Below are 144179 nucleotides of genomic sequence, written 5' to 3' on the forward strand. Positions count from 1 at the left end.
ATGTCACTGGGTACGGTCTTGACCTTGTGGTGAAAGGAACCGCGTGGAAAGCCGGCTTTTACCTGTGAAGGCTTTCGGCTGGCCACGGTCCATGCTGCACTCGGAGCGGAACCCCGCCCGGTCCTTTCGTCTACGTCTTTCTTAATGCTGTCTTTCGAAGTCTCAAGACTGTTAACTATCTGGACTGTGGTCTCCCGACCCCGTAAATGAGCTTGTTGGTACCCCCTCTCGCCTCTTCCCTTTCATGTCGTCCATATCCCTCCGATCACATACTCCCCCCGAGGAATCGAGCCGCTCGGGCCGATCAAGGCTCCTGGAGAGATAGTCCGGAACCACCTGGAAAGATGCAGGCTTGTGTAACGTTTTAAAGCTATATTCTTGTAGAGTGAGGAACCATTTTAGCACACGCTGATTCGAATCTTTCTGTATGGCCAACCATTGTAAAGGCGCATGGTCAGTAAATACAGTAAATGGTCGACCCAGGAGATAGTATCTCAGAGATTCGATTGCCCACTTGATCGCTAAACACTCTTTTTCTACCGTTGAATACGGCTCTTCGTGGGGAAGCAGTTTACGGCTGATAAAGGCGATGGGATACAGATCCTCTTCTGTTCCTTGTGAGAACACCGCGCCTAAACCAGAACCAGACGCATCAGTCTGGAGGAAGAATTCTTTATTGAAGTCCGGACAACATAGGACAGGTAGGGCTGAGATTGAATTCTACAGATGGTTAAATGCCCTGACTGCGTCAGGATCGGAACAGACGTCCTTCTTATAGGTGCTTTTCAAGGCCTCTGTAAGGGGAGTTGCCACTGAGGAAAACATGGGTATAAATCTTCTGTAGTAACCAACAAACCCCAAATAAGCCCGTATTTGTTTGCGATTGGTAGGCATGGGTAATTTCTGAATGGCTTCGACTTTGTCAAGTTGGGGCCGGGTCTTTCCCATGCCTACTAAATGACCTAGGTAACGGGTCTGTTGGGCCCCGATGGTTGTTTTCCTTGGGTTGATTTTCAGTCCGGCCCTCTCCAGTTCATTTATAACTCTTCCAAGATGTTCAAGGTGTTCTTTCCAGCCCTTGCTGAACACTATAATATCGTCTAAGTAGGTTGAGGTGTATTCCTTGTGTGACATCAGTACTTGGTTCATCAATGCTTGGAACGTAGCAGGAGCCCCATGGAGACCAAATGGTAAAACTGTGAACTGGTACAACCCTGACAGGGTAGAGAAAGCAGTTTTAATCTTCTTCCCGTAAGGGTATCTGCCAGTAGCCCTTAGTAAGGTCTATGGTGGTTAGGTACTGGGCGGCTCCAAGTCGTTCTAGAAACTCGTCTATCCGAGGCATGGGATAAGCCTGATAGGTTGAGATATCATTAAGTTTCCGATAGTCCATACAAAATCGAGTTGTGCCATCAGGTTTGGGTACCAGGACTATCGGGGGAGACCAATGACTTGTCGATCTTTCGATTATTCCCAGTTTCAGCATTTCTTCGACTTCAGCTTGTACCAGTGCTCTTTTAGCCTCGGGAAGTCGGTAGGGTCTTAACCGGACGAACTGGTTCAGTAGGGTCTCAATTCGGTGTTCTACTAGTGGAGTTCTGCCTGGAAAGAATGAAAAGACCTCTCTTAGAGGAGTAAGGACTTCTAGGAGTTCCGTTATTTCTTTTGCCGACACCCGTTCGATCCCCATTGCACTGCCTGCAGGGCGGATACCTCGGAACTACTGTCTGCCATATCGGGACACATTACATTCATTCCGCTTGGAGCTGTGCTTGGTTCTTTCCAAGCTTTCAGTAGGTTGATGTGATAGTTCTTGGTTTTCTCTTTTCGGTCTGGTTGTTCTATTAAGTAGTTGACCGGCCCGAGTACATCCAGTACAGTATAGGGAGCCCTCCATTGGGCCAGCATTTTATTGTAAGACGTGGGCAATAGTACTAGTACTTTGTCGCCTTTCTGGAAGGACATTACTCGGGTGTTGTGGTTGTAATATTTTTCTTGTGTCTGTTGTGACCGGCTCAGGTTCTCCCTAGCCAGTTCTCTCATGTGTGTTAGAGTCCCCCGAAGATTAATCCCATAATCTGTGAGTGGGGTTTCCAATTCGTTGCGTGCTAGATCAAGTACTGTTTGGGGTTTGTGACCAAACAATAACTCGAAAGGGGAGAACCCGGTGGACGATTGTGGGGTATCACGTAACACCATGAGTACCCAGGGTAATACCTGGTCCCAGTTAGTGCCCATGGGCTCAGTTGCCTTTTTTAACATTTGTTTGATAGTCTTGTTATAACGTTCTACCAACCCATCCGTCTGTGGATGATAAACGGTGATACATATCTGTTTTATGTTCAGCTGTTGGCAGACTCTCCGCATTACGCCGGATATGAAATTCCGCTCCTGGTCGGTCAGTATCTCGTCAGGGAGTCCCACTCGACAAAAGAAAGGGACTAACAAATTACAGACCTGTGTGGCGCTTGTTCCCTTCATGGGGAAAGCCTCGGGGTATCGTGTTGCGTAGTCTACGATGACTAAGAGGTACTGATATCCGTGGCTTTTGGGTTCTAATGGTCCCACTATGTCCATTCCTATCCGGGAAAATGGCTCTTTTATTAAAGGTAACGGTTGTAGCGGGGCCTTCGGTGGTACCAGGGATTGGTTTTCTGGCAAACCTCACATTCCTCACAATACTTGGTCACGTCCCGGAACACCCCGGGCCAATAAAACCTTTTCAGCACCTTGTCTTGCATTTTTTCCCTCGCCAAATGTCCTCCTGTGGTAACGTCATGTGCTAGCTTCAGGACGGTGGGTCTGAAACTTTGGGGTACCAACAGTTGTTCCAGTTCCCGATCAGCCCTGTCCTTGATTATCCCATATATCAATCCCTTCGATGATTTAAACCAAGGATATGCTGTTCCCTTCTCTGGGTATTCAATGGCCTGGTTCCAAGCAGTTTTTAGGGTAGGATCTAAGGCCAGTTCACCTCGAAATGTAGGTTGTTTGTCATTGGGTAACCAATCTATGACCCACGCAAAATTCTTTTCTTTTTCCCATTTCATCTTTTCCCGTCTTATTTCGCTTCAGCTTTTCTTGGGGGGTTTTGGGATGGGAGGCCTTATGTCCATCCAGACAAAAGGGGCTGTTTGCAACCACTCTGTGTCCCTTACACATTCGGGAAAAGAGGGGAGATCAGTTCCCAGGAGAACCGGGGTTGGTAGGTGGGGCATGATGGCAACCTTCATTCTGGACTCCACCCCTTTTACTTCTATGTTAACTACCTTAGAAGGATAGGAAACAGTGTCGCCATGCACACATTTTATAGGTATCGGAATATCCAGCCCGACCTTCTCCCCACTTACTTCCGGTCTGACTGCGGTCTGTTCACTTCCGCTGTCCAGCAGAGCCTTCTGGGTAGTTCCGTCAACCCGGACATCTAGTAAATACGGTTCACGACTCCTCCTGTATTCCCTTCCTTGAACGAATCCGATTTCCATGGGTTCCGCTGGTTTAGGTTTCTTTGGACAAAACCTCGCTATATGGCCCCATTCACCACACTGAAAGCATTGGGGCTGTCTGGACACTGTAGGCCATGTTATGTTTTTGGCTTCCCCTCATGCCGGCCTTTGTTCAACAGTTCCTTGTGGTTTCATCACTGCGGTTCTGGGAAAGGGGTCAACCATGGATGCTCTGACTGAACCTGCTTTCTGAAAGGCTGAAGCGATATCGATGGCTTCGGTCAGTGTGGGCCGGTGGTGTTGCCTCACCCATCTCTGCATTGCTGAGGGGAGTGCCTCTGTGAACTGCTCCAGCTTAATCTTGTCCACCATCTCCTGAATGCTGCTGCAGGACGGCTTCAGCCATTTTTCTGTCAAGTCGTGGATTCGATAATACAGCTGACGAGGTGTCTCCCCCGTCTTTAGTTTAGCATCCCTCAGGCGGATCCGGTATGACTCCTCATCCATTCCCATACGTTCAAGTATGGCTCTCTTGATGTCTGAGTATGCAGTGTCCCCCGCTGGGTTGGCCGCTTGGTATGCTCCTTCCATGCTGCCGGTCAGCAAGGGTGCAATGAAGTGACCCCACTTCTCCATGGGCCATTGTGCATTGCGTGCCACTCTTTCGAAATTGGTGAAGAAGTAACAAGGGTCTTCACCGGGTTGGTATTTTTGTAACACAGCTGTAGGAGCCATCGGATTGCCTCTACTGGTTACCACAGCCTCCGTCATTTTCTTTAGTGCATCTTGGTTTGCTGCATGCAACTGAAGGGTTTGTTGGATGGTTTGCCGGTCAGTCTGCGCCTGATGTGACTGCAACTGTATGATCTGCTGAAGTTGCTGCTGTCCTTCTGCCAGGGTTTTAAACATTCCTTCCATGGCGTGCTGTGACATCCCACCGCTGCCACCACTTTTGTGAATGAGGGACAGGCAGCCAGGAGTGGAACTTAAGTAAAACCTTTATTCAGGATACAGGAATTCAAAAAGGAACAGAAAATTCAAGAATGTTTCTTCTTTTTCTTGGAATATGGATGTGGCTTCTCGACCTTGCAGCTAGTCCTCGTAAGCCCACAGCGTCTCAGGCACAGCTCTCTCTCTCTCGAAGTCCTAGAAGAGAATGGCAAAAAGACACCCAGTCCATCATTTGTTTTTACCTTATATAGGGGTTGGGGCCTAGGTAACCAATCAGCACGGTTTTGGTTTGGTTCTCTATAAATATCCCCATAAGCCCCGCCCCCTTTCTCTTGGTTTGAAGGAGGGCTGACTGCCCGGCCCGCCAAGTCCAGGTCCCCGCGAGGAACCCCCATCTTGAAGAGGTCTGGCAACCTCAAGGTCTCTGTGACGCTTTCTGAAGGTGAGTGTTGGCGGTGAATACGGAAGCGAGTTTCTGCCTTCCATGTCACTGGGTACGGTCTCGACCTTGTGGTGAAAAGCACCGCGTGTTAAGCCGGCTTCTGCCTGTGAAGGCGTTCGGCTGGCCACGGTCCATGCTGCACTCGGAGCGGAACCCGGCCTCGGTAAGCGGTGTCAGCCGTAGTCCTTTCGTCTACGTCTTTCTTAATGCTGTCTTTCGAAGTCTCAAGACTGTTAACTATCTGGACTGTATTCTCCCGACCTCGTAAATGAGCTCGTTGGTACCCCCTCTCAGGTGGTCTTCCTTTGACCGGGTGCTCTCTCTCATGTGGTCCCTCCTCTCGCCTCTTCCCTTTCATGTCGTCCATATCCCTCCGATCACATGACTATATCCAGAAAAAATATTTTGGAAGTGAAAGCCATTTACAGAACCAATTAAGCAACAATTCTACACATGGCAACCTTTTGCTAAACACATACAAAAAAGAAATACTAAAATTTAAAAGTACATCAGCTGAAGTACCAAACCATGTATGTGTATGTTGCCGTAGAACTTTTTATAAAAGTAACACAAAAACTGTAGACCTATCATACAAAATAGAAGACAATGAAGATTCTAAATGGTTTGAAATAACTGAGCCCTTAATACTTTGCAGTTACTGCACTACAAAACTTGACAACAACCAAACTCCTTCACGTGCTATCACAAATAATTTGAAATTATACCCAGTACCAAAACCCCTACAACAACTTAATTTATATGAGAGCATGATAATTCAAACAGTACACCCATTTCAAGCAATAATACGCCTTCAACCAAAAACAGTAAAATTACCTCGCTCTGAATTAGTAAAAGGCATTCATGGAAAAGTAGTTTATTTACCATTAGATCTAAAAGAAAATGTGCATACTCTAGGAGTGCAACGTCCAATGCAGCAATCTTTAATTATCTTAGTAAATGGAGTACCTACAAAAGACAGAAAAATATGGCAACAGCTGGTAGATTTACATAAAGTTAGACAAGCCTTCCAATATCTTAAAGAGAATAATGAATATTACAATGAAATTAATATTGAAGAAAACTTGAAAGATACAACTGAAATAATTCAAGAAACACAAGAAGCTGGTCAATTTGAGCTACTAGATCCTGCTACAATAACAAATACTTTAGACCATTATACAATTCATCCTTTGCACTCTAATGACACCGTAGAAGATGTACTGGAAACGTACCAAATGCGTCAAACAAAAGGATCGCCAATCAGCATATGGGAAAAAAGCATAGAAGCACGTGCTTTTCCTCTACTCTTTCCTACTGGCAAAGGAGGAAGGCATGATGGCTATTCAAATATCAGCTTCAGAATACCGCTCATTAAGGATGTATTCTGAAGATCCCAGATTTAGACAAAATGTGGAATACATATTCCACCTACTCTTTGAAAGTGAACTAGCAACTTTATGTTACGGAGTTGCACACATATTAAAATCAGGGTCACACTTTCAAAATATGACAGCTACACAATTATTAGAAAAAGTGCAACAAAAGGATGAGGTTTTACAATCAAATATTACAAATCTATTAGCAAATATGCGTGGTACTAAAGAGTACTGATTTCGACGTCATGGAGATGTACGTTGTATGATCAGAAACCTTGGCCCACCCACTTGGTTTGTTACATTAAGTTGTGCAGAATATGCATGGGAAGATTTACATGATTTCCTACGCATATCAAATAAAAACAAAACAAACATAGATAAACTAACACCTGGAGAACTTTGTTCTTTGGATCCTGTTAATGTTTCAATATATTTTCACCATCTCTTCATTGCTATGCTACATTTTATTTGTAATAAAACTGTTCCTCCCGTTGGAGAAGTGCAACACTTCTTTTGGAGAAAAGAATACCAAGCCAGAGGAGCACCACATATCCACATACTTTTATGGATTAAAGATGCTGCTAAATTTGGTCAAGATAGAGATGCCACTGTTTTACATTTTATTGAAAAATATGTCACTTGTGAAATTCCATCAGAAGCCACAAATAGTGATCTTCATGCACAAATTTTACAATTTCAAAGACACAAATGTGGAAAATATTGTCGTCGCAAATACAAAAACAAAGGGAAATACTACACCAAATGCCAATTTGGTTTCCCTAGAACAGTAACAAATACAGGTCAAGTGAACAACCTCATGTCTTCAGTTAGACATAGTGTTAAAGGTAAGTCACCTAAAAATACATATTACATAAAAAGAAAAGAAGAAGAAAAATATATCAATGATTATAATGCAATTATTGCTCACTTATGGAATGCAAACATAGATGTGCAGTACATTGCAGACAATTCTACTGCAGGTGCACGATATGTCACAGCATACTTAACTAAAGCAGAAAAGACAGAGTCCAAGACCTCTGGAATGACCTGTCATCAGATAAAACAGTGTCTCAGAAATTATACAGCTTGGGCATAAAAATGCTCACCCATAGAGAATGTGGATCATATGAAGCAGCTTATTGTTTAACTGGTACTGCATTGTATGGTAAATCTGAAAATATAGTATGGCTAAGTCTTGGTCCAGCTAAATCTAGAAAAAGAGTTCTAAAATCATATGAGGATATAGAAACAATAGCCAAACGTGATCCCAACAGCCAAGACATTTTAAAAAACAATTTATTGGACACATACTACCCAAACAGAAGCGTGGCAATACCACATAGCCCAAAACTACACATACAAAAATAATATGAAACCTGATGAAAAAAAAGGTAAATATAGAGTGGCAAACTGTGAAGGCAGCTTAGTTAAACTCACTAAACCAAATTTAATTAATCATATCAAATTGTCATTAAAGACTCCTCAACATAAAGAAGTATATTACATGTCCCTGCTACAACTCTTCAAACCATGGAGAAAAGAAGAACAAATACTAGATAACTATGAATCATATGAGGATGCTTTCAAAGCAAATGAAAGCACTATAACTGATGTAAACTTTACACAGTACAAAACAATATTGCACAATGAACAGCAACACGAAGAAGAACTCCAAGCCCAACTAGATAAGGACACTCCTGACAGTAGTCAACCTTCTGTAACAGGAAGCCAAGAACCACTGGGAGAACCACTAATAATAAATGAGGCAGAATTAGCTATGATAGAAGTAGAAAACACCATGTGTCAGTATGAAGATAAAGAATACTTAACCATACTACAATCAAAACTAAACAATGAGCAAAGTAGCATTTTTCAAGAAGTAACAAAACAAATTGCACATGGTGTAAAACATGAACATAAATAATGTTCCTGCCATAATTATAAACCTATACTACTGTACGTCAGTGGTGAAGCTGGTTCTGGCAAAGCATTCCTAATCAAAATCATTAGTAAGTTCCTTCAACAATTGACAAACAACAAACTGTTGTCACTGCCCCCACAGGTTTAGCCGCCTACAACATAGGTGGTGATACATTACACCGATTACTACTATTACCAGTAGAACACCAGAACAAATTAGACTATTACAAACTTTCTGCAGAAGCTGCAATGGAATTACGCAGAGTATTGAAACAAATGAAAATGCTACGAATAGATGAAGTGAGCATGGTCTCCAGCCTGATGTTAGCTTTGATTCACATCAGATTACAAGAAGTACTCAAAGCAGACTATGAAGAGCTCTTTGCAGGAAAAAACATTATTGTTTTTGGAGATCTGCTTCAATTAACACCAGTAAAAGGTGAGCCTATTTTTAAAACATTAGGACACAAACTCTGCCGTAAAACTGTTGGCAGCATTGGAAATGTCAACCTTTGGCAACATTTCCAATACAGAGAATTAACAGAAAACATGCAGCAATCTGCAGATCTCACTTATGCCAACATTTTACAAAGTATAAGAGTTGGTATACTTTCTAAAGAAGCAGAAGCAATATTGAAAACCCGGCACATTAATGCACTTTATGGCGATAATGCATGTGCTACAGATGTTATGGAACAATTAGCCCACAGAAATGTCAATTGTATGGCCTTAAAGCCAACTCTTGCAAGCTGTTTCAAATTCAATGAAATCATGCTAAGTAAAGAAATGCAACCAATCATGGAAATTAGCGCCACAGACAAACTAGATGTACATGGTATGAGACTACCCATGTGTGACCAAGCCACAACAAGACTAAATAGTTTAGAAAAATCAATCTCAAACACAGCAGGCTTAGAAAAGATATTAAAATTATCCTTAAATTGCAGAGTAATGCTTAAACGTAACCTTGACGTGGACCAAGGACTAGTTAATGGCGCACTGGGTACAGTTGTTGGCTTTCAAACATACCCATGCAACAACAAAATTCAGTTTGTCAATATACTCTTTGACACACTTTCAGAAGTAAAAAGGATAGGACCCTCAACAGCTAGATTCCTTCTCTTCAAAGATATGTATGTACGCAGAGAACAATTTTCTCTAACTCTTGCATACGCAGTCACGATTCATAAATCACAAGGTCTTACCCTAGACAAAGCAATGATAGATATTGGTAACACAGTCTTTAAAGAAGGCATGAGCTACGTAGCGCTATCACGCTTACGTACACTTGACGGTCTATTTCTGATGATGGAGTTCTACCCTCAGGGCTTCCCTGTGGCCCTGGGACTCTATTGATATTGATTGACATAGAGTCTCCAGTGCCACCCATCTGTCCGTGTTGGACGCCAACATGTCCTCGCTGTGTGATTGGCAAATGGAGTCTGTTGCCTGCTGTACTTGCTCCATCTGCCTTTCCGGGGGGAAAATGGAAGTGGCCACTCTCTCCATTGCTTGAGCCACCATCTCAACTGATGCTGCCTGTTGGGTTGCCATACCGTACATGGATTGTTCCCATGCAGTAATGCCTGATGGCATACGGCCACCGCGTCGGCGGGCACCACACCTGTTTGGGGCAAGGCGATCTGCGCCTTTCTGTGCCGGAACTGCCTGAGGCTGCAGGACTGCATTACTCCTCTGATCTGCTGGCCCAGGAACAGGATCAGATGTTGTGGAGTGTGACCCTGCATCCGTAACCGCCAAAGGCGGACTTACCAACACTGACATCCCCATAGAGGGTTCTACCCCTGGTGCAGGCAGGTTGGACAGAACAGAATCCCTGCCAGAAACACTTACCTGCGACGGCACATAGGTCTCATCATCCGAATCAGCACCTGAATAGAGGTCTGGGAAGGTGCACCCAGAGGCACCCCTGAACAGAATGGTCTGCAGCAAGATTGGGTTCTCACCCACCACCACACCACGTCCCCACTGGTGCCCGGTCGTCCCTCCTGGGTCTGCACCATCTCCTCAACCTCAACAGCATCAAGTGCGTCATCTCCTGCAAAAACATGAAAGACAAAAAATGGAAACAGGCATTAGCACCATAGCACACAAATAGGCCTGACAAGCTACAGAACCAGTACATGATTTACACATGCCCCACATGACTATAACCCTCCCATGTATGCACTGTCACTGAGTTGGAAGGGGAGGCAAAAGGCAGACACTGATGACACCAAGATGGAAGAGCAACACATTTGCTGCATGCTGGGTAGCTCTGCCATCACACATTGGCCTGTGAGTGGCATGTCCAATACACATACATGACACATGCCATCACACAGATTGCATGTACCATAGTCATGGTACATTCCACAAGTACATCCATATGTCAGTGAATGAATACTGTCAGCAATCCATGTGAGATGGACATGATGAGATGAAAAATGCTACATAGTGTGACTAAATAGGCATGTGCCACACACTGCAACACATCCAGTGTACAAAAATAGAGTGATTGCAGGCTGATGTACACATCAATGGTTGTGCACTTCAACATGACAGGAAACAACTATCATGTTCCACATTCAAACAGGCCCCAAAAATGTATGTGATCAGGCCAATACTCAATCAGCCTGAATGGTCAAATCATTCACCTAACAAGGTAACACATGTGAGCCAATGTGGGGTTCATCAATGACATAAGCATGTCACAAATGTGACAATAGGGATGAGGAATGCGTAGCAAAAGTGTGAGAATTGAAACAATCAGCCTGAACGAACACTGAAAAATACAAACAATGTTGTTGCAAGATGCCACTTCAAGGGCAACTGTCGTAATGTTGCGCTAAATTACTACTGTGGGCAGAAGGGATACTGTCACACCCAAATCCAAGGCCGCTGAATGTTTTGGATGAAGCACATGGGTGACCCATACCACTCAGGCACAGACACCCTTACCTGGCACTCAATCAGAACCCGTCACCTAAACAACATACACATGTATTACACACACATGCATGGGCACTCACCGGACAATGCATCATAATCAGGTAGTTCTCCCACACCTTGGATCTGTTCCTCTGTGACAAAGGCCCCAGCAACAGACTCATGTTCAGTGAGTTCGTCGTCCTCTTGTGGAGACCCACCGCCAGTCACCAGAGTAGCGGCATGATTTGAGGCCAGCTTGTTCTTTGCTCTGCGTTTCAGGTCATTCCACTGCTCAATAACAATCATCAGCTGTGCGCCTCACAAATCCAAGGGCACTTATGCGGTCGGCGATGATCTGACAGTGTGCCTTACGTTGACCAGTTGTGGTCTTGGACCCTGCAGTCACCAGCATTTTGTGGCTATGTGCCGACACATAGGCCACAAGTGCATCAAGTTCCGGATCAGTAAAGCAAGGCTTCCTTGAGGTACCGGAGTGTGTAGCCGTGTCTGGGGTCTCAGCCTGTCGTTCCAGAGCACCCTTCTTTCTCTTCTTTAAAGGTTGAGCAGAGCCAGAGTGGCTTACGCCGATCTGGTCAGTAGGGGCAGAATCACCGGTGGACTGGGTAGTAGGAGTGTGGGAATGCACAATGACCATAGGTCTTAATGCAGGCATTGGTTGCAGGGTAATGTTGGCAGGGGGAACGTCAGTTTGATGGACCTGTACTGACACTGTCCTGGCTGGGAGAGTCAGAGCTGGGGCGGATGGAGCTGCAGCTGCCCCTGCAGCCTCCCCACCCTGCATACTTGGGGTAACAGATGACATAGCTGCCCCAGATCCACGTGGCTTGGTGACAACAACTTGCACCGCCACACATGGCCTAGACTTGCTGACCTGGAAGTCAGCCAGAGAGTCATCCTGTGCCAGGTCAGGGGCCACAATGGGCTGGTCCAACAGGGGCTGAGCTGGGATGGTGTCAGCCACGTTTCCCTCAACCATGGGGGGGGCATGGGTGTCCCTGATTGTTCCTCCACACATGGGGGTATAGGGGCACCCTGCAAATCCCAGCCACGTCCGCTACCGCGTGAGACTTCCCGCGAACCCCAGGAATACACGTACCCCACTCGCACAGGGCCAATATTCCTGGGGTTCGCGTGAAGTTTCACACGCGAAAGGGCCTTGTGCGATCGGGGTACGTGTATTACTGGGGTTTGCGGGAAGTCTCACACGCGATTTCAGCAGGGTACGTGTATTTCGGGGGTGCGCAGGAAGTTTCACAGGCGAAAGGGCCTGTGCGAGTGGGGTACGTGTATTCCTGGGGTTCGCGGGAAGTCTCATGTGCGATTTCAGCAGGGTATGTGTATTTCAGGGGTGCAGGGGAGTCCTACACATGAATTGGCAGTGTGGGTCCTCCCAGGTGTTCCCTCTACACCCTCCACGGCCCCTGCAAGCAGCCCACACCACAGGGGACTACAATGCACCCCTGCCACATGTCACCTTGCACTACTGATCACCAACGCATGACCCCCTAGACCCCCACCCCCCAGCAGTGCAGGGCACCTGCCAGCAGGCCCCCACTCATGTCCCACTCATGTCCCCCTGCACCCCCACCCCTCAGCAGTGCAGGGCACCTGCCAGCAGGCCCCCACTCATGTCCCACTCATGTCCCCCTGCACCCCCACCCCCAGCAGTGCAGGGCACCTGCCAGCAGGCCCCCACTCATGTCCCCTTGCACCCCTACACCCCAGCAGTGCAGGGCACCTGCCAGCAGGCCCCCACTCATGTCCCACTCATGTCCCCCTGCACCCCCACCCCCCAGCAGTGCAGGGCACCTGCCAGCAGGCCCCCACTCATGTTCCCTTGCACCCCCACCCCCCAGCAGTGCAGGGCACCTGCCAGCAGGCCCCCACTCATGTCCCCTTGCACCCCCACCCCCCAGCAGTGCAGGGCACCTGCCAGCAGGCCCCCACTCATGTCCCCTTGCACCCCCACCCCCCAGCAGTGCAGGGCTCCTGCCAGCAGGCCCCCACTCATGCCCCCCTGCACCCCCACCGCCCAGCAGTGCAGGGCACCTGCCAGCAGGCCCCCACTCATGTCCCACTCATGTCTCCCTGCACCCCCAACCCCCAGCAGTGCAGGGCACCTGCCAGCAGGCCCCCACTCATGTCCCCTTGCACCCCCACCCCCCAGCAGTGCAAGGCACCTGCCAGCAGGCCCCCACTCATGTCCCACTCATGTCCCCCTGCACCCCCACCCCCCAGCAGTGCAGGGCACCTGCCAGCAGGCCCCCACTCATGTCCCACTCATGTCCCCCTGCCCCCAGGTCATGACAATCCTCAATCGTGGCCCTTATGGCCAGCCTCCCCAGCCCAAAGACCCAACCAAGTATTGCTTCCACCCACATAGAAAAGGCTATTACATGATACAACCCCAATGGCAAGTATGTAAATGAACACATGTCCACCACACACATACAATGGGTGCAAGTGAATGTGAAAACCCATATCATGACATGCATGATACCAATGAGATAATAACACACATCGAAGTATGAAGAAAAAAATGTATTAAACACAACATGAATGTAATCAAAATCCAACACACAACAATGGGAATGATAAAAGAAAAGCTGCATGTCCATAAAAGAATTAAAAAAAAGAAAATCATAATCCAAAGAAATCCAAAAGAAATGGTGTCCAAAGTCACAGTCCAACAAAGCAAATCCAAGGGAAAAAAGAAAGTGAAAACCATTGCTCCATGGTGAAAATAAAAAAAGAAGAGAACAATCCAATGGTGAACTATGTACAGATGAACAATCCAGGGTCCATGAGCCTTACTGATGAAATGAAACCTATCAAAAATACTACCTAATAAAAAACTATATACAAAAACGTGGTGTATTGTCCAAGCGCAACCGAAATAAAGAAAAAACGAAAGGAAACCTAACACTATCTAACTATATACAATGGCGGCGGGCAAGTCCAGCGGCTCACTCTGTGGTGTCTCAGGCCAGGGCATCATCGAACTCCATGTCTATTTGCCGGAGGCGGGCCTCTGTCCTGGCCCCGAGGACTTGCAGGGAGGCACTCATGGCCTGTTCCAACTCCCTACGATTTGCCTCGAGGCACTCTGCCCGCCTCAAAGCCCGACTCATGGAGAACTCTGCCCTGACCATGGTGAGCCGCGCCTCTTCCGCCCACCGCCGGTCCGCACCTATCTGCTGGGCCAACTGGTGCCACACAGAAGATACTCCCATTCCTGGATCCTCCTGCCCTCTGGCCGATGCCTGCCCCTCCAATGTTGATGTCCCTGAGCCATCATTGCTCCCACCTAGAGCCTGCTCCTGCTGCTGCTGTCCATGTTCCGTGTCTGATGGTGCCTGCACATCCACCATCAGCTGGTCTCCAGTTGTGGTGTCCACCCCTGCTGGGCTGCCGACTCCCGACTGTGGCAGGGATGTGAGCTCCACCAAGCTGGCTGTGTTGGTCGGGCCAGGTCCACAGTGGGCCCTGGTGGAATCTGAGCCGGAAGACGGTGTGGAGAACAACTGGCGCATAGTCCGCCAGAGTGCGCGACACATGTAGGAAACCACCAACCAGGGCCCCTCCCAGCAGTGCCACGTCACGACGCTGCTCTCCGTGATGGCGTGCGTTCTCCGCCCAGGAAGAACGCACGTCATCACGAATGACACGCGTGCGCAACGTGACACCAACCAGGACGGAGCCCATACGTTCGTGGGACCCCTCGTCCCCAGGTAGTGGAGAGGCAGATGACATGGCACTCTCCCCTACCTGCGGACGGGCCTGGGACGGGGCCTCCCTGCTGGTGCATGGTGGTGCAGTCACAGGGTCAGGGACAGCGACATGCACAGCCCCTTCGCGTGTAAAACTTCACACAAACTCCAGGAATACACGTACCCCACTCGCACAGGGCCCTTTTGCGTGTAAAACTTCACGCGAACCCCAGGAATACACGTACCCCACTCGCACAGAAAATTTCGTGTGTGAAACTTCCCACGCACCCCCGAAATACATGTACCTGGATCCAATCGCGTGTGAGACTTCCCGCGAACCCCCGTAATACACGTACCCTGCTGAAATCGCGTGTGAAACTTCCCGTGAACCCCAGTTATACACGTACCCCACTCGCGCAGGCCCTTTTGCGTGTGAAACTTCCCGTGAACCCCGTAATACACGTACCCTGCTCCAATCGCATGTGAAACTTCACGCGAACCCCAGTTATACACGAACCCCACTCGCACAGGTCCTTTCGTGTTTGAAACTTCACACGAACCCCAGTAATACACGTTCCCCACTTGGCGTTTGCTGTTTGGCAGCCCTGTAAACAGGTCCAGGGTTAGCGCAGCCCTTTGCGCAGGATTGGGGATTTTGATGGCTTTTCCTTGCGCGATGACGTTCTTGGGGGCGTAACTGGCGCTGCTGCAGGGTCGCTGCGCCACTCTGCGCCACGGCTGGTTTTGGAGGCTAAAATCCATGAATACGCTGTGCACGGAAATCGATTTCAGCGCACGCGGCTGGCGCAGACATTCGCACGTGCACACTGTGTGCCAGCCGCGTACGCCACTTTTGTGCAAAATTCTATGAATTACCCTGAAAGATTTAGGAAGTGTCGGACCACCCTTATTTACATTGATAGAAGGCCCAGCTCAGCTCTTATGGCCGCCACTGGGACACAATTTGGTAGCCCCAAAATTCGCCTCCAGAAGAGCCCTCAAATCTGTCCTAAATTTTCCACGGTAAGGCCAGGGAGGTCTCAGCCACATGGTTTAGTGTAGGTATGACCTTGTGCTTGTAGAATTTAATAATAGGCATTTGAGAGAATTTCCTGTATATCTTGTGTAGGGCTAAGCCTTGCATGGTCAGATTTTTTACTCTATATTTTAAATCAGCTACCCACGGGGCATCGTTGTTACTCAAACGTATCCGTATTCCCAAATATTTTATTGACTCTACAACCTTGACCACTTCATCCACCAGATTCCTGCGAATATGCCCTTTTTTCCCTTGCCCTCAGCTTTCTCAACACCATATTTTCAGATTTACCTATATTGATTTTCAAACCATTCCACTCAATGTACCCCTTAGGGCTTCAAGACTGCCCTGAAGGCCTATGGGAGCCTGGTCTACTATTACTGAACAAACTTCAAATTACTCATAACAATGCACTCAGGGCAGCACTCAGCATTCCCAAAAGGGAACATATCTCCCAAGCTAGGAAAGATGCCCACTGGCTACTGGTCAAGGAACGCATACTATTCAAATCCCTGGCCATCACTCACAGATGCCTCTCATCAGACTCCCCACCCTACTTATCTGAAAGAATCTCACTCAATTCCTCCAACAGACCTACGAGAACCCACCTTTCCAATCAGATTTATGTTCCCACGTTCAAAAGAACAAAAGCAAGGGGGTCCAGTTTTCAGCACCTTGCCCCCAAAAACTGGAAAGCCCTGCCCACCACACTAAGAAACGAAAGATCCTACTCCATGTTCCGCAAAACACTAAAAACACTATTGTTCTGTTAAATGTATCTACTGCATTTGTGTTAAATGTATCTACTGCATTTGTATCTGCCTGAATCTGCCTGAATATACTTGCTGCTTCTCTGTAACCCACTAACAGCAAAAAGGTACATTCTCCTTCTGTATCTGCTTTATTCCATGCTTTGTCACTGGTGATGTGTTTTCATATGTTAAGTTAAGCACTCTGTAACAGCGCCACGATGACCCAGGGCCGCTTGTGCGCTTTATAAATGTGAATAAATAAAATAAATAAATATTACTAGGTTGTCAGCGCAGACCGTCCACCCACTGGGGTACCAATGATTCTTGATGGGAAGGTAGATGGTAAATTTAAGGTATTCCTAAAATCTGAAAGAAATAAGCTGAACAGGGTTGGAGCCAAAGGGCATCCCTATTTTAGGCCTCTAGATGAGACCATTGTCCTAGATAGTAGGCCTTGATTGTTTAGACAAACTTGCACCATTGTCCCCTAATGAAGGGCACTAATCGCAGAGATGAACTCTAACCGGCAATGCCAATGTTTCATCTTTTGCCACAGTCTGTTCCGATCGAAACTATGAAAGGCCTGTTGAAGGTCTATAAATGGCAAGTTCAATGGTCTTTTATTTTTGAAACATCATATCTTCAGTAGATTGATAAGAATTAAGTTAACGTTACAAGCCACTCCCTTGACAAATCCAGTCTGGCAATGGTCAAGTCCGTCACCCATCTGTTTAATCTTGTCAACCATAGAGTTCAAAATACCTACCCCAACACATGCAAAAGGGTGATCGGTCGGTAGTTCTTTGGGTCTGAACTATCGCCCTTATTGAATATGGGTACTAGAATTGCTGTTTTCCAGGAAGTAGGAATCTTAGCCTTTTTAGCGATGTAGGAAAAAAGGATAAAACAACATTCAGTCCAATTTTCTGGGGCGGACTTCAGAATTAAATGTGTAAGGCCATCAGGGCCAGGAGCATAGGAATTATGGAGTTTCTTAATTACTTTCTGAATCTCCTCTCTAGCAAAGATAATAGGCCATTTATCTTAGGGCTCCAAAACGTGGGGGCATGTTGTCTTTGGGTGTAGCAAATGAGGATCCATAGTGGCGACCTAACTCTCTTCAGTTACTGGGTTGCTCTGTAAGGCATTCTGTGATGATTGTCTATTATTGAGGATTTCTCAGGAGTTCCTTGTATTATTTGCAACAACTGCCTGCAGCATTACTTCACCATCATTCTGCAACATGATAGTTTAATGCGAGGCCACTCAGTTTCTATATCTTTGTTTTCGCTTCCTCCTTTGCTCTTTTCTTATTACTATCGGCAAAACTTGCATATTTTTTTATATCTGATTGTATCATTTTCTTTTGTTCAGCCATATCTTTATCAAACCTACGTGCTTGACAAAAGAGGATTTTCCCCCTCCATTCTTTTTTTCCACAATGTCAAGTAGGAGAGGCCTATAGTCGATCCCCTCAACATAATTAGCAATGCTCTTCGACAGATTTTCTGTGAGGGAAGGTACCTCAATAGGGGAGATACTTAGTCTATTTCTCCCCGGATTAACCTTTGCGTTATTAGGCCAACATTCATATTTATTCCTCGAAGGAAATGGCCAGATTAGTTTCACCCTATGATGATTGCTACAGTTTGTTTTCAGTACTTCCAGAGTTGCGCATTCATGCAAGATATTGGCTGATACAAATATATAAACAAGAGTTGCCCTCTGGGAGCCGCGAAACCGATTTGGTGCGCCAGGGATATTCCCTGAAGAGTTTTCATTTAGCATGTGAATCTGTCTCTCCCCCATAGTTTGCATAGTTTGCAACCACACTAAAGCCCTTCTTTTGTCCCATTTATTAGCGATTGCAATCTAGTGACATCTCTACCTCTGAATTTTAAACAGTCAATATTCAGGCCCCTACATACGATAACTTTTAGGTTAGCATGGAGAACACTCCAGTTATGAAGTATTCTGGTCACCTGATCTGCAGACTCAATAGTTTCTCTTGCAACAGGATTGCAGTACTGGTTTAACAGGCACAACCATTCACACTTTTCAGATCCATAGTTAATAATCTCAATCAACAGCGCCTAAATATATGGATTAGGGTTAATATTTTCTTTTACTCTTAACCATGTGCCATTCCTTACCAAAACTAATAGGCCTGACATAGGACGACCCCTCCTCCCCTTTTTTGCCACATTCAAGTATGGAAATTAGCCATTGACCAACCAAAGACTTTTCCCTCAGCTACTTCTCCTGAATACAAAATATATCAGATGAAATTCCTTTACATTCATCGTTGTTAAACAAGTGGCCAAAGCCCCTAGTGTTCCAGGACTTAATGATTAGGCCTTAATGAAGGCTTTTGGCTGAACATTAATATTTATCTTGAGTCACCAGGGCTCCTGATAGACAATCCCAGGATTCAACCTGGTCATCTTTATCTTCTACGTTCTGTACTTCACAGAGGGTCCATCTCACACCATTCATTATAGTAAATGTCAATTTAAATGAGTTAAAGTCAGTACAAAATTTAAGGGCATCTCTTTGGGTTATTACTACTATACTCAGGACATGTAGAGAGGCCTCTCTAGAATGTGCCTTTGGGGGTCAATCTCTCAGGGGCTACTCCTCGAGGAAGATACTTTTTTTTAAAATTGGAGTTTCCATCTTTAGTCTCCGTAATGTCAAACCCCAAGGCTCTTTGGGTAGATGCCTCCTCCATTAATTGGTTACACACCAGGGTTGATGGTATATGTAGACGCACTAAATCAAGCTTATATTGGTAACAAAACTCTACCGCTGTTATATCAGCAGAGTCTATGGCGGCTAGTTTTGAGACATGATGGAATAAGCACAGAATGTTATTTCAATTTAGGATTAATCCATCCTCTATACTAAGGATATGTTCTAGTATCAGGGATGTTGCCGAGGTTGGGTACAATGTCACTTTATTTCTCTCTGGAGCCAGATGGTAGTCAAAGCCCTGATTTACTTCCTTCAATTCTCTGCCATGCAAGGTTCTGGTAAATTGATAACACAAAGATGTTTGATGAGCTCTCTCTGCCCAATTTTCTGGCATAGGTTTTAACTCTGTTTTTTGCTTTTTGGCATCTTGGAGTGTCTTATCTGATAATGCCCTTTTTTCGGCCAAGGTCTTCAATGCCCGGAAAGGAAAACAATTAGTCCCTGTAGTAGTTGCCATCAGATTGCAGATGACTACCAGCCTATTCCTTTCCTTTAGGTATCGGTGAGGAGAAGGAATCCTGCGTCGATCCTTGATCCCTCTCTTCAATCTCACCTAACTCTTCATCGTCATAGACAGAGAGATCCAGAAGAGTTTGCTCAATACTGTTCAATTGTGAATCATCAAAGTCTTCTTCATCATGTGGATCGCATGTTGTTACTTTTTTGTCATTTGACTTTAGCTTTATTTTTTTTATCTGTTTCACAGGCGGCTCCAGGAGGTCAAATCTTAAATTTCGGAAAAAAAGGTTTTCGAGTGTTTGATTTGGCTTTCTTGGTTAAATTTATATTTTTTGTTTTTTTAATCTGTTTTGTTTTACCTACACCTGCTAGGGGATCTTGAGGTTTTTTGGAGCTGAATATTATGTAATTTTGACCCTGCTTGGAAGACCCTCTAGAGCCAAGACCCTGAGTCACGGTCTGAATAGCATGCGCCATAGGAGGGTAAAGGCTGGGATCCCCGCAGATGGATCGAGGGAAGGACCCCCAACATCCACCTCGATCAAACTGCAATCATCCATTGACAATCGGTATTAGCCATCCTTTCTTATGTAGAGCTTTGGGGAGCCAATAGACCTTGTGAGATATTTTGGGTTGATGGCTCATGCCTCTTGGTCTGATCTGCCTCCACAACCATAATCACCCCTAGAGGTGTTTTTGAAGAGTTGTTAATAGTTATTTTAAAGTTCGGACCTTTGACAAATCAGCCATATACATATCACCTTTTTTTATGAGTGGCGGTCCCATTGACAACCCATCTTCATCTTAGGTCTTCCACTTAGGGGTTGCTTGCCTGTATGGTAAAAGTCCGTCCTACTTGGAAGCACAGCTGAAATGGCTACCTGACAGACGCAGCCTTAGATCTAACAACACTGGTCTACTCCTTATACCCAAGGCAAAATTGCTGCAGGTAAAAATTGATGTTTTCCAGTCTCAACCCCACGTCTGTGGAACACCCTTCTGCTTGACCAGTCTTTCTAGCTTCCAACGCTACTTGAAAACCTTTCTTTTCGAAAAACGAGTGAACACTGATTTGTTTTACTCTCCAGTGTTTTCCTCCTTTGATTTTCTGCTTGTATGTTTTGTGTTGTGTGTCGGTACCATCACTCCCATGCCTCTGGGATTCCGTCCCAGCGTTTTAGAAATAAAATAAATACATAAATAAATCCATCAGGGCCTTTTTCTCCTCCCTGACCTCTTTGAGAAGACCTAGGGCCTCATTCCGAGTTTGGAGGTAGCCATGGCGCTATTTGCGCCATGGCTGCCTCCAAACCCGGGTCCGTGTCCGGTCTGGGTGAATGGGGACTTACCGGGACATTCCGACCTGGGCGGACCCGGTAAGTCCCCATTCAACCAACCATTCACCATTCCCATTGAGCCCTATTGGGGCTCAATGGGAAGGCGCTAATTACGGGCGCGTAAATTACGGGCCCGTTATTAGCGTCCCGGTCCCTTAGTGGCACCCACAAAGGACGTGTGGTCAGACCACAGGGCCTTTGCGGGTCCCGCTAAGGGACCTCGGAATTGGGCGGTATGGGTTTAACGGCACCGGTCTCCTTACCGGTGACTGTTAACCCTTACCGCCCAGCTCGGAATGAGGCCCCTAAAAGATAATTCCTAATCGTTGTTTCTGCATCTAGCTCTCGACGCATCTGCCATTAACATTGTTGATGAAGGCCTCAATATATATTAATTTTGAGTGCATCAGAGCCGTTAGGGTTGATGGTTCTTAAAGATGTTATTAATATTTTCATACAATTTCAAGTAAGCAGACAAGGAGATGTTCAGTGCAGAGATAAGTATAGCTTCAGTGTTCACTGAAACAGCTGGCTTCGGAGCCGTAGATATGCCTGCTCTTAGTGAGTGGAGAGACCTTTTTGGATGACACCTAGGTTCTTCATCCTCCTGTTCTGATGAGTTTGCATCCGTAGACGAAGGAGACAGTGATAAAGCAGTACTCCTAACACTCGTCTTTCCGGCGTGAACCACTGAGGGCCCACTTATTAGCCGTTTGCTTATTTGTTCCTTCCACAGGCATCATCAGTATCATTCCCAAGGGCCATTTGGGGCAGTACAGTGTCATTCATCCTTCTTCTTTTTCCTGGATTTATCAGAGGGTTCTGTATCAATTCCGTACTCTCTTCACTCAGGTTTCCAACATTCAACAGGACATTCATCTTCCGTCCACTTTGTTGTAGAGATAGATTTGCGATATTCCATGATAGCTAGGACTGCCAGGCTTGTACAGTGGGTTTGTTCTATCTCTGGTGTCTCCAATGCTGTATGTGAAAACACTGGAGCAGCGTGAATCATAACAGATTCTACTCTCCTACATTAGGGACAGGGTCATAAAGTTTGTACAAGGTGGCTTTTCCCTGTCCTCAGGGGCCCTTGTACTCTGTGAACCGGGGTTCACTTCCTGGCTTGGTATCTGGTCTGTGCTCGTAGATAAATCCAAACAAGTCCTGTGTGGCGGTCCCATACAGTTTTCTGGTCTTATTGTGTTCGAGATCAAACACCCTTCAGCATAGATGTGTGGATCGCTTATCTGCACATCCGGCAAGTTCAGCGTAGTTGCTCTCTCCGCAACATCAGCTTCAGTGGTGTTTGTCGCTCCATACGGTCCCATCAACAAATCGGCGTCCGACACCTCCAAACCATTCCGTAGATCGCCCTCCTACTTTCCTGGGGAATCAAACCTTCCATCTCAGGATTAGTGTTCATATGCAGTGGGGGAGATTTAACTGCAAATAGTCTGTTATCTGTATCCTGCTCCATGCCGCCGAGCTGGGAACCCAGGAAACCCCGGAAACACTGGCAACGCTCTCTGCAACTCTCTGCTAAGCTACGCATTTGGTAAGGGTTTTTGTGCAGATGCTCCTCCTCATCAATAGAAACAGTGGTTAGACTCTCGACCACAACACATCTATTTAGTTCTCGTAGACCTACACATAACATCAGCTCGCCACTGGCCTTCTTGACCACCACCAATTGAGACACTCATTCCACACTCCCTGCTTTCTCTATCACACCCGACTCCCTCAGCTTCATAAGTTCCTTTCTCACACTGTCCCTCATCACCAAAGGAACAGCTCACAGCTTTCCTTTCTCACACAACATGAGCCATGTGGCGAAGCACACTAAGATACTCCTCAACCAATTCTCTGTCTTCCTGCACGTTACTCCAAAATTGTACCTTTCTAAAATCATGCTGGTCTTGGGGTTAAAATGTGCATCCAATTTCAGCAAAGCGGTATCAAATTCATTTGAAATGGAGCCCTCTTCTGACTGATCTAATTCCGGCCATGTCTCATAAATTTGCTGTCCCTCATCACCCAGAAAAGCATGCAGAGTGACACCTTGTGGTCAGTTGAGATAGTGTTTCCACAACCTGAACACACATAGTGAAGAAAGCCCATCTTCCACGGGCTCCATTTAACTTTAACAGGACCTGGGCAGGCCATAAATATAGGGGGACCTGGCACTCCTGGCATTGCCATTTTTATTTGAAGCCAGTTATCTGGTGAACCACAAATCCAGCACAGGACAAGGATGACAGTTCTGACAATGCAAACAGCCTCTTGTTTAAATTGCCCAGTAATCTGTCCTTGACAGCTGTTGGACCACCCCACCAAATATCCCTCTACACTCTTGGTGATTTAACACTCCAATCTGTTCTGGGTGGTATAGTACAGCAGCAGTATTCCAATCTGCATATGAAACGAGGATGCATCGGCCACCAATGGCACGCACACAGTGGCATAGCCGTCTCTGAAATGAGGATGCATTGCCCAGCAACCAAAGAAGAACTTCTGTGCATGGCGCGTACAGGATGCACACAGCGGGGTTGACGTCACCACTCTCTCTAGGCCCTCTGAGAAGAGCGGATTGCTCCGTAAGCAAACGTTGCCATGGGTAGGCTTTCCTCGCTCACCTCCAATGTCTATATCATCCAGGCCACTCACCACTGGAGCCTCCCCCGATCGGGATTGTGAAGGGCACGGCATCCCTCACCGTTCCTCCAACCTTCTTAATCCAAATTCAATGGCAGAGACTGAAACGGCGGTAACTGAGCTGTGCTGGGCTCAGTAATGTAGCACGCCGGAACATGCCAGAAGTCACAGGGGTCTGTGGCACTCGTCGCCAGTGAAAAAGAGTGCTCACGCACCAAGTAAGTGTACTCCTTCTATATTCATGAGATAATTCGTAGCAGTGACCCCCAGCTACAGTCAGCTTATGCTCAATCTTCCAAATGACTGGATTGCTCAGTAATTCAACTCTAAACATTCTACTAATCCAGCTCTGTTCCATGTATCCATGGATAACAAATATACAACAGTTACCTTTCACCGATTTCACAAATTACAGTTCCTTCATTTCAGTTCACACCAAATTTCCTTTATATTCAATTACATGTTTCTTTGCAGGTATTTATGTTACTTTTCCATAGGTAGCTGTCTTTGTTCTAGATGCAGTTATCAGACCACACAGTCCACCCATTACAGGTCACACAACCGATACACATTATTATTATTATTATTATTATTATTATTATTATTATTATTACATTTGTTATACGCCCAAACCCTGAGGTATCACGGTGTAGGTTACAGAAAAAGGTAATAGTCTAGTTACAGTGGGAAGAACATGGGTAAAATGCATAGAAGGTTCAGACATCATGGGTGGCAAATTTAGCTAATTAGTTAACAGTGATAAGGTTACATGTGTGGGGAGAAGCTTTCTCCAAAAGCAAGATAGTCAAACACAGGAAAGCATAGTTGGTTTGGTGACTGTCTAGTCCTGCCATCCTTGTGGGGTGTCCGCTTTAGTTTAGTGTTTGTTAAAAAGCCAAGTTGTTAGTAGCTTTTTGAATTTCTTGTGGTATGGCTCATTTCTGGTGTGCATAAGGAGGGAGTTCCAGAATTTGGGTGCCAACACTGGGAAACTGCTTCGTCCTGCTTTTGAGAGTTTGAAGCGTGGGACGAGCAATCGGGTACAGTTGTTAGATCTAAGAGTTGTAGTGGCACTATTAATGGTGGTGGCATTGTTCAGATAGGTGGGTGCCGTCTTGGAGAGGCATTTGTGTGTGATACATAGTGCTTTGAAAATGATTCTGGCTTTCACTGGTAGCCATTGAGTTTCCTTTCTGATCTTGGTTATGTGGGCAGACTTTTTTATTCCTAGTTCTGCCTGCAGCGCTTTGTTTTACAGTAGTTGGAGTTTGGCAATATTGGTATTTGAAGAGCCTAGCAGTAGTACGTTGCAGTAGTCTATTTTTGATAGAATAAGCCCACGGACGAGTGTGATACAATTTTGTGGAGTCAAGAATTGATAGCCTAGCGCAATCGGTCTAGTCGTGTATGAGGTGGCTGATGCGAGAGCATTAACGTGTTTAGTCATTGCTAGATTTATGTCTAAATGGACACTCAGCATTTTTACCTGCTTGAGGATGGCAATGGGTGTTCCATCAATCGTTATGGAAGCGTAGTCTGGGTGGAGAGCTTTGATTTTTGCAGGGGAACCCACAATGAGAATCTATGTTTTGTCATCATTAGGAGATAAGCTGTTTGTAGCCATCCAGTTTTGGATTATGGCTTAAATCTTGTTCACAGTGATTGTGTCTTGCTCATGATTCCCTGTGATGGGGATGAGGATCTGGGTGTCATCTGCGAAGTTCGTGTAGATGACACCCATGGCATCTAAAGCAGCAAATGGCAGTTTTGTATAGGCATTATAGAGCGTAAGCGATAAGCATGAGCCTTGTGGTGCCCCAATAAGGACTGGTATAGGGTCCGTCGCTTCCTTGCCTAATGAAACTCTAGAGGTTCGTTCTGAGAGAAATGATTTAACCCACAGGGTGGCTTCTTGCAAGAAATGGAAGTTGTCTGCCAAGGTATTGCATAGTTTATCATGGTCAACCAGATCAAATGCGGCTGACAGATCTAATAGTAGAAGGATGCACAACTTGCCTGTGTCTCTTATGGAGTCCATCTGGATTTTAAGGTCCAGTAAAGCAGTTTCCGTGCTGTGGCTCAGTCGGAAGCCAGATTGTCTATCTCCCAGTAGGTGTTTCTGCTCAAGGTGGGCTTGTTTTTGTGTGTAGGCAATTTTATCAATTATTTTTAATAGAAAGAGGACCGTGGTTATGAGGAGTAAATTGGTAGGTACTGAAGGGTCCAGTGAGGGTTTTTTGAGAAGAGGGGTGACCCAGACTTCTTTGATACTTGCAGGGACAACATTGGTGTCAAAAGAAGCATTTACGAATTTAGTGATGATAGGAGCTAGTGCAGGAGCGCAAGTTTCAACTAGTTTCGCGGGGAAGCAATCTCCTTTGCAATTAGATGGTTTGAGTTTAGCTATTGAATCCTGTTTGTGACGCCACATGTATTGCTTACCAAAAAGTGCATGGACAGACATACAGCTTTTTTATCACCAGTACACTGAAGGGCAAACCGTGGACGGAGGTAGGCAATGATTCACACATACACACGCAGCTAGGAGATAAGTTAGCTCTTATACGGCTACTTATTCATAAAAGGTATACATAAATGAATAACTGCAACAGGAATAAATCACAGAAAAGACAGTAAGCTAAAGAGAATACATCACCGTAAGTGCAACTACATTAAGCATCTTCATCTTGCCAGAAGTGGCTGGAAAGCCTGGCAAACAGCTTGGCAGAGAGCACATCAACCAATAAGGCCCGGAGCGAAGCGTCCCCCCCTCCGACTGAGGCCTTTGCATTGTGTCTGACCTTTCCAGAGTACCACATTATAAGCCCTCCGCAAAGGCAGGGTGTCATTTTCTCGAATCCTTCTGGTGTAAGCATCTGTGCATTGGTCGTTTACTGCTTGTTTCCGGCCGTAGTGACCTACGGTAACCTCAAGGAGCACAGCTCTTCCCTTTCAAAAACAGCCAAGAAAACAACTCATCCTCGACTTTGACAGTGTCCATGGCAACCATATCAGGTAACAGCCTGCACCTGCAGAACGCCGTCTTCTCGCACCCCGTGTCCTTGGATGAGCAATGCAAACCAACATAAGCAACGAATAACGTTGAAAACATGTTTTCCAGTAAAATAATGCTAACAATGCTGAAACTCTGTGTACAGTTTACAAGAAGTACAGTTCTCACTGATACATGGAGCAAATATCCATTGTGGCTCCGAGCGCACCAGAATGCACTGCACACCAGTGCTATATTTTAGCTCAAAGCATTACAGCAGCCAATCCCAGGATTTATTTACATTCCCCCGGCACAAAGGGGGGATTCAAACCAGGTAAATACTTACCCGGGGAATTTCCCTTCGAATTTCCAGCAAGAAAAGAGTAACACACCTCCTCCAAACATGAATTTCACAAACAGGTAACCGCGAAACCCTAATTTTCAAAACAATCCTCCTTCTCTCCAGTTCCAGGACAATAGATCCCTGAACCAAGGAGAAGGGAGAATCAGGACTAAAAATGATGGTGGAAATTTTTCATACCCGAGTTACTTCGCTAGAAAGAATAGTTGCAAATTTAGAGATCAACAGAGGTAAGAGCAAAGACCTCCCTACAACCTTCATGGTAGGGAAAATGTTACACTACTGGAGCGACAGGTCCAACAATTGACCGAAGACCTGGGGTGCATGATGAGGGCTCAGTCAAACTCTCTGACCAGCCATGTCCCTCAGAATGGCCCAACACCCGGGTCTGATGGCCCGACGGGGGTGGATGACTGGACGAAAGTCCAGAAAATGTACAGGTGACTGGGCATGGGGCCCTGGATGAAGGGAGAAGCCAAGCCCTGGAGGAAGTTTCCTTTCTTACCCAAAAAGAACCCATGGGAACATCTCAACCTAATACTGACTCTTCTACCCCTGGAAGCTAGAACCTAAAGAACAGAGGGCAGGTAGAAGAGGCCAAAGAAAAACTCACTTTCAGGAGAAGTAAAACCAAAGTATCCACTTTGAGAGAACATAATTCCCACAGGGTTCAGGTAAGGAAATCTTTTTTTAGGAATGGGGGCATCCCTCCCAAAGAAAAATGGGTCAAAAAAGACCTACAGCCCGACAGTGTAGAGATGGAGACCAACCCAGGTAGAGAAACCCCTAGACCTCAACCTCACAAGCTAGATAATCCAAAGACCAAAGAGGTATCCTCCCTGCAAACAGGGTCTGAGAACTGTCTTCAGATACATGGAGACAGCAAAGAACCTGTGGAAAAAGAGGAACTCCTGACTACAAGTAGCATTGCAAAATGCAGATTTATTCCTACAGATTCCCGATCTCTGACACCGGAAACCACTCAAGATCACACAGTGATGGAGTTCCACATTAAGACGATGACCGCTGAACTGGCAACTTCACACTTAACTTCACACTTTCTTTGAACAATGGAGGAAAAAGAGGGCAGGTTTTATGACCTTATAAAGGTGCAGGGTCAGTGTGAATTATCAGCTCTGATGGATACTGGTTTGCAAGCTACTCTTATAGCTAAAAGAAGCTTTCAACTGACTGAATCTAGGAAGGGAGAGTCATCAGATATCCCTCAGATCTCTTCCGGAAAACTCCAAAACTTAAATGGAAGTGACATTCCTGTTGAAGGGACTGTGGATCTAGAACTAAAAATTGGGGGACATCTTTTGAAACACTTGGTGATAGTCGTGACTCCAGAGGGCACTCCTTGTTTACTGGGAAACCTTATTGAAATTAAAAGACCCTACCAGTACAAGTCTTCTGGGACTCACTAATTACAGTAGAAAGTTCATTGAAGACTATGCAGCGGTCACTAGACCCCTGGTCCATTTATTGATGGCCGGAGTCAAATGGAAGTGGGGTCTGGAACAATCTGAGGCAGTTAAAATACTAAAAATAAGCCTTTCTCAGGCTCCTTGTCTGGCTTAACCATTAATACTAAAGCACTCTTCTTAGAGACAGGGTTTTCAGATATCTACCTAACAGCAGTATTGTACCAAAAGCATAACACGGTCAACAAAGGTACCTCTTACGCAAGCAAAACTTTGTCCAATGTGGAGGAAAATGTCAACCATTGTGAAAAGGCACTCCTGGAAGCGATATGGGCATTGAAAAATTAACACCCATTTATCCAGGGGGAGCACATAATTGTAGAGACTCCTCACCAACCCTCACAGTACTTACAAAGTGACAGAATACCGACTGGGAATGTTTCTAATTCCAGAATTACTTCATGGATTCTGTCCATGCAAGGCTTTCCTGCAGAGGTCAGGTTTGTCCAAAACAAGAAGAGTTCTCTAGCGCAAGGATTGGTGGACTTGCATAATTGTGCTCAAGAAAACTGTCTTGAGGACGAATGTCTAATAACCAAAGACAATATGGAAACGTACCTAGCTTCCCCACACAAAGTCTATGAAGAAGACACTTGTCAGGTGATACTCACAGTTTATGTGGATGGGTGCCAATAATGGAGAAAAATAACTAGTGGCTGTCATTGGGAATGCCTGAGTGAATGATACCCCAGAGCCACTGATGGTTACAAAATAGGCCCCCAAAGTAGCCAGGTGACGGAATTGATGGCCGTTCATCAAGCCATCCTCACTGCAGTACACCACCAACTCAAAAAACTGATGATTATCACTGACTCTGACTATGTCAGGAATGGGTCTGTGGAACACTTCATCAACTGGAAGAATAGAGCATACATATTTATACAATAAACCCTTAAAACATGCAAAACTGATCCAGTCCTTTCATGATCTGTTGACCTCTAATGATATGACCACCAATTGGAAAAAGATTAGGGGTCATTCCAAAATATGCAAAAACGAGGAGGAAAATTGGAGATATCAACTTGTGAACCTCTGCGCCCTATTTCATCAGTAGATTGTATATGGTGTATATGGTGTTGCATGTGTGTGAAAAAGTAGAGTTCCTCCACTGAAAAATCAATACAAGTAGTAAGTTTAAACTTTTTCTAAATTTGAGTGTGTCTTTATCACTCATTTAAGCCCTTTATGAGACACGTGTTTTGGCATCTACTGTGCCTTCTTCAAATCAGGCATTGTCTATTCCATTTGAACAAAAATCCATTATAATTCATGTTCCAAAACCATCATCAATAATTGTGTATACATCAAAATAACATTCCAAAATGTAAAACGTTTAAAATACATTAGTCAATGGCATATGAAGTGTAAATGGTGAGAAAATGATGTGTTATGACATATACAGGTACACAGAGATGAGGGAGTGGGGACCAGGGAGGAAGATTTGGGTTGAAAGAAAACTACATGGAAAAAAGAAAACAATGAAACTGTAAATATACACATACAAATGCAGCAACATTATCTAAATTTATACTGAAAAGTCACTATTTTATGACCAACTATTTATGCCTACGTTCAATTCAATGATAGATTCAATTCCTTTGTGCAATTGTCCACATTGCCAAACTGTGACTCATGTTTGTAAAATGTAACATCTCATTGGTAAATGCATATAAGTTATCTCATTTGGGAGTCCATATAACCCTAATGTGATAGAAAATGTACTTGTTATTTCCTTATTACTCATTTTTAGAGGGGGTTTTCCTTATTGAGTTCTAAAATCTTTAAATAAAGCTTTAGGTGTGTAACCACCTCTTACTGTTACTTGTTCCCACATGTCCTCTCTGTCTGGGTTAAGTAGTAGAGCATCACAGGTTAAATTAATCCTACAATATAGTAATATACAGTCATTCAAAAACAGAGGGTGAAGACTGGGTGAAAAAGAAGTTGCAGCTGTGACCAGGTCTCAAACTCATGAACTCTCAACTGCTCAGTGGAGTAAAGACACCCTGGATGCAGATTATCACTGCCCAAAAAGAGGACCCGATTATTGGAAAATTCTATCAACACATTGAAGGCCCAGTGGGTTTTCCTCTAACAGAAAAGAAAAATCTCTGGGTGTTGATGACATTTTCCAAGCTGTTTTCAATCCAAGACAGTTTGTTGGTAGGGAGAACACTATCTGGGTGTGACCAATGGTTGGTCCTTACATCATTCCAGCGCCTGATGTTCAATCGCGCTCATGAAGGTAGCTACTACCAGTAATAGAGATTTTCACACAAATGTGGAAATCTGGCTAGAGGTTGCATAGTGGCCACACATGGGCCAGGACCTCTGAATATATCTAAATGGGTGTCTTGTGTGTGTTCAATTTCCACCAAATTCCCCCCTACACAGAGGGCTCCCCTACAAAAAAAGGGCAATGACACTGCCTTGGTCAGATTAGCAAGTCGATTTCATGGGGCCAGTGATTCGCTCCTCTAGGAGAGACAAGTACATGTTGACTGGCCATTCAAACCCCACTCTCTCCTGCTGTTTCACAGTAATAAAAAATGCGAGAAGAGGCAGGGGTGTGGGGTTCTGTGGGGGAAATGTGGTGCCAAGATATAAATTAACTGCTTCTGGCTGAGTTAAGCCCAAATGTTGCAGAAATATTAAAACACACTGTTGGCAGAGACAAGGCCAGCATGTAATTGGCATGGGTAGTATAGCTCAGTGGCAACATGCTCGTCTTGGAAGCAAGACGATGCAAAGCAATAGAGGTTCGAATCCCAGGTCTTGCTTAGAAACCTCTTCGGTATGTAGTGGGTTGTAAATAAGCAATTATAATTCTGAACTATCAAGTTACTGAATGCTGGTTTCAGAAAAAGGAAAAATAAAATTATATGGGCCTTGTGTTCGAATGACAATGCCCAAAACTGGAGGCCTAATTTCCAATACCTGAAAGTTTAGTTTTGCTAACACAGAGAGTTAACATGGAGAAATGTGTGCATTCTGCAGCATGCAAATAAACATGGACAGATGAAACTCCACTGCAGAAGTAAATTCAAAGGCACGCATTAAGGAAACTGGTGGCTACAGAAAAACTATTTTAAAAGAAACTGAGAGAATTAAGATGGAAGCACAATGCATCTCATGGGATGCAAGACATTGAAGCAAAATATATATTGGTGGAGGAAAGAAGCATTTTAAAAGCACAATATTTTGTCATTAGAGCTAACGTTAAAACTGTGCTTAAGACCAGAGACCTTCACCCCATTCGCTTCAAAGGGCCAAGCACTGCTCCCCTTACCCTACACTTAACAGACATCTGGGAATTCCCTTATTCCCTTGAAGATTCTGCAGAGACAGAAAAGGGGCAGAGCTTGTGCCTCACCAACGTTTAATTGTGATGAACAGATGCCCACTCAGTAAACAAAGACCCAGCTAATGTATGTGAACTCTGAATAATAGTCAGAATCAAAATTCAATTTGTGGTCTCGCCTCGATCACAATGACAATTGACATGTTACAGGAAGCTAGCACAAGATGCCAAAGGGCGGTATTATACCCCTCTGTTCAGGAAGCTAAGTACACATCTTCAGGTCCTGTGGTTTGAAAGAATGTTAAGTGCTTTATTGCAGGTTCTGTCAACAAGTGGGAGATAAACATGCCTGGACACAGAACATGAGGGAAAAAATATACCAGTTAATTGAAGTGAAAGGTAGGTGTATCACTAATTATTGTTACATTAAAACTAAATGGGAAATAATATTTTGTTCAGTAACTTGAGAACCATGACACTTCAGAATTTGACCATGGGAACCAGAGGTATAAGTTAATATGTGATTACAGCTACACCAAATAAATTACAGATGGGCGATTTTGGGATATGGTGGATTATGGAACCCAATACCTGTCTGTAAAATATTGTGATCATGACATTAAGTGTCTCTAAAAATCTGCAATTCACTTTTGCAGTCACGTGATGACATGGGACACAGTGCATTAACTCTACCATGATCAGACCAAAACATTTATCGTTTGTGACTCTTATTTGTACATTGGAAAAAGTTGTCATGTTGTAGATATTTTAAGTTCATCGCTGGAGTGTTCGAAAGGCTAATGCAAATGGTTGGAGCTATAACTCCCACAGATGGTGCCTAGAAACCCCAGGACCAATCAGGGGGAAGAGATGAGGCTTTGTTTAAGGGGAGGATAAATAGATGCCCAGTCCGAATCATGAGTCAATAAGCTATAACCTCATAATTGAGATATTTTGGGGAGTGATTATGGGTTTTAAAGGGGACACACAATGGGAAAAGGAGATCTCAGTCCAAAATGATGAGCTGTCTGAAATAATCTGAGCTGTCTCATCTAACTGGAGCTCTGTAAAACCATTGGAAGGAAGACAGAAAGTGGTGGATGAGACCAGGAGAAGGACAACAATTTGGTGGGAACCAGGACAGAGGGATAGATGATGGAGGCCATGTATAAGAGTCTGGAGGGGCAGTCTTACCAGATCCCTTTGCTTCCGATGAGATGACCCTGGAGCTTGATGACTTTCCTGAGCATAGATCCAGAGAGATATTCAATGTAAGTACCCAAGACAAACAATTGGTGGGGTTCTAGTTGGTGGGGGTTCTAGTTGAATTGTTATCTTTTCCCCTATAGATATTCATGGAGAGGCCCTGGGAAGAAACGTGTCTTCCAGGTTAAACGGTGTGAAATAAATGATTTAAAAACACACTCTGTACTGAGAGTGAGAAAGGGACTACAAATTGAGAGATTCTTCACTGCATAGTGATAAAGGAAAATGATTAAATATAGTGAGGAAAGTATGTTGTTAAATAATGGTTGTGCAAGTACATGGCGAGAAATGAAGAGTGCTGCGTTTGTCTATTCTGTTGCAAATAGAAAAGCATTACACATTTCATTTAAAGTCAGACCATTCACATTCTATATGGTAAAGGGGAGGAAAGATAGCCAAGGGCAACGCGTTTGTCTTGGAAGTAAGACAACACAGCACATCACAGTTTCAAATCCCGATCCAGCGCTTACAAACCACTCACTGGTATTAAGCGTGTTATAAATGAACAATAAAATAAATAAATCAAAACTGTCATGTCATGTTCTCAGATGTTGCCTAAATTAAATTGATATTAAGAGTATTTTGCGAGTCACCCAAGTATATGAAGTATTCTATAGACTAGTGTTTCTATGTAACCAGGGTGCAAAGGAAACCAAGAAGGAAAACTGTACATGTTATTGGGTTAAAGAATCTGTGGTCTTTGTTATCTAAACCAACTGGTGTTTTCAATTTGTGTGAAAAGTGAATTGTAAGGAAAGAAAATAATTTGGGCCACAGAGTGAGATGGCGTGTCTACTGATCATTTTTGTGTAATATTGATTTTGTCTACTAAATAAAAAATATATATTCTTTCTGCATACAAGCCTGATTCTTGGCTTGCCTATTGCAAAGGGGTGAGAGATAAGATTAGTGTTAAATGAGTCAAAAAGAGTGTTAGTGAAGAACCCACAAATATTTAGATATTGGTGTGGTGCTTTTGATTGGGGGGAGGAACGAACTCTCTGCATTCATTGTTGCCCCATAAATATCTTTTACACAAGTGCGATTCTGTGGAAAGACTGGCTTGCATTCAATGTAGGCAGGGAAGGCCTTAGCTCTGGCAGCGCCCTGGCAAAACAAAAGGTGGCGCCCCCTCACCCCCCCCCCGTGCTAGCACAGGAGCTGGAGTCTTTTCACTTAATTTGGGCGGTTAGAGCCACTGCCTTGTTAAACCTCGCACATTGAGGAGGCTGCAGGAAAAAGGCAGCACTCTGTATTGATGTCTGAGTGCTAAGCCCTGGGCTCTGATAGGAATGGGGTGCTACCAAGATCCTGTCAGATTTCTCACCTGGGAGAGCAGACTATATGCATTTAAACATTCATTAACATGGCAGCAGCAGAAACCATACAGTGGCAGAGGACACGAGCTTGCACAGGGGACATCAATAACCTATCCCTATAATGACAAGCTTTTAAAACTGTCATCCAGCCACCCTTCAAAGAATAAATTGAGGCAGGCTCTACCACCACGCCAGCTCAGGGAGGCGCCCTATGTAAACGAAAAGCTCCCCACACCAGCACTGGAAGCTTTTCTGTCCTGAGTACCAGGGCTGACTAAGGATACTCCCAGATCTGCTTCAGAAGACTTGGCACGAGCATGTATGCAGAAACAACCAGCCTCAGATCCTGTTCAAAAGATGTATGGGCAATTTGTAAATTTGAAACATGCAATTTGCATAAATGCAAGGAGCATTTTGGGAACATAAGAAATTCCACACTGGACGAATACGCCAGAACATTGCCGAGCACGGAAGGGGCCAGGGGTAAAGACAAAACCCTCGCTGGGGGCACAGTCAATATGGGCAAAGACCAGGAGATCCTTGCTGCCATTGCTGACCTGAAAGTGGCTTGGGAAACTAAACTAGGGTTGGCCATGAATGAGCTGAAAGTGGCATTAGAACTCAAAGTCGGAGCAGTACAAGAGGAGGTGAATCTTCTCCGGCAAGATGTCAAGTCGCTGGCAGAACGCACAGGGGACTTAGAAAAAGAGGTGGCCCTGAACACAGCGGCTTGTGCAGCCCATAAATCTGAACTTCATGCCTAGTACAACTTGGAAAGCAGGGCAGAGGAGGCGGAAGGACGCGCTCAAAGGAATAACATATGTATCGTAGATTGCCTGAAGGAGCCGAAGGTTCCAACCCCACGGAGTACATAGAATCAATGCTGCTGCAGGAGATAACTGGGGGAGCGCTGACCCAGGGGTTCGCTGTGGAAAGGGCGCACAGGGCCCTGATGAGGAAGCCACTACCGGGAACCCCCCCCCCAGGCCGGTGATGGCCAAGATCCTGAATTACCGTGACCTGGAGAAAATCCTTGAATACTTCCGGAAGGGCAGAACAATACAAAGGGCATCGGCGCACATAACCGCATACCCGGACTATAGCTTGCAAGTGCAACACCGACGCATGAACTTTGGGGTCGTGAAGAGAAGATTGCGTGAAGCAGGCCACAAGTACATGCTACTCTACCCGGCAAAACTGAAGGTCTTTTACAAGAGCAGAACTGTGTTTTTTGAAACCCCGGAGGACGCCATGGGATGGCTGGATGCGCAGAGCTGCCCCCAAGAATCGGGTATCCAGACAGAAGAAGGCGCAGACAAGTAACGTGACTGTTGCACCCACCGTGCCCCAGTCTAAGACATTGGGACTGGATTATAGTAGAGGACATAGCTAGCTGAAGGGTGCGACTAGGGCTATACATATAGGCATGATCCCTGAGCACAAGAAACTTAGATAATTGCGCGGGAGCCTTACAGAGCCAGCCCTCATACCCCCATAATGAGTAGATTAGTTAGGTCACCAGTAGTTCGGTGACACCCTGCCGGGTTCTTGGTCTCGGCATTCCGAGGCTGGACCAAACGCGGGCGAGCCTGAGATCCAGGGATGGAGCTGGGCACTTGTGGGGCTGGGTGGGGTGGGGGGAGTGAAGGGGTTGTGTGCAGTGGTTTAAAGTTGGGAAGGGGGAGGAGGGAGGGCTAGTTGTGGAGTTATTGTTGGAAGGGGAAGGGGAACAAGCCCAATCTTGTGTTGAACCAGGCGGGATGGAGAACAAGGAGGAGGGGAGGGTCAACCCGCAGATGGCGTTGGGTAGCCTCAGGGTGGTGGCCTGGAATGTGAGGGGCCTCAACAGCTATTTGAAGAGAAATAAAGTAATGATGTACCTGAGAAGGCTGAAGATTGATATAGCATAATTACAGGAAACCCACCTCACCAGGGAGAAGCTGGAGGTGATAAAAAGAAAGTGGAGAGTGATTATCACCGCAGCCACATACTCAGCTTACGCGAGGGAGGTCATTACGTGGGTGGCGCCGCAGGTACCATTCCAGCTGCTTCAGACCACAACAGACCCAGAAAACAGGATGATTGTGGTACGAGGGATGCTGGAAAACAGAGAAGTGAGCATTATAAACTTGCACGCCCCTAACCAAAATACAGCAGCCTATTTCAGGACACTATACAGCAAAATTAGCCCCCTAGTGGACGGTGCAATTATATGGAGAGGGGACTTTAATTGCACATTAAATCCCAAAATGGATAGATCAGACAGTAAACCAGATGGGCCCACTCCGGCTGCAAAGGCTCTACAGGCTCTGCTGAGAGACTTTGGACTCCAAGATATTTGGAGATAGCTACACCCGATAGATAGGCAATATTCACACTACACGGCCCCACATAATCTGGACACGAGGTTGGACTATATGTTCGCCTCCTCAGAGCTGGTAGGAGAAATGACGGGAGCAGAATACAAGCAGACCACTCTCCCCTGGTCCTGGAGTGACGACACCAGCCCCCCAGAGCGAGAATCCCAACATGGAAGCTAAGAGCAGAGGCTCTGCAGGACTCGGTTTTCCGGGAGGACCTGAGGGAGGCGATTATCGAGTACTTCGACACTAACACAGGAAGCATGAAATCGGTAGGAACCTTATGGGAGGCTTTCAAAGTAGTGGTACGGGGCGTGGCCATATCTAAATCCAAAGGGCTAGCAGGGGATATAGAACGGGAGTTACAGGAATCAGAGAAGGAGCTAGAAGGCCTAATGCGTAAGGGGAGCACCTCACGGGAAGACGGGGAAAAGATGAAGCTGCTGCAACAAGCCAGCAGCGAGCACTGGGATGGATTATGCAAGCTGAGCTACAAGAAGTACGTGAAAAGGCAACATGCGGGAGGAGACAAGCCGGGCAGGTTGCTGGCCTGGTTATATAAATATGAAACACCACGACCAGTGATCAAGGAAATCAGAGGGGATGAAGGCCAGATTTGGGATACCCAAGAGGGAGTGAACAAAGGGTTCTCCAGATACTATAGACGTCTTTACCGGGATGCAGGGGATGAGATGGATCAAGAGCTACATGAAACACTAGAAGATATAGGCCTGCCTAGACTAGATGCTCAGGAGCGGGAGGACCTGGACGCGCCAATCACATTAGACAAATTAGAGATAGTGGTCCAACACCTGCTCACGTGTAAAGCCCCAGGGTCGGACGGTTTTCCTAGTGAATTCTACAAAACATTCAAACAAGAGGTGCTCCCCCCGTTGCTGGCTATGCTTAATGAGGCGTTCGAAGATGGTGTACTACCAGAGTCCCTACGGGAGGCGGTGATCATCCCGATCGCTAAACCGGGTAAGCCAAGCACAGACTGTGGGTCATACAAACCCCTATCGATGCTTAACCAAGAAAGCAAAATCCTAACGGCAGTGCTGGCTAACAGGCTCAAGCGAGTGATTGGCAAATTGATACACCCCGATCAAACAGGCTATGTCCCCGGCAGGAACATAACAGATAACCATAGGAGACTCCACCACATTATTGATCATACAGAAAAGGACCCCGGCGAGATGGCAATAATCTCGCTGGATGCTACCAAGGCCTTCGATTCGGTGAGATGGCCTTGGTTGCTGGCGGCTCTGGGGGAGTACGGGATGGGGCCAGGGTATCTGAGATGGGTTAAAATGATATATAGCTCCCCAATCGCCAGGGTCAAAACAGGTGCAATAATCTCAGACAAATGGCAACTCAGTAGGGACACTAGACAGGGCTGCCCCTGGTCACCCATGCTGTACATCCTTGCGCTGGAGCCACTGGCAGTCTGCCTCAGACAACAGTACGGTGAGATAGGGATCCATACTGCGGGGGGTACACATCTTCTATCACTGTATGCCGATGATATACTCTTATATTTGCGCTTCCCAGAGGAAAATCTACAATATGTCCTGGAGGTGACGAACACTAAGCCACCCTCTCAGGCATAGCAGTAAACCCCAAGAAGTCTAACATGTTTCCTCTGGGAAGATATAGAAGTACCCAGCTGAGAAGTCTACCGATCTTGCCGATACCCTGGCAGACCGAGACGTTCCGATACCTGGGAATTAATATATACCATGCGATAGAAGAGGAACACAAACATAATATGGAAAAGGCAATTGAAGGCATCAAGAATAGTATGGGATTCTGGTCCAGGCTACCCCTGGCCATGATGGGCAGGGCGGCTTTGATTAAGATGGTAGTCCTGCCCAGAGTGTTGCACTTTTTTGTAAACATCCCGTACGTGATCCCCAAGTGCTTCTTTGTGAAATTCCACATTCTGTGCAGGGGTTTCATATGGCACAACTCCAGGAACAGGGTGACCCTCTGGAAACTGCTGAACTCGTGTGACAAGGGGAGTATAAATCTGTCGAACTTCGAGTTATACTACTTGGCGGGACAGCTGGAGTATGCAGTCAGATGGTTGTCTGAGGAGGAAACGGCCGAATCCAGGCTACTGTACAAGGACCCCGCCCCCTTCTTTCTCAGAGAGACGGTGTGGTTGCCCAAACCAAGGGTGTTGGGAATGGCGAGACTGTTGGTGTTGGGCTGGGAGATATGGCGCAAAGCATGGCTACTAGTGTGGGACCCAACCCCGCTCTCCCTACAGGTGCCATTAGTGGCGCTCTGCGGGGAGGACTCTCCAATGATTAAAGGGATCCGTAGTTACTGGGAACCGGTGGGCTTGGCGACCCTGGGAGATATATGGCAGAAGGGGGTTGCACTAGACTTTGAGAGATTGATTGAGGACACTGGGGTGCATAAAGGCCACATAGATCCTGAGTTAGAATCATTAAACGAGTGCGAGAAAGGTGGCCTGAGGCAGTGCTTGTGGAACAACCTGACGCAACAATTGAGACGATGTATGATATTTCAGAGGGTGGGCACGAAATATCCCGTTTGTATGAGTTGTTGGGGACTAGGGTGCAAAAGGAGCTGATTCAACTGAGGTGCGACTGGGAGGAGGAGGTGGGAGAACCCATGTCGGATGGGCAATGGGACAGAGCCCAAAGATATCATAAGAAGGTATCCCGGAATGCAAGGTTTCAGCAGATACAGCTGTATGTCACTCACAGAGCATACATGACCCCCAGAATAATTGCAAGGTTCGGAGGCACGATGGCACAGAAATGCCCACGGTGCAGGGAGGCAGAAGCTGGGATGTTGCACATGTTTTGGGCTTGCCCGGAAGCGGGGAGGTTTTGGACAGAGCTGAAGATGCGTCTTGGGGAAAAAGGGATCACACTGGAGGTGGAGTCAGCTTGGGCATGCATGCTGGGGGGCTTTACCAGACCACGCAACCTGAAGCACATTAGCAAGATGAAAGATCTGGCTTTCATCCTGGCCAAACGAAGAATCGCAATGTGCTGGAAAGCAGCCCATCGACCTAGAATTGAGATGTGCTGGGCGGACCTCATAAAGTGGGCAGATGCAGAAAGATCCGCCTGGTACGAAGCAGTCAGCAGAGGGGGAGAGGAGGAGGTGGGACCTCTGATTGCATGAAGACAACTAGTGGCCTCAATGGTGGGACCCTCCCAGGCCGACCATAGTGAGGATGATACAGCTGAGATAACTGAAGTAGACGTGCCTGGAGATAAATAAAATAGTGACACGGAAACAAGGCTCGGGTTTTGGGGGTGGGGGGGAGGATTGACACATTTGATTTGTAATACAATATTGTGAAGCTTATATGAGGATGTCCTCAATGTTTGTATTGTTTGGAATGTTGTTTAAAAAATAATAAAAATAATAAAAATAAAAAAAATGTGACTTATTCTCTCACCAATATTCTTGGACATTCTTGGGATGTTTTTGCATAATGCTTTCCAGCGCCCAGGTGTCCTCTCATGCTCAAGACAATTCCCCCAGGATAGCAACAGTTTATCGCATCCCTTTGAATTTGCACGTATTCATTTTTAATACCTTTGAAGCCAAATGATCCTGACCACCCAAGGATTTCATGAAGATCATCAGGTCAGGTGGATCGCGCTTTTCCAAGTTCACAGCAGACCTGAGTTTACTGTAATCTCCATACCGACCACTGCTAATGTCGAATTTTGTCTTTGGACATTGAAATGATATCCAGGAACCAAAATTCCAAAAAGGTAATTGATTGTTTCAATCCCTGCCATAAAACAGTCAGCCCAAAATATAATTTTATTGTCAATTGTGATAGCTCCATTAAGCCAAATTGATGAAGACCCAATTAAACCAGGCAGCATATTGAGGGAGGAGGCAATTCCATGCCAGGTTAATCTCAAGAAGTCCACCAGTATAGATTTCTTACCCCAATCTCTATTTGTTGTAGATAGAAAAGCTGATGGATGTAAAGGACCAGACAAACCAGCCTCAGAAACAGCCCATTCATCTACTTCTGCTTCAATGAATGTAGGAAATGTCTTGCCATGAAGGCTTGATGATATCTTTCAAAATTAGGGATGTTCACACCTCCTTTCTCATTCTGAAGTTGCAATTTCCATAGCTTCAACCTCGGCTGTTTATACTCCCAAAGGAAGGATTGGATCATACTGTCCAGCTCTTTCAACAAAGATCTTTGAATTGGAAGTGGAATCATGCTCATGACATACATTATTATGGGAGCAGCTGTCCTTTTGATCGCATTTACCCTTCCTCCCAATGACAATTTCAATGAATCCCACCATTTCAGATCTGCCCCCAGCTTATCCAAAGACAGCTTCATGTTCACCTTCATCATATCATTTAAATATTTTATAATCCATAAACCCAAGTATTTCATTTTCCCTGTGCACCAGTTGAAACCCAGGCTTTTCGGTAGAGAACCATTACATAAATCCAAGCATGGCAGGACCTTGGATTTAGACCAGTTAATCTTGTAATTTGAGACCCCTCCAAATTCCTCAATAATATTCATTAATACAGGAATGGATGTAGTTAAATATTTTACTACAAGTAGAAGGTCATCAGCATGAATCCAAAGTTTCTGTTTAATTCCATTAACATCGGGATCTAATGGTCACTGCAAATGTTTCCAAAGTGATCACAAAAAGCAATGGTGACAATGGACAACCTTGCCTTGTTCCACGGTGAAATTCGAACTTGGATGAGATTTTACCATTAGTTGTCACTTCTGCCGAAGGGCTCGAATAAAGCAATTTCACCCCAGACATAAATTCTGGACCAAAATTAATTCTCTCTATTGTCTTAAAAAGAAATTCCCATCTTACTCGATCAAAGGCCTTCTCAGCATCCAGAGACAGGGCAGCCAATTCTATTCCCTGTTTCTTACTTGCCGATATTGTTAGTAAGAGTTGCCTCATATTTGTTGGGGATATTCTGCCTTTTATGAACCCAGCTTGGTTTGGGTGAATTCGTTTTGTTAGTACACTCTCTAAACGGAATGCCAGAATTTTCCAAAGGATTTTACAATCTGTATTGATCAGGCTGATTGGTCTTTAACTGCCTGGATTTAAGGGGGATTTACCAGGTTTCAAAATTAATGAGATAGCAGCATGTCTAAGTGTGGGAGCAAGCCTGCCCTTGTCTCTACAATGTCCAAATGTGTCTTTAAGTAAACTCAGAATTTCTAAGGACATTTCTCTATAAAATTCAGCAGGCAAACCATCAGGACCAGGACATTTTCCTATATTCAAGCCAAACACAGCCCTTCTCAATTCATCCATCATAATCTCTTTCTCCAGTTCCAACTTTTCCTTTGCAGATAAATGCTCTCTGACTGATTCATCAAATATTCCTCAATCTGTATAGAATTCATTGAATTTGTCTTGCTGTATAGATTTTCATAACAATCTCTAAATACATTGTTGATTTCTTGAGGGTTATAGTCACACAACCTCCCTGTCTTTCAATCGCACTAATCGCTCTTTCTTTTTTTTTCTTTTTTTTTATTGTTTTTTTTACAATACTGAAGCTTTATAGTAAACTTCGATGAACTCGTCTTTGTGTTTTCTATTTTGAAAGAAGACGGGGGCTTATCCTTTATAGCTTGCTGTTAACATTGAGTAGATTTGTGTCAATGTATTCTAGCATTTTTGCAGTCGCTATTTGCCATGTTGTTTTTTCTCCCCCAATGAGTCTGCACCACCACAATTGCTCTTCTGGCAGTGTGCTGAAACCCGGTATCATTGGCAGATAGCACTGTCTGATTGCTGCAGTCGCTGTACATGCCATGAGTAGATGTCTTATTGTCTCCTTTGGAGGTTGTATGTCGTTGGAACAGAATCTGCAAGTGTTTGACTGTGCTTGCCCTCGAACATGTCTTATTTCATTTGTTTTGAACAGGTTAAGCCTTGCTCGTAGAATTAAGTTCTGTGCTTGCCTGTTTGGAAACTGCTTTATGTAGTTCGGCAGTTCATTTCTTTTTACAGTAAAACCTGGTAAATGAGCGATGAGTTTTAATGTCGCGGTACCGTCAATCGTTTTGGCCCAGTCCATGTCTTTTATTTTCTTTAGCACTTTACATGGATTTGTGATTAGTTCGTCTTCGTTTGAGACGATTGCGTCCAGTACTATTTGATTTTGCTTTTGCCAGTTGGTTACCATATCGCAAGTATTGTTGTTCATTTCTTGTTTGATGATACTAAAGATTTTGTTTTGACTGTCCATTCTGCATTTGCGATATAACATGATGGCATTGCAGGTTACAGAACATTCTAGTGATTGTAAACTTAATTCGCATCGTATTGCTACGCCAGGAGTCGAATTTGGTAGTTTAAGGACTTTACGCCAGAAATATGCTTCTAATTTGCACCAAACTTTTTGTGGAATCATCGGCATTGCTTCGATGCCATAAGTGATGGTGGGTACGACCTTCATCTTGTAAAAGTTTATTATTGGCTTCAGGGAGAATTTTCCAAATTTACTGTCAATTCTTTTTGCTTGAGCTGCTAGTTTACTCATTTTTGTGTGTAGTTCCTGCTGCATTGTGGTTTCGTGGAGGGAACTATCCATGTTTACTCCTAGATATTTAAAGTTCGAAACCACCTCAATTCTGGTCTTGCCCAAATGCCACTGAAAGTTTTCTTTTTTTGGATGACATTGGAAAATCATGATTTTTGTTTTGTTGATATTGATTTCCAAATGATTGCTATTGGCGTAGATTAGAAGGGCGTCAAGTTTGCGCTGTAGCCCAATTTGAGTCTGGTCAAAGATTGTTAGGTCATCAGCGTAAAGCAGGTGTCCAATTTGCGTTGTTCCCAGTGTTGGTGGGAAGGCTCGTGTTTGAATTCCCATTTTTTGAATGTCGCCGATGTAGGTGATGAAGAGTGCTGACGCCAGTGGACAACCCTGTTTGACTCCTCGTGTGGTGTTTATTTCGGTTGATAAATCTCCTTCACGGCTGAGTCTGACTCTTATGGATGTGTCATAATGCAATGCTTGAATTGGCTCTAAAAGAGAGTGGGGACATTTCCATGCTTCAAGTTTGTCCCACAAAAGTGATCTTTCAACTCTGTCGAAGGCCTGAGTGAAGTCGATATAAGCTGCAAACAGACGGTGATTCTTTTCTAGGGTTTTTGCTTTTAATATACTACACACTAGTATATTGCATGTTGTGCCTGTGTGTTTCTTGAACCCTGTTTGCATATCATCGTTACATTCTGCAGAGGCCGCCCATCTTTAAAATCTCGTCAAGAGTAAGGAGGCATATACTTTTCCCATAACATCTAGTAGGGCAATCGGTCGAAAGTTCATTGGGTCCGTGAGGCTGCCTTTTTTGTAAATCGGTACCACGATTGCTTTAGTCCATGATTGTGGTACTGATCTCGTTTCAGTGCATCGCTTAAAGATGACGCTTAGCAAGATAGCCCATTCTTCTGGATGACTTTTTAATTCGACATTACTGATGCCATCCGGGCCTGGTGCACGCGAGTTTTTCAATTTTTTGATGATGTCAATAATGTCCTCTTTTCTATCTAGGTTCGACAATTGTACAGCTTTTAATTGTTGCGCTTGTGGTTTTACATTAAGAACAGATTTAAAGACTTTGCTGAAGTGACTTTCCCAGGTATGTTGACTAATGTTGTTTAAAATTTGATTGTCCTGCACTTGTTCAACGTCGTGTATTAAGGACCAACAATTTCTACTGTTGTTATTAATAAGCGCCTTTGTTATTTGTTCGGCGTCCTCTTGGTACAATTTATGTCTATTCGATTTTACCCAGGCTTTGTATTTTGTTTTGGTACTTTGAATCTCTGATGTGCCGTCTGTGGCAATTTGCTTATAGGCTGTTCGAAGTGCTCTTCTATGCTCACGCCTTTTATCAATTAGAACTTTGTTATATGCGTGTTTAGTATTTCGGTTTGTTGCTTTTCCTTTTCTTTTTGATGTCTGCATATACAGCAACAGTAGAGGTTGGTAGTCGATGACAGGGCATGTCGCTGAAACGGTGATGGCCTTGTACTTTGCTGTGATTTTGAGAATTTCAGCAGTACTTAGTTTGATTCCGGTGCCTTTCGTGTTTGCCTCAATTCGTATGTTCATTTGACAGTTTTTTTTGGTTATGAAGTTCCATGCGGTTTCAAGCAGGTTATGGTCGCTTGTTGAGGTGTGCCGCACTTTAAAAAATTGTAGACAATCCAACATGGATTTGGATACATAGATGTAATCGATCGTGGAGGCCGAGGATGCACGCTCCCAAGTTGCTATTCTGTCTGTTTCAACGAACACTTCGTCCAGGTTGTATAGATCACGCGAGTCGGTGAACTTTCGCCAAATTGTGCCACGGTATGCGGACGCCTTTTGTAATGCCGTTGCATTCATACTGGTTATTTGGGTGACATTTAGATCTCCACATATCAGAATGTTCTCTATGTCGTGCTCAGATCTTACTGCGTCAATTGTCCTTTCACAAAGGTCTATGATCTTTTTTGCGTTTATTGCAGCTGGGTTCCAGTAAAGATTTATTATAACAATTTTTGGTAAATCTGTCTTATGATTTTCATCGCCTTGCCAGGCAATTTCTACTGCCAAAATTGATTGATTTGCAATTATCGTTTGTACAATGGAGGCTCCAGAACCATTTCGGCAGGCTATTAGGAGACCTGATGTTGGACGTCCTTTGGTTCCTCTTGCGGCTGGGGATAGAATGATCTGATATCCTTCTAGTGTGGGAGTTTGCTGAAGCCAGGTTTCTTGTAGACAAATTATGTGAAACTCTCCGAGATTGGGGCCTCCTGGAGCAGTCAAATGTGTATGGCCTCGCGTGTTCCATGAACATAACTTGATATCATTGATAACTTCCATGGTCTCACTACATATGACTGCTTCCGCCCGCTGGGGTGGCTATTGTTTGCGATGCAGACTTAGTGCTTTTGGCAACCAAGCCCAGATTCCCGTTTTACTGCTTATGTTTGGGTTTTGTTTGAATTGAGCCGTCGGTGTTGAGCCGACTCTTTGCAAGCAGGTTATTTTTGTTGCACCATCAATGATTGGTGTCCGTTGTGAATTTACCATCTTTTCTTTCTCAGTTGTTTTATTAAATAATGAGTCATTTTTGGTTTTGTAATGCTCATTTTTACTCTTATTGTAATGTGATCTCTGATATTCCTTTGATGTTTCAAGTCCTTTTATTGCTTTGTGGTCTCTCTGAGAGTGATCCTCTGTGTCTTTTTCATCGTGCATCCTGTACTTCGTGGTTAAGTGTTTGTTTTCCGTGGCATCGATCTCCCTAGTTTTGGCTGATTCGATGCGTTCTTCATTACTAGGTACTGTGAGGTCTTCCACGTAGTAACCAGAATTGTAGATGTCTCTTCTGTATTTTAGAATTTTTTTGAATGTCGTTGAGGACGCTAGATGCAGTATTGTAACTGCCTCATGTTGCGTATGCCATGGTTCAACGATTTTCAAGTCGTCCGTGTGAAGTCTCTGTAAATCTTTAATTTGACGCAGTATTTTCAAGACCGTTCTTCAATTTAAAATGGTCTCTTCTTTGATGCAACTTCGTTGGGTCATTCTGATTGAATATTTTGAGACATTTTTTGTGGGGTATCTCTCGTCGTTTTCTTCAATTTCTGTGTTTCTTGTGTTTGGAGCGTGAGATGCTCGTTTGTGTGGATCATTCTGCTGTTTCTGTCGTGAGCAATAATCATGTTTATTATTGTTGTTAGTTTTTCTTGTTTCGTGTTCTCGTCACTTGGTTGTGTCTTTGTACTCCTTAAGCATTGGTCTTTTTTCTCCTTGAGGTCCTTGTGTTTTGTTTTGTGTTCGTGGGATGGCTGTTGACTCTCTATCCATTGATGTGCTCTTTTTTGTAAGGCGTTCTTCTGATTTATTTCTGATATTTTTTGTTTTGTTGATGTTCTTACTTTGGATAGTCTCCGTGCGTCTATCGGCGATATGGACTTGCTTGTGCTCTTTTTCGTTCTCACGGATTGCTGCACACTTTGTTAGACGATTTCGTTTTTGTTCTAAGGTTTCGAAGTCGCGTTCTTGCAGCATTTCCGCATGTTTTTCCTCCGGAGTTACTGTAATCTTTTGTTTCGATTAATGCGTTTTTTCCACCTTTTGCTTGACTGAAACTAGTGCTGTCGGTGAATCAATAACTTCATCCGAATATGTACTCAGGTTCATTAATGGATCCGTTAATTCCAGTTTTTCCTTGGAGTTCCGTTCTCTGGTCAGTTTGTTTTTGCAACTTTTTACATTTTCTGTATTTTCGTTTTCCCTCATTGTGGTGGCCGTTGAGCTGTTCAAATTCCATTTTGATGCTGCGGCTGGTGCTCTTATTTCAGGGCTTGTGTTCTGTACTTTTTCTATGTTTTGTTTGCTGGTGGTATTTTTTGAGACATCCTTTTTGGTGCATGTTGCGGCTGTCTCAGAATCGTCGTTCGGTTTGTCTTTCCCGCCGTTTATCTCGAAAATGCCGTATGAAGAGGATGCAACTCTGACCTCACTTTTGTCTTTGGCGTTTGCTTGATTTAGTACCAACATTACCGTTGGCATCTGTTGTACCATGGTCGCATTGTTTTTGCTATTTGATATCTCGTTACTACTTCTTGTCTTTTGCTGAGTTTTTTCTCTATCAGTTGCTTTTATATCAACTGTTAAATCAATGATGGTCTTTGTTTGTGTTCCAACTTGACTTGTATTGATTGACTTGCTTTGTCGGTTAGACAATGTTGTCTCATTTGTTGTTGCTGTGATTTTATTAATCGTCTCATCGATGCATGACTCTGTCGTACCTTTGTTACTTGCAGGATTCTCTTTTGCTGTGATGTAGCCTTCCAAGTATAATACTTTCGTCAGAAGCATTGCTAGGATGACTTGTTGATCTTTTACTGCATCATTCATGGTCTCGTATAAATTGCAAAAAGGATTGAGTGCAATGGTTATGACTGACATGATTCCTTGTAAGTCCATTTTTTTCGAGGATGCCTCTTGGGCTGCATTTGGCGTTTGTGGGCATGAAGTTCTGCCTGATTTGTATTCAAACTCACTATGACTTCTTCTGGGTGTTCGTGGTTGGTTTGAGCCTCTTGATTCCGTTTGTAGTATTTTTTCTGTCGGAAGAACCCGTTGGGATCGATCCTTTGTTTTGTTCACTTGAATATTGAGTTCCACTATGTTTGGGAGTTTGTGTGGTTCTCTCGCAGCTGCCGCATGATGGCTTGCTGAACATGGGCTGAGATTTTGACTGGATGCAGCTGGTGATTTAGATGCTTCAGACACGATGGTCTGGAGCAGGCTTTCTCCTTCTTGTGTTTTGGCCGTGACCGCGATGTCCTTTTGAGACTCTTTGAGTTCTTTGTTGCCTTGAATCAGTTGTCCATCACTCGTTGTGCTTTCCTGGTCCATGTTGATCGGTGTTGGAGTCTCACATTCCACGTTGTCCTGGTTAGATGTGTTTTTGTCATTAGGTATGTCTTCGCCTGGGTTCTTGGGAAGGTTGTCTTTTGACATTCGTCTTATGGCATTCTCATCATTCTCGTTTATTCTTTCGCCTTCCTTGAGACTAGAGTCTGTTGATGCAAGCCTTTGAGCTACGGATTTATCTGCTTGTGGCGAACCTGCTTCAGATGTATAGTCCACTCTTCATTGTTTTGCATGTGGTGTGTTTTCGTTTATGGCTGCTAACATGTCTGCATCAGAGATTTCTGCGAAATTTCGTGATTTCTTTAGTAGCTGAAATTCGAAGAAGTCAGTCAACATACGCATGGTATTGGTTTTCTTTGATTTCGCAGTGTTTATGCTTTTGATCATGTGCTCTTTCACGGTGTGTGATGCGTTTTTGGTGGAACGACTCACTTTGGCTCTTGCATGCACATTTGATTTGTTTTTCTTCTGATTAGTGAGTGTTTGCGAGCTCATTTTCCCAAATGTGGTTTCACAACGTTCTCTGCTCCTTTTTTTCATATTTCGTGCTGATGTTAGTGCGCTTTCTGAGTGGTTCTTCTCTGATGGAGCGTATTCCACACAGTTTGCACTTTCTTGGAGATCTTCGTTGTTGTTTGAGGCGTGTACTAAAACTCTTACTCGTTGATGGACCCTCGTTGGTAATTGGTCCTGAGTCTGTTTTTCACATTTTTTTCCTTTCCATTTACACGATTCGGAACTCTCTACTTCGGTTGCAAGTCGCGTCTCCTTAGTGTGCGCACGATCTTCCTCATCCCGCAGCACTTCAGTGATAACTGTAGGCAGTCGAACCTTGGCCGGGCTCGATTGCAACGTTTCTTCGGCGCCTTCATTTCGTGGGCATATCTCTATTTCCTCACTTTGCTCTCGGCTCTCATCATGCCTGCACTCCGACCCCCCTCCGGGGGTTGACGGCGTGACTAGCTTGAGAGTGCTGAGTTGTGGGGAAGTTAACGTCTTGCCGTGCTCGCTCTTTTCATTATCCATCTGTTTGCGACTTCTGACGCTTGCTGTTGTTTCCTCATTTGAAGTGGTTTCTGTAATTGCGGTGGGAGCATACACGGTTTTGGAGTTTTTATCGAGATCAACTATCAGTGGGCTGATGTGTTCGCAACTCGTTTGGATGAGGGGTGTGAAAGGTGAATTGATGACTTCGGAGGGAGCGTCATTTTTCTTTATTGGTCTGATTGTTTTGTTGCTTTCAATTGCCACACCAGTTCGGGGCCCTCCCGCTCCTTTCCTCAAGCTACGGAGGCGACGCCCGTCATCTTCGTCCATGCTTGAAGTAAGCTGATTATCGTACGCTTGGGACTTAAATGCGTGTGTTTTGAATAAATAAGCTGCAAATGTTAGTGATTTTCACAAAGACAGGTTTAGGGTTATGGAGCCTGTTGGGGCTGATTTCGAAGAAAGCTTTTAAGAGGCCTTACCGCATGAGTTGAGATTGTGTTTTTGGATGAATGGCGCCGACCCGACCGCGGCCCTTCGCTGGACCACGCCAGACCACTTAGACACCACTTCGTACCGCGCACGCTCCGCGCCGCGTATGATGTTTTGTAGTGGTTGCAGCTCCTCCTTCAAACAGTGGCCACAAAGAACAGACTCCAACCACGCCAGACCACTTAGACACCACTTCGCACCGCGCGCGCTCCGCGGCGCGGATGGTGTTTTGTAGTGGTTGCAGCTCCTCCTTCAAACAGTGGCCACAAAGAACAGACTCCGACCACGCCAGACCACTTAGACACCACTTCGCTCTTTCTCCCGCCCTCACATGCAAATGATGAGCCAATAATCAACCACATTTTTCTCTGCCCTTGTAATAATTACAACGAGCCTTAAAAAGAGCATGTTCAGCTTTTTCACTCAGCTTTTTGTTTAATTCATATTTAAATGTTAAACTTTTTTTTCTTTTCTCAACATCTGATGAAATCATAACTTCCTTTTCCAAATCTTTCACAATAGTCCCTAATGTCAACAACTCTTTATCTTTTCCTTTCCTTTGTATCCCTGATAATCTCATGAGTGTACCCCTCATCACACATTTGAAACCTTCACAAACAATTTCTAGGTCTGTCTCACCATTCAAATTGTGTGCAATGTATTCCACGGCTTCCTTAACCAAAGTGTCCCTCAGTACATCATCTTTTAGGATTGCAGTATTCATTCTCCAAGTATGGGTTTTATCTGATGCAAAATTCAGAACTACACTCAACCTAACGGGAGCATTGTCAGAAATGATTATACTTTCAATACTACCATTCTTAGAATTCCTGGTAATACTTCCAGAGGTCATAATATCTATCCTGGAGCAATTGTCATGAACCCCAGAATGAAAGGTGTATTCTCTATCTGTGGGGTGCTCCAGTCTCCAACCATCTGAGGGGCCAAAGTCTTTTGTGAGCATACAGAACATGCCCCTGTCTTTCTTTTTGCTGTCTCTAAGCCTCGTGCTACTCCCATCCATGACAGGGTCAAGGGTGACATTCAAATCACCTCCCAATATGATGTTTTCCCCATTTGTATCCAGAAAATGTCTACCCACTTCACCGAAAAAGGCACCACTGTTCATAACCGGGGCATAAACATTACAAATTGTCATTTCAGTATCCTGAACCCGCATGGATATAGCGATCAACCTGCCTTCCTTATCTGCTTTTGAATTTACCACCTTTCCTGGAAAATTCTCCCTGATTAAAATCAAAACCCCACAAGAAGCTGTCCAGTAAGAGGAATAAAAGTCTTGCCCAACCCAGCCTTTGCATAATTTACCTGCTTCTTTCTCAAGCAAATGTGTTTCATGTAATAATGCAATGTCGGCCTTTAAATGCTGTCGATGTGATCGCACTTTTCTCCTCTTTATTGGTTTATTCAAGCCATTCACATTCCATGAAAGAATGTTTATGGCGTTGGAAACTTTTAGAGTCTTTCCTGTCATTTCTCTAATGTCCTGTAAGTGCAGTGGACTGAAGACCGCTGGCGGGTTAAACCTAATCTGATAACCAATTAATAAATAACAGCAAAAGCAAAAAAATAAGAACAAAGAAAAAGTGAAGATAAAGGAAACTTATAAGTCATATCACACCTTGGAGCAAACTCAGGAGTCAGTAACCCACTAATTACTTAAAAATGGTGAGCTCTTCTCCCTGGATCCTTAAGTTCTCCCAACCTAATAAAAAAGTGCCCCTTAAACTTGTGTCCGTCGACCCTTAAATTGTCAACTGAGTGACTTGCCCTAAAGGCAGAACATCGTGTTCACTGTCTAATAAGCAAATTATGTGTGCCTGTGCCTTTTAATTATACAAATCAATTAGATTAAATTATAGGGTGTAACAGAGTTTATGAATGGAAAAGTTATAAGTGTATGTTCCAATCAACATGGGATTTGCGCTGTCGCGTGTCGTGTACGATTCCTATTAGAAACGACAGTGTTGATGGTGAATTGACCTGACTACTAATGGGGGGGGGGGGGGGGAGAACGCTCGTACAATCTAATTAACACTGGTTCCAACGGGGTCCAGGAACTCACCCCTATTCCAATTCTAAGTTCTCAAAGTAGTAATTATATAATGCCATGGTAAAATGTACACTCTTCCTCAACCTAGTCTTGGGAGGATACCTCAGGAGCTACGCGCTCGCCTTGAAAGCAAGACGACGCGGAACAACACAGGTTCGATCCCTGAGTCCGCGCTTAGAAACCTCCGGGTATTAAGCGCGATATAAATAACCAATTACAATTACAACCTGCCTATTTCCCATGTTTCGGGTGTATAATCTGCATCTTATCCAGACATAGTAAGAATAGCGTATTCGAACATTAATCTATGACACGCCATGATATTCATGCAGTCCAACTGATTTCTATGAACGGGCAGGTATGTATTTGCAGAAAATGTGATGCTATACTACTTAGAAGGACGTTCTATTGCCGGTTATAGCAGTTATCCCTTTCAAAATAACCCAAGTATTGTTATATGCTCTCACCAGAGCAATTGTGGCCCGCAGTGCCAGTTTCACCAGCGTGTTCAGATCTGCACATCGCCCGTAATATTAGCATAGTAGTGAGCCTGGTACATAAGCACCTCTCGCCCTGACCAAACCTGCTTAAAGCCTGTACTGTTTCGAAGGACCAAGCCCACTCTACACCATTCAAAGCGTATTTGTGGACTCAATGGAGTAACTTGAAAAAGCTCACAGTATCTTTGCGTGTTCCAGATAGGGTCTGCCTTGTCCTTAAACTCAGTAAATTCACAGCATTTGTGAGGATAGGTGTCTGGTTTTAACTAATGTTAACAAATGCACAATGTATTGTACAAAGTGAATTGGTGCTCAGCGTCTCCAGTCCAGACCTCCTACTACTTCCAGGCCCACAAGGCCAATGTGCCACACAACCTTCTCCTCCCACGGCTTTAGGTCCAGGCTGGGTGTTCGGCCACCTGCGGCTACAAGAACTTCCATAGAAGTTCTGTGACGTTGCTGCAGAGACACCGTTTCAGGTCCTTCCAGCGCTTCCTCGCATCCGCCAGGAGGTTGCAGGTGTTTTAGCCACTGATTCTTTCATTGCACAATGTTTCATTTTTTTTATTTTCGCTGCCTTTAAATTCAGTGCAGCAGCAAAACACAGGGGGCAAACCCCCTCCACCCCCCACAGTCCCTTCTTAACGCCTATCCCTTGCTCCCAAAAAACATTATCCCCTTTGCTAAAATTAATATCTGCACCATTTTCATGTATATGTTGCTGGTCAATTTCTTTGAGATGAGTACACTCAACTGAAAAATGTGTGCAGTGAATATTCTGCTATGAAATCACTGGGTACTATCTATGCTGCTAGTGTGCAGAGTCAACACACTGAAAGATGCTCCGGTGGCCTCCCATAGGCTGGTTATGATGCCAGGTGGGGCACTGTTCACCAAAGTGACACAGAGGTGTAACACCTCCTTCAAGAGAGTGTTCACCAGAATGCAAGTTATTCGAGTCAAAACATTGCTAGCAGATTCTTGCAGGCATGGTTGGTCCTAGTGGATTATAGCAAAACAAAAAAGGTGATAGCCGCAAGGTTTAGAATTAATCTTAAACTCTGGCATCCCTCTGGGCAACCCTCCACACCATCATTATTTAGCCAACGTACAGCAAGGGGAAAGATGATATGCCAATCAAGCTTGGTCCCGCCCAAAAAGGGGAAGTCCAGCCCAAACTGGTTGGTCATATCCCTTCTGCACAAGCAACCCAACGCATGTTTCTGCCTCATTGGGTGCCATCATCGGTGAGGTGGAGCTTGGGTATCCAGGCCCTGCAGACTCAGACCCACGTCTAGGCATACCGGTCCCACTTGGGGTGACTATAGCAAAATAAAGTGGCGGATGGCTGGAACGTTTCGAATTAATCTTAACCTCTTGCATCGCTCTAGACCATTGTTCGTCTGTCTTCCAAGCCATGGTGTAAATCAGACTTGGTCCCACCCCGAAAAGGACAGCTAATTCGGATCTGCTGATCACAGCCATTATGCTTGAGACCACAAGCACACTCAGACATGTTTAAATCTTGAAAGAACAAGTCTACCCAAGAACAGGCGCAAAGGTCAAATACTAGTTAACACTGCACTTTATTCTGCCAGTGCCCAGTTGAAAAGATCACCAAGTATGTAGTCATGAGTGATGTTAGTAGTGAAGTGAACATTATAAAAGAACGTTCAGAACTGCCAACTCTATGGCCATCAGTTTTGCCCTATGGGCTTTTTCAAGGCACTATTACAATGGTTGTTTTTCAAAACCCTAAACGAAACCAATTCAAGGCGTTGCAACATGGTATGTTGGATTTGGACTGAATTATAACCTATTGTAAGGTTCATTCCAACATGCCGCCATCTTGGTCTGCGAATATAGTTGTTCTATCATATATTAGGTCAGCAATCTGCCTTTCTCATTGTGCGGATTATTAGCCTCATGAAAACATGCCGCGATGCCCGCATTACACGTCAAATCGTCGTGGTCACAATAATGGGCGCGTTATATATATATAGATATATATATATATATGTTCTAACATAGTCCGAGTGGGTCTATGAATCAGCTGTAGGAACCGAGCTGCAGCGGCCATGTTCGGCACTCCCGTATGGCAGCCTACGGTGGTGACGAGTAACCGAGCCGGAACGGCCATGTTCGGCACTCCCGTATGGCACCCTACGGGAGTTCTGAACACAGCCATTGCGGCTCGGTTGCTACAGCCGAGTGATAGTGGCATAGTTTCACAAGGCTAATATCTTTTCCCCCTCAGCTAAGTGCCAAGAACGAGTGTGCTGGTCCTTTCTGCATAGTCTTGCATAATAGCCTGGCAGTGAAGCAATTAATTCTCTTAACTGATAAGTGTGGGAAATGGAACGATAAGAAATCAACTGAACACCCCTAGGAAGTGCTATATTAAACCAAATGATTGGAAAGTAGAGGAAAGGCATTGCAGAAGGCCAAGTGGATGTGACTTGGAACCAGAAGATTTGGATTCTGATCTTGGCATCCCTACTTTACCGAATGTTTTGATCTTGGCCAAATTATCCCTCAGTATGTCAGTTCATTTATCTGGTCATTTGTTTTTTTCTTTTTTCATATGTGAAGTGTGATTTTGAAGATGAAATAACTGTGCTCAATGCATACCTGTAGTCTGAGGGTTGACTAACCTGGACAATTTCCCACACTGTCTGCAATTGATCACAAACTGGATCTGGGTGACTCTGCTTTGATTACCCCGTGATAGAGGTAAGGACAACGGTTTTCTGAACTTTCCTGAGGTTATCCTCAATCACTGTCATGCATTTGGCAAAACATGTTTGGTACCAAATGGAAATTCTGTATTTTAAAGGATTGTTTGTTCACTTTGGTAAACATTTCAGATAATGTGTTGCAGTTATTACAACCTATATTTTGAATTTACTTGCATTTTTCATAAATTGTTTGAGGAGCCGCTAGGATCTACCTGTACTGGAAGGGCAGCCATTGGCCATAAGCACAAACCTTCTCTGTTGGGTGTTTTGAGTTTCTCGAACTCTCCATATTACCATGTGATTTGATTTGATATTTATTGAGTGCACATACACGCATAGGCACCTGGGCACTATAACCAGCAAGCAGAAGAGCTGACTGGCCTCTAATTAAAAAAGAAGGCCTTTATGGCTCACCGTAAGACAAACTGATTCTTTGTGGCCCAGAGAATTTATTAAATTAATAGAAATAAATAGTTGCTTAAAAATATGTTTACTTTATTTTCTTTCTATATTAATATATTATTTCAAAAACAAAAATAAAATGTCTCCAATATAGCATCTTGGGGAAACAACTCAGAGAGATGTGTAATGGGTATATTTTATTAACAACGAGACAATCCATTTAAAGCCTAGGTACACTTCTTCTGAATTTGACTTGTGGTATGTAATCCCTTCCTTTTGCAGATTTGGAGAGGGCATAGGTTTCGGGAGGGGGGTGACATGGGTTTCGGGGGGGAGCAGAGGGCATGTGTTTCAATGCTGTCTGTGCCCTAGGCCCCAGAAACTGTTAAGATGGCCCCACCATAAAATAAAATGGCCATGCCACGAGATTTTCACCTGTCCTTTGGCAATGCTGTCCTTTGGCCTTCCTGACTTCTCTGGTCCGGAATAAGCATATATGGAATGCAGCATCTGAAGGAAAGCTTCTTCTTTCCTGGGGAAAGCCTATGTCTGTGGGTTTCTGGATGTGGGGGCTTGGAGTGCCTGGTCCCAGTCCACATCCTGGTCACATGGTATCTGTTCCTTGGCAGAACGTGATTGAATGGTTCTGATCCTTACCTTTGGTGGACCTGGTTGCACTGCCAGTCCAAATCCTGTATATAAAGAGGACACCTGAAGCCATTCGACAGATCATCAATGGAGCCAAGACACCTACGAAGCACTACAGAATGTTTATGATCCGAGGATGACCGTTGCAGCCGACCAGCATTGCTTCTAGCCAAGACCAGATGAAGCCATGTGCCACTTTGCTGACATCAAGAAGGCGTGTGTCTGTTCTTCGATCTCTAGACCGGTGGTAACAACCTGTCTCATCCACCTGCTCAAGGATTTGTGCCAGCTGAACCTTTGGAAGTGTCCCTGGATCACCCATGGTGCCGAACAACTCTCTCCTGGGCTACACCGCTGCAGTCGTCGAATTTCCTAGTGTATCCTTGGAACTTGGAGGATCTTCAACCTGTGCTCCAAGAAACGGAAGCCGTGGAGGGCCTGCTCCTTTGTTTTACAACTGAAGATCGCCTATCACCGTCCGACTGCAGCGACTCCCATTAAAATCCATCTTCTTTCCTCCCTGGGGGTCTCTTGCTCCGCACAATTCTTCCTTTCGTCGCAAGGGTGTTCAGCTGGACAGTGCCTGGATCTGAAATACAGATACCGCAACTGACTAAAACCATATGCTGCATCCGAAACCTACTTTTGCACCCGCGACACTGGGTCTCCTATGACCAGACCAATCCCAAAATGACGTGTCCCCAGCAGAATCCGGAACGCGCTCATCTTGTGGTTATGTGGTGAGGCTCCTTAATCCAATCAGGACATATATCGCACTTAGCAATAGATCTATCTTGACATCAGCCTTAGTTAACTCAAGACTTGACTATTGTAATAGTCTTTTAAGTGAGACAACTAACCTTGTGGCTCTTTAGACTACCCAGAACAATGTGGTACGAGTAGTCTTTGGTCTCTGAAAACAGGACCACATTGCTGATTCTAGAAGGGCACTGCACTGTCTGCCCGTTAAGCACAGGATTTTGCATAAGATCTTAGCATTATTCTATAAATGCTGGACCTCCATCGCTCCCTCTAACTTTTGAAGCAACTTACAGTTGATCATCCTTTGCAACAATTTTGCTCTAGCATAACTACAAATTTAAACACTGAAGAGATGTGGCAGAGAGAGAAATAGGAAAAACTCAGCGCTTGTACTGGCTAATTAAATGTAGATTCGGTTGCCGGTGAAAGTAAAGCATGGGTTGCCTGCCAAGCCCGCCACAGTTGAAGAATACAAGTGCAACATTTACATTCACACTGCGCACAAATCAAGAGAGTCTATGCATAAGTTGCATATGTTTAATTGATTGTGGGTCAGCCTGACACATGTTTCGAGCTATATGCGCTTCTTCTGAGGCTGAAAACATCATATACAGTTATGTTTGGATATACATATTCACAAAGAGCAGAACAAACCAGAGAGCAATCTGTCAGGGCAGGTAACTATTAGCCACACCAAAACATTTACATTGGGCCATATTTATAACAGTAGTGGCTATTCAGTCATGAGAACATAAAGTATACCCATCCATCAATGCAAATAATGCAAAAATAATACAGGAAAGGATATCAATCAGCAAATATGCAAATAAGGATAGAGGAAAGGAAATGGGTAGAGAAAAACAAACATAGAAATTAAAATATTATTAGGTACAGAATCAAATGGTTCTGTATGTGTGTTCAGTCCAAAGTTCACAAAGCCACATTACGCATCTTAATAGTAAAAGAAATGTACCTTGTGAAATCCTGGTATCAATTTATGTCACTGAGAGATATAAATTGAAAAATAAACACGTTTTATGACTTACATGCTTGCACAAAGTTGACATTTTGGTGGCTTGGTATTAAATATTACCACTTACCACTTGAGCGTAGTCTCACTGTTTACGCAATCCTTAACTAGAACATAGCCACTAAATTCAAAAATGCAAAAGAACTAGCATAAATATATGTAATTGCACATGCCATATATATAAATATATATATATATGTCAGAAAAGACCGTTTCCTCTGCAGTCCATGGAAAGCACTCCCCCAGTCAAACAGTATTACTCCAGGAAACCGGTGTTCAGTATCAAAAAATATTCTTTATTAGTTAAAAATGCGCAGCATATGGCTCATAAAAATCCACTAACATCGGGGTTCTCCCAAAACATATGGCCCTTGCATAGCAGTTATATATATCGCAGTTGCGTAATTCCATTAGTTTGTTTGTAGTAGTTACTGCCAGCGTGCATCGATTATGCGTAAACATCCGTCCGGATATATGTCCAAATGTGCATAGATCGATTCCGTAATTCCAACAAAAAAAGAGATGTGAAGGATGATTAGCTGATCCCGTTGTTACCAACATCACGTGTGATAAGACAGACCCCACTAGCTGTCAGGGGCCTGAACACTTGGCTCTTGTATTTTGTTTCAGTTCCTCCCCTTTCTTTATTTTAACGGCTGAATGATTTCGAGCAGTGTACATTGCAGTTGCAATTGTAATATACTTGTCCAATCTCTAATACTCCAATTTGGGATAGCGCTTCGCTATTTAGTGCTGCATACAAGCGGGGTAACCAGTAAGATTAGACTTTTGAAATTTCTTACTGCAAGGTGTGCCCCATTTTGAATCATGGCACTTTGAATTGTGCGACTGTGAGCTTTTGTCCCATTTGAATTCAGCTACTTGTGTTATTTGTATCATTTTGAGTTCTGCTGCTTCGAACTTGGTCCCACATAAGCCATACTGGGTCAATGTATGCTGCTCTGAACCTTAGCAAATGGAACTGCACTGGTCCAGCCTCTTCTACCCCTGAATTAGGCCACACTAAGGTAGCACTGGTCTCAATATATACCACTAGAGATTCCGAATATAATCCTACATCCATTCCACAATAAGCTGGTATCTATCAATCTCCAATAATCATCAATAGCTCCAAAATAAGAGGCTACAAACGGCACAGCAGTAATGACACTAATCGCTCGGTCAGACCCCATGCGTACTCCTGTCCTCCTCCATCCTCCCCACCGACCCAAGCATTCAAGAGACGCAACTAGTAGCACCTTCTACTTCTCCTTTAACTACCAGCTCTACCCACACCCATTCGCCAACACCCCGACTTCCTCACATCATCCTTTAACACAGACCCACTCGCTTACAGATGTTCACATCCCACCCGCCCTTTCCTTGATACTTTACATCCCCCATCTAACCTCTCCACTCAGGGTCAACACCCTCTGCCCTGCTAACACCTTACAAATCCACCCTTCCCATCTCCACTCACTGCCTTCAGAGAACACCCCTGCTTCCTATCCAACACCATGTTCCCCTTCACTACCTTCCTTCGCCCAGCCTCCCTGCGCCACCTCCAAACCTAACGATTATCCCTGCCTGCACCACCTGTCCACCCCCTTTCATCAAACCTACCATCAATGCCCACTCCTTGCCCATTGCCCCATCTCAAACCTTTGCTTCACATAAAACCAAACGCAACCACTCTGAACCCTCCACCTCTTCTAACAGCATAAACCACCTCCCACTTGGGGGACAGCCTCAACACACCTGATACAGCCTCTCCAGAATCCAGAGCTGCCACTCCTACCATCATCGCTGACTCCTTTTGCTCACTCTCAGCACCTAGCACGCCTGAAGGAACGGACTCTGCCCACTCTGTCTCCCCCCTCTATATGACTCCACAACCAGCACCACACTGACCAACAACCATCTCTTGTTTAGCTCATCAGTCCACCCCTCTCCTACCCACCTGGTCCACCCTATCATAAACCACACACCCCTCACTCTGACTAGCAATACCCTCCCAGCTGTTCCTCAGACACCCCAAACAGACCCTCGCCTTGCATCACTGTGCACTTTACAAACTATTCTTGCCTTCACCGCTAATCATCTGATCAACCTATTCTTACTCACACAACCCCAACGCCCTAAAAAAACAGAAGAAATAGACATCTCGCCTCCATCGCAATACCTTCCAACCTTAAACTCCTCCTACCTCCCACTAAGACAAATTAAAAACACACACATCTACATTCCCTCCCTTTGCATCCAGTGAACTCCCTCCTCAACCTTCTAAACAGCCCCCAAAGCGTTCAAGCCAAGCAGTTCCCCACCCACTGCAAGAGGAGATTGTCTCCTGATTCTGATTAATAGCTCTAAAACAGAGATTGAAGGCCTCTACCCCTCCCACTAACACCACAGACTCTCCCTGCTCAGACTAACCGTCTCCCAGCAACCTGAACACTAACTCACTCCCTTCTCGGCATACCCCAAATGACCTCCCGACCTCTGCAACCACCCTTACCTTCTCCACACAACCTCCAACACCATGTCTTTCATCACCATCATTTCCTTCCACTTCAAGCCAGTCCAACCCTCTGCAGACACCCTTCTACCAAACCAAGCTCCCACCCAGCACCTAAAGCCCTCAGCCGCAAACAAATAAAAACCTCATCAATGCCAGATATGTATAAAAAACTATCATGATATATATAATCTAACCACAACACAGTGTCCTGACATCTTTTACATCACGGAAATCTGCTTCTCTCAAGAATTCTTCCCGATTGCACAAGAATCCAGATTGCACATGAGGTCTTTCTACTGGGATACAATCTAATCGTCCAAAACCAGGCCAGCACGCCAGAAGGCATTGCCACCCCCCACAGTCTCTCCCTCTCTGCTTCTCATAATCACAACTTGACCCCAAACCCCTCTTTCATGTTTATATGCCAACCCCAGGATACAATAGTATGAATCCCTAAGCGACTTCAACCCAGCCATCATGGTCTCCCACCCCACCTATCAATATTAGGGGACTTCAACATTTAGTTTGATATGCCCCTTAATCCAATGATCCACTCTCTACTGGATAAACTGAAGATTTTGCAGCTAACACAGCTAATCTCAGCCCCTACCCACACCGCTGGTCAAACGTTATATACAATCTTCGGATCCTCTAACTTCCTCACTACGTTACGACCATGTCCGCTCGTTGTGCAGTCATAATGTCGAAAATAAAAAGTCGAATGACAAAAATGTCGAAAAAAAAGTTGAATCTATTATTTTTTTATTTATATGTATTTTTCGGGTTTAGTAAGTATAGAAAATGGGTAAAATAAAAAAGGCGGGTTGTGGGGGAACCCCCCCATTTCGAAAAAAAAACGTATTGAAAAATAAATTCGACTATAAACCTGTCCGCTCATATGGTCAGACCATTCTTCCATCTTCTTTATTCTATCCACATGGTAGCCTCCTTTGGCAGCCTCTGAACCACAAATCCAATCCTGCATCTGGAAAGACATCCAAGTGATCCCTGACCTAGAAGAGATACTACTTGTCTCTCAGACCACCCTTACTCTTTCCCTGGCTCAGGTCACCATCTCATACTTTGATAACCAGCTCGCTAAAATACTCAACTCCCTCTCGTCCCTCAGATCTTTCGAACACAAATGCTATTCATCCAGATGGTTCTCACCAGCTCTCAAAAAAATGAAAACTTTGAACTATATCCTGGAGCATAGTTGGTGTTCAGACCAATCTACACACAGCAGACTTGCCTACGTCTCCCAGCTCAAACACTACCATGCAGAAATCCACAAAACCAAAAAATCCTATTACAGGAACAGAACTCCAAAGCCCCACACACAACGAGGCAACTTTTTAAGTTCATTGTTGAATTTAATGCCCCATCATGCTCCACCAACCCGCCCTGCCACACACAATCCCTATGCGACTCTCTCCAGACCACTTCCACAACAAAGCACTAGAGAGACACACTTCCATACTATCTAAAATCTCATTCCTACCCACTAACATGCTATCTCACACCCTCTAACAGAACCACCAACTACCCATCCACTGTTCTCCTCCTTCTCACCACTCTCTTACTCGGAATTCCTCAAACTACTACAACCGCCCAGCAGCCTCCCCAGGAGACCCCCCACCTTCCCCACTAAAAGAAAAGTTGTCCTCCACTTGTGCTGGCAACACTATACCATTCATCATTAACTCTTCACTTACTTCTTCCATCTTCCCAACAGAATGTAAAACTTCCATCTCCAAGCCCCTCCTTAAAAAGGCCTCCCTTCACCCAATGAATTACAGAACCATCTCCAATAACATAGACAAACTAGCTGACCAAGTGCCATACTTACAACTAAGCTTTTTTTCAGCATCTAACAAGATGCTGGACACTGCTCAATCAGGCTTCAGACTGCTACAAGGAGCAGAATCTTGCTAAATTTCCTTTTGTGACTACCTAAAAAGACACACCGACTCACATAGATGCACCAACCCTAATCCTGCGCAGCCTGTCGGCAGTGTTTAATACCATAGACCACTCCACCCTCACCAAGAGACTACACACAATAGGCATTAGGGATCTAGCTCTGAACTTCATTGCCTCCTTCCTCTTCAACAGATCAGAAATCATATACTTACCTCTGTTCTCCTCGTTGACTCACCCAGTCCTTCACTGGGCGCCGCAGGGTGCATCTCTCTCCTCTCTACTCTTTAACCTCTACTTGAGACCACTACTGGCCCCCATACGACATCCTGGTCTATCATGCTCCATGCTGACGAAACCCAACTTCTCTTCAAAATCACAAATACCTCTTCCTCTTTCTCTCCCGCTCTTGCAACCTACCTCTCCGAGATCGAATGCTGGATGACGGCCAATCACCTGCTACTAAACCCAGTCAAAACAAGCATCTCGGTCCCTTTGGACCACAGATGTCTGGACGACCTTCGCTGGGGGGACTTCCCTCCCTGGTCGACTCTGTCAAGAATCTGGGGATCAACATTTCAGCCTCCCTTTCTCCCTAATATGTAGATTAGTGCCAGATGCAGCTCGGGCTCTTTTAAGCTAAGAGTTGTAAAATAGGTGATGCTGGTTCTACCTCCTGACTTGAACGGGCCTGTGGTTTCGTCTGCTGTCATGGGAATCCAGGATTATTGCAATTATTGCAATGCTACCCTGTTAGCACAGCGTAAATATTATTTAAAAGGACTGCAGAGTGTACAAAATTCAGCAGTACAGTTTGGTAGCTGGTCTACCAAGGTACGGCCATGTTTCCCCAGTCCTGACCAGGCTCCACTGACTCCTGGTTGGGGGCAGGGTGAAGTTCAATCCCTTTGACTGGTTCCATGTGCGCTATATGATCAAGGGGCTCTCTATCTGAGAAGATTGTCCCATAGGTCCCCAGTAGAGATCTTCATTCAGCTAATCACTATCTTCTTCTTGTCCCACGAGACAAGAAGTCAACTATTGTGGGACAGGCTTTTTCTGTCACAGCCCCCTCACTCTGGAATTCCCTTCCTTTGGCCTTAAAGCTCATGGCTAATTATGTCAGGTTTCGAAAAGCTCTAAAGACATTTCTCTATCCCCAATAGCTGAGCTGCTTCCTGCTCTCGAGTTTGCCGTTTTCCTCTTCCATCCCTGGTGATTCCATGCAGCCATCATTTTTGCAGTGCTAAGATACCTCCGGATGATAGCTGCACTATACGAAGACATAACAGAGATCATGCTATGTGGAAAAACCGCTCTCTTCCCTCAGTGTATTCCATGGCCCCCTCTCTGGGCCCACCATCTTCCAGCTCTTACAGTTAGAAATCGTGGGTGCCTTATGGACACTGACTTGACTCTGTCACCTCACATTAACACAATGGTAAAAAAAGCTGTTTCCTCCAGATTCGTATCCTTCACCGCATTTTTCCTTTCCTGACCTGTCCACACAGTGTTACTTAACGCAATGAGCTCAATCATACTATCATGCCTAAACTATCCCAACACACCATACTTACGAGCCCTGAAAACTACAATGAGTGCAAAAACTGCTGTGAGACTCCTCCTAGCCTTAGGTCTTAGAGAACACAGCTCTCCTGCCCTCTGAGTCCTCCACTGGCTTCCAATTGCTCGATGCGCTACATTCAAAGCAGCATGTATCACTCACAGAGCTTTCTACAATAAAGGACCTGAATACTAGCAACACAGGTTTACTCTCTAAAGACAAAACAGAATCCTCAAATCTGGCTCAGCACTTCTACTTGTAATTCCAGTGACCAGATCAACTCATACTGGAGGCACCTCCTCAGTACAAGCACTCACAATTAGGAACACTTTCCCTGCAAACATCTGTCGCATAGAAGACCACCTCGTCTTCAGGAAAGCACTCAAAACATGGCTCTTCCTCTCTTCCCCCCTCCCCCTGGCATAGCTAATCTGACCTACTTGCCCCAGCAAGACAAACAGCCCCCTCCTTTGCCTTGATCCACCCACCAAAACTCAGAGCCCCCACTCCTCCCACAACCTACATAACTAATCCTTAAGCTTTCTTATTTGATCAATTCACATCTGGCCGCTGTGCCAAGAGCCAGAAAAGTTTTATTAAACCGAATCAGGATCTCCCAACATAAGCTATTCCAACTGCCCCAGAGCCCACCTGCTACTTGAATTTCAATGAACCTAGGCCCTCTTAGCCTAAGCTGTTGTAGCACCTCACAGAGCCCACTTGCTTCTGAATTTATGAAATTAGACTCTCCTAACATAAGCCTCTCTAGACCATCCAAAGGCCCCACCAAATACTGAAGCCTTCCCCGACTTCCACTCCCAAATACCCACCCGTAGGAATTCAGAATCTCCCTCAGGCTCCTCTACCACGCTAAGTGGAAAGGATCAGGCAGTTAGAATTTCCAGGTGGAAAATCAACATTCAGGGGACTCAGTGGGTGGGACAATGTGGGGGGTACCGAGCGGTTTCTCTCTAGAGGACCAGGTGGCCTGGAAATTGGCAATGGCACAGACAACAAGTTCAGTATTTTTCTATAGGTGACTACGTATTATCGCTGCCATGTTTGAATCCATTATACTACTCTTTACTGCAATAGCAAGATGGTACAGACAAGAGAACCTGCGCTGGTGGTATCTGTTTCTCATCTGACAAATGTGCATGTAATTTGCATGTTGACTGCATGTTGGCCATTGATGCATGTGATCTGTATGTAAAGTATAGCAGAGCCCTCAACTGTAAACAGTTGCCCTAGCTATTTAAAGACTATTTACAATATCATTACCCGATGTAACTCATAAAATAAAATATGGCCAGGATAGTACCAGAGGAAAATGAAGCCTTGATCAGTTTGGAGATGAATGGGGCGAGGTCTCTGGCAGCGTCTTTTATGATCTGTGCTGGGCAGATATCTCCTTTACAATTAGAAGGCTTAAAGGATAAAATAATCTTTTCTACCTCTAAAACAGATGTTTTGGTAAAGCGGAATCTATTGATCTGGTCCTTGGGTGTATCACTAAGTGGAATGGTATTAGTGAAATGTGGTATGTTCAGAGAATCTTTCTTTAGTTTTATTTTGGAGAGTATTTATTTTGTTAGCTAGTGCCTGTTGAATATCTGAGCACCAGATCTTATTTTTGTTACACACATCTGGTATAGGCATCGGGGACTCAAGTTCTTTTAGTATGGAGAATAATGCCTTCATACTTAAGTTAGATTTGGCAATGCGTTCATTATACGAGTTCCGTTTTGCCAGGCAGACTTCATTTTTATAATGCGCAGAGGTAGTTGTTAGTTTCTTTTTGTTCTCAATAGAGGGGCAAAGTCTCCAGTCCGTTTCACACCTTCTCTTCAGTAGGCGTAGGTCCTTTAGTTGTGGAGTGAACCACTTGTTAAGGTGGGCTTTAGCTTTACTTGATCTTAGTTTAAGTAGAGAAATGTTATCTAATGTGGTAAGCATGATTTTGTTGTATTCATGCACTAGGGTGCTCGGGTCAAGGTTGTCTGGCAGAGCGTTTAGAGTGGGGAGGATAGCAGGAATCACTTTATCTGTAGTAATGTTCTTTTTATTTTTAGTTAGACAAGGTGGAGCCTTGTGTGAGGTCATTTGTTGGGGTCTAATGATTGATAGTGTAAAGGACACAAGAGAGTGGTCAGTCTATGGTTGAGGAGTGATGGCTGTAATGATACCTGTGCAATTATAGTCGGCTATCCAATCTAAGGATCTGCCCTTTATATGATTAGGTTAGTTGACTTTTTGCGACAGTCCAAGTGCATTGAGGGTATTGGCTATTTCTAAGGTGTGCCTCTCCACTGGATCATTGAATCCTAAGTTAAAGTCACCTAGCAACAGTAGTTGGGAGGTAGGTTTCAAGTTGTTGTCGAGTATTCTATGCAAGTCTTCCTCGAATGACCCAAGGGGCCCGGGAGGTCTATAAATTAGGTGCATAGTAAGTGATTGGGAGTTGTTTAGAGGGCGTTTTACTGTGAGAATTTCACATGATTGCAGAGTTAAGTGGGGGACTAGTCTCAATGCTAGGCTCTCTCTAGATATCATGGCTATTCCTCCACCTCAGCTTCCATCTCTATCTTGTCTGGAGATAGTGTATCCGTCTGGTATAGCTAGCAGAAGTGCAGGTCCTGCGGCATTATGTAGCCAGGACTCTGTGATAGCAAGGAAGTCCAGATTACCTTCTGTAATTAGATCAGCTATGCCTATGGCATGTTCCACGAGGGATCTCGCATTTAGAAGTGCTCCCTTGAGGGAATGAGCCTCTGTTTTGGCTGAGATATGGAGGGGAGTCGGAATATTGGGAATCCTCAGCTTAGGGTTGGATGTCCTAGAGTGATTCGCTGTGGCACAGTGATCAGATGAGGGAATAGGCCGGTTGGTAGTATTAGTTTCCATACTACAGTTTGTTCTCTTATTTGTTGATGGTCGAGATCTTGTAAGTAGTTCATACAATTTGGAGAGTCTGGCACGAAGTTTAAGATTTCTATTGGTAGTAGTACATGGTATAGTATCATAATCTCCTAAACCCATATCAAGTAAGTATTTAGGAGTGGCAAGGCAAGGGTTATTAGCGGTCATATTTTGTTGACTATGCGGGACTATTTCCGGCTTAACAGGCAGAGTCTCGTTGGGATGATCTAATGTCCTAGTAGCACGGAGTATTGTTGCGACCATAATAAGATAGGTAAACATGCTGGGATGGGCTAAGAGCTCAATGCAGTGGTCAAGTAGTGTGGCACAGAAGTGATAGAATGTTGAGGCACAATGAGCTAGATGCAAATCGCAATTGTTAAGGCACAGTAGGCTAAGTGCAAGTCTCAAAAGTTGGGGCACAGTAGTTAGGTGCAGCTCTCAATTGTTAAGGCACAGTAGGCTAAATGCGAGTCACCAGCGTTAAGGCATGGCAGGCTAGATGCAAATCACAAATGTTGAGGCATGGCAGGCTAGATGCAAATCACAAATGTTGATGCATGGCAGCCTAAATGCAAATCACAAATGTTGAGGCATGGCAGGCTAAATGTAAATCACAAATGTTGAGGAATGGCAGGCTAAATGTAAATCACAAATGTTAGGGCATGGCAGGCTAAATGCAAATCACAAATGTTGAGGCATGGCAGGCTAAATGTAAATCACAAATGTTAGGGCATGGCAGGCTAAATGCAAATCACAAATGTTGAGGCATGGCAGGCTAAATGCAAACCACAAATGTTAGGGCATGGCAGGCTAAATGCAAATCTTGCAATTTGGGGCACAGTAGTTAGGTGCAGCCTTCAGTTATTAAGGCACAGTAGGCTAGATGCGAGTCACAAATAATGGGACACAATAGGCTAGCTGCAGCTTTCATTTGAATAGGCACAGTAGGACACAAGTCTAGAATCTCAGATGGTGAGGTGCAGTAGGTTAAATGCATCAGTCAAATGGTAAGGTACCACAATAGGAGAAAGCAGGATCAAATAATGACGCACAGTGGGCTAGATATCATGCAATACGTTAGGGGCATGGGCACTGTAGTGTATGGTGCCGCATTAAACAAAGGTAGGCAGTGGATTAATTCTATGGCTAAGGAGCAACTCACAATGTGGAGTCAAGAGATAAGCACGTACAACTCAATTACAGAGGCAGGCTAAGTGTTTGACTAATAGCAAAGGTGCTAATGCTGCAGATATTGCGGGATGGAGGTTTACTCAGACGGCGACATATACAAAGAGGAAGTACAGTGCATCCGGATAGCAAGGGCAGGCTAAGTGTTTGACTAATAGCCAAGGTGCTAATGCGGCAGATATGGCGGGATGCAGGTTGACTGAGATGGCGACATATACAATAAGGCAATACAGTACATCCAGATAGCATAGGACACAGTGGGTATATAGCCCATAGCAACGAGTTTGGACTCGGACACACCACAGTAATGTGTGTGCACGTAATGGTCATGGGAGATAGTCTTGAGTAAAGATTGAGTAGGTGATGTAGGCAGTATAGCAGCTTGGGTGTGTATAAGATAGCAGTGTGGGCCTTACCCGAGCAAAGTGTTCAGGCAGTGCAGAGAATCCAGGGAAAGTTCTCGGGTCGAAGGGGGCAGAGTTCCTGGCCCAACGCTCTAACGGCTCGCGACAGGCTCCGGACAGGAGACTGCCTTGTTGTGTGGCCTTAGTGGGTGGGCTGGCATTTGCCTGCCGGCGAAAGTGATTGGCTCAAATACATATGAGCTCCAATCAGAGCAGGCTCATCCTGGTGGGGGCAATGGCAACAGGAGAAATGGCTAGGCGGCCATGTCGGAGTTTCAGTGGCCTCATGGAAACTAATGGCGGCTATGAGAATAAAGCAGCCAATTCAGCCAAAAAGGAAGATTTTGCTCAAACGTTGAATATTGGCAAACGCTTGCACGATTACAAACGCTTTCTCTATTTTAAGGCATCCGGTTCCCAATTCGTCGTAGGTTGGGGCGGCGGCCTGGTATCAGTGTTTTGTCCACATTTAAATGTACCACTCTGTAATTATGGTCAGTAAAATCACATATGCGAAGTGACGTGCCACACCAGCAGGTAATACTTGTAGGAGTCTGGGAGTAATTGTGGTCACCTGGAAATAATAGCTGAGACAGATCCGGAAAGGACAGAGGTCACACAAATTGTAGTCTATTCGTAAATGGATTGTCATATACATTATAGACTATACCTAAATGGATCACTTGGAAGCTAACTCTGTCTACCAACAAACTGTGTCTCCATCTCTTCCCACTGAACTATTGTGTGGTCTTTGTTTTTTTTATTACCAGGGAGGATGGAACACATCTGGAGTATCACTGCTAGGGGCTACTGAAGGCATATAAACTGCCCAAGACCAAGTGCCGCTATCTAGCAATTGTGCTCAAGTCATTTTTTGTAGGGGCGATCTGACTGGCACCTGTTTTTGCCCACAAGTTGGGTGCGCATAAGCATCTGTCAAGTATTTCCTTGCTATAGAATTGGCACGGCTTGTGTACACTAAAGTACAGTAGTGTTTCATGGACCTTTCCTCTTCTATTTCTGTTGGAGGGGTGTCAATTGCTTGACATAAAGAAGGGACGCAGGCACAACCAAATGGGTTGACCCAAATACCAGAAGTCCAAGGAGCACTGTTGCATAGCTCTCAACTTTTCATGGCCCTTGGGCGGGTGAAAACACCCAATTTTGCATTTGGCTGGTGAAAGCCCATTGATTCCTATGGGCGTGTAGGGAGCTTGGCGGGTGAGAGAGCTGCCTAAGTGGCGGGTGACACCCGCCAAAAGCGTGTGAGTTGAGAGGTATGCAGTTGTAAACCAAAGATAATACACTCAGATCCCGCCTTCTCGTGCCCACATTGGCAGCCTCAGATGTCAGCTGTCTATGTGACACTTCTCCAGAGGCCGGGGACGCTCAGAAGACACTAGGGACTGTACTTTAAGCGGGCAGATACCTGCAGTCTCTGAAGACCAGCCCTCTGCTTATTCTCACCTCCCCTTGACTAGGAGAGGAGATTACCGACTCCTCTATGTATTGTATAGGTAGGGTGCATCTACACGTCTCCTTTTCCACTTCAGACACTGACTAGTGAGAATGAAAGTAACCAGGAAAACATAGACACCTTCCGAGAATTGGGTACCGCCGTAAAACCTGCCAACCGTAGAATAAAGGGCATGGTCCTGTTGGCGGCCTCCACGTTGGGGAAACGGTTCTATGTTATTTGGTCGAGATTATTCTGTCGAATTCGAATCCACCACATTTTCTTTGTCTTTTTTTACATCTGGCCACAAATATATGTGGGGGAAGACCCCCACATCCCTCCCCCGATTACCCACTCTCTTAATTATTTTGATAATCCCCCACCCCCACATTTATTTTCTGCCAAATTCGATTAAAAAAATGCGACAAATTTGACGAAATCTCCTACATTGTAATCTTCCTTCCTTCGGGGGAAACCGCAAGACCAGATATCTAGCAGGGCCATGTTGCTCTCAGGGTCTGCGCTTTTCATTATTTTCAGTGACAATTAAGAGCATGATATAGTTGAAACAAATGAATGTAAATGCTCTTAAAACAAAACACCTAAAAGCTCAGGCCCAGGTCCCCTCCCCCACCAGTTGCACCCCTGTACTGCCTCCCTGGCATCCCCCGCACTTGGGGACTGTTTTCTGTATCCGTACAGCCCTCTATCCGCACTTGACATCCGATGTCTGCACTTACCCTTGCACTTGCCACCAGCTGGCTGCACTTCTATTCATTCTATTTATTTTTACTGTCGTTCCCATATACTGCACTGCCCCCTCCCCTTTCCCCCTGCACTTTCCCCTTCAGCCCTCTCCCCTGCACTTGGGCGATCTCAGTGTCACCTGGCCTAGTAAGATGGTTGTCTCTGTCTTCTGCCTCCCTTGCCTCGTCGCGCCTTGAAACACTTGTGTATAGGCGCGTTACAAATGCCTTATATCCTATCAAGCTCAGACAGTGCTCAAGGTACTACAAATCTGCACGCACCCACCACAGATAACAACAAGGTCATGGCAATCTTCCACTTTCCCTCTCATCCCCACCCACCAAACCCCAACAGAGCGCCTAGAGACCATGTCAAATTAAGTGATGTGCTACATGAATCCTAATAACACAACATGAGGCGCCGTAGCATATGTTATCATTGGTGTAAAGCGCTATATAAAACCCAAATAAATGCAAAATCATTGGGCCATTGTCGTGCCGCTGTGACAGAAGCCTCATGGAGTACAATGGACAAACTTCTGTTGCATTGACCAACGCACTCGCTTTTCTATGTGGACACCTCTACTCCGCGCGGTGTCAGACGGGGCATGAAATTGTCTCGGGCACAAATGAAAAAGTGGCCCACCGTTACACATGGCAATTCATTCCTCTGGTGGCAGACTGTCTGAATAGTACCGAAGGGGGAGTTTAAAAAAAATAAAATGTGATGGCAACTGTGCATTTAAATAATATTTATTCAGCAACATTGGCATAGTGAGGTAACTCAACAAATTGGCTCAATTGTCCAAAAAAGTACCCTACTTTCACCAAAAAAACACTGGCCCTCACTAGCATTTTGTGTTTTTGGTTGGTCAGCATAATGTACAAATTCACTGTGGGATGATTTTAAGACATCCAACTCCGACATTTGGCTTTTCTGTGGTTGCGTGGCTACTACTAGCACTAGCCAGTGGTCGAAGTGTATGAAAAGAAGTAGTGGAACTATGTTCCCTGCTGGCCTGCACCCACTCCTCACAAACCCCATCACCACGTCCCCACCCACACACAATACACACCCCTAAACACTTGCACCTGCTGTTTAAGGGAACTTTCAGTGCAGTGAACTGAAAGGGCACGTTTCAACTTCTTCCTACACTTTTATTTTTAAAGTAAAAGTATAGGAGCTGTAAAAGGTCATTAAAAAAAGTAGAGGAGCACCGCTCCCGCTCACTTGGACCACTGCTACTAGCCAGTAATGGATGTGGCTACCAGTGGGAACGGCACAGTCCCCTCTCGTTGTTTGTCCTGCACCTCTCACCTGCGCGGCCTGTGATTGTGAGAGCTTGTGATCCAGCCCCTCCCTCTGCACGGGGGGCGCAGAGGAAGGAGCGCCGTTATCTCGGAACCCACCCTCCTGAAAGCATAAGAGGCCTTCTGGGCTCGCTTGTTTGCCCTTCTGCTGGCCCTACAGGTAGGTGAGCGACGCCCAACGCCACAGGTGTGTCCCAACCTCCAAGCATTATCAGTAGCGATAGCAGGGTGCGGGGATTTCTAAACTGGATTCAAATGAAAAGGACCCGTACAAAGCATCACTGCTTGAACAAATACTCTTAAACAAACGGTGTACATCGCTCCAAGGAACTCTGCTGTTACTCAACATGCGTATATAGCGTGCTACCGTAAAAACGCTACAGTGAGTTCCAAATCTGGTAGATCAATGTATGTTATAAATAATGAAAACATATATGTGTGCCCCCGTCACAGGTGCAGGAGTATTCATTATGCCTCACTTGTTACAGGGCAGAAAAGCTCAATTGTTGCAGAATGTCAACTTATATCTCGATCTGGCTGGGAGGCGCTTGGAAGCAGGGCCATTCAGTGCCTGGGCTCTGCCCTGGCACTTAATGGCGAGCCTCAGCACGTATTGTCTCAGACTCACTTTAATTATGAAGTGGTGACAGTCAGTGCACCCATCAACCACAATGAGCAGGTGCCAGCTGTGGTGTAACCCCACATATATCGACACTGTGGGGAGCAGCTTTGGGTGGTGCAGCAATGGTGCCCACCCGCAGTGTCACGAGTGCTAGAAAATATTCGGGGCCTGGCACTTATTTTTACAAATTAAGCACTGTGGGCACTGGAGCTAATCCAGGCATGACTGCCACCCCACAGCCCAGAATCCTTTGCTGCAACTGTCCTGCCCGCGCCTGCTGATGCGTAAAGTCCCATTCACGCGTAACTGCTGAACCCATGTGCATGCATACTTTTTGCCGACCCCATACCCTCACCCAGAATAATTTGGCTCACACATTGTTTGTCAAGTGTTAGCAATAAAAGGCCGTAGGTATTTATTGTACAGATAAGGTTATGGAGATAACAATAATCGCATATCATGATAGTAACATACTTTTGGGCACCGGGTCTTGGGGTTACCCCCCTCTGGCCCGTTCCCCCCTTCTCATGTCCCACGACTTGTTGTGGGCACCGTACAGTGCCCTGTACTTCTTTTCCTTTGTTCTTCTCCCTTATTTGTAGGGTGGGAGGGTTTTGTGGTAAAGAAACAAAGGTTTGGAAGGCACTGAGTAAACAGTGCACCTCCTGTGTGTTTGGGTCCCCGTTCAGGGTCCACAAACTGTGTTTTCTCAGAGCATGCCGCTCTGTATTTATAAGACCCAGGCGAGCCCTGGGTCTTTGATATGTATAGTAGTGGGGGCTGTTATGTTCCAGCCCCTGGCCGGATAGCCGACTGTCTGGCCCCCCCAGGGGGGCAGGTCTTTGAACCTGATCCCTGCCTGACTGTTGGCTTCCTTAGGTGCTTAGCACCTTGCTGCATGAAGGGTGAGGTGATTGCTCCCACCTTACCCTTCCTCAGTATTGTGTTGCGCAGACTGCGTGTCTCTCCGGCTTGGGGGAAGGAGAGGAGCAGAAAGGGGGGAGGTTGGGCTTCCCCTCTCCAGGCTTGCTGATGGTAACAGCAGTTACCCTGCCTCGCTTTGGGCGGCCCTGCAGCATTGCCCATAACTGCTGAACCCATATGCATGCATACTTTTTGCCGACCCCATACCCTCACCCAGAATAAATTGTCTCACACATTGTTTGTCAAGTGTTGGCAATAAAAGGCCGTAGGTTTTTATTGTACAGATATGGTTATGGAGATAACAATAATCACATATCATGATAGTAACATACTTTTGGGCACTGGGTCTTGGGGTTACCCCCCCTGGCCCGTGCCACCACACGTGGGCAGGTTGAGCGGCTGACCACGTTCCCCTGAAAGTATCTCCTATTGGCAACCCCTGGAGGCTAGAGTTGCTGTAATTTCTCGAAAGAAATGTTCTATGCCTTGGTTTGATAGATGGGTGCCGTCTTTGTGAAAAATGTCCGGGTCACCCAGTGTAATGGCTGGGTGCTTTATGAAGCCCAGTCCTCTTGCTGTACAACATTTTTCTAGCCCCCTGTTGAGTTTTCTTCTAGAAATGTCTACAGATTTGTAGCAGTTGGCCCCTTGCCATTTCTTTCTGGGTAGGATGGCCGAGAAGTATATTTCCGTTCCTTTCCAATTGTGTGAAATGCCTGCTAGGGAGGAGCACATGTCCTCAAATAAATTTCTCCTTCCAATGGACACCAGGTCATTGCCCCCTAGATGTATGACCAGAAATTCTGGCGGGTCTCTCTATGCGACCAGCTCTGCTAATGTTTTGTGGATTTCTGCCCATCGTAGGCCTCTGTATCCCCACCATGAGGAAATGGTGTTTCTGAAAGGTGGCCTTTCTTTGGTCTCCTCTGCCCATCGGCCCGTCCTGAACATAGGCGTGGCCGACTATCCATGCTGATAGGAGGGAGTTCCTCCCTTCGCCTGGTGTTTCTGTATGAAGGGGGGAGGGGAGAAAAATGAGTGCGGTTGGCTACATTAGCTGTGGTCTGATGTGTCTTTTGTAACAATCTGACTTCCAACCCCCTATGTTTTTTAGTTGTTGAGGAGCTAAACCCCCTTGCCATGCTGAAGTGGCGGCACCTATTCTGAAGGAGTGAGTGCCAAAACCTTTTGGGGTCCCTTTTGCTTTCATTAGCACCCCTTTGAATTGGTAGCGGCTTAGTGCCGAGGCGTCCTTGTGGATTAAAAACCTCCCCCCAACCTTGGGTCTTTGCGTGTAATAGAGGTTGGTGATACATACCGTGCTGTTTACTGCCTCATCAAAGCAACAAATGTTCTTTTGGCCCCAGTTTTAGATTGTTGGATTTCTATGCTGACGCTCTCCTGTCTGACCCTGACCTCCATGACGTCAAGACCGTTGGTGACCTTGGTGCTGGAAGCAATGAGCTCTCCTACACGGAAGGCCCCAAAGTATGCTAGGAAAAAAGCTGTTTTGAACAACAAGATCTCGTATGGATGCCAGCATATGGCTTCCAGCTGGTTTGCAATTTGTACCGGTTTGTTGAAATCCAGGGGGCGGCGGGTGTCCACTGGGGGCCCTCTATTCTACCCCAACCTTTCAATGCATAAGAAATGAGGGCGCTTTGGGTGGGGTCTGAATCACCCCGGATTTTTGAGAAATATGAGATTGCAACTAGGTGTCTTTTTGCCCAATCTCTCTTAAAGCCCTGGTCATGCACCCATTTAAAAAATATCTCTGTCTTTAATCGTTATTAACTCTACATGGTTTATGCCTGTGGCTTTAAATACTGTTTGCAAGCACTTACTGTATTGCGCCGCGGTGGTGCTTGCCAGTGCTTTCCCTGCCATCTCTGTGAGGAAGCCTAGGGAGTTGTTGGCACCCGTCTTTGAGGTGCCTGGTTCTTGTTGTACACCCCGGCCTTTGCTCTCTGGCACTGGCGTTGATGCCGTTATTTTGTTGGCACCCGTTATTGAGGTGCCTGTATCTTGTTGGGCATCCCGACCTGGGCTCTCTGGACCTGTTGTTGATGCCGTTATTTTTGGTTTCCCATTATTTCCCAGCATTCCGCCGGTATTGGCGTCATCTGTTCCCGGGCGTGCAGCGCTAGCTCCCGGAATCTTGGCCACTGAAAGCGAGATAAAGCATCTGCAATGTTATTATCCACCCCAGCGATGTGTTTTGCTTTGACCACAATGTTTTCTTGTAGTGCGACTGCTGTGATGGCTCGTAGGACTTTTAGCACTAAAGGGCATTTGGTAGACCTTCTGTTTTATGGAGCCTACTACTGCCATGTTGTCGCACCAGACCAAGAGCTCCATGTTAGCTAGCTGCCTGCCCCAGATGTGTAATGTTAGCCAGATGGGAAATATTTCTAGGAGGGTGATGTTTTTAGTCCACCCTGCCTGTTGCCATGAGTTGGGCCAGTGTCCTGCCACCCACTCTGTATCTAGTATGGCTCCAGACCTCTTGCTCCCGGCTGCATCAGTGAAAAGGACCCTTTTTGTCCATGTGTTCAAAGGCGTTCGCCAAAGTGAGATCCTGTTGAAATCTTTGAGGAAATTCCCCCAAATATCCAGATCTTGTTTCACCTCTGCACCTAGTCAGATGTGTAGGTGGGGTTTGGTGTATGATTTGATTTTTTGTCCAAGCTTCTGGAAAATACTCTCCCTTGAGGGATTATTCTGCCTGCTAATGCTTGAATTTCTCTAACTGTGCCCTTGTCTTTTGTTGTCAGGGCTTGTATTTTCTCCAATAGTTCTGCAATTTTTGTTTTGGGATCTTGCATAGTCCCTGTACAGAGTCAATTTCAATGCCCAGGAAAATTATGTTGGTGGCTGGTTTGGTCGTTTTTTCCTTTGCTGGAGGTATGCCCCACTGTGCGGCCATTCCTTCTAAAGTTGCCAAGGCCCTGTTGCATTCCTCAGAATTTACTGGGCCCATTACCATGAAATCATCGAGGTAGTGTACTACTTTGGTCCCTGGTCTCTGTTTTTGGAAAGCCCATTAATAAAAAGGAGCTGAATTGCTAGAATAGGGCGCAGGATACTGCACACCCCATGGGGAGGCATCTATCTACATAGTTTGTTGTTAAAAGTAAAACCTAACCATTGCTGGGAATCTGGATGGACTGGCAATAATCTGAAAACGGATTCGATGTCTAGTTTGGCCATTAGGGCGTTCCTGCCACATTCCTGTATGAGTCTTATTGCCTCCTGGAAGTGTGTGTAGGATACTGCGGATTCCGTGTGTGGAATACCGTAGTTCAGTGATTGGCCTTTGGGGTAGGATAAGTAGTGAATTAGCCTCATTTTCCCAGGTTGTTTTTTGGGGACCAGTCCTAGTGGTGATATTATGTAATCTTTGAGGGGCATGTGGTCCTAGGGTCCTGCAGTCCTGCCCAAAAGCAATTCCTTCTTGATTTTGCTCTCCACTATTTGGGGGTTGTCCCTGGCCGATTTTAAGTTCAATGGGATGTTCTGTGACCCTGTGCCCTTAAATGGAATGATAAAGCCCTTGGTAAAACCCTGCCAGATTGCCTCGCTGGTTACCCTGTCTGAGTGATTCAAAAGTGCTTCTCTAAAATTGGTTGGGTTGATGGGAGTTCTGCCTGGTGCCCGGCCTGGGGTTGAAAAGGAGTGGTTGGTGCTAATATTTTGAATTTTTGGCTGGCAGTCTGGTGCAGTTGCTTGCTGCGTGGTCACCGTTGTAGTTTGTGCAAGCGTGTTTGTACCAGCGTTCCTTACTCCAGGTGCACTGGTTTTTCCCAAAATTCCTGCATAGAATGTTGGCTTTTGTAGAGTGGTTCTTATTTTGCCTGTGGGTTTTAGACTTAGCCGCCCATGGCTGGTTCTTCCGAAAGGGCTGTTCCCCCTTTTTATGTTTCTCATTATTGTTATTTCTGGGACCTTGTGTATTTTTGTTATTTTTGGAGGAGTTCTGTGAGGCCTCTTCCTCCGCTGGGGGCTCAGCATTTAACATGTACAAGTCATTTTGGACCTCGTCCCATTCTATGGCTGGCCTCTGACATGCTTCTCCTAAATCTGATATCATATGCTAGCCAGGTCTTCCCTTTTCGAGCGACTTTCACTTCTCTTATTTTATCCACGTAAGCCCATATTTTTCTGCCATCATGGGGAAATGTCTCCTCGTATATTGTTGCCAAGATGGCGAAAGCCTGGAGCCAGTTGTCCCAAATCTGTTCTACCTCGGCGTGTCTGGCTATGGCTTTCTCTTCTATCTTTTTGGGATCCCTAAAAGCATCTTTCCCTTTGTGTCGGGCTTCTATCAATGAAAAGATTTCTATGAACTCTTTGGCCCATATAGCATCTTTGATTGTGGTGTCAATATTCCATGCTAGGCATCTTTTATATCTATTCAGTATTTCACTCTGAAAGGATTTCATTTTTAAATCTAATTGGGCATTGCAGATCATTGCTATGTCTGTTGGGTTGCTGTTGCTTTGCCCAGTTTGTCCCACTGGATCTGTACTGGGGTAGCCCATGCTTTTAAAGCACCTGTTGGGTCTGCCGTGGTTGCCATTGGTGCAACTGTGCTGGCAGCTGTTGGCGTTGCTGGCACTTGTGGCAGTGGTGTGGCTGGGGCTGCTGTTTGGATTTTGCTGGTGCAGGGGGGTCACCAATATGGTAGGTTCTAGGGGTATGTTGTGGTTTGTGGGCCCCTGTCCCCCTGTTTGGGGTAATTGTTTCCCCCTCGTATCCCGCAATAATTGTTGCATTTCTGACATGTTCTCGCACAATTTCGCCAGTTTTTTGTTACCTTTTCTAGGGCCATCTGTCACATTCTGTCTCTTTGATGGTGTTGTGATGTCATCTTGAATGAGTGGCATGGGTGTCCCTTCCTTTGGTAGGCCGTACATATTCTCCCTAAGCCATGCCCAACCGTAGTGTTCTGCTGCCTTGATGGCTGCCAGAAGGTGGGGTGATTTGGGCTTCTGTGCTGGTGTGGTGGGTTCCCGTGATTTTCGTTTGGGACCCATGTTTCCTTTCAGCCTGTTATGATTAAAATAGATTTTTTTTTTTTGCAAAGGCTGTGTTTGGCCCTGTAGGGGTTTGAACCCGCGTCAGCAGTCTCTGCACAGATGTCAAAATGAGCTCTCTGGTCGCTGCCCAACTGCATCGGCTATTTTATACATTTATAATTTTTGTTATATTATTTATGGATTTGTTGCGAATTTAGAAATGCTGTTTCCCGTGCTGGTTAACTGACTAATGTTGTCCCAAAACCATTTTGATTTAGTTCAGATAAACTGCCATGCAGTGGACTTCGGGAGCATAATTATTTCTTGTGCCCGGTTCAATTTCAGCCTTTGTTAGCTGTAACTGATTGCGTGTGCCTGTTGTTGGCCTGGGCCTTAAAAATGCCCCAGTTGCTGTACGAGCGATAACAATATATGCCTGCTGTCAAAAGGACCCGTTTTTGGCCTGGGCCTTAATAAAGCCCCATATGCTGTATGATGGACAAAAATATATGCATGCTGTAAAGATGACCTGTTTCCAAAGTCTGTTGTGCATTAAAATGCTTCCCAGAACGGGGTTTCCCCGCGGCCTCTGTGTTTCAAAATTGCAACGCTTCTATGAAAATAGATGCGCCGCGCACGTTACAAGTCCGCCGGGGGGGGCGGCTGCCTGCGGATGTTTACTTTTTGTTTACCCGCGATTAGAAAAACAGTGTTTCTATTACGTGCTCGGAGCCAGCATGGCGGCTTACCTTGAAATTGAAAGTTTTCCTGAAGACACCACCTACGCCGGGCTGCACTGCAGGCTCTTCCTTCATTCGCGCTGTTACGTAGGATCCTGCTTCATTGTCTGTTCAGTGTTCGTCGCCGCTCGCCTCCCGGCCATGCAAAAAGGTCCGTGAACAGTACAGTGTTCAAACAGGGGAACAAAGACGCTGCAAATGTGGTGAACTTCAGAGATTGCTAAAGAAGCAAAGTTTTGGAAGGCACTGAGTAAACAGTGCACCTCCTGTGTGTTTGGGTCCCCGTTCAGGGTCCACAAACTGTTTGTGTTTTCTCAGAGCATGCCGCTCTGTATTTATAAGACCCAGGGGAGCCCAGGGTCTTTGATATGTGTAGTAGTGGGGGCTGTTATGTTCAAGCCCCCGGCCGGATAGCCGACTATCTGGCCCCCCTGGGGGGGCAGGTCTTTGGACCTGATCCCTGCCTGCCTGTTGGTTTCCTTAGGTGCTTAGCACCTTGCTGCGTGTAGGAAGGGTGAGGTGATTGCTCACACCTCACCCTTCCTCAGTATTGTATTGCGCAGACTGCGTGTCTCTCCGACTTGGGGGAAGGAGAGGAGCAGAAAGGGGGGAGGTTGGGGTGCCCCTCTCCAGGCGGGCTGATGGTAACAGCAGTTACCCTGCCTCGCTTTGGGCGGCCCAGCAACATTGCCCATAACATGCATAGACTAACATTTCATAATGATTACTCTTCAAATTTACCCACTTGCAGTGCAAAACGGATGATTGACTAATGGTCTGGGCCCATGGCAAGCTTTCAAATGCAGTCTCACCAGAACTATTCCACTTACGCACGGGAGAGACGTATAGCTGTGTGTGTTTGCTGTGCTGTGTGTGTTTGGTGAGATGTCGGTGTTTGCTGTGCTGCGTGTGTTTTGGTGTGCTGGATTTTCGGCGTGTGCTTGTTTATTGTTTGGCATACGTATGGCATATGTAAAGAGTGGCATTGTGATGCCTCTTGTGTGTTGGTTGCTGTTGCACGTTTGCTCCCCGCTTTGCTGTTTTTAGTGTGGCTGTGTTTTGCTTTCACATTTTTGGCCTGATTCGCACAGCATTTTCTTATGGGATTGCGTCATTATAAAACACTTCTGTGAATCAGGCCCCAGTGTACATCTGGGGCCACATTACAGAAACTTTGCACTAGTGCAAGTGCAAAGTTGCCCGGTATTAGCACTAGGGCAAAGTTTGCCCTATTTTTTAAAACACAGGGACATACTAGAAAACTACTACACAATGACAGTTTGGCATGATATAAGCAGCGGGGGCAAACATTGCCCTCAGGCAAAAAAGATGCATTATTGCGACGGTGCTAATATGAAATGGCACTAGGGCTAACTTTGCTGGGGTAAAAAAACGCATGGAAAATGTATCTCTTTTGCACTATAGCAATTTTTGCCCTGGTACTTATGTTTTAGAAATAGGGCAAACTTTGCCCTAGTGCTAATACTGTGCAACGTTGCACTTGCACTGGTGAAACGTTTCTGTAATTTGGACCCTGATATACAGCCTGAAGTTGTTTTTAAAAGTCAGGGTGTGCCATGGCAGCAGCCCAGGTTGCTAGTTTGGTGAGCACTGGTACACAGCCAAGTGACCTAAATAAGAGATGATTCTTTATAGTGCCAAATTAAATGGTTGCATGGAATGTGCAATAAATCGACTTCAATTCGGCGAATGTGGAGAGGTAATCATAATGACGTGTTATTTATATAGCGCGTTCGCCAAATAGCTTTACCTAGAACATGCAATATCACTCAACTGAAGTTGGTACTCATTTATCAAACTCAGAAGGATGACAGGTTGAGTTGGCCTTGCCGGGATTCGAAACGGAGACCTGCTGATCGAAACAGTGTCGCAGTTTATTGTACAGTCACAATCAAGTCAGGGAACTCCTTCCCCAACAATGAATGTGGCGCACAATAAATCACTGAGTTTTTAGTTGGTTCACTATGGTGAAGCCTCCAACCCGTCTCGCACACAACCTCAACAAACTCAGTGCCACAATGGACTAGGAACCAGGCCGGTGTGTATTAATAAGATATTCATTAATTTATTTATTTAAGCAAATTAGAACCAACAGATTACAGCAACCAGCAATGTGGTGGCAAAACAAAGACAAAATATCCTTTTTCGTAGAGTACCACCACAGAGCTGACACCAAACTATGCAGTTAGAATAGCTACCTTTCACGTCACCCCCCTCCTCCCCACCCTCAATACAAGCAGAGAACAGTTCAAAAGCACACCAGGAAAATGAATGCAAACAGACAGGAAAGTGACACGTTTGGCCCAGCAACCCTCACCCTCCAAACATCAATTTGACTTGATTTCTTTGAATGCAAGGCAGTGGCTGGGAGTGGGAACACAAGGGAAAAATCGGATTTAGGAATTGTGGGTCACATAACCAATAGGGAAGACAATGGGACAAATTTGTTTTGCTACACCTGATACTAACACAGAAGGCTTGAGGATTATGGTCAGAACAGAATGGGAAAATCGGTTTTGGGTTGGGATGATAGATGCAATGGGAAAAAGAAATGCAAATGGAAATTAGTTTCCTTACACCAAAAGAACGAGCAGGGCTTTGGGGAATATTAGTCAGCGCACAATGGAAAATCGGTTTTTGGTTGTTATAGCAGATGCAATGGGAAAAGGAAATGCAAATGGAAATTCATTTTTCTGAGCACAATCTGATTAATTCTTTTGGGCAACTCTTTATGACTATACCGGCTCACAATACACTGGAAAAAGATGGCTGTTTCAAATGCCAACAATACTGATACGTGAAACAAATGAGGGAATTCATTGATTTACTTTGCTAAATATGCTAAGGATCTACACGGGCCAACAGGGGATTTTTCAATGGGGAAATGAATAAGACCATGGTGAAAGAATACAGGGCCTCCACACTCTATGGTCCTCATTACGACTACAAGGGCATGGCTGCCTCCAGAATTGTGTCCGGGTTTCATGAATGGGGAAATACCGGGCCATTCCGAGTATGGAGGGCCCGGTATTTCCTCCTTCAGGGAACCCGGGCCCGGTCCTTCCCCATTCCCATTGAGCCCTATGCCCCATAGGGCTCAATGGGAATGGGGAGGGAGCTAACAACGGGCCTATTATGAGCTGGCCCGTTGTTAGCTCCCTGGTGCCCTCGCAGGACCCGCTATGGACGTCTGGATAAACCATTGTCCAGAGCGGGTCCCACGAGGGGACCTCGTAATAGTGCGGAGTGGGTTTAAAGGCGCCGGCACCAATACCGGCGCTGCTAAACCCATTCTGCACTAGTCTTAATGAGGCCCTATGGTTTTTGGGGTTTAGTTCTACTTACAGGAGAGATCTGGGCTGGACACCAGGGAGCGTCGGGGCACTGCTGGGACAGCAAAAGGGGGTCAGTCAAGGTCTCTGCTGAATCCTCCAAGTTGTCCCAGGTCAGCTTCTAAGTCTCCTGGCTCCTCTGCAAGCTAGGCCTCTCTCTGCTGGGATGTTCACGCCAGATTTTGACAGCAGGTCACCTCATTGGAGTAGCATTTCTAGTGCTGGTGTGATGTGATCTCTTCTGGATAGTTTGAGGAGGAGTCTGGCTGCTGCATTTTGTATGCGTTGTAATTTCTTCAGGAGGTGTCCCGGCATCCGGAGGTAGGGGCTGTTTGCGTAGTCGATTCTTGACATATTGAGGGCGACGATTGTCAGTGTTTTGTGGGTGAAGGACAGGAAAGGTAGGATTCTTTTTGTTGAGTGAAGGAGGAAGAAGTATTTCTTAATTATCGTGTTTACTTGCGGTTCTAAGGTTAGTGCGTTGCACATTAGGACTCCCAGGTTTTTGACTACCTTTGATGTTGTTGGCGCGGTTCCCAGTTCTATCGGCCAGGGTCTGTAGGTGTTGTTCACTTGGTTTTTGGATATAAATCATGATTTCTGTCTTTCCTGGGTTGATTTTTAGGTTGTTGGCGTTCATCCAGCCATAGATATCTTTCAGACATTCTCCTAGAGTTGAGTAATCAGCTTGTGTATCTTAGATTTTGTAGATTTGCGGGTCGTCTGCGTAGTTGTAGCAGATAAGGTTGTATTTTTTGAAAATCTGGATTAGTGGGGTCTGGTAGATATTGAAGTATAGTGAGGATCCTTGTGGTACTCTACAGTCGTTTACTCGTGGAGTAGATTTGAAGGGTTTTATCCATACAGTTTCTGTTCTGTTTGCTAGGACTATTTGCCTACCTGGTCCTAAAGGAAAGTAAAAGACCATTTGGTTAAATGAAAGGAAGATTCTAAACAACTTCCAATTGGGATTCAGGGCAGACTCGGGTACTACCAATTGTCTTTGTGTCTTAGACAAATTAATAGGGAAGACCAAGGTAAAAGGTAATCCGGGGTTGTATGTGGTGCTAGTGGACTTCAAGGCGGCTTTTGACACAGTTGACCGTGACCACCTGATGTACAAGCTTAAAGCGCTTCATTGCCCAGAGAACTTACGAGTGATTATTGCCTTCATGAGGGCACCACGATACAGGTTAGGTTGGACGGCAGAGGCGCCTATACACTACCGATCCCCACCAATATGGGGGTGAAGCAGGGATGCACTTCGACCCCTATACTATTCAACATTTACCTGGCAGACCTCCCTGGTTATATAATAGCCCCCTGAAGTTAGGCAATGAGAAAGGATTCTGCATTATGTAAGCGGACGATGTAATAATATGTGACCATACATACAACTAAAAAACTCACTACAGGCTCTGTCTCAATATTTCATACAGAGTGGCCTAACCATTAACCCCGGGAAAACAAAGATAATGCATTTTGCACACAAAGCTGTGAAAACACCTAAAATTGAGGTAATGGAAATAGGGATAGAGAATGTGAGCCGATATAAATACCTTGGACTATGCCCCGATAATAGCTGATAAAAAAACAAATGCGCTCACACCTATGACTGCTAAACATGTAAAGGAATCTTCTAGTTATAGCTACTGTGGGACCTTATTGGTATACAAACAATGTGTATGTGCTACCATGTTGTATGGCTTAGAGGCTCTTTGTAGGAGAGACTTTGGTTGGCTGAAGCTGGTGAAAGGGAAGTTCTGGAAAAGAATACTAGGACTACCCATATGTGTCCCTATTGAGCTAATCAGATTAGAACTTGGTCTGATCTCTCCCAGCCATTGCCATAAAAACAAGAGGTCTCCAATATATAAAATCCAGGACCGTCCCCAAATGCACAGCCTTGAATTTGCTGGGAACTCTTGCAACTAGAGAAAGAGCCTACTTCAAAGAAATGCACTAATCTCCAAATTGGTTGGATGAATATCACCTCCAAGAAAAATCCTTTATTCAAAAATTGGAGGCATCGGACTGGGCAACAAATCACCTATCCCGTCTGAGACAAGGAAGAGAAAACATTACATTAACCCACAAGTTTGAAACCCCACGACACTTTGTGAAATTGTGCTGTAGCCCTGCACTATGAAGATTTATACTACTACTAAAGGTAAACAAATTACCGGTCCCAAGCAATTTGGGTCCTGGGCTTGGTATTCCGGGTATAGAAAGAACTTGCCATATGTGCAAATTAGAGAATACAATAGAAACTCCACAGCATGTCCTCATACACTGTTCAGTAAATGGGCCGCTTTATATGACTAGACTGGGAAATATGTTAACAACTTGAATAGTATAAAGAATGATGAATTTTGGTGGTATTGTGTAAATGCTGAAAATCAATCTGTCCTCGTAGCCATATATCAAGTGTGGCTAAAAGTGAGCGAAATACGGAATGTCTAGCTCCAGAAAATAGTGTACATAATACACGATAAAGGTGATTAGTGAAAGGGAGACATGTATACAGTAAAGGGTACATCAAGGAAGGATATCATGATGCAATTTCTTCTGTTTTTTTGCTTTTGAAAATTTTGAATTAACGTTATTAAGGATGTATATTGCTGATCTTACTTTTTTTTTCTTAATCTTTTTTAAGACGTGAAATGTTTGCTGAACTGTAACACATAAAAAAATATATATTTTTTAATAAATATATATATATATATATATATATATATATATATATATATATATATATATTTTGAAATAACTTACCTCTGTGATGGGCACTTCAAGTGCCAGAATTCCCAGAGTACTGGAACAAAGAAGACTGCTGCAGGGATACAGGGTTGCAGAATGCATCCCATTGGGATTAATGACCCACACCTGAGGATGGCTGGGAGAAATAAAAGGCCCCCTTAGGTGCAGGCCATTAGATTAAGATCAAGATTAAGGTGGAAGAAGGCGAGGCGGCCGAAGCAGAAGAGCAGTATTAGTAGTAGTGGGTGGAGGAGTTTTACACTCTCCATGAAGCAGCAGAAGAAATCGTGGAAGAACCAGGATGGCAGGACCAAAGCAGTGAGAGAAGCTGATGTCGGTCCTGATAGGGGCCTGTAAGATCGAGATTTCAGTTGCATGGGCCACGCAGCAGAAAGTGCATCTAATCGTAACTTTCCCCAAAGAGAAGCATTCAGCTGTGGCAGGTGAACACTGATATGTTGGGGAGATTTGCTGCAGAGGTCGAGCCGTGGAATGCACACCTGCTCGTGATTTTCCCCAACATGCAACATTCAGGGATGGCAGGCGAACACCCGAGTGCGGGGGGAGCCGCGAGGGCTCTAAGACGTGGGAGGTCATGCAGAAGAAAGTGCCAGGCCGTGTCGGAGAAGTGAACGAGACAAACTGGGAGTCGCGAGGTACACAGAGTTCACTGTTGAGTTGTGACCCTGGAGCGCTACGTAGTTACTCGTTGCGTGAACCCAGACTCATTATTGAATAACGACCTAATATAAAGCAGATTACAGACTTTAACATATGCCAAGCTGATATAAACAAAAGCAGTTGGCAGACAGACACTTCAAAGATTCCATCTGAAGGAGGTGATTGCTATATAGTGGGTGATAAAAAACAGCCAACCACAAAAAGGGGCAGCATATAAAGAAGGGAACCCAAACCACCACTGCCAAAGCCAAACAGGATAGACACTAAGGCCATTGACAAACGCCCAGGCTTGCCTAAATCAAGAGAAGATAACTGAACATAACAAAGTGTATGAGGAAGATTACCTAGATGTAGAGACCATATTAACCCCACATTGCCCAAGTCAAAGAAGTGTGAAAAAGAGGAAGAGTTAGAATCAGCATTTGGTTAATAATACAAAGGTGAATCAAGATTGGCAGGGGGGCTGCCCTTCTGGTACAAGAGGTTCAGGAGGAAGGAAGCATTGCATGCTTTGCGAGTAGCAAACATTATGGCACAAGTGTGATTCTTGTATCCCCTGAAGAAAATCCTAAATCTAATGTTGTGAAGCAGAAGCAGAAGAACTCGTACCACAGAAGTACTTAGATGTGGTAGTTGGACCTGGCAAGGGAGTATACAAGGTCTTGGAGCTTTGTGCCAATTGGTTCTGTTTGGGCGGAGTATACCCATACAGTGAACTGCAGTGGTTTGTCTTGGCTGGCAAGAGAGTATACCAGACCAAGAGCATTGGTAACCATTGGTTCTGTTCTGGCAAGAATAAACTGGAACAAAGTGTTGTAGAAGTAGTAAACGTGTAAAAAAAAAAAAAGAGTAGACAAAGTAAAAGCTCATCCAGAACTGTGGTGTTGCAAAGCTTATGACAATGTTGAAGTGGTGCTAAAACATCTTGACAATAACAACTGTTTTGAAGCTAATGAAGTTTTGAAATATACCAAATTGATGTCTGTTTTGATAAAGCAGTACTGAAGTTAAAGTGGTGCTAAAACATCTTGACAAAGACATTTGCTTTGAAGTTAATGAAGTTATGAACTAATCATTGTTGATTACCAGAAGCTATCTCAATACCTTGAGTAAAAGTGGAAAGAAGATTGTGTTATTAAACCATTGAGAACTGTCCTTGGAATCCAAGTTGGAACTCTGTGTTGTCAAGTTGGATTAGGAAAAGAACTGAAGTGGAACTTTCGTTACGATACAGGATTTCCTTATCCTTTTTTGAACATTTAAAGAAAGATCTGCTTGAATCTGGGGAAGGGGAATTCACCCAGGTTGTCAGAAGAAGCAACTATTGTGCTATGACTTTTGTTATTTTGTTTGCTGTTGTTAATCTGCCATATTAGTCCTTATTGATTTGCTGTGTATACACACCAAATCAATAAGGACTAATTGACAGAAACCTTTTTTAAGGACTAATTGACAGAAACAAGTGTGATTGACAGAAACCTTTTTTTGTTAGTGTTTTCCTTTAATTTGTTTAGGTAGGTAAACCCTTGTGAGGGTAGGGATAGTGAAGTGTTTATCCAACATTTTAATTTAATAAAATGGCATTTGTTATTCATCAAGTTGTCCGCCTCGCATATCTGGCCCCTCACACTGGCCATTCTGTTTATTTCCTGAGCATTCACCTTCCTGATAGGCTTTCATCCAACCCAACCTGCTCTGTTGTATTCAATAAAGGAGCTCACTATATTTTCAGTGTCAAGAGTGTTCTCTTCATCGCACATCTTCACAATATGCATGTTTTACTTTGCCTGCACAGCTCCCAAATGGCCGCTGAAGCTCACCCATGCAAGCATTTAGCAAGCAGTGTTGTGTGCCCTCGTCAATAATGAGCCTGCCCCTCTACTCAAGCATGTGATGAAGTGCCCATAAACAAAATGGTCATTAACCTAATCAACATTCACACTTCAAGACGCTTTGCGTTCCGTTGCTTTGGTGGCGTTTTTGAAAAAAGGGTGTTTTCGAAAGAAGGGTAACTAACATAATTCAAGAAGGCTGAGCAGGTTTAATTCACCTGAACTTCCACTGATGAGCAGCAGGGGTCAAAAAGCATAAAATGATGGGGAAAGGGATTGTGATGAATCTGTGGAATTCGTCCCTTCTTCCCCAGGGAGAGCCGCTACCTTTGAGTGACACCCCTTTGGGGGTCAAGGACTCCCATTCCCATGGGGAACTCCCTGTACACAAGGTACTATCTGCCTACATGGAGCATGAAATACTGACATTACCTCTAGGTGTTTGCCTGAAGGTAACATTGACAATACCTCTTTGTGTTTGGCTTCAGGTAATGCTGAAATCTCCGGTTTTGTGTGATATTAACAAATACAAAAATAAAGAATTATTTTTTACTGAAACAAAAACAGTGACAAATCGTTTTCTTTTATTGGGGGGGTGGGAGGGCCCTCCCAAGCCCCCTGTTCCAAGCCCCCTGTTTCCCCATGTTTAAAATCCCACCCCAAACACCTCCCCACCAGATGTAACCCCTTACCTCATGCCCACATATACATTTATTTTAATTCAGTATTTTTTTTCGTTGTTTTTGTTTAGTTTAAAATGCATCTTTATTTTTCATTTGTTAAAATCACTGGATACCAAATTTCCACATGCTTGACAGATGGTGGTGAACAAGACGCAGTTTTTGAATATCGGAGCAATAATAAAGGACCAACAACCCTTGAACCGAGTAGGAGAAACCCAATGTCGAGGCGAGAATCGGACATGAAAACGTCAGCAAAGGATGGAGACGTGCAGACCAGCTGCAGTGTGGAAGGAGACGGACACCTAAGAGAGACGTCTTCCAGACGAGGAAGCACGCAAGGTCTAAAGGGCAGAGGCTGTGCAAAGCACACTGGACTTTGAGATAAAACCATTGCTGCATCACAAGAACGCTGTGATTCTTTAGCTTCTTTTTTCACTTCTAAGATTGCTAAACTCAGGAATCTGATCTCAATTGATTGCAAATCCAGTACTGACACTATGGCCTCACCTGTCCACTCAGGGACTGCGTCTCTTCCCGCTGCACTGTGGGACTCTTTTCCTTTCTTCGCAGATAGTGATGTTAGTGCTGCGGTCATTGGCATGAAATGTAACTCTCCGACTGACGCTCTTCCGTTCTCTGTAGTAAAGGATATTCTACCTCAAGGTCTGCCTTACTTGACTTCAGCAGTGAATTTCTCCTGTTCGACGGGGACTACCCCGGCTGTGCTTAAATGTGCGACAGTTATTCCCTGCCTGCAAAACATTGGGTATATGGGTTGCCTATGTCAGAGGGGGCAAAAGAAAGGAGAGATTGACCGGGGAAGAACGAAGGCCTACCCTAGCCCCATCCAAGGGGTCACAGAAACCTGATAACAGAGAAAGATGGAGAAAAGGAAAAGGGTTCCGGGAGCTTGAGAATCCCAAACAGCATGAACCTTCAGAAGGGTCACAGAGATCCAAGAAAACTAAGAGCCAGAAGGAGAGAGGAGTCATAGGAACCCAACAGAACTAAGTGAGATATTGGGTCAGGGGTAAGCAAAGGAGCCAAAGGGGCACCACAGGGAGAGTAAAAAGCAGATATCGGGGAAGCACAGAGTTACCCAAAATCAGATCGATGTAGGGAGAGATCAACTAAGCAGATGGAAAGGAACTAGGAGAAAATCCCTCCACCTAAAGAAGTTTGGACATTTTGATTTTGAGAAACATGAGACTTTTTGTTTGAACTTTGTGGGACGTTTGATAGATTGACAAGAACTATTTTCTTTGAGTAGAACTGTTTTATTTACTTCTAACCATTGGCTCCAGACCCAGGTGGGATTCATCAGACAGCCAGAGATATTTACTTCTAGCCATTGGATCCAGACCCACAAGGGATTCCCGGAATAGCGAAAGATGCCTTTGTGAAGAAACAAGAGTGCAGAGCACTTAAACTATTTTCTTTTACCTTTTTGCTAAATGGTAGGGCAAGTTTAGTGGATAGATTTGGACTGAGGGCTTTTATGTTTTGGAGTATCGACGAGCACCATAGTTTACCTTGGTTGGGAAGTGTGGTAATCCAGAAGGTATCTCACCCACTAGTCCCTGAGGATCTGTCATCCAGGTGGCCAGTACACTCCCATCGCTCTTGGATCTAGTTGCTGGAGGTGGACTAGTGCGGGAGGATCACCTGGATGAGGTGTCTTCAGGGAGTTTGAGTGGGACACCTTCCCTGTAACACCTTTACTCCATCCTATCAGATGGGATACGTAGGAGCTCCCCCCCCTGCCCCTTTTCCTATATGAACACTCTCCCCATGGACAGCCCGCTCTGGGAGAAAACAGACTAACACCTGAGCAGTATACCTGATGTGTCCCAATACAATGGTCAGGCGAGGTCAGGTAATTATTGACCATCGCTCACACCTGACTTCCATTAAGCTTCCCCACACGGATAAAAGGCGGAGCACAAAAGCACACTCTGAGTAAGGCACAGCACAAGAGGAAACAGCAGTTTCGAGATGGCAAACCAGGAGGGGATTGCAAGGAGGGAAGTTCCCTTGACCTTTCTTACAAGAAACCGTGACTTTCAAGAGCCCTCGAGATTAAAAAGCATAAGACCAGAAAACAGGCTGAAGAATCCTGTATTGTGTGTCGGAGATACCCAGGCCCTCCTGCATCACTAATCAAGGCAGGGAGAAGCAGCAGCCACCGTGGTACTGTCCTTGACTCCAAGAACAAAGCACTGTCAGTGAAATCAACACAGCCAGTGAGTTGGAGAGACCTGTAAAAGACTGGTGTGTTGAAGCCAAGGTTGCAAGCAGCAACATGTTATGGTGAGCACTGGAACGAATATTGTTAAAACGTGTGTGTGATAAAAGACCCTAATAAAGTTGAACTACTGATGAGTGTTTGAACTTCGAAGAGACTTCAATACAATACCTTTGCCAGAGTGGTCTGGCACCACTTGGGTGCTCAATCGAAGTTCACTGTAATATATACAGTTTAGAAGTGGCAGAAGTGAAAGTTAAGGGGTTAATTTAAGAAGAGGACAAATAATTGTCAATCAAAGTGGTCCTGCGACGGATCAAGCTAAATCCTGCGCACAGTCGAATGCGTTCAATTTTGATATAGTAAAGAAAGTTTGGAAAATGGTGATACATTTCGTCCGAGCCCGGCAGAGGGAGACCGATTGAAGGTTGTGTGTTAAAGTGGGTCTGAGCCCGGCAGAGGAGGGCCCAGGGTGAATGGTGAATCACCAGAGAAGTTGTGCATTTGACGATACTGAGGAGAAAGGAACTTTGAATGTTTGTCACATCAGGCCCTCTGAAATAAGAGACCTTGGCCCTCATTAAGAGGTAATTACGAGGTTGGCGGTAACCCGCTGGTGCGACCAGTGTTTTGGCACCGACCCCGTAACACCGGATACGCCGCCTGGCTTTCTGGTGCCACTTGGACATTACAAGTCCTGGCAGAGGAGGAAGACAGGCGGCAGATCTTGGAAGTCGCCATTCCCATGGAGTCCCATAGGAAAAGCCAGCGTATGTGTTAAGCTCGAGTGTGCCACCTTGTCTCATGCTGAAAACATGGGGAAGGGAAGCTAACAGCTCAACTATCCTGACATATTTATTTAACACTTTTTTCTTTTGTATAACATGTTTTCCACACAATTTGTATTTAGAAGTGAGGATTGGCAATAGGTTTATTTATATAGACCCTTTTATTTTGACCAGACTCTACTAGCACTGCGTTATTATTATTTGATGGTCGTAGTTTGGTCCCATCTTTAGATTTAGGATTAGATAGGTGATTTACAAACCTATTGAAGTTCAATAAACACTCTTCAACTGTGATCACTTGTGTCTGTCTTCATTGTATTATACCATGCCTTTCTTACAGAAGGGAACGTCCTTTTAGTACGAACAGTGAGGTGGTTTATTTTACTTTAAATAAACTACTTTCAAACATGTCATCTGGTCAGATTCCTCCTGGCTTGCCACAGGACAGTGAGGCGTTGTCTGGAGCTGGAGGAGGAAGCATTAAGTGCAGTGTTGAATAGCTGATAGAGACAGCCTCTGACTCCAAGTACCTGGCTGACTGACACGTGGAGAGACTGTAACTAGAAGGACCACATGTGAACCCCGTGAAGCAGTGTTGAGAACCCTGAAATGTATCTAGAATACAGAGGACACCTAGAACCCTGAATATCAGTTAGCTCTGGAGAGGCATTGAGAAGTCTGAAAAGTGCCTAGGACTTGAGAGGTGCTGAGAACACTGAAATGCATCCAGAACCTGAGGGGGACTGAGGCACCTCACTAAGCTGTACAGCATGAGAGCAGTGCTGAAATGTCTAAAAGATGCCCAGAACCTGAGAGTGAAGTTGAGACATTTTAGAAAGCACCCAGAACCTGAAAAGTGTGAAAGATACCTAGAACCTGGGAGTGGTGTTGCAAAGTTGTAAATGGGCCCTAGAGTTTGAAAGGGCACTGGGAAGACAATTCCTAGAACCTTGGAGTGGTTTTGAGAGGTTTTATAAAACATCAAGGAGACTGTGAGAGGCACTAAGAAGCCTAAAAGACATCAAGAAGCTGAGAGGGGCATTGAGAAGTTTTCAAAACGAAAGAGATTAGAGCATGAAAACCCTGAAAGATTTCAAACTTGAGAAGGACTGAAAGTTGTGAAAGACTGGCAATATTGAGAAAGGAGTAAAGAGATGAAAGATCAGACTTCTGAATGACCAACGAGAAACCAAACCATACGCAAGAAACATGGATTTGTAAAATAATAAAGAACGACAAAGCAACATATTCCATACTTATTAATAGCGCTCACACAATCGCAAACTAGCCATGACCTTCCAGGCAATGCTTAGCTCCATAAGCACTGCTCTCTGCTTTCTCCGCTGATGACGTCACCTCCTACGTGTCCACTAAAATGACCAAAATAGGGACACCTTGCCCACATGCCCATCTATCCCGCCCATTCCCTCATGTCCAGTCTACCCATCTTCCCTACAGTCTACAGTCAACCAATCCTGCGTGCAAGTGGACCCCTTGTACCACAAATTGTAAAGGAAGTTGCTCCTGTCACCTCTGTTCCTATTTCCACCCAACTCAACATCTCTCTTTCCCAACTAGTATATTACCAGCCTGTTCTAGAACAGCCACAGTTATATCTCTCTTAAAGAAACCAAGTGCTGACCCCAACAACTGCTCCTTCTACAGACCGGTCTCTCTTCTTCCCTACCACTCAAACATCCTTGGGACGGTGGCCTTCAACCACATAGACAACTATCATGAGCTAAATTCTGGCCCATCTCCATTACTACATTTGTATTTATTTAAGAACAGGAGCAATTTCTAACAAAGTAGGTACTAAGAGAGCAGAAGCAGTCCTTGGGTAAGGTGCCTGTGGTGATACCAGATAGGAAGAAAAGAAAAACACAGAGGTAATCTTAACGTGGCACCCCATGGTTTGTTCAAGGCATCAACAGTCAATTGTGGAACCTGCATTCAACACTAAAGTACTAGCAAAAATCATCTCGCACACGCTCACAGACACGCATGCACTTGCACTGCAGACCCACACATACATACCATACACCTCCTTCCCTTATTACAACAACTACTTAATAAAACAAGGGTTGGACAGGATGGAAAAATAGGAAATGTAATACTAGAATACAAAACAGAACTGAAAACAATTTCATGGAACATGTTAAACATTAACCATTGAATGAAACATGTAAATGACAGAACAAATTAATCAAATGTATAATCATCCAACTTCCTTGGCAACCTTCTGATCCTACTGGAGCAACATACTCCACCCGCCACAGTTTCTGTATCACTGCTTATGATATGATATGATATGATAGGTTATTTATAACTCACTTAATACTCAGAGGTTTCTAAGCGGGGACCCGGGGATCGAACCTGTGTTGCTCTGTGTCATCTTGTTACCAAGGCGAGCACGTTCCCCCAGAATTATCCTCCCGAGAGAAGCTTACTGCTTCATCCTACCATCAGTCCCCGCTTGCACACCCACCATTTGTTCACCCTCCTCTCCATTGGGCATTGGCAACTGCACACCCTCATCAGGAGGTGCTCCACCCCTTCTGGCAGAAAATCCATCATCAATCCACCACGCACCAGCCACATCCTGGATGGCAATTCTCCTCTTGCTCCACACTGTGCCATCACACAACCTGACATAAACTTGCCCCACTCCGACCACCCTCATAGGAGGCAGAAAAACGGGTACAAAAGAGGGACTCCTCACCCGCACCACGTCACCCACACGGATATCACACTCCTCACACTGCAGATTCCTCTTGTCTGCCATGACTTCTGCCTTTCCCTTGCCAAAGCTACAACTGCACCCAGATCCACCTTGGACTGTGCACCACCACCCAGCCCTGAGTTTTCCACCTGTCTGCCTTCCCCTCATAAATTCGAATGGTGCACATCCTGTGAGCCTGTTCTGAGTTTCACTGTGTGTCTTAACCACATCCATTAAAACCACCCTCCAATCCAAACCATTAGCTAGGGACAATTGGATCAACTCTTTGACAAATGTGTTTGTGCATTCCACTAAAGAACTTGCACTGGGGTTATATAATGCTGTCCTGTGATGCTCTATACTCCTTTCCTTTAAGACATCCATCATCTCTCTCGAAACCAACTGCACACCATCGTTAGTGACAAAACTCTCTGGCGTCCCCTCCCCTTCAAATATCTATTTAAGGAAATTCAACACTCTCTCTGATCATACAGGTGCAAACTCAATCCACCATGATGTGTAATCTATCAACACAAGGATGTATCTATCGCCATCACATAACATTTTGAATGGCCCCATTATACCCAATGCCACCTTGCTCCACACTTTCTCTGGAATAGGCACGGGATGCACTGGCTGTGCCCTGACCACCTGGCTCTTATAACTTACAGCACCCTCGGCCTCCACTTCTCTGGCACCCATCGCCATCCTCAACCTCTTTGACTGCTTTGTCTCCTCCTCCCTTTACCTCTCACACTCCTGCCACCTGCGCTGGTTACCTCTCTCCCCTGTACCCCTTCCCTGTACCCCTTCCCGGAAATCTTTCAAAAGTGGCAACCTGCTCCACATCGCTACTCTCAACTCTCGCTCTGCTGTCAAACACTTCTGACATTTGCACCTCCTTGAACTCCTGGATCTTGATGTACTCACTCTTACTGAGACATGGTTCAAGACCAGCATTGTCACTAGTTTTGACACACTCCTCCCTGAGGGCTACAAGATGCTCTCTGAGCCCAGGCCCAAGAAGCCTGGAGGTGGAGTGGTCCTGATCTTCTCTGAGTGGATTCCTGCCTCCATCATCCCCACTCAAACTTACTACTCCTTTAAAAGCCTGGTCTGCAGGCTCTCTATTTCTCCTGGCTTCTTTCTGACCTCACTTGAAGCTCCCTATCCCTTTAGCAAAGGACCACTCTGCACTGCCACCTTCCTTCGCGGTCATTCAACCTATGAAGCAAGTGTAAGGGGCTGCCTTTGCCTCCACTTTCTCTCCACCACCTACTCCTGTGGCTGATTCACATCCTGACACATCCCTTTGCAACCTTCACCTTTCTATCTCTAATACTCTGGACACCCTTGCCCCTGTCATGAGGATCTGCATGAAGCCTGCCAAAAAGTGCAACTCTTGGTATGACTCTGATCTGGCCGCTCTGAAATGCAAGTGTAGAACAGCTGAACGGAAATGGGGAGCTTCAGGTACACCCTCTGACAAATGGACCTGCCGCCTAGTCCAAAGGCAATACAGACTCTCCATCCTCTCCAAAAAGAGGGTCTATATTCAAGCCTGCATCTCTGCGGCCTCTAACAACACGGTCAAAATATTCAAAATCTGCAAGGAGCTAGCCAATCCTATTGTAGTATCTTCCTATTATACACTTACCCAGGGCCTCTGCTCGGCCCTGGCCTCTAATTTCACCACTAAAACCCAGGACATCATGTCTTCACTCGCCTCTTTTTTACGCTCCCATCCTCTACCTCTCCATGGCCTTTCTTGGCATCCCCCTTGCCTCTCCTTCTCTCCTGTCAAACCTGATGAGGTTTTCAGATCTGCTCTCTACCCTGGACTCTCCCTCTGTCCTCATTCTCCTTGACATCTCTGCTTTTGACACAGTGAACCACAATATCCTAATCGCTCATCTCTGCGATATCCTGGGCATCACAGATCAGGCTCTGTCATGGCAGGCCTCTTTCCTCTTGGACCGACCTTACCAGGTTAAACTTTGGTCCTTGCTGTCCACCACCACACTCTCCACATGTGGTGTCCCCCAGGACTCTATCCTCTCCCCCTGTTTTTTTTAATGTTTATCTGGCTCCTCTGGCCCTCCTGATCTCTACCTCTTCCTCTAACTTTCAGTGTTATGGGGATGACACACAGCTCTCTTTCAGGCTACCCTCAGCATCCTCCTCGCTCATCCCTGTCTATCCACTATTCAGTCATGGGGCGCCTCTAATGATTTCTGCCATAATGCTAGTAAGACGGAGATCCTTCTCATTGGGACCCCTGCTCCCACTTTTCCCCTCTAACTCTGGCTGACCTCCCTGGGCCCTCCGCCCTAACCCTCTTCTGAGGCAAAACACCTTGGGGTCCTCTTCGACTCCACTCTCTCCTTCTCTCCACACATCAGTCCCATTTCCAGCTGCACCTCCTTATAAGTATTCTTCCTTTTTCTCACCTTCCTGGACTATTGAAACAGCCTTTTTCTCAATCTACCTAACTCTATCCTTCACCCTTTACAACTCATCCAGAACAGGACTGCAAGACTTATCCTTGGCCTCAAGCCCAGGGACCGCCTCTCTCCAGCTCTAAAATGCCTCCATGGGCTCCCGGTGGCTGCAAGGATCAAGTTCAAGACCCTCTGCATCGTCCACAAGGCTTTCTGGACCGGGGCCCCTACTATCTCCAATGCTCTCTTCCTAGGTATCTTCCTTTTAGACCCCTCAGCTCATCTACTTCCAATTCTCTTCGGGTGAGTTGCTTCTCCAACAGCGACTGGGTGGTAGATCTCTCTTCTCCGCAGGTGCCTCCCTATGGAACTACCTCCCTCCCTCTCTCTGCCTTGAGCCGGATCGCATTAAGTTTCGGAAGCTCCTCAAGACCTTCCTTTTCTCCTTTTCCTTCTCTCTGCCTCTCCTGTGCTAACCACCCCTTCCTCCTACACCGTTATGCTGACTGGCTGCTTGGTGTTCCTCTGAGTCATACAGCACACCAGCCCCCACCCCTGTCCCATCCCTCTGCCCTTGCCTGCTGGCCTTCCTGCACTGCCACCTGGCCTTCCTTGCACTACTTGGGTGTGATTCACTTGGGAGGCACTGCTCTCCTTGCACGTAAATCAGGGCCCTGCTGCTCTGGGTGCACTTCTCCCCGTACACTCACCCCGCACTTCTTTTCTGTACTCTTATATGATCTAAATGATACTAGGCCTAGTAATATTGTTTGTCTTGTTCTCCCTTTCCCCCCCATTGCCTGGTTGCGCCTTGAAACACTTACATAGGCGCATTATAAATAACTTATCAATCAATCAAAGCACACAATCTCTAAGCACATGCTCCACGTCGTGATCCATGGCGGGCCACCAATTCGATTTCCCAACTGCCCTTCATTGACCAAAGCCACCAGTCTGCCATGCATACTTCCTGGGGGTAACAACCTGTTGCCCCTTGTTACTCCCCAGGGTGCCCCCGTTAACTCACTGAAAACCAATTAGTACTTCGTGCTCACCTCCAAATCATTTGCAGCAGCCCATCCATCTCTTAAACCCTTCTTCATCCATGTTAACTCTGGGTCCTTTTCACTCTCCTCCCACCATTCCTTTTTGTCTATTGCAGGCATAACACACGCCACTTGTGCTTGTACTTCCCCCACTTGGCAATCTGCTTCACCCACATGCACTGCCAACTGGGACAAATAATCGGCAACCACGTTTTTCTGATCAGGGACATAGTCTACCAAAAATCTTGAAGTCCCACCATCCTACGTACTCTCATGAGTGACACAGACTTTAGACATCTGGTGGTGAAAACACCACCAGCACCTCCCTACTGATCACAGAGTACCTAGTCTCAGGACCATGCAAATCCCTTGATTCAAATGGAACTGGTCTGTACTCCCCCTCTTTCCGCTGTGCCAAATCAGCCCCCGCGCCGATGTCACTGGCATCAACTGTCAAAACAGTCTTGGCCTTAACGTCGAACGTCGACAACGAAGGGGCTTTGTCCACACACATCCTCACTCTATCAAACTCCACTTGAGCTTCTTCAGTCCACTTGAACACCACATGCTTCTTGAGTAACTCTCTCATGTGGACAGTCTTCTCAGCATAACCAGGAATTAATTTTACATAATACTCAGCCAATGTGGTCTCTGGTGTTGACACTTCTTTTTTCTGATATATTGAGATCATGTAGCATACCCAGGTCATGGAATGAAGCTATAATTATTCCAGCGTTCGAAGGGCAATCGGTCTGATTCTAATAACTATCGACTGATTTGCCCTTCTGGACTGCGCAGTAAAATCTTCGCATCACTCACTTTTGAGAAATTAGAGACCTGTATAAAGGTAAATAACATCTTACAGAGAAATCAATGTGGTTTCAGAAAAGGACAATCAACAACACTAAATGTGCTGATTTTGACGGTCATAAAGGATGGCTCTAGGAACCCCCCGAAGGGCATTCTACATCAGGTCTATATGTCTAACATATTTCTCCAAAGCATTCGATCTTGTTAATCATCAGCTGCTCTGGGCCAAATAGAGAAAGTGGGACCTTCCAGCACCTTTATTGGCCATTGTAGAATACATACATGATGATACATCAGTGAGGGTTAGGCTGGATGCAGCGGGGTCTCTTTCAGACTCTTTTCCGACATCCAAAGGATTGCGTCAGTGTTACATGCTCGCCCAATGTTTATACAATCTGTATCTGGCAAATTTGAATGATACGTTGAGAAGGCTGCTTTGATTAGTCCAAAAGCTGGAAGACAAGGTATCAGCTGGCTAACCTATGCTGATGATGTGGCACTCTTGGATGGCTCATCACTAGGTCTCCAGAGGCTGCTTTCAGCACTTAGTATTTACGCTAAAAGAAATGACCTGATTATAAATCAGATAAAATGTCATATTATTACATTCTGTAATACGAAGGAGACCAGCAGAGTAAAATGGTCCATTGACAACATTAGGATCGATGCTAGGAAGGAGGTTGTGTACCTGCGATTTAAAATCTGCAGGCTCTCAAGTAAACTATACACAATCCATATTCTCGAGAAGAAAATCGACCAACTGTCCTTCCAGATTAGGCAAATCCTGGGACAATTGTGTACATTCTCTATCAAACCACTGCTATATTTTTATGTGGGAAAAGTAATGACCAAAGATCATGTATGGTATTGAATTGGATGGCGCCGCATATGACATACAGTGGCATGGATTAGAGGGCAGATTATGGAAGAGAGTGCTACGTCTGCCTCCTTCTCTCCCCATAGCACCATTGCGCTTTGAACTGGGTCTGCTGTCTCTCCGCTATTGGTTTAATTGGCGGGTAATGTCCATTGTTGCAAAAATTGTGTCGCCTTTAAAAAATACTCTGTAAATTTGCAAGATTGCTTGAAGTGCAAAGTGTCTCCTTTTTTTAATACAATGCTAGCAATGTCTGATGGTTTGTTTAATCAAATGGGTAAAGATCGTTTTGAATTAGTAGGTAATCCTATGACCATAAAAAAGGCATTAAAGGAGTGGGACTGGATTGCGACAATCGATGAAGCAAGAGGATACAAATTGCATTCAACTTTTCAGTTAACTGATAAGCCACTTGGAGACTTACCTAAATATCTATGCCAATACCCTTGCCCAGTGACAAAACAACAGTTCCTGAGATTTCGCTTGAATCCCCTGCCCACAGTTGAAATCCATTATTCTCGATCTAAGATAAGAAGGCATGAATAACACTTGCCAACATTGTAACCTCGTAGGAAAGCCTGAAACTCTGACATTTATTGGTGGAATGCCCTTTTTTGGCAGTTATTAGACCAAAAACTTAGGTCGTTTTCTTTGTAACCAAAATGAATTTGTACTCCTTGAGAATTTGTGGAACCGTATGTCTGCTGGATACGAGTTATTTTTAACATATGCTGTGATTCAAATGCTCCAGGATCTGCATTTATGTAGACAGCTTGTATACCTTGATTTATGGAACCGACGGTTGCTGGGTTTGAACCACTTTTTAACATACGTTTTTGTTCAAAGGTTTAATGATTTAAAATGTCTGTATTTAATTAATAACTATTTTTTATTCTTTGTTATAAAGTTCTAGGACATTGTTGCTCTAATGCAATCTTTTGTAATGTATTCATTTCTATACATGTGTATGATCAAATTTATTTGATAAAACTCACAATAAAGAAATTAATTTCAAAAAAGTAATAGTGGGATTGGCCACTAGGGGGCGCAGAGACATCCATGCTTTCCGCGTGAGCTCCGCTGTTACTGCCCTTAAAAGCGGGTTGAGCACCCACATTTTGGACCCCCACTGCAGGAGAAAAGTGAGAGAAAGTAGTGTGAAGGCCTCTGTCAGGAACCGGGGGTGGAAATTGTGGAACTACTGGCGGCACTAACGTTCATTCTGTCTTTCCACTCTAGTCCTCACCCAACATGGCGGAGTCTCCTATAAGATCCGACTCCGCCCCCTTGCCGGTGAATTGTATCTTTGTTTTCTAACTACGGCGCTCCGGTACCTTTGTACTTATCGCTTCCCTCTTGTTCCTTCTGGTCTACTTTGTGCTTATTCAGACTTTGATCTTTCCGATCATTGTGCCCTTCTTTCACTCCTTAGCCTTTCATTTGTTTACTTTATACCCTTTCCGCATTCTGGTGCTCGTTTGATTTATTCCCTTTCACTGGCGTTCTTCTGCCATTCTTGCCTCCTTCGACCCGCTCTCAGGGTCGCTATGCGACTTCTCCTACTTGTTCCTTCTTTCGTATTCTCTGGCGCCTTGCCGTTCTCCCTATTCTTTGTATTTACCTTCTTCGCCTGAGTTGTACTCGCTATAATCTGGCTTTACATGACAGCGTTCTTACCAGTGGATGCTTTTCGTATTGAATTTTCATATTGATTTAAAGTAGCCCTTTTTGTTCTATATCTGTCTGAATCTGTCTTCCCACTTTTTCTCTTTCTGTCTCTTTCTTATTACTACTCCTGTAGCTTTACTCCTCCTGTTCTTTCTATTTTCTACCGATCTATTTTACATCAAGGAAGTATCCGCTAGTCACCCTCAGAGTACTTACCTCGGCAATACTTCCTCCATCTGCTTTCAAAGTACTGGCTACCCTGCCTTGGCAGGGAATGGATCCTTCAGTACATTAGTCGCTGGACTTTTTTGCACAACCCCTTCCTGCATATAAAGATCTTCAGGGTTTTTTCTGCCTTTCTGCTTTTTCCCTGATTTGAGGCTGGCCCCCCGTGGTTCCCCGAGGGCAGATTCCCATCTCTGTCAAGGTGGCCTCCGGGGGGGACAGACCTTATTTGCACGAGCGGAAGGTCAAGAGACCTAAGGACAAGGCATCGACCAAGAAGAAAGACGTGTGAAGGCAGAGCCAGCCTCTAAGGATTTACCTTCTGAGGACACAGGTGAGGAGAAGTGGGAGGTAGAGCTGGAGTTTGACAGCCTCCCCCTGCATTGAGAAAAATCTGAGTCCCTGCGACTCCATACCGCGCCAAGCGGTCCGCTCCTGAGTGCCCCAGGTGTACTGTGCTATCCTTGGGGGCACCACCAGGTACAAGCCCGGACTGTCTACCACCTTGCAGGAGGGGAGGACCCCAGAACAGCTGTGCTGGCACTCACCAGAAGCACAGAATAGAATGGGACGCTACAGTGACTTTTGCACCCACTTAAACCTTGGCCGGACCATCAGCTGAGAAGAAGACAGTGAAGCCGGCGAAGAGGTCCCGCAAGCAAGCCTCCAGCCTGGACCTGGAGACCGAGAGCCTGTAGAAACAGCAGTCCACAAAAGAACATAATCACACTCAGGTGGACAGGGAGCGAAAGAGGACCAACTACCAGCTCGGAGCCCAACACTTCGCAACATAGTCAGTGTCCCAGCAGGGACTGGTAAACATAAAGATACTGCCTCACTTATTTTGACATCGCAGAAGGAGGGAAAGCCTTTGAGATCTGATGACCTCCCTCTATGTAACCCAATGAGAACCTACCCAGGCCAAACCACCAGACATCAACAGGTTACATATCACCTTGCTGAGGGAGAAACGTGCACAGCAACCCTACCTGGCGCACTTCCACGAACACAACAAGGCCAAAAGCATAACCTGGAGTCTAAAGACACCACCACTCCCCTCTTCTCCCTACGTGAAAACCAAACGGTAGTCAAGTGTAAACCCTGGAGTGGGAAGAACACTGAAGAACCCAAAGACGACCTCAACACTGCAGATTAGTCCTGGAGCAATTCTGAAGTCACCCTCCCATACGCTCCATCCAGCGTTGCCTCACTGTTTAACAACCAATTCACCACCCCTCGCATAAGACAGAAGAAGAAAGGGCAGTGGGGGAAAACAGAGCACAAAACCACACATCGAGAAGACACCACTGAGCCCCCCCCGGTCACGGTAAATCTATATATGTAACAGAACCTCCCACCAACAGCAATACCGGTAAACCCCTAAAAGAGACTGGGATACCTCACATCTTGGTGCTCAGGTGAACACAGTGATACCTCACCACAACCTTCAATAAAAGTTTGGATAAGCCTGCCCTCCGTAGGACTGCAACCTATTGCCAACATATCTCCCAAGATCACATGAGCGTGAGACAAAACTTAGCCTCCTTTGCCTACATCCCCACACCTACTTGGCCCAACGATCCAAATATGGCAGCGATGGACGTCGCAAGAAGCGACTCAGCGGCCACGAAAGGCGACATTGCAGCCTTGCTGGGAGAAATCAAGACCATGGGGGCCAACATAGGAAGTAAAATCGACAAGATCACACAGAGGCTAGACAACATGGAAGAAAGGCTTGACGGAGTGGAAAACAACCAAGCGTCCATCGACACTCTAGAGGCACAGCTCGAGCAGAGGATAACTGAATTGGAGCAACGAGAAGAGGACTTCAAACTCAAGATGGATGACTTGGAAAACAGAGAAAGACATAGCAACCTCTGTATTTTTGGCATTCCGGAACTTGAAGGGGAAACCGAAAGTGATCTCAAGAAAACACTACATGACATCATCAAGCTCTTAGTGGCAGATGATGCAATAGACGAACCAAAAACGGAATGGATCCATAGAGAAGGAGGTCCCCCGGGCGGGCAGAGATTGGTCCTTACCCGATTCCCCCGTTTCCAAGACAAGACCAGAGTCCTTGAGAAGGCTAGGGGCAGCGGGATGATCACTCTGGGAGGTGCCCAAATAACCATATATCTGGACCTATCCTCACTGACTGTGGCCCTCAGGCGTACGTGTGGACCGCTAACCAAATGGCTGAAGGAAAAGAGCATCCAATACAGATGGGGTTACCTCTTCTCGCTTTCCTTTTGAATATGAAGGAAACAAAATACGAGTACGGTCTGAAAAAGAAATGAAGGCATGCATCTCTGAATTAATTGGACCTCAGGAAGAAGAGGATAATCGTGGAGAGTCGAGACGGGAGGACAGAGGGTGGCGCATCCAGGGCCCCAGGAGAAAGTGGGTGAAAAGCTCGAGGAAGTACCAGAGAGGTAACGTCTCCCCGGAGGCAGAGAACTAAAAACATTCCTGAATATGGTAAGGCATTCCACTAATCTGATTGTGACTTGAATAAAGGCCCACTTCTGAGACTACAGTGCAGGCAGAACATTGACACTTGGGGGGCAGGGGGGACACAACGAGGGCTTAATCGAGAATGAGGTATCAAACTTGGTCAAGGGGCATAAAGTAACAGCCCCCAAAGGTGGTTCGATGCAAGACCGGTGCCAAGATTGACATTCTCCTGTTACAACAGACAAAATACTCTAAGGGGGAGGAAAGGCAAATACTAAGTAAACGTACGGGGATGAAATTCTGGGGATCTGGGGCATTGAGGAGGGGGGGTGGGGATTCTCATTAGAAAAGGCATAGATTTCGAAGTAACCAAAACCTGGTCGACGTGGAGGGAGGGCCCTATTGGTGATGGGAAGTATTGCCAAGGTGAAGGTCACGATTGCCACCCTGTACTCCCCCAACATTGGGCAAGCTAGATCTCTGGCCAAAACAATCCCTAAAATAATACTAGAGGCCTCTGGCCATATCATTTTAGGAGGGGACCTCAATCGATGGGCTGACCCAACCATAGATCGGAAGCCTGGCAATCCTGCTGCACAAAGCCAAATACGAAGTGCCTGTACAGAACTGATGGGGATGATGGACACGTATGGAATGATAGGTATCTGCAGAAACATGCACCCAAACGAACAAGGATACACTTTTTACTCTAATCCACACAACACGTTCACCCGAATCGACTATATATATTTGTCCAAAGACATCTCCAACATTACAACACGCTTAGAGATTACCCCAGTCTTGTGATCAGATCGCAATTTGGTACTAACAGAAATTCAGTGGAAGGACCTACCTGTAATGGGAGGGAAGGGGAGATGTAACAAAAGCCTTTGGAAGGACTCTATTTTCAAAACAACATTGGAGACTGAAATAAACGAATATTTTAAGACAAATGACACCAGAGAACTATCTAAACAAATGGTCTGGGAGGCAGGGAAAGCCACTTGAAGGGGCATTTTAATAAGAGAAGGGTCCTGCAAGAAGAGAAAAAGAAACATTGTCGAACACAGGCTCAGAACTGAAATCTGTCAGTTGGAGGGGGAATGTAGGAAGGACGAGGTGACTGATCCTATCAAAATTAATGAAGCAAAGAGATAAAGAGAGGAACTGAGAATATTACAACACGAGCAGATAGTGCGTAAGGTCCGACTCCTGAAACAGAAATTTTATGAGAAGGGGGACAAAGCTGACGCACTACTAGCCTCAAGATTAAGAGAATAAAGAGCGGAGCGAAGGTTATTAAACATAATTGATGACAATGCTGCCCGTCCTGATACAACCCCTACCATCCCCGAATGCTTTGCCTCCTTCTACGAAACCCTATACACCTCAGAAACAAACCCTGATCAACCTGATACTGATGCCTACCTGTCTGCAATTGAGATGCCCAAGATATCAGACCAAGACTCAGACCTCTTAGAATCCCCCATATCCGAAGAAGAAGTCCAAGACGCAATAAAGAGGCTAACGCTAGGTAAATCTCCGGGAGAAGACGGGTACAAGGAGGGATTCTATAAATCATTCAACACACAGTTAACACCATTCTTGACAGGCCTCTTCAACGACATATTGGAAGCAGGGAAGGCCCCAGACTCCTTCACCTGTGCACTGATCACAGTAATTCCCAAGGATGGCAGAGACCCCAAAAAATGTGGATCGTACCGCCCTATCTCCTTACTCAACCTTGATGCGAAAATATATTCGAGGGTCCTGGCATCTAGGCTGGAGATACTAATGCCACGACTCATACATCCCGACCAAGTCAGATTTATTGGGAAGGCAAGGGGCGGACACAATGGGTTAAACTCTACATCTCATTCACGCAGCCCGGGACATGAACAACGAACCTGCCCTTCTTTCAATCGACGTAGAAAAGGTCTTTGAGAGGGTGGAGAGGGGATTCTTGAGAGCAGTCCCGGGCACGTTGGGGATTGCCCGTAGATTCAGGAAGGGTAAACAGGCAGTGTATACATCCCACAAAGCATCCATATTCGTTAATGGAGAACACTCTAGATGGTTTGAACTAGGGCGAGGCACGCGGCAGGGATGTCCCTTCTCAGCAATCCTTTTTGAACTCTCCCTTGAACCCCTAGCACATACATTGAGGGCTGATCCCCGGGCAGAGGGAATCCGACTAGGGGAAGTGGAATATAAGGTGGCCCTCTAGGCCAATGATATACTCTTGCATATGACTAATCCCCTGATGTCCACTCTCCGGGCTCTCCACTTACTAGAAGAATATGGCCGACTCTCAGGGTTTAAAGTGAATAAAACCAAATCCATTTTGTTCCCCCTATGGGGATCGGCGGAGGTAAACGAAATCAGATACTCCCCACTTGGACCCAAAATTGAACATTCCAGGTTGAAATATTTAGGGATACAGATCACTAAAGATCTGGCGGATTTATATGAAGCAAATTTCCCTCCACTCCTCCAACAATTCCACGCCGACCTTAATAAATGGAGCAAATTGACAATCTCCTGGCTGGGATATCTCAACGCTATTAAAATTGTATCCCTCCCCCGGTTCTTGTAACCCTTTCAAATGTTACTTATAGAGATGCCTGTTACGCTCACCGGGCTCCCACAGGGGTGTCGATCTGAACTGGACAGCTGCGGTCTCCACCAATGTGACGCATAGTGCCGAGATGACGGACTGGACGGGCCCACCTAGCTTTGTTTGCTTGGCCCGTAGGAATATTCTTCTGCAAGTGGAGAAAGGGAATTAACCACCCATGGAGTTGAGCGTTAACCCCCACCCACTCCCGCTGTTCTCCCCACTGATCACCTTTGATGTCCCCTCTTATAGTCTCACCTGATGGTTTGGAAAGATGAGCTCTCCATCCTGCATTGAGCTCAGGGGCGCGTAGATAACCAGTTGCTTCACTGGCTCGAAGGAATTGGTGAGTTCCAGAACAATATTGACTCTGAGATTTCCAGCAAGACGCCGTAAGTATGTAGTTCGTAAGAGTTCAAATGTCTGACTTTCACTCTTGTCCAATTCCTGGCAGGTTGCAGCTTGACCCTAACAAAGAGTTCCTTGAGGCAACCGGTAATATTCAGGTAAGGATTTGTATTATCCAACACAGTTCGATAAAATAATGTCTGCATGTAACCTGTTGCTTTCTCCCTTATTCAGGCGCTGAGAGAAAGTATGAAGTCTCGGGGGAATAATGCCTCTGGCGGTAAAATCAGGTAAGTCTATTGTGGTGAGGAGGTTTCCCCTTGTTTGTCCCTTTGTTTCACCTTGCTGTCCTTTTGTTTCCCCTTAGGGGCCGGGGTTCGGCGAGGATGCTGTGGAAGCTGCGCCGACCTGTGAAGAGGTATAGTACCCCCGGTTGTAAAATCGGGTAAGTCTATGGGGGGTAACTAATATTGCCTCTGTTTATTCCCTTGGCTCACCTTGCTGTTCTTGTGTTCCCCTTAGGTGCCAGAGTGCGGCGGGAACATGCAGAAGGATGCAGTGGAATGTGAAGATGCTGCGAAGGCTAGTGAGTTCAGTGCGGCGCTGCAGCACGCGAGGTGACGCGCATAAAATAACTTCTTTCTTCCAGCTTGAAGGCGCGGTGGATCAGGAATTCAGGTAAGGATCAAAGGTATTGCTCTTATTCTAACCTTTTCTCCTTCTTTCTCTCTTTTTCTAGGAGCTCCAGACTTGAGGCGGGCTTGGCAGAAGACTGGATGCAGACTTGCAGGCACGGTGAGCGTTACGCTGCTGGATGCAGAATAACGCGAAGTGTGTGCTGCTCTTCGGGCATGGTTTAAATAGCATCCAAAGTAGTCCCAGGTAAGTATTCCTCCCCAGCCCTACCCGAGTAAAAAAATAGTCCCTAGGTAAAGTAGTCCCTTCCAAGCCTCTTTTGGCTTGGAGCTCTTGCAGCATGGTCTGCATCAGGTAAGTTTTAATCTATGAGCCTGGCACCTGTGGCGCCAGGACTGACTCTCCATATGAGCCTGGCGCCATAGACGCCAGGACTGCAGCCAAATAGCCCCTTGCAGGGGTTGTTGGGCTTGCTTGGAATAACTTGATGCCTGCTTCCGGGGTTGCTGGACTTGGTCTCGGTCCCCGGGGGTAGGCATCATGACAATGCCCCAGTATTTCTTCTCTGAGGCCAAGAACACCATAGTAAAATTCCTCTGGCAAGGGAAGAATGCTAGAATTGCATACAACACCCTAACACTCCCCAGGGATAAGGTGGAGTGGGACTCCCTTATCTTAGGAAATATTATGAAGCATCCCAACTGCGCGTACTGATTCCCCATTTACACAACCACAACGAGCCCCAATGGATACACATGGACATCTAACTAGCGCCAGCCACAGTGTCAGAATGGCTTTGGGCCCCTAAAAAGAAACTCCATAAAAGAACCAAAAATCATCCGATTCTGAATACCATATGGGGAATTTGGAGTAACAGTACGAGGATGCAAAAGATCTCCACATGACCATCCCCACTGAGTCACTTATAGTCTAAGGGAATTAACAAACACATACCCAATTTAGGAAGATTTCAAACATGGTACGAAGCGGGGTTAGAAAGAGTGGGCCAGCTACAGAAAAAAGGATTCTTTTATTACACTACCAGAACTAACTGAAATCCTGGGGATTGGCACACTGCCCACTTTCCAATATATACAGATTAAAGGCATTCTAACCAAACCAGATTGGAAAGACAAGTTGATGCGAGAACTTACCCCCCTTAGAAAAGTTATTAGATTCTAGAACAGAGATGAAAGGCCTGATATCTGCCATGTATAGAGAACTGGTGGAGACAGTAAATGTGACCACAGACCCATTGAGAAGAAGATGGGAGAGATATCTAGGTGAACAAATAAGTCCAGCAATGTGGGGAAGGATGTGCAAAGCTGCATCGCAAACGTCCATATCCAGCCAATATAAATTACACGCTATGAAACTGCTGCATAGATGGCAATACGACCCTTTCAGGCTGTCCAAGATGTTCCAAACGTTTAACTCGAGATGTTTGCGGGAATGTCGGGAAATCACCGATTACTGGCATATGTGGTGGGGTTGTCCTCGAATAAGAGTATTTTGGGAGGAGGTCCTAGGGTGGATTAAGGAAATAGACAGTTTTCAAAGAGTTTCAGACCCCCACCTTATATTATTATTTGATCTGGAAAAAAGTGATGATGAATGGAGAAGGATTAAAGGTTTGGCCCCCCCCATGTAACAAAATGGAAATCTAATACAGTACCGAGTAAGACAGAATGGATTCATGTGGCCACGAACCTATGTATAATGGAAAAAATAACAACATCTCTCCATGGAAGATCCAAACAATGCGAGATATTGTGGATGGACTTTGTGAATAAACACTTGTCAGGGGAGTCAAACTGCCAACAGACTTGATGCACAGAGTTGGGATACAAAGGGTGTGACTCATATGGTTGTGAGTAAAGGCAAAATCAAAGAAAAAGCTAAAAAGTCTCACCAAAAAAGACAATGCCCTTGTAAATGAACTGTGACCAACTGAAGATACACATAGATATATTCCCAAAGGTGTTTGCTCAACCCAATGGGGGTGGGAGGAGGGAGAAGGGAAAGTCATTTTAGACTGTTGCAGCACAAAGACAGATGTATCTAACAAATGCGTATGGAAACAGTAATTTTGAGATGCTCCGATATTGTTTTGTAACCTTGAAATTGCAATTTTTACTTTAATTATTGTGACTGGTTAAAAATAAAACTCAATTAAATCAAATTAAAAAATAATAATAATAATAATAATAGTCATACCCAGAAAATACCTCAGCTGTTGCTTTGATTCCGGGGCAGTGTGAGGTTGGCATCATGGAAGGAGACACAGACAACAGATTCAATTAATAACAAAGGGCTTTATTAAAGGAAATGTCAGGATGGAGTAAGGCTTAACTTGCCCTATGCTAAGGTGGGATTTCCCAACCTAAAAAAACGAAGGAAAGTCTGTGTCCGAAAGTTATACTGAAAGGTCTGTCTGTGTCCAAAAACTATGCTGGCCCTCACAACTAAAACAAAACAATGTGAAGTTTGTCAACCACAAACTAAACAGTGTTCCGAAAGTAATGTTCTGAGCTATTTCCAGCTCAGGCTTATTCTTCAGCTATTTTTCCCCCAAATGTCAACAAGTTCAATATAATGTTCAATGTACCTTTGTGTGGACTTGAAGTAATTAAGTTTCATACTTTTATAAGGGTCAGGCTGTCCTTCCTCAAGTTCCATATAGTTCCAGGGCATCACGTCTCAGGATTTCTTTCTCCAAGTTCAATCTTAAAGGATGACACAAAAAGAGGCTTTGTTCTTTAGACTGCTTTTCAACAATTCTTTACAGTTCAGGGTTATCTTCACCAAACCCAGTATGCACCAATGATAGTTTTCCTTTTCAATACAACAGCAAACTTCCTTGTTGGCATATGGGGTTCTCATGTCTTGGTGCAGTTGTAAGAACACACGTTCCACCCATTAGAGGTCACACAACCAAAAACTTCCAGTTCTCCTTGAGTACTTCAATATGCAGCCAAACAAGTAATTTCTCAACCTTGACTCCAACTTTGCACTCAGTCTTTTATTCAACGTAGTTTCTCATTTGCTTTCAATTCATTGTTTAATATTAGTAGTTGTGCTGTTTCATATAACTCAAAGTTCAAAATGAATAGCCTTAGCCTTGGTCTTTTCTTTCACTTTGATATTCAATTTTGCTTATTTCATTCAGTTCAGTATTCAATAAATGCAACTTTGCTGGTTTCATTCAATTCAGTATTCAATAAGAGCAACATTGCTTGTTTGAGTCAATTCAGTATTTAATAAGTGTAACTTTGCTTGTTTCATTCAATTTGGTTTTCAATAAATGTAAGTTTGCTTGTTTCATTCAATTCGGTATTCGATAAGGGCATCTTGGCCTGTTTCATTCAATTCAATGTTCATTAATGGCAGCTTTGCCTGTTTTATTCAATTCAGTATTCAATAAGGGCAACTTTGCTGGTTTACGGGGACCGCTATTTTATTTGCGTTCCCCTAGAGTGCTCGGGTGCTTCTTGTGTCACTGACACTTACCCAGACCAGCAGCTCCTCTCTGTATAGTTTTCCCTCAGGCGGCGAAGCCGGTTCGCCAGATGCTTCGTCCAGCATACACTGTCTCTCGTGTGCAGCTTTGCCTCCGCTCCCCATCAGCATCTGCTTCCCACCTTCCCTTCCAAGGAATCTCCTTCCTGCAGAGTCCCACCAGCAGGACTCATGGAATCTTGATAAGTGTTTCGGCATCTCTGCTTCTCGCGTTCCCACACGGCTACTTCAGCTGTGTCTTCATGTTCCCCTGTCTGTGCCTCTGCAGTCCAACTCTTATACACCTGTGGTCCTTTAATGGACTACAGGTGTCTTTCATTAATTAAGGCTGCCTGGTTCTGATTATAGGGATTATAGGGACGTGCCAGATCTTCATTAATCTTCTTTGTCCCAGTACCAGAGTGGTGAGAGTAAATGGTGTCTATTACTCTCAGTTCCTTTTTCCTCATCTCAGTACTAGAGTGGGTATGGTATGTAATGTCCATAACCTTCAGTTGTTTCTTCCTCCTTTCAGTTATGGAGTGGGAAAAGTGTATATTGTTCCTAACTCTGTTATTCCTTCCTCATCTCGGTACCGTTAGATACCTCAAAACGAGAATAAAGAGGAGCTGTCCTATAATAACCCAAAAAGGTCATTAGGCTGGTTATCATGAGGGTAAGGGTGATACTGTGTTTTGTTCCAAGAGGCCTCATTGCCAATCCTTATTCTCCTCTTTCTAATATCTCAGGTGGATAATATTTCCTGTTCTTCTAATGGACAAGGGAACAAAGGGAACAATATCCCATAACGACTTCTGAGATAGGGGCTTCTTCCTGAAAGGAGAATGTGGAATACCACGTCTCACCTAAGTGCATCCCACCTCCCTCCACCCAGGTGATCCTCCCTCGCTTGTTCACCTACAGAGTTGGGATCCAGAAATGATGGCCCTTCCCTGGCCACCTGCATAGAGGATCCAAGGGGAGTAGATGTGAGGACGCCCTCAGGTTTCTCACACGAGGTGTCCTCTTCAACACATTCCCCAAACCCTCCCTGGGCCTAATCATATTCCCATCAATGATATGCCCCAGATAAGTAACACAAAGCACATTTATATGACATTTAGACAACTTCATAGTCAACCCCTTCACTTGTAACACTGTTAACACACTGTGCACCCTCCAGTCATGCTCCTCCTCAGTTCTACCCCACACTAGAATATCATCCTGAAAATAGTTTACCCCAGCCAAACCACCAAACAATTCTTGCATCAACTGCTAGAACACCATTGCCATGGATGCTAACCCAAGCGGCATCCTGCAAAACATGTACACTGCAAACGGTGTGACCAATGAAGTTAAATGACAAGATTTCTCATGTAGGTCAATTTAGTGATAGACCGAAGATAGGTTGAATGTCGAAAACCATGATGCTTGCCCCATAGTGGTCAATAATTTGTTAATGTTTGAGAGAGGGTGTCTGTCCACCCAGATGTTAGCATTCAAATCACGCAGGTCTACACACATCTCTAGTCCTCCATCTGGCTCCCTTGCCAACATCATAGGCGACAACCATTCTGACGATTCAATGGCCAAAATTATTCCCTCACTTGTTCGCTTGTCCAACTCCTCCTTGAGCCCTTCCAGGGCAAGCACCGGAGCGTTCCTTACGTTGTGTGCAATAGGTTTTGACCCTCTTTTCAACACAATCTTGTGTACAAAGCTGTTCAGTTTTCCCAACTTGTCATGAAAACTGCCTGATACATGGATTTGAGGCTCTCCCCTGACATACGTGTCTCAGCATCTAAACATAAGACAGGTATGACCCTTCCTGGGCGTATTTGAATGTCCAATGCAGCCTGCTCATCCCAACCAGGTACACTGGCCCCTTTGTACGCTACGTACAACTTGCCTCTTCTTTGCCTGCCTTTGAATTGGATATCTGCCCACTCATACCCAACACAGTGATAGGGACTTGTTTATAAGTACTGGGATTTATATCAGCAGGTAACAGGTCATCCACTGACTCCTTAAAAGTGTATTCGTACAACTCCGGAGACACCATGGTATAAGCAGAACCCAAGTCCACCATCATTTCTATATCTGCACTGTTGACTTTCACCGTATGCCATGGTCCATACATTTCCTCCCCTTAAACGTGTAGCAACACTCTTTCTTCCATCTCCGGCATCTTACTCCCCTCCAGCTCCGCCACCATGTTGATGTTTGCACTCAGGAGGCAAATCTTTTTGTCTGCTTTGCACTGCCTCCCAAAATGTCCCTTCATGTCACAGTACCTGCACTCCACCGCCAGTGATGGGCCTTCCCTGGCTCCTGTAGAGTGACTAGTCCACCTACACTTGCTACAAAAGGGGTTTGCTGTCACACTAGTGCTTATTTGCCCTTCCACCCTGTTCCTGCTTAATCTGCCACTCTCTGTCCTCTTGTTAGGATACAAAGCTTGCATGGCATGTGCACCACTTTGCACCCCCTTCTTTGTGGGCCACCACTAAGATGCTCTTGACAGACTCCTCAGTTGCCTTGGCAAGTTCCAATGCCTTCCCCTGTGGCTGGATCCCTATCGATCCACAACCTTCCTCTTATTTTGGCATTGCATGTTCTCATCATTATATGGTCCCTGATGTATTCGTCCAGTATGCCAGTGAGATTAAACTTTGCAATGAATGTCCTTAGACTTGTTACATAGCCTTTCATAGACTCCTCCACTCCTTGTAATCTAGAATAAAAATGGTATCGCTCTCCATTACAACATTGACCTTCTTACCAAATCATTTGTTGAGTTTCTTCAAGGGGTTCTCATATGCACTAACAATGCCCTCACCCTCGGCACCCACCTGCGCCACAACATCCTCACTGGGCAGATGTCTAAAAATATGCAATACTGTCCCTAGACAGTTCAACCGGGCTGCCTTCTTCTGATCATCCGTATAGTTTTTTTCTCGTGCTGCCATACTGTACACATTAAAGGAGTCCAGCCACAACTCACATGGTATGGAAGGTTACCCTGGCCTGGGCAAAAAAACATGGAGGGAGTTGCATGGGTAATTTGCATTTTCCAGGTTGGCAGCACACCTTTTCAGGAAAAATGTTTTCAATTAATGCTGCAGCAGCACCAAAGGCAAGTAGATAGTGGCAAAACTCCAGCACTGCAATGCTCTCTGCTTCTAAGCCTTCCTTCCTTGTAGCGTGAAACGTCACTCGGCCTTCTTTTCCTGGGCTGCTTTCAGCAAACATCTGCCGCTGAGTCTACTCACTGTTGCTACACCTGCAGCTAAATAGGCTTGCAGCAAACTGGATCCTGGGTTGTCCCCTGCAGCGGGCAAGATCTGCCCTGTTCCACTGAGACACCTTCCCCACTAACCTCGTCGGGTGTATCCATCTAGTCTCTTCTCAGCTCGGAATAGGCCTGTTAGCTGATTCTCGATGCCTGCCGTACTCCGCAGGCAGAGCGCCACCCGCACGCCAGTGGGCATGCTACAGTGTGGTGCCTCCAAATGCTTGTCGCCAAAAATGTGCAGATACCACATAGGAAGAAGAGACTAACATGGAGGTAAGTCTTAATGTGGCAGCCCACAGTTTATCCAATGAATCAACCGTCAACCATGCTACCCCCATTCAACACTCTCAACTACTCGCAGACATCTTGCGCATGCTCGCAAGCTCGCACACACTCGCACTGCAGACCCAAATACGCTCACAAATAAATACCACAGTTCCTTTACCTAAAAGCATTGACCAATTGAATTATGTATGCCGGGAGGTGAAGGGCTAAGAGTAGGAACATGCACCAGGGACCTAGACTGGAGAGCATTAAAGTATTATTAAGATGTAGTATATTTTAAACATTGAGCATTTGGCACTGTGATCATCACTCCCTCCCTCAAACTCCTTCCCTTCCTGGCTTCAAAGGAACAGTACTCTCCTGTGTGTCCTCCCATCTCTCTGCCCACTCCTTACCCATCTCATTGGACTCAAGCACCTCCTCTCAGACAGCCCTCCCAGTGGGCATTATTCATGGATCAATCCTAAGCTAACTTCTCCACACCCAATAAACCTTCCCCAACACAAACTAATTTAATGCATTGGCTTGAATTATGACCTCATTGCTAATGATATGCAGAGATTTGTCTCCTTCCTCTCTTTCTCCCTTAAAATCTCTTAAGGCATAACCAACTGCCTAGCCATCCTCTGCCAATGGATGAATCTATGCTGCCTCACGGTCCACTTCTCAAGGACGTGAGTCATCGTGCTACCCGCCTCAAACTTCAACCCCATTCTCACCCTCTATTTCTTCCATGTCCATCTCACACTCTTCCCCCATGGCTAGCACCATGGGGCTTTCTTTGACAGTACCTAAACCACTTCCATTTCATCATGGCTACTGCCACCACAGCCAGACTCAGCCTCCTAAACATTCGAAAAATCTACCTGGGCCTCACACACGACTCAACTGAAACCCCAATCTCTATTCTTTTGTTCAGCAAACTGGAGTACTGCTTAGTTAGTGGTCTACCCATCTACTCTTTTTTACCCCACAACAATCTCCTCAAATTTACAAACGGGGACCCTTTTCCACCTGCTCATATCCTCCCCCACCTCAGCCTTCCGTCACCATGCTGGATGTCTCTCTGTGCAAAATCAATGTCTTTTCAAATTTTTGCTGCTCGACTACAAATCCATCCATGGTCTAGCCCACCCATTATATCGCTGACTGCTTGGGGGCATGGCCTAGGTGTATGGAGTGAGGACGCGACTCTCCCGAGCTCCTGCCCTGATCCTCCATTGATCCTCCAGTTACAAGGCCAGATTTACGCTACACCAAAAATAAGTGACTGCCTGCTACAAGCAACTGCTCCTGCACACTCGGATAACAACTCCGACAAAAAACGGAGCCTGCATCCCCGAGAAAGCAACCTCCGAATCCAGGCCCCCCTGGAGATCAAAGATGGTGACCGCGACAGTGCTCTAACCCCGAGGAGGATGGCCGCACGCAGAGCTGAGCACCACCCAGAAGCGAGAGGAGTACGGCGGCAGCAAGAACCCAGAACCCCTGACCCCAGAGCCCCTGACATAAAGCCTCTCTGTTGCAACCATACACCACGGAGCACCAACGGCACAGAGGTGCCATAGATCTGGGCCACCAGCGACCCCCCCGCGGGCTGAGAGCAGAAGGTGGCAAAACGCACTGGGATCCCCAGAGGGTCGAGAGCGCCCCGACAGACGATCCCGGGCCCCTGCTAGCCTTCCCGTGTAATCCACACGAAGCGGGCAGGCTCTAATCAGACCAGCCGAGACCTGGCAACCAAAACCCACCATTGCGGACATCACGCATCAACGGCCCCCAGTGGAACATTAAGCCCCCAGAACACCATTTCCTAGCAGCTGAATGCACCCTGTACGCAGAGATCCCCAGGCTGCCTGGTCCTCCCACTACTTTGTTCCCTCGACAGCTGACAAACTCCGGGTGCAGATTACGTCCGGCAGCCTGCGCCCACAGAATTGAATAAAGGAGGCCGGTGTACTACACAGCGCTGGAAAGCCTTGACCCTGCGAGCAAATTGCTCTGCAATTATATGCAAGGAGGAACATGCCCGGGGGATAAAGGGCCCACATCTTGCCACAGAAGATATTAAGAACTTTGGGGGGCCCCCACCAGAGCACATAAGAGTAAAGGGAGTTGATCACCAACCCCGGGCCAGCAAGGTGGACCTGATATACAACCAAGTCTACCAAGCAGGAGCCGCACAGGGACTCCAAAGCACCTGATTCTTCGACCTCAGCCCAGCCACTCGCACAGAGAAACGCATAACCCCAAGCCTCCACGGCGTAGTGCAAGACAGTGTCATTATCATGCACCCAGGCCGCAGGTCCTTAACAGTGACCCCGAGAGCGCTCTAGGGCCTCCCCTGCTGGTGACCATATCCTTATGCAACAATATTAGGCCCCCTAAAGTAGTGAGGTCAGTGGAGAGGACGCTGCAGCGAGAACCATCATACACAAGAATAGGGCAACAAGCTAAAACTGTAGAACACAAGATGGCGACAGCCCCTGTTCACCGGATGCCTCCCGTCCCAGACCGTATATACACATTGGGTGTTCCTGTCCTCAAAGAATTTTTGGGGCGGCACGCAATTTAGGGCAGTAAGTTATTTAACCTTCCTAGGTGTCTCATATAAAGGTGCAAGGATACCTAACATGAGGTGAGAAAACAACCATTAACAATTATGGTAGCCTTATTTATTTCTTAAGTGGCTTTTTTTCTTTTTTAGATTTATAAAAAAACAAGCATTCAGTTAGAATCCAATGTTAAAGTGGAAAAGCATGAAAAAAGCATGAAAAATGAGCAGTGAAGCACCAAAGTTTTAACATTGCATGATTCAGTCACAAGCTGGACTAGGACTATGTTGTACAAACACGAGAAGAGGTTTACAGTTTTCAAATTCAACTTGACACTAATCAGCATATACAGTGTGCAATAACTTCTTATGTTTTTAGAAAATAATTCCCAGACCCCACAATCAACCAGTGCTAGCCTTCCGGTGCACACAAGAGTTACCCCCGGAGCTGCCACCTAAGACCCACGCCTACAGACCGGGACCCCAATTGGACCCCAGGAGACACTGTTATGCTCACCTGGTATCCACAGGGACGCCACCCAGTCGGGTTACTCGCTGGTATGCTTCTCAGGTTTGCCCTGATGTGGTCTGCTGGGAAGGTTCTGCCTGAAAATACAGGAGGACTGTGTTCAAGACTGCCCGACTGGGGTAAGTATCCTCCCTCCACCCCCTTATGATTTCAGTCCCTCTGGCACCCTCTCCTCACCTTGTGGTAGAATTAGACTTGCTCTCCGTCCTGCCTTCTTTGCAGGGGCGCGTTGTCTTTCATGGGCAAGTGCGGTCAAGTTACTTCACTGACGCCGGCCCGTTCCATATTGTTCAGGTAGGTCTTATTGATGTTCTTTAGTTTTGTTGCTATCCTGCATGCCTTTCTTGGTTTAAAATGTCTCTTTTTTTCTCCCTTAGGTATGCAGAGCTTCAGCACGGCGAACTGGCTTGGTTGAGCCCCGCTGGTAAATGATGGCGCATTAAGAGTGCTATTATGCTGTAAGTAAGCACTACGCGCAGCGCTGCAAAGTCTTGCCTTTGCTAACCTGTGTTTTCCTTCCTTGTAGGTCGCGGTGTTCTTCAGCGCGAGCGAGTGGAATGTCCGGAGTGGTGCCAGCCGAGAGGCGACCAGCCGGGTAAGCCTTTTGAGCAGTTCATAATTTTTAAATGTCTCTACTGCTTTCTTCAATGTTGCCTGTATCTTCCTCTTTCAGGTCGTTCTGTCCGGGAGGCGTGCAGATTCAAGGAAGCTCTTCTCAGTAGCTGCGAGTGTTTAAAGATGAAGACTGCAGGTAAGATGCTGCTGCTAATGATGTTCCTTTTGTCTCCTTGCAGGTTCTGCTTCTCCGAGGTTCGAGGGAATAGCTGGACACGGTGAGCGTCACGTTGCAAGCTGCAAAGTAACACGAAGCGTGTTGTCTTGCTCGGGTATGGTTTAAATAGTCCCAACAAAATAGTCCAGGTAAAGTAGTGCCTAGGCTACGACACCCAAAACACTAGACCGCATAGCTTGGTTGTTAGGAACCAAGCTATGTGGATGCCTCATGTTGGCTGACAATACAATAAAATAGTTCCCAAGCACATTGTTTTTCATGGTGTATGAGCCTGGTGCCAGGACTGGCCCCATAAGGGCTTTTGAAGAGGATGCTAGGCTCTAGAGGCCAGAGTTCTGACTCCACCTGGCCAATGGGTTTGCCAGAGGGGGTTTTGGGCGAGGATCATGACAGATGCACGGCGCTACCCCATCCCGCCGGCTGACCGGCACATCACAGGCAGCTATGCCGAACTCCAAAGGCAAAACCAAAAACACTATCATGGAGTCATTCACCGCAGGCAAGCCCAAAGAACCGGATCAAAAGTCCAAAGAGCCCTGTCTGGTGCCACCAACATCAGAAGGGAGGGTTAAAGATAACCAAATACTAGAGGCCATCAATGGGCTACGTTCCTTTACAGACACCAAAATCGAGGAGGTGAAATCGAACGTGATGCTAATGCGCCATGACTTACGCAATCTCACAGCCCGCATGACTACCACAGAGGCGGCGCAACAGGAGTCGACTGACGCCCTCAAAGACATGCAAAGTACAGTCCTAGAACTCGAGAAACGCAACAAGTTCCTAGAGGAGAGGGCTGAAGACGCTGAAGGGCGCTCCAGATGTAACAATGTACGCCTACTCGGAATTCCCGAGGAAATGGAGGGCCCCAACCCTACCAACTTTAGAGAAACCCTCATACCACAAGAAATAGGCGCTACTCTCACAAGGCTTTGTGGTCGAGTGTGCACACAGGTCCTTGCAGAAGAAACCACGACCCGGATCCTACCCACGCCCAGTAATATCCAGAATTCTGAACTTTCAAGACAGAGAAATCATTCTGCGCTTCTCACGTGAAGGAGGGGAAATCAAGAGAGACAACGCTAGGATCGCCATTTACCCGGACTACACCCCTCTAGTACAAAAGGCAAGGAACTCTTTCGTCCCAATCAAGGCCGGACTGCGATAGCTGAACATCAAATACATGTTAATGTACCCCTCGAGGCTCAAAATAATACATAAAGGCAGAGCAATTTTCCTGGAATCGCTGGCGGTGGCTACCATGTGGTTGGAACACAACAACATGGCGGACGGTGAGGAGAAGGCACCGTAACTCGCACTCCGAAACCCCAAGACAGGATCACCCAATGACCAATGACCTGGATCTACCCACCGATAGTACGAAAGGCAGGAGGGAGTCAACCCACCAAACTGACCTAAAGCACCCTCCATGATCGGACTTGCGGCAGCACCCCGCTGACGCATTACACCGGTTCAAGATGACCTGGAAGGGCTCTGGAAGGGCCCTGAAAGAGCGGGGGCACCCGAGCAACGCAGATCCAGTGCAACTGCTGGGTGCAGTTGGTCCACTTGGACTAGTTTTGTTTGTTTTATTTTTTTGTTCTTGTTTGAAAGGTCTTGCAGTCTTCAATGTAACCATCGCACGGTACCGAGGGGCACAATACAAATGGCCTGTGGGCCAGCCCGATAGACATGGCAGCCGACATTAAGGTACTGACATGGAATGTTAGAGGGATGGGCACCTATATGCGCAGAAACAGGATCAAGTCCTTTCTGAAAAGAAAACATATCTCCATCGCACTGCTTCAGGAAACGCACCTCAACGTGTAAGCCGACTCTCAGATGCCAGGCTGGTGGGGCGGACAGGGCTTTGGAGCACCATAAGTTTGCCCGCGGAGTGCACACATGGATAAGTGGTACTGTACCCTTTAAACTCTTGTCCATCTGAGGGCAGATACCTCATACTCCGTGGAAGCATCGAGCAATGAGAAATATGCCTACTCAATGCATACCTCCCCAATTGCGGAACCTCAGCGTATCTCGCCAAATTGCAACTGAAGCTAGTGCCCCAAAGAGACTGTTCTTCATATGAGGAGGCGACTTCAACTGCGTGCGAGACCTCACCCTCGACAGATCCACTCTTCCGACACAGCAGGCCAACCCATCCGGCTCCACCCTACAAAGAGTCATACAAGATCTAGACCTGTCGGAGGTATGGAGGGAACTGCATCCTGAAGATAGGGAATTCTCATACTATTCATCCACCCACACAAGGTATACACCCGTATAGACTACCTATTGATAGACACCACACACTTACCCCAAATAGAATCCGCCTCCTACCTGGGCAGAACCATATCCGACCACTCTCCGCTCCTCATGGTATGGAAACTTAAGGGCCCTAGACCACCCATACCGGTGTGGCGGATGCCAACGGAAGCGCTAACGGATAGGGCATTCAAAGAGGAGCTACGAGACAAAATAGTGGAATACATGGACAACAACGTGGGGAGTGTGAGCAGATGGAGCACCATTTGGGAGTCCCTGAAAGTGATGGTAAGGGGGGGGATCATAGCCAGTGTCGGTGGGATCCGAAAACCACTAAAAGAGGAACTGAAGGCCAACAAGGAGAAGATTAGACAACTGGAGGCCACAGCCAACAAATCCAAAGAACTCGAAGAGGAAATGTCAACAACGAGGAGAGATTGTCGAGAAGCCTGGGCCAGATTGACTACATTTGATCATATCGCTAAAACCACTAGGGCTCATTCAGAGGGGGACAAACCAGGCAGGTTACTTTCATGGCTGTGTAAAAAAGAGAACCCAAAACTGCCAATTCTCGAAATCATAGACCAGACAGGGGCAGCACACACTACACAAGCAGAGATCAATGAAGCATTCAAACACTTTTACTCCCACCTATACAGCCACAAGTCCTCCGTATCCCAAGAAGACATACATGGCACGCTTGAGGAGATAGGCCTTCCCACATTAGAAGAAGCCCAAAGAGACATACTAAATCAGGAACTAACAGTTGACGACATACAGGAGGCGATCAAAACACTGTCCACTTGCAAAACCCCTGGGAGCGATGGGCTACCCCCGGAGTTCTACAAGACATTCACTGCTGAGCTAACTCCACCCTTATACGAGGTCATCAAGGAAGCCTTCGAGACTGGGGTATTACCAAACACTCTGAACGAGACTCTAGTGATCCCCATACTCAAACCTGGGAAACCCACAGCCGAGTGCGGATTTTACAGGCCAATATCTATCCTCAACTATGACATAAAAATCCTGATGACCATACTTGTCAACAGACTATCAAGAGTCATTGGGACCCTAATACACAGGGATCAGAATGGGTTTGCACAACGGCAAACCTACGTAGACTATAACACGTCATAGCACAAACAACAGACTCGCAGGAATTTTACATAGTAGTCTCCCTAGACGCTATTAAGGTGTTCGATTCCATATACTGGGAGTGGCTCCTAGCTACCCTGAAACAATTCGGCCTGGGTGAACACTTCATCCACTGATTTAAGATCCTCTACAAGACACCGGTGGCAAGGGTTAAAACCGGGAGAATGGTGTCGGCACTATAGAATATACAGAGAGGGACCAGGCAGGGATGCCCCCTTTCTCCAATACTATACACCCTAGGGCTAGAACCATTAGCAATATACATTAGGAAACAATTCTTAGACGCAGGCATAAAAAGTGGGGGTTCATACCACGTGATCTCGCTATATGCGGATGACGTCCCACTCTACCCAAGAGACCCACAACTTAATATACCCACAATCCTGGAGGTACTAAAAAACTTTGCAAAAGTATCGGGGATCTCATTTAACCGTGAGAAGTCTTACATATTCCCATTGGCGGGACTGGTTGGGACCAATAAGGCAGCACTCCCTGATGTTGGGATAAGATGGGAGCCACACACATTCAGATACCTGGGTATCAACATTTGGCACATCCCCGTACAGACACACGGGGGCAACACCCTACTGGCAGTACAAAGGCTCAAGAAAGCCACAAAGTTCTGGTCTAGACTCCCATTAGCTATGATGGGCCAAGTGGCCATCACCAAAATGATAGTGTAACCACGCTTCCTGAACTTCTTTCAAAATATCCACTACTACATACCGGCCTCCTTTTTCCGACTGCTAGGCACATTATTGAGGGACCTGGTGTGGGGAAGCTCCAGACATAAGCTCTCTCTAGACACACTGATGCTACCATATAAGGCAGGTGGAGTTCAGCTCCCAGATTTAGAGAGCTACTTCCTGGCTGCGCAGCTTACTTTCGTGGCCAAGTGGCTCGCAGATGAATCCACCTCAGAGTCTGATCTCTTAAGCCACTTAATAGCTCTGGTGTGCCGGAAAGAAATCCACTGGGTTAGATGGAAACACTCAGTGAAGATTCCCCTGCTTATTCAGCTGGGTCGTAGTGTATGGGACAGGGCACTGAAGCTGCTGAAGACTGAGAATCCATACTCCCCAGAAACACCACTGACTGCCGAAGTTTGTTCCAACAGAGAGGAACTGGCGCTCATAAGGTTATGGGAAAGTTACGGCATCTACACCTGGGGCAACGTGCATGATGGAAACTCCTTCAGAGAGTTTGAATCCCTGGAAAGGAACGAAGGACTCCCCAAAGGCCAATACCTTCGTTACGGAAAAGTTAGAGAAGTGGCAAAACAGAAATGGAGCGAATGGCCAGAGGAACCCAAGCAAACCTGACCCTAACCCTAATGCACAACCTGGATGACGGTTGGAAACCAACCTCCAGGATATATGCCCAGCTCACGGATAGGCCCAATCCCAAAAGCGACACCCTAAAAAACTCATGGGAAATAGACTTGGGAACAAGCATAACCGAACAGGAATGGGAAAGAATCCTACAGTACCCCAGAGAAGTATCAAGAAACGCGAGATTCAGGCTAATCCAACTAAATGTCCTACATCAAACATACATGACCCCGAGCAGAATGGCCAAGTCCAGCAGACCCCCGACCCCGCTATGCCCCTGGTGCAGTTCAGATGACGCGGAAATGGCACATATGTTCTGGAAGTGCCCAAACATACAACACTTCTGAGCCAAAATCAAACAAGCTTGCAAAAGAGCGGGGCTGACCCGTTATGAATGGACACCGAAGGAAAGCTTGCTGGGGGCCTACCCGTGGATAAGCAAAATCAGGCACAATGTCAAATTCATGGACATGGCCTGTGTACTGGCCAAAAGAGCTATCACTATGACGTGGAAAACACCGACTGGCCCTCACTACACCAAATGGCTCAAAGAACTATAACACTGGTCAGATGCGTAAACTAGAATCGGGGGAGAAGGAATAACTAAGACTGGGGAAAACCTGAGTATGACCTACGAAACCTGGAAATTGCTGATATGGGATATGTTCCACCTGTCTGAGGACAAACCTCGGTGAGCAACGCCGACTGACCTACAAGGTTTGGACATATGTTTGGAACTAAACTTCATGATAAATCGATGGGCCTCATCCAGGAATTCTGACATTACCCCGATATTGACCCTACATCTGCTCAGCCCCGTTGCTGAACTAACCTCAGAAGATGGCATAGGACGGCGATGACCTTTGTTGTTTGTTTAAAGTTCATTTATCAGTTACATGTTTTTTCACTGGAACAGGGAGATTGCTAATTACAACTATTTTAAATGTACTCTTAAAATGCCAATAAAAACATTTTAAAATAAAATATCTCTGACTGCATCTTACTGAACTCTCCCCCTTACCCGCTCCGCTCCTCGTCTCTTCTTAACCTATCAGTCTGCCAGCCACTATGCATCTCCACCCATTTTTGCTACTTTCCCCTACTTGTCCCACTCCATCGGAATGCTCTTCCCCCAGCCATGTCTTCTGGGGAACTCTTCAAAATGGGGTCAAACTCTACATGCTTACGGTGGAACGAGACCCCCAATACCTTCCACCCTCATATTCAAACTGCCCAACCCACCTGTCCTGTATTCTGCTCCTCAGAACCACTCTGTAATTTTTCAATGTGTAAATACTGGCTTCAGTCTGCCAAAGTTCAAGATATTATGCCCTACATCACCTTTCCCTGCTTTATGTTCCTACTTGTACCCCTACACCATCCAGTATACGTCACTCAATCAAACAATGCTCACATGTGAAGGCACATTACTCTATGACTGATTTCACTCTCTGTCCCTGTCAACTTCTTAAGTCATTTCTGTTTGAAATAACACTCTGTTCTGCTTCAATACATACAATAAATATACCAATTTGCAACACCGGAAACCCAGGATGGGACAGATACCACAAATCCTGTGTCCAAGCCACTTGTCTCATGCCGCAGAACCTAATATACATGCTTGCAGTTGTCACAGTTACAAGTGGGTGTTTGGGCGGAAACATAACTGACAACAAGGTGGACCTTCCCATCCCAGCTATGCTTACGTCACTGTGTTCTGTTGAGTCAGTCCTATCTTTGCTGTCCATCAATTTGCCATGCCTGATTCCCTGTCAGTCCACACTCATGGAAATGCAGTGGGAGGATATTATGACACCCACATAGCACAGATGAGAGACCCAGAACAAACATCATCAACCAGGTGTGTGTGCGTGAGCCTGAGGAGCTGTCGATGCCATGCATGAGCCACAACTGTAACCACAGAACAAAGCTCTGATCAAACTTCTATGTTGGACCCAGCAGCCACCAGGCCGGTCCACAACAGTGTTACTTTAACCAGCTCATGCCTTTTGATATGTTGTTGCGGACATTTTTCCAAGATCCACATTGAGTGCGGCGGTCACTGAACAATATAGAAAGAAACTCGGATAAGTGAGAATCTGTGTCAACATGAGGCTACTGAACAAAGCCATGACACATAACTCCAAAAATCCATATTATAGCGCAAATATTTGGTGCTAAGCATTTCTACAAGCTCAGCCTCCAGGCAAGTTAACATTAATTCAAACTTGACAGCAGCTCGAAAAACCATTATGACATTGTGAACACATATTAGGACGAAAAACACACTCGGGGACTGGGGGTGGGTAACTAGCCTGTAACTATCCCCTAACACGTTCACACAAAACAGAAACAGGTCTGAATTTCAATTATTGTTTTTCAATTTTGTCAGTAAGTACAACCTATATTGCCCTCCAACCATTCTTACTAAGCCCTACTGTGGTTGCCAGGCCCTAGGGTGCGTTGGTATGCCGCTTATCTAGGGTTAGGGGACAGAAGGAGAGGCTTGCCCTGACTAGTAGTGTTGGAAGTCATACAGGATTCAAATCATTGCTTTTATTAACCCTGTTTTGTGACTTCAAAATCGTAACAAAATATTGATCCCTTGTTCTCCTTGCACTACCCAGACCCGCGCTGCCCTGGCTGCACTTACTCAGAGCATTGCTGCCCTGTTTTCCCCTCCCCTCTCCCTTACACTTCCCCCTCCCTTTCTCCTTGCACTTCTCGTTCTCGCACTTGCACGATCTGAACACACAGAACTAGTAAGATTGTTTGTCTTGTCCTTCCTTTGTCTTCCCTCCCTTGTCTTGTCGCGCCTAGAAACTCTTGTGCACAGGTGCGTTATAAATGACTTATTGTAAGTGGTTTCAACCCAGCACTCCAACTAAGTCAATGCCTAGTATGGGTAGCCCAATGGAAACCCTTATTAATATATTTTTATGTCAAAAGTTCTTTTATTTCTGGATGATGTACCTTTATATAACGCCCCTCTCTTTGATTCCCCCCGGCCTCACTGAGCCACGAAGTAGGCTTGTTTTGCAAATTAAACGATTTATTTGAAGAATTGAACAATATATATCACACTTTCATATATATGAATAATATCTGAATATCACACTTATGAATATTTATGCAATGATCAGCAGTGGGTAATATTACAATAATCAACAATCTCTTTAATCAATTAGGAGTAGGAATAGGAAGGACAATGTAACAGAGAATAAAACTTTGTGTGGTTCAAGAAATTGCAATGATAGGAAAGAATGCAACACAGAAATAAAACTTGATATGACTTCAATCAAAGACAATGTGATCACTCTTTCCCCCTGTTACTACCCACTACCCCCAATATGCAATATGAAGAGATGGAATGAGGGCCCACAGGTTTCAGGAATAACAATCAACAATTGCAGTTCAATCCCGACCCCCCCCCAGCAAGCTTAGAGAGAACAGTAGTGATTTTAAAACAGGTCAATTGCTTTTAATGTGGTTTGAATTGAATGGGAAAAATGCTAAAAATGATTTTAATGCTCTAAATGGGATTCAGAACTAGTGAGAGTTGCTTTGGATTGGTTGAGGTCAACACTAGCAATGATTGTTGGATGATTAGCAGATGTAAAACGAAATTCAGAAGTTGAAAGCAAGAAATAGCTGTTTTTATATGTGGTGAAATTGAGCCAAATGCAAAATCGCGGCAAACTTTTCAGCGCACGAAACACGCGACTACAGCAAAACTATCAGGAGTTGGAATGTGGTTCTTAGTTCGTTTGAAAGCTGAGGCTTCAAAATGACATTTAAATGTTGTTCCTAGCATATACGGTTCAGAAGTTACAGAGGTTTTAGTGAAGGTTGATTTTTCTCAAAAAGGGTCAAGATTTTACAAATGGGATTGCGTTGTTGAAGATTTACAAACAAGAATGGACTCATACTAAGGGGCTATGAAGATGCAAGATACCCAACAGTCAGCCACCAGTACAGGGTGCCTTCCTCTCTGACTTTTGAATGCCAGGACACTTGAGTTTCTTCAGAAAAATATGAATTCATAGATGATTATCACAGAATTATATGAATGAGAGAAGGATTCAGGATAGTCACAAGAGATTCTACAATGCAGTTTTGGTTATGTTGGAATGGGTTGGATTGGATTACTTAATACTAAGAGATTTGCTATGGACAGTTCTATGCTAAATACTCACTAATATGGCTTTGGAATGGAATGGACCCGTCAAAGATCTGGTCAAAGGTTTGGAATGGACTTCGCTCGCCACCGGACAGGATTCAGGGCACCTGGAGTTTGCTCTCAGCAAAGCACTCTGGTCTGCACAGCCTCTTGGACTGGATCTGACGGGTTCTGGGTTACAGCTCTGCTGGACTGATCTGGATCTTGGGTTCTAGCAAGGGTTCTTGGCCAGAAGCTGCAAACCCCTCAGCCAGGCTATTGAATGGTTTAGGCCCCGTGGAAGTTTAGGGGTTAAAATCAGGTTGCTAGATTTTAAAGGACTGCTGAAAAGGGTTCAGCTTTTTGGGTTAGGCCTCTGCTTCAGGGTTCTGGAGTCTAGAAATGGGTTCTCCCTGCAGAGCGTTTCGCCGGTAGATCAGTGATGAGTGAATGTGTGTCTGTCTTGCCTGTCCTCAGCAGTCCCTATTTATCTATCTTCCAAAGGGGTGGGGAGGCTGATTATACTATGCCCAACCCTCTAAGGATCTGATAGGTCAGAGAATTCCCCCTTTCCTGATTTGAGAAGAGAACAGTGTGTCATCATGTATCAGACTGACACAGAGTTTAGGTCCAAAGAAAATTCCTCCCCTTTTCTTCTGTTTCAGAAAATCTATTTTTCCTAAAAAAACATATTTACAATATCCCAGACTTGTTAATATTACATATACACATCACAGATTAATTAAGGCACATCTCAGTTCAAGTCCCATCTTCATACGAGTTTCGGTTTGCAAATGACAATTTTTCGCGCTTTTGGCCGGTTACTCAGTATCAGTTCTGTACCAATTTTTACACATGCATACACATACCATCTGGGCATATTCCTGGAAATGTTCATGTTCCTAACATAATCACAATAGGTAGAATATGGACTTTTTCGTGGTTTAGTCTCTGAACGTTGCAACATTTCCAGAGTAGTTTCTACTTGTGAGCAATATTTTCATTTCAATAATCTCTAAATTCCATATTTTTGCCAGCTCAGTACAATTTGCTATAAGTCTTTTCCACAAACATACAGTTACGTCACTTTCAAATCCACATTTTCAGTCTGGCCTGCCTCCAAGGCTTGGATGAGCCAGAGAGTCACATGGGCTTGTCTTCCTGGGCAGTTGGTGTCAGTCACACCCGAATTAGCATTTTCTTTCAGTTCAAGGAACCCATTGGCTCTTTCCCAGAGCAGCAGAGGAAGTCTCCTCCCCTTCTCATTAGCAACCCCGTGAGATATTCTCTCCTTTTGGTGGGAATGAACAGGGTGGTGTGTTCTCAGTGGTGGGAAATCTCTTTGAAGTTTTAGCTGAATCAGGTTACCTTATAGTCAATTGTTACATTGTTCCTTGTGAAAAATGACAGTTACAAATTTAAAATAAGCAAACATATCTTCAATTCCAGTCTTCTTCAACATGAAAATCAATGTGTGGCGCCCTATATTGCATTTGATGGAAGTACCATCTTTGGCATATTTAGCTTTTGAGACACAAGTTTCACCTGACAGATTTAGATTGCCAGCGTCTGACAGATGCGAGTAACGGTATTGCACCCATTTTTGACATATTTCTTTCCAGCAAGTATCTTTAAAAGTGGATTTTGTTCTGATAAAATATACTTCTGCTGACATTTAATTTATGTGGATTCTTGAAGTAGAATGATGTTCAACAGCCAAAAAGGAGGTTGGATCTTTTGGGTGGTTTGTGAACCATGATTTCTGCAAATTTGACAACCAAGAAAAACAGATTTCCCCACAGCTCTGTTTCTTTTGCAGTCATTTTGCTCTGTGGGCAGCCAATGGTGGGTTTTGGCAGTGGTCTCCTGTGTTACCAATGACATAGGCAAAGTAGATGGCGGCCTATTTTTCAGATTATTCCTGCACACTTCTGGGTGATTTTAATGCTTCCCAGTGGTCATTCTGATGTTCCCGATGCAAGCAGCGCACAGGGATGTTGCAGGGCCTGGTCGAGTGGTGTAAAAACATCCCACATTATATCATATCATATATAGAAGCTTGCTTATAAGAGGTACGTATTCAATGTTTAGGACGACCATTAAAAGAAGATGGACGACAGCGTATGTCAATCATTCCAGCTACTTCAAAATACAAGCCCAGGATCATGAAGTGAAAAGACGATGAAGAGGCTGTTTTTGCCTTGCAAAATAAAGGAGTGCATTGACCTGGGACCAAGGATGCTATTACGAGAGATGAAGGCAAAGTACGAAGCGAGTCCAATGAGCAGATCATGTGCGAAGGGCATATTTCTCAAGATTAGGATGTATAAGAACATTTGCAGATGTCAAGTATTGGACAATTAAAAGTGTATAAAGCTTTTATGGGATCGGGTGAGCAAGTCTCTAAAGGCCAAGAGGAGCAAGAAATAGTGCTAGATACACTGTCAAAATTGACACATTTGTGTTCTCTTAACACAGCTTGTAAAGAAGGGCTATTCATTAGGCTCGAAACTAAGATAATGGTGTGCCTAATATCCCTTGAATGTTCCAGGACAGTGGAAACTGGCAAAGTCAATCTACAAACAGAGGACACTGTCTTGAGGCTTACCGATGAGAGAGGATAGACTAATTGAGAAAACGAGGGGAGAGCTGACGTATCCCAAAGCACCTGGGTTTCGTTCCTACATATGTGCTGCTAGCGAACCGAATGTCCAATGTTGGATTTGGGTTGCCAACCATTCCGAAATGCCTGCCATGCACTTTTCCATACAATGCTGCAAATTACTATTCTGCTGCCATATTCTTTGATGTAATCAGTATAACTACATATGTAGAAGTATCTCAGGGCGTGTCCTACAGACAAGGGGGCTCCAATGAGAGACTAACACTCATGGATTTTATATATGAAGACATGTTCCCCTAATCCAATCCGACCCCTCAACAGGTTTTTGTAGTATGCCACGTAGGATGACATCATAGATGAGGCATTAGGCATTATATAAACTAAGTATAATCAAGAAAACATTGTGAAACTGCAGAAATCAATTTGATGAATGACGATTCACCCTGCTTTTCTTCATTGCTGGTAGACATATAGAAGGGCAGGGACTGTGATTGTGTTATTTTGTATATATAAGAGACATAAAGAGTAACTGGATGTTGGGGATGATAAAAGGAAGAGGGATAAGAATAACTCTAATTCACGGCCCTAGAAGGATGGAAAGGTCACACACTATAACTCCATAAAGGAGTATTAAGGCTTCCTAAAGGCAGAGCCAATTAGAAGAGCGCGTGTCAAACTCCCAGAGGGAGCAACAAAAAGAAAGGAGTTACATTTACAAAGACAGTAAAGGAAGACATGCGTAAGGAGAATAATTACATGAATATCAGTGAAAAAACGTTGTTAAAAGGGACGTTATGGTTCAGTTGCCCTAAGAAAAACCTAGCACATTCAGTGCAAAAACTTTGTTAAAGGGACGTTATACTAACTTTGCACTAACCACAACCTATCCATATTATGGGTACACGTAAAAGCGAAAAACACTAGTTATTCGCCAGTTATGGTAAGTTAAGCAACCATAAATCACGCCACCACTGTGCTCTGCTAAGACTAACACCAATGACATCAAAGATGACATCACAAATGGCATTGATTACATCACTGATGACATCACATCTCTGGCTCCCTCTTTCTTTTGTTCACTGACATATCTACGCCAGGTGGTTTTCTTCACTGCCAGTCAGGAAGTAAACATTCAAAGGTACTACATTTGTAGAGTTTACCATTCTCATATGTTCTTACACTACATTCCTTACGGTTTAGTCACATCATATGATACATGTACGTAGGGGAACAAGCAAGAGTGAAACACAGCAATCATTTCTGTGCATGAAGATAAGCAGTTAGGTTATGAACACTTTCTGGTGATACTGCTGCTTTTTTGCTTACTTTACTTTTCCTATATATGCTCATATTTGTATGTGTTGGGGTCTGTTTGTTTTCTGTGTATTAGTACAGTTATGTAGTAAGAGAGGCATTGTTAGCTACTTATTATATGTTTCACAGCACGCAAAACTCTGAAACTAAAGCATTCATCATTTTACCATCCAACATGGCGAGATTTTGAATATTGCACCTCTGTGGTGCATGCTGCAGAGAATGCCAACGTTTCTCATGTACTGGAAATAACTCTGTAATGCAAAGGTGTTTATAGCAATGCATTGCTTAATGATATATATATCTCATGATAGTTCTCCCAATGAACTGTGATAGTTTTCTGACATTATAATGATAATCCCTTGTGGAGGCGTTTCATTTGTGATGTCATGGGTGTTAATCTTAGCAGAGCACAGTGGTGGCGCAAGTTATGGTTGCTTAGCTTACCATAACTGGTGAATTTCTGGGGTTTTTCGGTTTTACATGTACCCATAATATGGATAGATGGTTGTTAGTGGAAAGAAAAGTATAAAGTCCCTTTAACAATGTTTTTGCACTGAATGTGCTAGGTTTTCCTTACGGCTACTGAACCATAACATGCCTTTAACAACGTTTTGTTCACTGAATTTCATAGGTTTTTACCAGGATACCCTTAGTTTGTATAGATGTACCATACAGCATACCAAATGGATGTCTGCATGCCGAAGGCCTACACTAACTGCAGAATGTGCGTCTGTTCGCGGATACCGGCTAGCATTCAAACTGCGGAAAAAGGCAGGGGCTCTCTTATATAGTGGTACCATTCATAAAATAGACAGCACATGCACAAAGAGAACCATGTATGTGCATTGCAAGTAAAAATGGAGGAGGTCTGCAAAATGTGTACTTGTGAAACAAACAGAGCAAAGGCATAGTGTAAACACCATATGGAATGCACCAATATCAGAAGTTAACGTCTGCGTCCAACAATATTACCGCACTCCTGCTTTACATGAAACGAAGAAGGAAATGGCAGAGTAGGGACGGCAAAGTATTGAGAGCTGAATGTCACTACAACACCGTAAGTACACTGAAGTTTGTCCTATAATTTCACCGATTGTGCAGTGTACAACAGTGAAAAACCATGCAGCGATGCAAAGCACCCAAAAATGGCTGGAAGAGAATTTCCCTCTTGACGAAATGAGTAACGATAGTAACGCCATTGATATGCAGCACAGTCTAAAAAGTAAGACAGTTAATGTTTTGCTTCATATACACCTAACAGATATTTTTATCTTTAATAGGGCATACTGGAAATGAAAGAAATGCATCACAAGCGGCACCTCTTTCACAACAGCATATGGCCACAGGAAATAAAGGAAACGCTTTAAAAAGCAACCTAGACAACCTGGACATCAAAATGGAACAATTGCTGAACAATTTAGCCGCCTTAAAAGATGTTGTACAAGGACATATTATTGGAAACATGAAATACCACTGCCCCACCTTCACGTGTACCCCTTCCCCATTTCCCAGCCCACCATCCCCAACAACATCACTGTGAGAAGAGACGTTACGATGAGACCTCAATCCTTGGCTCCCCTCATGATGAACTTGTTAAAATCCCAAATTCCCCTGTGTATGTATCCATTTGTGCTACCCCTTCCCTTTCCTAATAGTGTCTATGGGGGTCATTACGAGGTTGTAGGTAATGGAAAAACGATGCCGGTAAGGGATTACCGGCACCACATACTGCTCCGGCCTATAACAAGTCAGCAACCCGGTATCAGCGCCACCGCTGATGCCGTGCACCCCGGTACCGGCATGCGCGCGAGCATGCGGCCCTTTGGCCCGGCAATACCGGGATGGCGCAAACAGGAGGAGATCACAAGTCATGCGGACATGCAAATACTGGCATCATGAAGGCGGAAATCAAGGGATACCGGGATGCCGGCATAACCGGCATCGCGAACCACCCGCAAACAGCAATGTGCAGTGTACCCAACTGCCACATGTGCACACAATCAGCACAGGTGGAGGCAATGGAGTCTGGCCCAGCACAAAAGGAGCACACCCCACATCCCATTCCACACCAAAATGATTCCACTTGCAGTAGCAATATTTGGGCTGGAGGACATGCTTGTATTGCTACACCAGCAACAACAACAACAGGCACCACAGAGGAGACGGAGGGGGAGAAGGAGGGTGAGACAGGCCCAGCAAGCCCCACCAGTGCAGCCAGTGGTACCACGCAGGCAGCCCCCAATCCCTCGCATCGGAGCAGGTCCATTCAACCTAACCTCTGAGCAGATCCACACCCTGTACTGTCTGGACCGGGACACCATCACCACCATTGTGGACATGATACACAATGACATTGTCAGCCTGATTGAAATACGCACCGCCATCCCACCTCTACTGAAGGTAGCGTCTGTGCTCCACTTCCTGGCCACAGGCACCTACCAGCACACATTGGGGCACATGCCTGGCATTTCACAACCCTTATTTTCTCGCATGCTGAGCCAAGTGCTGGATGCCATCCTGAAGCACTCAAGGAACTACATATCCCTACCACGGACTGCCCAGGAGATCTTTGATATGAAAATTGGCTTCCATGCACTGGCAGGCATGCCATATTGTATTGGTGCACTTGACTGCACCCATGTTGAATTGGTCGTCCTGCATGCCATGGAGGTGGTGTACCGCAATCATAAGCTATATCACTCCATCAATGTACAGATGGTATGTGACTCTAGCAAGATCATCACACATTGTTGTGCCCGATTCCCTAGGTCAACTCATGACTAAATGGTCCTGCGCAACTCTGCGCTATCACGCTACATGGAGTGACATGCAGGATGACGTGCCTGGCAGCTTGGTAAATTGCATGACAGGCACATGGCAGTGTAATGGGGGAGAGATGCACACACCACCATGGCATCATTGTTGTGGTGACAGCACAATGTCCACATTGCAAAACACTGTGCCCCAAAGCATCCCAAACTGAACATGACAACCAATCCCCATAGCAATGATGGAAGCTGCACACCAATTACAACATGCCTAACTTTCAACCACCCCACATCCCACAACATGTCCACCACCCACCATCAGACATCACCCTCCGTAACACAATCCAGCAACATGCTGTGAGTATGCACAATGTAAATGTTCGCAGCAATTCACTACACAGGACAAGCATCCATGTGAGTGCACAAATCAAAACCACCAAGGGAATACACTGCTTGTCACAGGGCCACCACCATAGTAGCGCTGCATGTCACCATGGGAATAATAAGCGTTGAATGATAAATAATTCTGAGACTACTGCCAAGGCTGCCAGTAATAAAATCATACTGATCACTACACATCACATATTTAAAACAAACACATCGGTATGCGTCCACAATGCATGAGCAACATCAAGGGAGTGTACACCGTGTATCATCTTGAAGACACAATCCACACCATAAAACCATGGCACAGCACACATTGTGGCAAGGTAAAAAGTGTGCATACAACCATGGACATGTGCATGTGAACAACAAATATCTGTAGGCATGTGTGATAAGTACAGGTGTCCATAGGAATTGACTAACACATACCTTATTTTACACCCATGCAGGTGATGCTAGCTATCCCTTGAAGCGGTGGCTCCTGACCCCTGTCGGGAACCCACAAAACAGGCATGAAGAGGACTACAATCGTAACCACCAGGTGGGGATGAAGATGAGGAAGATGATGGGGTTGCACATCATGCAGGTGGCGATGCACAGGAGGGACGTGCTGTGCGCCAGTCTGTGATAGACCAATATTACTAAGACACATGGATGCAGAGGATGCCATGGAGGTGCGACTCGGGGAACTGAGTGTGGGGGTACATGGACACTGTAAACCAATAAAGCACACATACACAATAACCAATGTCCAGTAATGTGATTTTTTGGTACACAACAAGTGTAGTCAGCAAGAAGTATGTACATAGTGCTCTGACGCTCCACCCCACACACCCTCTCCACCCTTCCCCTCAACTCCCCCACATACCCTCTCCCCCCTGCCGCTCCCCCCACAACTCCCCCACACACCCTCTCCTCCCTCCCCTCCCCCCACAGCTCCCCTACACACCTCTCCCCCCACAACTCCCCCACACATGGTGTGCAATCGAATGCTCCAAGTGTCTGCATCAATTGCCATATTCAGGCTGCCCCTGCTACTTTTGGCCACTTCCCGCCTTTGGTGGCGGCATGTCTGAGCGCCGCAAGGTGCGCACAGACCTGCGCTTGGCGCTGGTCTGTGTAGAGCTCAAAGAGGAGCCTGTGCCCGCTTGCTCCAGTCTCGGGGCAGGACGCTGTGCCTCCAAGGCATCCACAATTCGGCTAAGGACCTGCCTCACTGCAGACAACTCCTTGCAGATGCGAGTTGTGCTCGCCTCAATGGCCACTTTCATGGCTGCTGTGTTGTACCGGCCCTCCTGCCTTGTCAGGGCCCCATCAGATACAAACTGTCTGACTAGCCCTGTCAGCTCCTCCTGGCGCTGTTCCATCAGTGGCATTCGCTGCTCCCCATCACGGACACCAGTGGAGGTGGATGCTGCATGTGGCAAGGGTCCCAATTCATGTGGGTCTTCTGTGGGGCTCCAGCTCCCTGGCTCTGGCTCCCCTCCAGACTGCTCCTGTGTGCTGTCATTGGGGGTGCTGATTGGGGTGATCTGGGGTGATGGCGGGGGGCTCGGTGTGCCAGGTAGGTCCGATGACACATCCTTCACAGGGACACACACCTGGCACACCTGACCTTGGCTCTATACCTTGTCGTCACTCTGGGGTGCCTTGGCAGCTGCCTCCCTGACAGAGCTGTTGGCAGCAGACAGGGCCCCATCGGCCACTGGCTCTTGTGAAGTGCATACAGCTGTTGTGGGCACTGTTGCTGTGGCTGTGGCCCTCAGCCGCCCTAGTGACTTTGCATCCTGTGGTGCCTTCGCCTTCTGTGGCAGATGTGCCTTGCCTGGGCCTTTTGACGTAGAAGGCCTGTTGCCATCTTCCCTGCCCCTGGCCTTCTTTCTGGGAGTCGTTGCCTGAGCCGCAGAGTCCCGGGCCTCGCTGTCAGGATATGAGCCTGTGGCGGACCGAGAGAGGGACGGCATCAGTGATGGTTCTACATGCTGTTCTACACATTTGAGGGGATTCAGTATTGGAGCTATGACATTAAGGTTGCTTGCTATATGGGGGATCATACAGGCATACATCTGGTTCACACATGTATGAGTTGGAGTATGCTGTGTGACATGCCTTTCTGCTGTGGAATGCGTGCAGTGTGACACATGCCACTTCCATGTTTGTGGGGTGTGTCTCAGGTATGGCATTGGCATGCTGCATGCATGTGGATGTGGATGTGTCAGTGCTGAGGATGGCATCTAGGCAGGGATGTGTCCATGTGTGTGTAATGGGTCATGCATTGCCTCATGGCACTGTCACATTGGTGGACTATCATCATACTTTGAATTAAAGTGTTTTCTAAGGACACTCGCCTCCATCTGCCGATGACGTGGCTCCATGTTCCATTTTGCCCACACCTTCTATCGACTCCATGCCGATTGTGCTGGCGCAGGTTTCTTCCCAACGGCTGAGTTTTATTGGAGAGTTAGAGCCACCGCCAGCAGCCACGCCCCAGATCCTGTTGGCCGACAAGATATTGCGCACTCTGAGGCGCAGGTCGACCCAATGTTTTCGGACGTCCTTTACTGTGCGGGGGGTGTTGCCCACCGCACTCACTTTCTGGGCTACTAGCTCCCAAATCTTTTCTTTTTTTAGCTGTGCAGTTCTTTTCAGGTCATTTGCAAAGACCACCTCTGCATTTTCAGCCAGATTGTCAGCAAGCATTGTTAGTTCATCCTCCGAGAACCGTTCCTTCCGCTGCCGGAATACCCCTTTCTTAATTGCCTTTGGCATGATGCTGGTGGTGTAGAAGATGTTCTGGTGTCGGATTGAGGCTCCAGGTCCTGTGTATCAAGGATGACAATGGATTGTGTTTTTCAAGATGGCAGCTGTGCCGTTTCCCGTTCCGGCGCGATGACGTTACTTCCGGCTCCGGTATTAGCGGTGGCCGCTAATGCCAGACCCGTTGATTCCGGGCCCGTTATTTAGAGGTGGACGGCAGCGGAAGGGCTGTCTGCGCTTTCCATGATGCAGCTAAGGGGAGTTTTTGGGACTTTTGCGGCAAGCCGGTACTGTCGATACCGGCATGCCGCTACACGCATGCACGCATACTCGAAATTGGCGCTGTTAGCAGCGTCATTGCTACACGGGCACAGTATTACCTCCATGCTGGTAAAAACAGTTTTTTACCGCGAGTCTCGTAATGACCCCATATGTATCTTAGAAATTAAAGGTGTACATGTAAAGTGTTGGTGAGTGTGTGAGTGGCTTTTCCTTTTGTGTTAAAATTGCATGGTGAGTATGTGGCACACAGTACTGTCCGAGATGGCTGCAGGTAGGCAAAATGGAGGTTTCCTAGGGAGACTGCACCTGCCCGGCGTATGTGCAATCACAATGCAGGTATCCGTAGGACTCCAGTACTGGCCGTATCTCTGAATATTCGAATGCACCTTTAATTAGTTGAGGGAGCGCACGTCTGTCCGTTCCACAGCTATGCGCATGCGTCTGTCATCCTCTGTGTCCTGGTTACATCGCCCCTGTCGCCAACCCTACTGATTAATGGGGTAGTCTACCGCATTTTAAGCAGTCCTACCACCTATGTATTTTGCTGTCCAAACCTACCAATGTATGGCTGCAGCAGGCCTGGCTTCCCGAGGCCCAGTGGGAGCAAGGAACAGCATCCTCCAGTGTACGGTGGGCGTGTTAAATGTCCCATGAATTTGATTGATGTGCTGCTTACCCTTGCATGACCCGTGAAACAGACACACCGTCTCTGCACTGAGCACCGTGAGGTAAAGTGTCAAGTTCTCACCTACGGTTTGCAGAGTTGGAGAAAGGATTTCACTGCAAGTGTGACAGTCTCTAGTCAGTCTGGAAAATGGCATCACTGTTGCTGCTTGGTTACTCCCATATAGCTAAATCTAAGGACAACTAAGTAAACAGCAGAATCTTCGGATCTCAAAGAATATCAGTGGTGGTTTCAAAGGTACTGTGGCCGTGTGGGTCTGCCTGAGTAATTATCTTCTTGTTCCATGCAATGAAGCTGCGTTTCTCCTTGTTGAAAGTATTCTTGTATTACAGAATGTACTCATCTTTGTGAATGCTGGTGCCGCGGCTAATGCCGTACCATCAAGTAACCATAGTCCATGCGACGACACCTCAAATCAAAACACAAGGCAACAGTGCGCAGGGTACTGCCCTTCCAACAATGCAGTAGGCTACTTTCCTCTACAGCATTCTCTGCATCTGCTCCTGCCAACACCAGGGACACTCCTGTAGGGCAGCAGATCCCTAAAGCATCCTTGCAGACCATATGCTGCGCAGCAGACCCTTACCTGTCAAAGGTCATTGTAATGTGCATGTACTGCAATGCGGTACTCTACAGGGGGGAGCAACTTCGAAGCACTTGGGAAGGTTCGGTCCGGGAGCATGACAATGAGTGCTGCCTTCTTAAGTGAGGGCCACCCAACATCTTCCTCTCTCTGCACTTCCCCCATCTTATCCCTGTGGGTGGTGCCCCTTCCGTACCCTCCCCTCCCTTCCTTTACTTCTGTGTCATGTGTTACAAGACCAAGAAAGATACAAAACAATGGAAAAAGGAATAAAGTTTAAAAAAAGGCTCCTTTCAGAGGTCAAAAATGGAATTGCCAATGAAAGGATGCAGGCCGCCGTGCAGCCTATACGCTTCACAGATTGCGCTGCAAATAATGGGAGGCATGGCTATATGACAAACATTGCAGTCGGTTCGGGTAGAAAGGGCTGGCTGTAAAAAGAGGAATTTGTGTTTGTTTGCATTTCAAAGGGTTGAAGTACGCAACACCTACTAGAAAAATGGCTGCTGTACTTCCAAAAAGGGCAGCAATGCATTTTGGATAGGTCGCAGAAAAACCTGATTTCCATGATCAGTAAGATAAACGCCATTTGTGGGAAAAACCTTCGTCCTATGAAACCTAATATTTCTATTGTGGAAGTAGGACATGGCCACATCTCGGAAAAAGCAACAAATAGCCTTCTTGACAATGTGCCTCACTTTCTCCATTTGCAGACAAGATCAAGAAGAACGCAGCCACATCTGTGTCTGCGTAATGCAACAAAAAATTATGCAGGAGTTCGGAAACATACGCATGACCTGGCCAAGTGCCTCCTTCATTGCAAAATGCAGAGAAATTCCGGTAACATGTCCTAAACTTTTCCCTCCACAATGAAGAATAATAATGTCTGGATGATCGCGGGTCGCCAAAGTGGCACAAAGAGGAACCAAAATCAGCCACTTCATTGCACGTACTCCATACCAGTGCACATCCACATGATAGAATACAAAATGATCAGCCACTGCACAGTGTTTTGCATTCACTTTCAACCACTGTATCTAGGACTCTCCCAAAATCCATACACTCTGCCTCCTGAAACACACAGCCATAACCATAGGCTTCTGCATTTCTCTCTACAAATACACCTTCTACCACAGTCTCTGCGTACACACCACACCCAGAAACATTTTTTATCAATCCCTTAGCCTCCACAGTCTCATTTCCATGCCCGTCTGTCATGGCCAAAGGTCCCAGAACACAAAAACCACATCATTTAGTGATGGGGGAAATGGGTCACTTGACTCATTTATGTCCCTTTGGGGCATGAGCTCAGTCCTGGTGCCTTTGGCGCCAGGCTCACATAGAGATGTGAGCAGGAACACTTTATTTCAGTGCAGGAGTGCTCTTATTTTACAAGAACTTTCCAGGAGCTGAATGTCTTTATTCCAGAGAACATCCTCATGTGCTGACTCATCGGGTGTGGCTCCCTAGGCCTGGTCTTCATGTGCTGACTCATCGGGTGTGGATGGGTGTTGCAGGCACGCTGAACCTGTTGGGCGTGGCTTTAGAAGGTCAGTTATAAAAGCTGCTCCATCCTTAAGGCCGGTGCTTCGCGTTACTGTGCACTTGCGTGCAACGTGACGCTCACCTCTGCTTGGACCAGGCGTTCTCCTGCATACTCACCTCCAGGAAACCGGTGCTTCATCGCTTCATCTGCAGACTCATCTCCTGACATCCAGTAATCTTGATCCTGACGCCGCAGCACCACACTCTGCATGCACAAACTCGGAGCCTGTGAAGAAGAAGAAAGACAAGGTTAGAACATCTGTCCGAGGGCCGCGCCGCATTTGAACCCCGCGCGCCCCCTAGTTAGCAACTTACCAGCTACTGTACCGCTGCAGCTTCTTTCCTCATTCCCTCCGGCTGTCACCCTAAGCTCCGCAGCTTCTGCCGGGCCCGTAACATCACCTGCAAGGGAAGAAAGCAAAAAAGCAAACATCAAAAGTGGAACGGACAGCAATACAAGACAACAAACTTTACAATACAAACAAAACAGACGAGGAAAGACAAAGGCAAACAGGAACATTTACCTGAAGTATAGTGGCTTACTCGCAGCAGGACTGGACTGCCAGGTGCAAGGGACCAGTGAAGGAACTCGGTCCAGATCATACAAGCGCCAGGCTCATGTTGGACCCCTGTCCTGGCGCCTTAGGTGCCAGGCTCATAAAGCTAGACATGTGTTCAAGTGTTTAAATGTGCACTTACCTGATGCAGACCATGCTGCTACATCCAGGCCCTCTTGAGGCCTGAATGGAACTACTTTACCTGTGGGACTACTTTCCACCTGGGTGTGGTCGGGGAAGGATACATACCTGATCAGTGGAAGGGTACATGCCTGGAACTTCTTCCAAAGCTATTTAAACCACGCCCGATCAGCAACTCACGCTTCGCGTTGTTCTGCTCCTGGCAGCTGGATGCTCACCGTGTCAGCTCCTGCATCTGGACTTCAGCCAGGCCTGTCAGCATCCTGGGTCGCCTGCAAAAGGAGATAAGAAGGAATTGGAGAGAAAGAAGACCTTACCTGCTAAAGCTGCATCACGGGGACATCACAGCGACGATCCTGAAAGGGAAGACATCATTTTAAAAGCATTTCGTTTCGACCGCTGCAGCGCTGCATTTCACTCACCTTTCCTGGGCGCCTCCATCTTCAGCAGCGATCATCCGGATCCGCACCCACTTCCCAGAGCCTAGAGAGAAAAGACAAGAAAACAAGGTGAGAGAAGGAAGGGAAAAAGGAAAAGCTCAGTTTCCTTCTAAGACTTACCTGTTTGGTCATTCCCATTTCATTTCGGGTCCTGCCGCTTCCAGGCATTCCGGACCCCGCCCCAATGGGGAAAAAAGACAAAGACATTGAATGAGCGAATGCAAAGACATTACCTGAACGCTCATCCAGAACTTACACTTCGGGTCGGCGCCATATCTCCAGCATTCCGAACCCCGGCCCCTAAGGGGAAAAAGACATAAGCATTAGCGCTTGCTGCAATAAGACAATGAACATTATTATTAAGCTTGAACTTTTGAACTTGCAACAGAACTCTTACAGCGCCTCACCTGAATAGTCAAGCTTATATTGAACTCCCATCAAACCTCAATCCAGTGAAGTAACTGGGTTTCAACGCGCCCCTGCATCAGAAGCAGGATGGAGAGCTCATCCTTCCAAACCCTAAGGTGAGACTTCACGGGGAATCGTGGAAGGGTATCGAGGAGGGTTGGAAGGGAGTGGGAGGCTTGAGCATTATTCCATCAGTAGGTAATACTCCCTTTTCACGCACAGGGGAATATTCCTGCGAGCCAGAAAAGCCAGAGTAGAGGGGCCCTTCCTGTCCATCATCAGAGTCCTGCGCTTCACCATTGAAGAAGCATCAGCACTCGAAGCCAGACCTGCGCCTCCGTGGGAATCAGGTGAGCGTGACAGAACGCGAAGCCTACCCACAATCTCCCACCCGGGCGCTATGGAGACTTCCGAGACAGATCAGCTGGCCCAGTTTTTGGGGGAATTACGGGCAGAAGTGCACTCAGCCCGCCAGGAGACTAACGCTCTCAAAAGAGAACTGATCCTATCCAAGGAAAGAACTGATGACCTGGCCAAAAGGTTATTGCAGGCCCAGGCAGGGCACACTCCTTTACCTAATTCCGGAGGTACTTCCACATCAATGGGTTTGAATAACCCGGTACAAATCAATCTACCTGGACACATGCCTTTGGCCCCGCCTGAACGTTTTGCGGGGGATCCCAAGAAATATGCCGTCTTTATGAACCAATGTCTTTTACACTTTCTATGCAGACCTGGGGCCTTCCCTAACGACCAGACCAAGGTAGCCTTTATACTCTCTTACCTCAGTGGCAGTGCTGCCGATTGGTCTATTCCATTGGTAAATCAGGATGATCCAATTCTCCAGGATTTTCAGGGCTTCCAGGCCAGCATGGAAAGATTGTTTGCTCGACACTCTCAAGGACAGGCCCTTGATAACGAACTGCTATCCTTACGACAAGGTAATCAGGATCTCCTGTCCTATGTTGCCACCTTTAATAGACTGGTTGTGGAAACTGGATGGCCAGAAAACAAAAGGATCACATTGTTTCATCGAGGCCTGCGCGGAGAGCTTAAGGATGTTCTAGCTCAGATAGTAGATCCACCCCAGGTCTGCGCAGACTACATAGACTTGGTGGTTCAACTTGATCACAGACTTCAAAATAGAAAAGCAGATCGGTTCAAGTACGAAACCCGAGTACCGATCAAAACCCACGCTAACTCCAAGAGTACCGACGTATCCGAACCTATGCAAATCGGCGGTGTTAAAGGACCATTAACACAGAAGGAACGAGAGAGAAGGCAGCAAATGCAACTTTGTCTGTATTGCGGGACTTCCGGTCACTTTCTTCAAAATTGTCCGGTTAAACCACCTAAGAAGGTGGCTGGAGCCACTGAAAACGATTTATTGACACCTGATTCGGGAAACGACCTAGCCCGACAAGCGTAGGGGTCCGCTTGCCGAGCTTGAAAACAAACTCTTTGACCTTGCATTTTGTCATGCCAATGGTGCTCGTGGTCCCAAAACAGCCTCAGCAGTTGCATGCTGTAAAAGCATACATCGACAGTGGAGCTATTGCAAACTACATAGACCATGAATTGGCTTCCAGGATTAAGCTCCCTCTCCGCCCGAAAGTACCCCAAGATGTCATTACTACAGTAGATGGAACCGAAATAGCCTCAGGACCTGTAACGCATTCCACTGTTGAAATGACACTGGTGGGTCAGGATGGACATCGGGAAGCAATCGTGTTTGATGTGATCAAGGCCCCACAATTTCAAGTAATTCTTGGAATTCCTTGGTTAGAAACACATAATCCCAGAATCGACTGGCGAGCAAAGAAGATAAGTTTTCCTGATTGTGAACCAACTTGTTATCCAAGAAATCCAGTTATGGGTCTAGCCTCAGCAACTTCCACCCCTGTACAGCTACCGTCAGAATACCAAGAATTCCAAGACGTTTTTCAGAAGGAACAGGCTAACACGTTACCTCCCCATCGGTCTTATGATTGCCAAATTGATCTGGTACCCAATGCTCAACTACCTTGTAGTAGGATTTATGCTCTTACGGAACCTGAGAACCTGCATTTGCGTCAGTATTTAGATCAGTACCTAGCCAATGGTTTTATTCGCCCGTCCAAGTCTCTTGTCTCCTCAGCTCTGTTCTTCGTGCCGAAAAAAGAGGGCGGCCTTAGAACATGTATAGACTATCGCGCCCTAAATCAAATAACGATTAAGAATCGTTATCCTCTGCTCCTGATCCCTGAGCTTATCGACCAGGTGAAAGACGCTTGTGTGTACACCAAGTTAGATCTCCGAGGAGCTTATCACCTGGTG

The sequence above is a fragment of the Ambystoma mexicanum genome, chromosome 4q, assembly GCF_040938575.1.
Source record: "Ambystoma mexicanum isolate Mex_15411 chromosome 4q, UKY_AmexF1_1, whole genome shotgun sequence".
Taxonomy (NCBI): Eukaryota; Metazoa; Chordata; class Amphibia; order Caudata; family Ambystomatidae; genus Ambystoma; species Ambystoma mexicanum.